General features: G+C 45.4%; 1 protein-coding gene across 2 annotated transcripts; it reads right to left on the reverse strand.

The window, feature by feature from the left end:
- Positions 1-11,358: 11,358 nt before the first annotated feature.
- LOC120945936 (prostaglandin reductase 1-like) lies at positions 11,359-98,958 on the reverse strand. 2 transcript variants are annotated; one of them, XM_040360526.1, is made up of 11 exons: positions 98,806-98,958; positions 78,843-78,958; positions 77,055-77,100; positions 72,425-72,484; positions 70,810-70,869; positions 58,773-58,940; positions 40,269-40,386; positions 36,805-36,960; positions 30,188-30,293; positions 14,828-14,946; positions 11,359-11,776 (listed from the first exon to the last, which is right to left on the reverse strand). In XM_040360526.1, exons 2-11 carry the CDS (start codon positions 78,946-78,948, stop codon positions 11,666-11,668), a joined length of 1,050 nt encoding a protein of 349 aa, XP_040216460.1. In that variant the 5' UTR covers positions 78,949-78,958; positions 98,806-98,958; the 3' UTR covers positions 11,359-11,665. The 2 variants fall into 2 exon arrangements, with proteins under 2 accessions (XP_040216460.1, XP_040216470.1); XM_040360536.1 differs by lacking the exons at positions 77,055-77,100; positions 98,806-98,958 and having other exon boundaries at positions 78,843-78,931.
- Positions 98,959-129,295: the final 30,337 nt, after the last annotated feature.

Genomic DNA, 129,295 nt, shown 5'->3' on the forward strand with positions numbered 1-129,295 from the left:
ACCGAACGAACAGCGCATGCACACACATGCTCAGAATCACGTCGAATTTACTCCCTAAGATACGCCGGGTCCATTAATGCGACGTGAACGTAACCTACGCCCAGCCCCATTCACGTACGACTTACGTAAACAACGTAAAATACAACGGCTGTTCCGACGTTTCCGACGTCCATACCTTTGCATTACTTGCGCCTCATATAGCAGTGGTAACTTTACGCCGGTATAGGGTTAGAAGACTTAGAAGATATCAGGTACATCTGATTATACAGGCTAAGAATATGCTTAGTATCGATTTGTAGCATGTTGCTTTCCTTTTTTTTTTTCTTTTTCTGTTTGTACAATGCTAGATGGTTACCTGTTAAAATAATTGTCTGATGTATAAGTCATCTAAGGCCCTTTTCACACTACAAAATAAATCCGTTTTAATAATCCGTTTTAAAATCCGTCAGATAATGTTAAAAAACGGAAGTTATACGTCCTTTATAAAATATCATTAAAGTCTATGGGATTTTTTTATGTTCCGTAAAGATCCGTAATAGTCCGTTATAACATACGGACGTTAGTTATAACGGAATATGTGACGGGTCTTGCACTATTTTTTGTCAATTTTTTGTCCGTTGCAAGTAACGGATATATTAACGTCCGTTATATTTTAACATTGAAGTCTATGGCACATGGACGTTAGTAAATGTCTCCGTAAATGTCCGTTATGTTAACGGACGTTAATTTTACTGAGCATGGATATTCAGGGGAACCCCGCTGTCAATTTAAAACAAAAATTACGTGCGGTTCCCGGTAAATATCCATAACCAGACCCTTCAGGTCTGGTATGGATATTCAGGGGAACCCCGCCGTCAATTTAAAACAAAAATGACGTGCGGTTCCCCCTAAATATCCATAACCAGACCCATTATCCGAGCACGTTGACCTGGCCGGCCGCAGAAAAGAGGGGGGGACAGAGTGCGGCCCCCCTCTCTCCTGAACCGCACCAGGCCACATGCCCTCAACATGGGGAGGATGTCCCCATGTTGATGGGGACAAGGGTCTCATCCCCACAACCCTTGCCCGGTGGTTGTGGGGGTATGCGGGCGGGAGGTTTATCAGAATCTGGAAGACCCCTTTAACAATGGTCAACGGCCAGGTCAACGTGCTCGGATAATGGGTCTGGTTATGGATATTTAGGGGGAACCGCACGTCATTTTTGTTTTAAATTGACGGCGGGGTTCCCCTGAATATCCATACGACTTCTGGAGCTGGACTTCAAGAAAGGGTGAAATGTTTTTTATTAACGGACGTTATAAAAGGAATGATATAACGGATGTATACGGATATATACGGATAAACATTATCCGTTTTCAATAAAGGAAGAATGGTAAAATATTTATCCGTATGTATCCGTTATTAAATCCGTTAATAAACGTCCGTTAATAGGTGTAATACGGATATTATAAAACGGACATACAATCCATAGTGTGAAAGAAGCCTTAAAATCAAATAAAAAAAAATTAAGTAAAAAAAAACTTTACGCCGGACGTACGCCTTACGTAAACGGCGTAGGTTAATACGACGGGCGCAAGTACGTTCGTGAATCGGCGTATCTAGGTAATTTGCATATTTGACGCGTAAATCTACGGAAGCGCCCCTTGCGGCCAGCGTAAATATGCACCCAAGATACGACGGCGTAGGAGACTTACGTTGGCCGTATCATGGCAAAATTCAGGCGTATCTGATTTCCAGAATACGCGTATAGATACGACGGCGCACATTTGGACTTACGACGGCGTATCTGGAGATACGTCGTCGTAAGTCCTTTCTGAATCCGGCCCATAGAGTCTACAGAATTGTATATATATTGATCAATCCTGATGTACTGACAGCCTCCCATTTCTTGAGGCTTGAAAATGTCAAAACAGTACACATATCCCCTATATAACTCATTTTTGGAAAGTAGACAGTCCAAGGTATTTAAAAAGAGGCATGGCAAGTTTTTTGAAGTTGTCATTTTTTTATCAAAATTTGGGGGAAAATGAAGAGATAAAAAAAAATTGTTTTTTTTTACATACTGTCACCAGTGCCATACAGCATCATCATATAACTGGTGTGGTGGTGATCAGGCATACTGAGAGGTGACAGTATGTAAAAAAAATTATAATAATAGTAATATATTTTTTAACAAATGTAAATATTGATTTATTTTTTTATTACTTTTTTTAAAAAAATGTTACAATTGTTTACGTTTGAGTTTTTTTTTACATAGTGTGACCAGAGCAGTACAGTGTTACCATGGTAACACTTTACTACTCTGGGGAAGTGATCAGGGTTTTTTTTTCTTACACACTATGATTGCTTATAACAGTAATAATCACTGTTATATGCACCCATTTCTTATGAATAAATCCATTCATATCAATGTGTATTTTTGTGATTAGCTGTGTATAGCCACATCTAATCACATGGTACAGATGGGCTGATTGGCCATGTCTGTACCATGTGATCACTGTGACCAATCACAGAAAGCAAAACAATAGTACATAATGAATGGAAAAAATTGGTAAAAACCACGCTAAAAGGGAAAAAAACAACTGTAACACAGATTACAGTATATTCAATTTGGGAGGTTCGATTAGCATGTAAACAATCGGTACAAGAGCAAAAACTAATAAAAAGGAAAAATCGCGCTACCCCTTAACCAAGTGAAAACTAAATAAAAAAATCACCAAATTAAGAGTGTCAAAGGAACACAAACGGTAATATATAGATATGTAACCAATGACTTATGATAACATATCAAATGTGTCACTATTAATGAATAAGTAGTGAAAAACATCAGTTGCCATAAAAAATCACATATCAAACAATAAACGTGTCAATAGTGATATGTTGCAAAAAACAAAAAATTGGCATGAAAATCAGTATATACGAATACTATATAAAAAAATATCAATGTCGATATATGCTGTACACCCGTGTTCTGTGCAAAGGTCCAAAATCTGATGAAAACAGTGTGTCCAAACAAAGTGATAAATCCTCCACCAGTGAATAATGAATGATGGCTCCTTACCGACTTGCCTTGATCCCTTATGACAGGGGATCGTTAAGCACGTATAATTAGAAGTCTCACTCCCACAATGCAGATCAGGAAAAATCAATCTTAAATCAGTGGATCTCATCCAGCGTGAAGTTGCAAATCACCAGTATAAGTACCCAACCTTAACACCAGGATCAGTAGACATCTTGATAGATGATTGTGGTGGATGAATCTTGCTAGCTCTGCCTGACAGTGTCAGACAGAGCTAGCAATTAAAAAATGAGCAAAGCAATGAAAAATTGGCGTTCCAGACACCTTCTCACATCAGTTCCGTTCAACTCTGACGCCCACCAGAAGTGACCGGAACTGATATGAGAAGGCGTCTGGAACGTCAATTTTTCACATTGCTTTGCTCATTTTTAATCTTTGATGTAAGAGTCCATCTTTTTAGCTATTAAACATTAATACTTTACGATAATACACTATTGGAGGCCTCTTTTCTCTTTCTCCCCCCTCCATTATTGTGGCTCGGTCTGAGGCTATATTGCCCCGTATGGAGAGGCATTAACCACCATAAACCAGGAGAGCTGTACCAACTGGAGATCGAAAGACATATAGAGTTGGAAAAAGATGAGGAGAGAATGGAAGCTCGAGGTTGACATATTAGAGATCCTTACAAGCCTATTACCATTTTATTGAGGTGAGAGTTCTGGGAGACAGATGGGAGAGTTCTTCATTGTTCCAGATCACTCATCACTGTATATCATCCTTCAAGAACTATTCCTTATACCATTATCACTGAATTACTGGCCATTTGAATATAGACACCCATTCAATATATGTGGACTCTTTATACATTATCACCACTGTTATAGTGCTTTCATTTTTCATAATTTATTTATTATTTTTTGTCACTTGTCACCTGTTATAGGCACTGTTTTTTTAAGTGACAGTTTTGCAGGCACTTTTTTACTTTTAAGTGATTACTTACCTTTTTTATTTACCTTCACTTCTTACTTCTTGTTGACAACACAGTCATGTTTGGATATTTATGTTTTTATGTTTGATGTATTTTTCTTGAGCGCGGTATCACCTTCTATATAGTCTTTCTCCATGCAAGGTGGTCTCTTCAGTCCACTCCAGTCCAAACAGCACTGACAGCAATGCTCCTGGCTTGCCTTGTTCCCATCCTGCATGCCCGCACACAAGACTCTGGCCATTCTGCTCAGCTCCCTTGCACCATGACATCACACAACAAGCTCCGACACCGCCTGCCCCCCACTGGTGCTGCCCAAACACACTATAGCAGGGACTTGGATGGTCTTGCCAGCCATATTTTTTACTAGCAACCTTTTTCTGTCAGGCCCCGTACACACGACCAGTTTCCTCGGCAGAATTCAGCTTCCGACCGAGTTTCTGGCTGAATTCTGCCGAGAAACCCGGCCGTGTGTACAATTTTGCAGAGGAAGCCGACGAGGAGCTCGACGAGGAAATAGAGAACATGTTCTCTATTTCCTCGTTGTTCTATGGGAGCTCTCGGCCCGCCGGGCTCCTCGGCGGCTTCAGGGCTGAACTGGCTGAGGAACTCGATGTGTTTGGCACGTCGAGTTCCTCGGCCGTGTGTACGGGGCCTTACTGGCATTTACTGGCAGGAGAAAAGTGACCATTTTTCACTGGCTGCCAGTAAAAGTCCTGACGGGTTGGCAACACTACTGAGCATTCATAAATATTACAATGAACAGCAGCCTTCAGAGTCCTATTCGTCATTCATGTCATAGCAAGCATAGAGATACTACAATCCAGCAAAATATGTCCAAGCTATAATGAGCACCCAGGTAGCTTCCATGCATGCAATAATGTGTGTTATATTCTATACAGTACCTGTGCTTCCATAATGATGAATGAATGAATGTGTGTTATAACAGCTCAAGCTTCCCTCTGCAATAACAGGGGGTAAAACTGGAAGGGGATTCCGATTGGCTGACAATCACTTTTGATGTTAACATGAAAAGACTCTACTTGTAGTTACTGGCAATAGCATTTAAGACCTCTAAAATGTTTCCTATGTAACTGCTCTCTCGTAGATTGTTTTAAAGGAGTAGTGATTTTAATGATGCTTAAAGCGAAACAATAAAAATGAAAAATTGCCTTAAATATAGTGCCTGGGGGGTCCCTTGGTCTGCTTGTAAAGTACCGTTTTTCCTGCAAGCTTTATTTTGTAAACAACGACTTGGGGAGCCAGTCTTTATGACGAGGCCACAATTTAGTGCCCTGGGACCAAAATTAGAGATTTTTTTTCTGGTGTCTCTTTGGCAGGCTTTGGATGGAAATAACAAAGTTCTGCACAACAGCGAGCAAGCCTTATGTAAAGAAAACAAATCATAAGACACTCAGGCCAAGATTAAAAATTTTTTTTTTTTAGATAAAGTCTGGTATCTCTTTCGCAGACTTTAAATAGAAGTAACATGTGTGGAAAAATTGGGCTTTGGGTGTTGGTAGTGCCTTCACAATGTAACGCTATAGGGCAGGGGTGTCAAACTCAATTTCATTGTGGGCCGCATCAACATTATGATTTCCCTCAAAAGGGCTGGTTGTATCTGTAAGATTAGATGTCCAGCGCATTCCCCTCCCTTTTACATTAGATGTCAGGAGCCACCCCACCATCAGAAGTTGAGTCCCCCACTCTCCCTTACATCACAGTGAACCCCTCTTTTCTTATGTTGCTGCTGGGAATAAGCTGGATGCATTGCTTGAAAGCAGAAAGTAAGGGTCTGGAGTACCAGAGGAGGGCTTGAGCTCTCCTGCAGCTGCAGGAGAGGTGCGGGGGCCACATGAAATGGCCTGGAGGGACAGATTCGGCCCACGGGCCTTGTGTTTGACACCTGTGCTATAGGGGTACTCTTGATGAAAGCAAGAATAAGCCTTGCTGTAAAAAACAGAAATTCTATCCCCCGGTCACACAGTTGTGAAAAAAAATTATCTTTGGGTGTTGGTGGTGCCTTCACACTGTAACCCTATAGAAATATTCTTGATAAAAGTAAGAATTGGCCTTGCTGTAAAAATTTGAAATGATATGCTCTGGTCAAATAGTTGCGGAAAAATCGTTTTTTTGGCTGTTGGTGGTGCCTTTACACTGTAACTCTATAGCGGTACTCTTGATGAAAGCAAAAATTGCCCTTGCTGTAAAAAAATAAATTAATTGATGCCTTGGTCAAACAGTTGCAGAAAAATTGGTCTTTGGGTGTTGGTGGTGCTTTCTCGCCATAATCCTATAGAGGTACTCTTGATGAAAGCAAGAATTGGCCTTGCTGCAAAAAATTAAAGTTATATGCCTTGGTCAAACAGTTGAAGGAAAATTAGTCTTGGGGTGCTGGTGGTGCCTTCACACCGTAATCCTATAGAGGTACTCTTAGGCCCCGTACAGACGAGCAAACATGTACGATGAAAACAGTCCGCCGGACCGTTTTCAGCGTACATGTCTGCCCGGAGATTTCTGTATGATGGCTTTACTCACCATCATACAGAAATCCGCGCTTACTCGATACGCGGCGACGAGGCCGTGCCGTCGCCACGACGATGACGCGGCGACGTGCGCGGCCCTGGCAGTTCAATGCTTCCACGCATGCGTCAAAGTCATTCGACGCATGCGAGGGATGGCGGCCGCTCGGACATGTACGGTAGGTCTGTACAGACGACCGAACATGTCCGACGGACAGGATTCCAGCGGACATGTTTCTAAACATGTTTAGAAATATTTGCCCGCTCGAAAAAGGCCCGGCGAACAAATGTACGGTGGAATCCTGTCCGCTCGGCTGTACAGACGACCGAACATGTCTGCTGAAACTGGTCCGCGGACCAGTTTCAGCAGACATGTTCGGTCGTCTGTATGGGGCCTTAATGAAAGCAAGAATTGCCATTATTGTAAAAAAAAATCGTTATATAACCCGGTCAAACAATTGCAGAAAAATTGATCTTTGGGTGTTGGTGCCTTCACACCGTAAACATATAGAGGTACTTCTGATGAAAGCAAGAATTGGCCTTGCTGCAAAAACTTGAAGTTATATGCCCCGGTCAAACAGTTGTGGAAAAATTGGTGTTTGGGTGTTGGTGGTGCCTTCACACTGTAACCCTGTAGAGGTATTCTTGATGAAAGCAAGAATTGGCCTTACTGTAAAAAAATTAAAGTTTGATGCCCGGGCCAAACAGCCTTTGACTGTAACCCTAAAGAGGTACTCTTGTTGATGATTGGCCTTGCTGTAAAAAATTTAAACGATATGCACCTGTCAAACAGGTGTGGAAAAAAATGGTCCTTTGGTGTTAATTGTGCCCATGAAACCTATCCTAAAAAAAAATTTCAAGATAAAATCAACACTCACAAAGCTAGGTAGCCTAGACAATCTTTCAAAGATTACAGATCCCCAAAACACCTAATCAGCTACATTGGCATCAGGGGCTTGATAGCTGGTGCTAATCCAGGACTGATTATTTTGACAAATGTCAGTCGGTCAATGGAGTCTGTGGACAGATGTGCTTTTTTATCTGTCACAAAACCTCCAGCAGCATTGAATGCCTGTTCGGAAAGCATGCTGGATGCAGTGCAGCCCAGTAACTCCATTGCATACTGGGCAAGTTCTGCCCAGTGGTCTATTCTTATGACCCAGTAACCCAGTGGATCATCTACTGGAAAGCTCTCCATGTCTGTTTTCACCCCTAGATAATCTTCCACCATATGATGCAGACACTGCCAATGGGATGTTGAAGCTGACAGCCCTGGGCACAGAGGACTAAAAAATGTTTTAAATGCATTACTTAGGCGACCCCCTTCTCCACCACTCATCCTTTGACCAACAGAAGCCTCAAAACTACCCTTTCCATGAGACTGTAACGTACCAGAATCTGGAAAGGTGTTGCATAAACTCTTCTTTAAAGTGTCCTCAAGATATTTTATCCTGTGCTCCCTCTGCGAGAGCAGGATGAGTTCCCAGACTATCTTCTTGTAATTGTGGTCAAGAGGGGTTGCCAACCACTAATGATCGTTCTCCCTGATGCCACGAATTCTTGAGTCCTTTTGCAGGCTTTGAAGAATAAGTGAGCCCATGCACCGCAAGTTTGGGAGTCCTTGGGTCACTGGGGATTACTGTATCTGGAATTGCCTTCTCCCAGCTATGTACTACTCCCAAGGTTTCTGGGGATTGAAAACCATCTTTTAAGGTTTGCAGTGTGTCTTCCTTGCTTCAATGCCTCCAAAACTTCCAGAATCCTCCTCCCTCTCATTGTGTGTTCTGTAGCATCGCAAGAATGGTGTCTGATTAAAGCAAGCCTTGAGAGGAAGTCCTTAATTTCCTCCCGCTGCTCTGCCTCGACTGCCCTGTCCATAATGCCATGCAGAGTATTCTCTAGCAGAAACACAAATGGTGGCAGTATAGTGCTTGCATCCTTTATCAGCAGCCATTGGCGTGGAGAAAAAAAGCCTAGCTGTCCTGAGCATGTCCTTGTGCCATACTCACACAGGTACTCATTGATGGCCCTCTGCTGCATGTGCAGCCGCTGCAGCATTTCCAAAGTTGAGTTCCACCTGGTGGGCATCTCACAAATCAGGCGATTTATGATAAGGTTGAATTCCCACTGAATTTCAGCCAGCCAAACACTGCCTGTGTATGACTGCCTGAAATAGCTTCAGACTCTTCTGGCCTGCCTTTTTTTTTTTTACTTTTTTTTTTATTGAAAGATTTTTGTTTCAAATCAACAAAACATTTATTCCCCCATATTCCCACCCGCCTAACACAGAGTAAAAAAACAATACAAGGAAATAAGCAAAAGGCTAGTACCATGGGTGTATCCTGGGTGGGGGTGTCAGCGTATACACTAACCTATCTGGTACTCTTTATAACTCTTTATTCTTGACCAGCCACTGCACCCTCTCGCCACCATCCATTCCACTCACACATCCATCCAGTTCACTCTCCTTTATCTTAAATTTTGTTTCTGTTAGGTCACTTCTCTTCTTTTAAGTGCTTTTCCACTCTGATGTTATTTTAAATGCCAAACCCTCTTGCTTCCCACCAGGGTTTCCACATTTTAGTGTATTTCTTTAACCCTCCCTGCTTCACATATACAGATTTCTCCTTGAGAAATGTCAAATTCATACTATTTACCCATTCCCCACTGGACGGCGGTAACGCTGATTGCTATCTCAGGGCAATCAGCTTTCTTGCTTGAAATAAACATCACAGAACTGCGACCTGGGTGCCTTTTGGGTCTCCCACTCCCTCTACAAAGCCCAGGAGGCAGTGCGTCACCTCCAAATCAATGGAGGTTCCAAACACCCGGTCAATGGTTCCTATTACCTCCCTCCAGTATCGGAAAACAATTTTGGGCATCTCCAAAACATGTGAATCAGGTTCCCCTGTATATCCCCACACCTAGAGCAGCTTGCGTCCAGTCTTCAGCCAAACTGAAAAAGTTTACATGGGGTGTAATAGGTTCTGTATAATAAAAACAGGTGTGACAAGTACACCGACAAGGCAGATATCAATGTCCTCTCAAACAGATATGTATCCATAAGGGGATAACGAAGTCCGCAAGAGAGATATAATAGGTTTCTCTCGTTATGCGGACTTCACTTCTCTAATGTGTATAGTCATTGGAAAGCAAGCAGTCCAGCGCATTGCGCTTGATATCTACAAACCAATAAATGCCCACACACACAGAAAACACGTTTCAATCCCATAAGAAGGTTTTCCTACTGACCGTTTTTACCGCTGGTCTCGATTCAACCCAAGTGCACTCTGCTAGAGCGCTCCTCGATTAAACATCAGACACAGGGAGACAGATGACAATCTATAAAACACACATCCTAGAATAAAATGTCCACATATATAAAATGTCCACAACAATACACACACACACACACACACACAAAACTACACCCATAATATACTACAATGTGAGGGGGTTTGAATCATAGAAAGTGCTCACTCCTGTGATGGTGGACAAACCTCCCAACTTTTAAACTTCAGAATGAGGGACTGCAGCAAAAAAGGGTGTGACCAAATGCTTAACTGTGGCAGGGGCTTAAGGGGCATGATTAAACAAAACCTAAAAAATATGCTTTGATTGCTGTGCCACAAACAAGAGTCTCACGCGCACAAACCGCTGCACAATCAAAAAAAAAGAAAAGAATAAAAAGCTTCCATTACAAATAGTTTTGCACAAAGTGTGGAAGAGTGCATTACACAAAGTGTGGAAGGATTCAAGACAGAGTACAGGGTTCAGCAATATGCTATGTACAGAATGCAGGATTCAGGAGTGCACTACTGACAGAGTGCAAGGTTCAGGAATGTGTTACATACAGAATGCAAGGTTTAGGAATGCGTTACGTACAAAGAGCAAGGTTCAGGAATGCATCACGTACAGAGTGCAAGGTTCAGGAATGCGTTATGTATGGAGATCAAGGTTTAGGAATGCATCACGTAGAGAGTGCAGGAATCAGTGTGCGCTACTAACAGTGCAGGGTTCAGGAATGCACTATGTACAGAGTGCAAGGTTCAGGAATGCATTATGTAGAGAGTGCAAGGTTCAGGAATGCGTTACATACAGAGCACAAGGTTCGGGAATGTGTTACGTACAAAGTGCAAAGTTCAGGAATGCGTTACGTACAGAGCACAAGGTTCGGGAATGCGTTACGTACAGAGTGCAAGGTTCAGGAATGCATTATGTACAGCGTGCAAGGTTCAGGAATGCGTTACGTACAGAGTGCAAGGTTTAGGATCGCGTTACGTACAGAGTGCAAGGTTCAGGAGTTAGTTAAACTACGAAGACACCAAATAATGAAACATATGCATACAGGAGCCGAGGTAAGAGTGCAAGCATCGGATGGATAACAAATGAGTGCAGCTGAGCAGGACATGCAGAAGTGTGTGAATAGTATACAAATCTAGCACAGCCAGGGATTGGTGGGCAAGCCGGCAAATGTACGGCCACAATGAGAGAGTGTGCCCTAGTCAAATACAACCTGTGATGTTGGGGATGGGCGGGGCCAATATGCATTTTTGGATGTTAAGTTGCGAAAATGTGCTGCTATTGTGCAGCCCTGTGGAAGTGTCAGGGTCACAATTGAGGCCCTCTATCATTTCCAAATTGACCACCACTGGTTTATGTTATTTGTGGATAGGGAATATAGCTCCATGTAAACTGCACACAGCCCAGAGAGTTAATGTGTACTGTGGACAGAACAGTCAAAATAAAAACGTAACATTTCTTGTAAACTACATACACATTTCATAGATACTAATACTGCACAGATACATTAAATGTGATCAACACAGATCTTTTAATGGATGGTTATTTTATTATAAAAGCTTAGGCACATATGATATTTTTTCAAAGACAAAAACAATTATGTTTTAGTGAAGGTAAGGTGGCTGTCAATGTCGATTTGTTTTTAAAGATACATTTTTCAGGAATGTCATTCTTATCATTGCTTTAATTCTTAGTGAGTCATAAACCCAGAAAAAGCATGCAGTCAGTGGCCAGGGCATCTGCTTTGTAGATCAGTGACTGGCCCAAGAAAGGATATCGGGGCCCCAAGACAGCAAAAGTAGCTACAATGTTTTTTTATTTTCCATAAATGAAAATCTACACTTTGATAATTGCTTTCCCAATGTTCTCTCCCTTGAGCATTCCCATGAATCCCGCTGGCATGTTCTCAAATCCATTGGTAATGTGTTCATTATATTTCAATTTGCCCTGAAAAAAAATGTAAACAATGTATGTCACCTTTAAATCAACAATTAAAAATGATTAAAAATATATATTATGCTAATTAACAAAGGGCACACATTTTTTTAAATAAAAGGTATCAAAGTGTATATAAATCCCAACAATAAACTTATTTTCTTTGCTAGATTTTGGTCTTTTAACCAGCTTCTGCCCACGCTATAGCCGAAAGATGGCTACAGCGTGGGCCTACTTTGCCTGGAGGGTGTCCATGGATGTCCTCCCGTGATCGCACTAACCGCATTACCATGTGATCAGATGTGTCCAATGAATCATTTCCTCTCATTGACAGCGTGACAGTTTTGTGTATGTAGTGCAGGAATGTGTAATGCAGAGCACAGGGGTTGGGGAGTGCTGCAGTCAGTGTCAGGTTTAGGATATATAACCCCCTACAGGGGACCAGGGTGTGTTAAATGATCAGGAGTATATAAATGCATAGTGCCAGGTTTAGGAGTACATAACACACAGAAAGCACAGGGGTTGGGGAGTGGTGCAGCTGCAGTCGGTGTCAGGTTTAGGATAGGTTAAAGGATCAGGAGTATATAATGCATAGTGCCAGGTTTAGGAGTACATAACACACAGAGAGCAGAGTCCAGGAGTACATAATGCAGAGAATGCAGGGGACAGGAGTGTTATCCACATAATGCAGAGGACAGGAGTGTGTATTGCATAGTAAGAGTCAGAAGTACAAAACAAATAAAGTGCAGGAATCAGGGGTGTGTAATGCACAGTGTAGGGCTAAGGATATTGCAACCCCCCGCATGTAATACCCCAACCAGACCCCCTTCTCAGTACAGACCCTAAAAACACAAATCCTCTCTCCTAATATAAATCCATACTTTCCAACTGTCCCAGTTTTGGCAGGACCTTGCCAAGATATGGACAAAGACCAGACTAAGGGTCAGTTCATACCAGAACGGGCTGTGGGAAACCTGCGCTCTGCGCTCGTTTCCCACACCACGTTTAAAAATCACTGCATTTGCGATCTGTAGTGGATATCAATGTTAACTCAATGACACCCCAAACATAGGTTGCAACCACAGTGTGTTTGTCTGCACAGAATTGTATGGTACAGTAATACCGCATGTGCATTTTTTAACGCTGTGCGTTTTTTTTAAAGTAGTGCATGTAAGTCCTCTCTCCTCTCAAATTGAACCCCCTCCCCACCACCCTTCCCAGTCACTGTGTCCCCCTCCCCTGCATAGTCTAGTGATTTTTGTGTTTACTACAGATCAGTGTGGTACATGCAGAGCAGTGTCCCTCCTCCCTGTCTGTGTACAGGAAAGCATTAGGAGGAGGGCGGGAGAGAGATGCCAGCGGCCATATAGAGATATGCTTACAGTGGACCCCAGACTCCCTGCAAAATTTGTGGGAAGATATTACTGGTGCCTGCACTAGTGCACCCCTGCTGTGAAAACCACTAGAGCCAAGTGCCAGAACTTGTTCTGGCACTGGGCTCTGCTCTAGGACTTAGCCTTGATTCACTGGAGCTCCAGGACTTCAGATCCCAGGGATGGTCCCGGCGAATCCGGGACAGTTGGGAGGTATGCACAAAGCTTAACTGGTAGTGGCAGTGGTAAACAATGCATGAGAAAGACAGCGATACCCAGAAACAGTTCCAGAGGTTTTCCCTGCATTTTTTATTCCTCAAGACAGTCAACAAATATAGTTTCAATGCAAGAGGGCTTTGTACAACAAGTCTATAGCATAAAACACACTAAACATCTGCTCATCCAAGCCACTAAACTCAAGTCAGTTCCTTACTAAATGCCGCGTACACACGATCAGTCCATTCGATGAGAACGGACCGTTTTCACCGGTTAACCGATGAAGCTGACTGATGGTCCGTCGCGCCTACACACCATCGGTTAAAAAAACGATCGTGTCAGAACGCGGTGACGTAAAACACAACGAAGTGCTGAAAAAAACGAAGTTCAATGCTTCCAAGCATGCGTCGACTTGATTCTGAGCATGCATGGATTTTTAACCAATGGTTCGTGCCTACTAACGATCGGTTTTGACCTATCGGTTAGGAATCCATCGGTTAAATTTAAAGCAAGTTTACTTTTTTTTAACCGATGGTTAAATAACCGATGGCGCCCACACACGATTAGTTTTGACCGATGAAAACGGTCCATCAGACCATTCTCATTGGTTTAACCGATCATGTGTACGCGGCATAACAGGGTTCCCCCTAAAACAAATAGAACACTAAAAAAGAAATATTGTTGCCTATCAGCAGACTTTTTACCCAGCAGAAGACTCTTATAGCAGATAGCTTAAATATAAGGCATGTAGACAACTAAGAACTATAATGAGGTCTGGCTACCTGGTAAGATATAGACCTAGGAATTAAGGCTTTACCCCACCCAAAGCTCTAAAACACCTCTGAGATCCAGGTCACAGAATAAAAATTATTAAGATTCTGAGAAAACAAAAAGTTTGTTTTGCCCATATCACTCACAAAGCCTGGAGTTTCTCACTATGTGTAGGTGAAAACCCAGGTCATACATTGTCCACAATTTTGCCCACAAGTTTCACATAATACCCAGAGTATTATTTGCCAAGATAGGCTTACCTCTAAGGCCGCGTACACACGGTCGGTCCATCCGATGAGAACGGTCCGAAGGACCGTTTTCATCGGTTAACCGATGAAGCAGACTGATGGTCTGATGTGCCTACACACCATCAGTTAAAAAAAACGATCGAGTCCAACGCGGTGACGTAAAACACAACAACGTGCATTCTTTGATGCCATTCCGTTGAACGTCATTGTTCTACTTGGGTATATGTAATGTCCTCTCTCTGGCCATTCTACTGGCTGTTAGTAGACACATACCTTTTTATACAGTTTTATATTTTTGTATGTTTATATGTTTACATCCAATAAAATATTTTATATGATACTGCTAATCCAATTTGCCTCTAAAGTCCGACCGAGTGGGGCAAAAAAATCTTCTCTAAGCGATTTATACGGATGCTGTATATGAGTGATTTGCCCTTAAAAATATTCAGGCTTACCTCTAAAACCCACTGCAGGAGTTGCTTATGACCTTCCTCATATCTGTCCTCCCATTGACTCAAAAGAAATCCTTCCATTCGGAGTTGTTTGAACAGAATATATGGCTGTATGTAAGGTCCTTTAATAAACAAATAGCAACATGATCAATGGGAACATTTTTGATCAAATATAAATGTAGCGCTCCAGTAGGCTACAAGTGTTTAAGCTTAATTTTTGGCCTTTCTGTAGCCAGGGAGAGCATTAATTGTTTGGTTAAGCCTGTTCTGGGTTCCATTGGTACACGCTTGATTACTTTCCCCTGTTTTTCCAGAGAGCATTGGGACAAAGTGGGTGGAAGAATACAGACCCTAGCCTGCAGATTAATGCCTCTTCAGCTAATGCCTGGTTAGTATGGTGAGTGACCAGCAGGGGCTGTGAGGGGTATAAATGGTCTGGAACCCAAAGCAGAGGTCTCTTGTTTCCTGAAGGAGTAAGACCCAGCCTATGGGGCTGTGGCATCTCTGGGAGTTCACCTGCAGCTCAAAGAAGCCTTTTTGGGGTCCCAGAATTTGCTTTAGCTGGGGGACCTCTGGCCTAGCCTCCTGAAGATTGCAGTGAACTCTTCTAAGGATCCAGGACACAGACAATCCAAGTACAGAAACTGACTTATACTGCAGGCAGCTACACAGTATCTAGCAAACAGTGAGCACCAGCCTTCTGGACCTAGAGACTTTCTTTGGCCTCTTTTGGGAGCACTTTTCTTTTGTATATTCAGGACTATACTGATGAGGAGTCCCTTTCTAGTACCAGTTTACCTTCACCTTAAAGGGGGTGCCTTTAAGTCCAGATTCAATGTCCTCTACTGCATGTTGTTAAAGTTTAATGGAGTATCCCTAAGCTCAACCTCACCCTATCCAAGTTCATACCCCAAAAAACAACAAAAAAACACTGTTCTCTAACTCGAGTGATCGGGAAATATCGTGTGCCTATCAGGGAATAGAAACTGGGATCAAACCACCAGACCAGTCCGAGCTCTGTGCTACATGAAGTTAAATATGTGTCCCATGCTGGTCACACACAGATGCCTTTTAGTAAACACAAAGGATCAATAACTGGCTCTCTTCTCATATTTTGGAGTTACCCTAACTAATTGGCTTTTAAACCAGTGTCTCTACAGTCGCTCATTTTTAATACCCATTGTAAAGTGGAAGTGTAGCATATATCCCCATTGCCTTAATCACAGATTATCAGGCTCTCACTAGATAAAGCAGAGCTCCACCCAAAAAGAGAAAGCCGTAAATGTGGCCCCTCTCCTTCCCCCGCAGTCTTCTGGGATACATAACAGGTCCCAGAAAATGACAGGACCATTCACAAGTCACAGCGTGACTCGCACGTGCCCAGTAGGAAACAGGCTGTGAATCCGCAATGCTTTACTTCCTGTTACACTTATTACAGATTGAAGAATCGTCTCGGGTGAGGACATCGCAGGATCCATGGGCAGGTAACTGTCCTTATATCAAAAGTCAGCAGCTGCATTATTTGCAGCTGCTGATTTTTTTTTTTTTCAAGGAGCCTGGAACTCCTCCAGTCCTCCTTGCGGTTTCACAGCTGGGTGCCCACTGCGCATGCATTGTAAATGATGGATGCAGACCTATCAGTGTCCCAGAAGACTGCAGGCGGAGAGGTGTGGTGGTAGGAGTGGAAGCAGGTAAAGCTTTCTTTTGGTGGTATTTCATCACCTCTGCGGTATTTATTTTTTGCGCTATAAACCAAAAAAGAAAGACAAAAAAAGAAAAAAAAAAGTATTTTTTACTTTCTGCTATAAAGCATATGCAATAAAAAAAAATAAAATAATAATTTCTACATCAATTTAGGCGAATATGTATTCTGCTACATGCTTTTGGTAAAAAAAAATCCCAATAAGTGTATATTAATTGGTGTGCGCAAAAGTTATAGCGTCTACAAAATAGGGGATATATTTATCATTTTTATTTATTTTTTACTTGGAATGGCGAGGATCAGCGATTTTTTAGCAAGACTGCGGTATTGCAGCAGACTGTTTGGACACCTGACACTTTTGACACTGGTTTGGGAACCAGTGACATTATTACAGTGATCAGTACTAAAAATATGCACCGACACTGTATAAATGACACTGGAAGGGAAGGGTTTAACATCAGGGGTGATCAAAGGGTTAAGTGTATTCCCTAATTGTGCTTTCTTACTGTGGGGGGGGGGGGGGGTCTCACAGCAAGTTCTTGATTAGCAGGAACACAAGATCAGTGTCCATGCCATACAGCACGGTGGTCTGCTTGTTTACATGGGCAGATTGCCATTCTGTCTCTGCGGGGAGCAATCGCGGGTGGCCGACGGACATTGCATACGTCGGGCCCGCTGATTGTCTCCCCCTGTGGCCAATAAGCGCACAATCATGCATTCGGTGGGGCACGCGCCCCCCAGTGGCTATTGAACAAAATCCCATACAGGTACAGGTTTTTGCGCAATAGAGCCTTGCCGCAGTACGGTAGGTGGTCGGGAACTGGTTAAAGCAGAACTTCCCCTTTTGGGTGGAGCTCAGCTTTAAGCCCTCATACCTGTACATCTCTTATAGGCCAAAGCAGTCTTTAAATTTCACGGGCTTATAGATTCGGTGGTAACTGTCACTATTTAAGATACTGAACAAATACCTATACTTTGTTTTAACAAACAAGGCTTTCTTTTCGTAATATTGCCTTGTGAATATTATTTTCCTTTGGAATCTATAGATAAAAAGAAGTAACACAAAACAATGTGCTCTTTTCTTTAACAACCAGATTTTCTTTAGAAATACTGTAGGTGTAAAATTAAGGGCTTTTTCAGTTTCATGCAATTATAATGACACAAAAAAAATGGTAGTATAAATATTAACATTAAAAAAGAGAAAAATAACAGTTAGGGCCCTTTCACACGGGGCGGATCAGTAAAGGAGCTATGAGGCTGAGACCTCTAAGGAAACCAAGGTTCTCCAAATGGGACCTCCCATTGGTTTTAGACTTTTTCTCAGAAGAACAAAATCTGGATCGTCTATCTATCAAAGATCTTTCCCTCAAGGTTGTCTTTCTTGTTGCCATAACATCTGCCAAAATAGTCTCTGAAATTGGTTCCCTAGAATTAAAAGAACCATTTCTCACTTTCTTTCCAGACCGTGTTGTGTTAGTCCCGATGCTGGGGTCCAAACCCAAGGTAACATCAGTTTTTCACGAAAACCAAGAAATTGTCCTTCCCACTTTTCGTTCCTCTGAGGACTCTATTGTTCATCCTCTGGATGTTGGGAAAGTCCTAAAACAATATTTGGAAGCTACAGCACCCTTCCGCCAAACGGATCATTTGTTTGTTTCTTTTCATGGGAAGAACAAAGGAATGCAGGCTTCTTCTAGAACCATTTCAACATGGATCGTCCAAGCTATCCAAAGGGCTTATAAGGCAAAAGGGTTGGCTCCTCCTGAAGCGGTAACTGCTCATTCCACTCGGAGCATTTCGACATCATGGGCAGCTGCCCGACATGTTTCGCCGGAAGTCATCTGCAAAGCGGCTTCCTTCACATTTGTGATGCACTATTGCGTAGAACCGGCTTCCTTGTCGTCGGTTAATTTTGGTTTACACGTTTTATCTGTTGACAATGTCAATTAAACTTTTTTTTCGTTAACCAGCAATTGCCCACCCGGGTGTGTTTGGCTAGTCATTTCCCACACGTAGGCTGCCATGGAGTCTGTCAGGAAAAAGGAAAATTTATATGAAATACTTACCGTAATTTTCCTTTCCTGATGGACTCCCATGGCAGCAGGAGTTCCCTCCCTTTGCTGGAGTAGGCTATATTACGGAACACAGTCTATGGCTAGAAGCAAAGCTTTATGGGAGTAGGGTCCTATGAGGTATGAGAGGCGGGATTAACCCACATGTAGGCTGCCATGGAGTCCATCAGGAAAGGAAAATTACGGTAAGTATTTCATATAAATTTTCCCTTTTCTTCACAATTTGTATTTATTTTATTTTTACGTACTGTGCAGTGCAGCGTCATCATATACCTGTTGTGGTCGTGATCAGCGACACTGACTGGTGACAGTAGGTAAAATTTTAATTTTTTAAGTTTTCTTTTTTATTACAGATTTTTCTTCTTTTGTTTTTTGCATACTGTGAACAGAGCGACACAGTGTTACCATAGTAACACTGTGCTACTCTTGGTAGGTTGATAAGGATTTTTTTCTATATCTCTGTTATAAACAACCATTTTTACTGAATGAAATGGATTTATTCAGTGTTTACTATTGTCATTAGCTGTGATTGGTCACATGGTACAGATGGGCTGTGATTGACCCTATCTGTACCATGTGATCACTGTGACCAATCACATAGATCAACAGAATAATACACAACAAATGGCATGAATGGAAGCCATTCATTGTGTATAATTGCCATAGGGTCTGCTGTGATTGGTCACAGTGATCACATGGTACCAGCAGTGTGCTGGTACACTAATCTGTCAGCAAGGCGCTTTCTGGGGAGGATGTCATATGATAACCACCCGGAACTAGAGCGGTCATGGCCGTCACTGTACTATAGACTGGACGGCAACTGGTTAAACGTGGGTTTTCTACATTTCCTGCTGATATTCACCATGATTTCTACATGATTTCTACAGACTCATAGGATCAGCCTCCTCAAAAGGGACATTTCAGTTGTACATGGTGCATAGTGGGCTATGACAAACACTAGACTCTACTAGCTCTTGGAGATTATAGTAACAAGATCCTCCTGTCATAGTTCTGCCCATATTGAAGTTACATGTGTTCCTGCCCATTTTGGGTGTTGTATTAGGAAAAAATACCAGTTACTCACCGGTATCTGTTTTTCTATGAGTCTTACAGGACGGCACCTTGAGAGTAGACTGGCTCCACCTGACAGGAAACACAATCAAAAAGAGGTTTAAAAACCCCGCCCCTCCCCGTGCACCTCAGTTCGTGATAAAGTAACCACCATAAGAGCACGGGAACCAGTATATGAAATACAAACCATACGAAGTCATCAGGGTGGGAAATAGGCCTGCCGTCCTGTAAGACTCATAGAAAAACAGCTACCGGTGAGTAACTGGTATTTTCTCGAGTCGTCTTCCAGGACGGCACCTTGAGAGATAAGCAAGTAACCCTCAGGCCTACCTTAGGGCGGGACCACTGCCTGCAGGACTCTTCTGCCAAACGTCAAGTCTTGGGGTGACAGGAGTTCCACTCGGTAGTGTTTTAGAAAGGTGTTCTGGCTTGACCACGTTGCTGATCTACAGATTTGTTCCACTGAAACTCCTGCTCTCTCTGCCCAGGAGGTTGCTATAGATCTCGTGGAATGTGCCTTGACCTTAGGTACTGTTTTGCCAGCCTTACTGTATGCTACTGAAATTGCCTGTCTTATCCATCTAGATATAGAGGCTCTAGATGCTTGGCAACCCTTTTTCTTTCCTGAAAAATTGATTAGCAAGTGTGATGAGCGTCTGAACTCGCTCACCCTTTCTAAATACATTAACAAACAGCGTCTTACATCCAAACAATGAAAGGTTCGCTCTCTTTCATTCTGTGGTTTTGCGCAAAAAGAAGGAAGTATAATTTCTTGTGACCTATGAAACTTCGTTGCCACCTTAGGTAGGTACAGGGGATCCTGACTTAGGACTACCCTGTCCTCGAATAAACGAAAATAAGGCTCTTTGATTGAGAGCGCTTGCATGTCTCCTATTCTTTTGGCCGTGGTGATGGCCAAAAGAAAGGAGAATTTAAATACTAACAGCCTAACCGGAATGCTGTCTATCGGTTCAAATGGAGGTTTGGATAGCTGGTCTAACACCAGGGAGAGGTCCCAAGGGGGAACTCTGGATATCTGTATAGGTGACAACCTATCCCTGGCCGTCAGGAACCTCTTAATAAGAGGATCCAGGGCCAGCCTCTTGTCTAAAAAGTAGGACAAGGCGGCAACCTGTACTCTTAGGGTTCTCGTAGCTAGTCCTAAATTTACCCCTTCCTGAAGGAACTCCAAGATAACTGATATTTCGGGTAGTGGGGCTTGTCTTGCTGCGCACCAGCGTGAAAACCCCCCCCAGGTCTTGGCATAGATCTTCCTGGTAACTTCCTTACGACTCGCTAAGAGGGTATCTATTACCTTCTCTGAGCAACCCTTCCGCTGCAGGTTCCACCTCTCAAGTACCAGGCCGTCAGACTGAAAAAGCCTGGCTCTGGGTGAAAGATCGGTCCCTGCCGCAGAAGGTCCACCCGGACCGGAAGAGGGAGGGGAGGAAGGACCGACCACTGTTCTAGTATTGGGAACCAAGATCTTCTGGGCCACCAGGGAGCGATCAGGATCAGCTTCCCTTGTGACCGTCTCAGTTTCTGTAATACCCTCGGGATCAGATTCAGGGGAGGGAAGGCATAGGCTAGGTAAAATGTCCAGGCCTGGGCCAACGCGTCCACACCCTCCGATCCCTGATCCCGGGAGAGGGAGAAGAACCTTTCTATCTTCTTGTTCCTCCTGTGAGCAAAAAGGTCTATTTCTGGGTTGCCGAAATGATGACATACCCAATCGAAGACCTCCTGACTTAGTTCCCACTCTCCCTGGAGAATGGGTTGGCGGCTTAGAAAGTCCGCTTCTAGGTTTAGGACTCCTCTGATGTGAACTGCTGACAGGGAGCGGACTCTGTTCTGCCCAGCCTAGAATTTCTAGAGACAACCTTAGGAGCGAACGGGACCTGGTGCCTCCCTGATGGTTCAGGAACGCCACCGTGGTCGCGTTGTCGGAGAGAATTTGTATTTCTTGGTCCAGGATTCTCTCCTCGAACGCTTCCAAGGCTCTTCCGACCGCTGATAATTCTCGGAAGTTGGAAGAAGACTCCCTTTGTTGTCGATCCCAGGAACCCTGGGCCTGTAGGCCCGCCATGTGGGCTCCCCATCCCCAGGAGCTGGCATCCGTGGTTATCCTGAGGGGGTCTGACTGGTGCCACTGAAGGCCCCTTCCCAGATTCCGAGGAATGAGCCACCACTCTAGAGTGTTCTTTACCGACTCTGGAATGGAGACCCTGGAGTCTAGGGATGTTTCCTTCCCGTCCCAGGAGGAGAGGAGGAAGGCCTGTAGTGGCCTGTAGTGGAGCTGGGCCCACGGAACTGCTGGGATGCATGAGGTCATAAGTCCCAACAACCTCATGATCTCCCTGAGTGAAATATCTGCTGTTCCCCTGACAGACCTGACCACTGAGATGAGTTTCTGGACCTTGTCTACTGGTAGGAGAAGCTTTTTCTCTAAGGAATCTATTAAGAATCCCAGATAGATCTTTCTCTGTTCTGGGAGGAGAGAAGATTTTTCTCTGTTTATAATCCATCCTAAGGATTCCAGTGTAGTCAGGACGGTGGTCAGGTCCATGAGAAGAAGTGCTCGACTGGGATTGAACAGCAGCAGATCGTCGAGGTAGGGAACAAGGGAGATGCCCTTCAGATGTAGAAAGGCGACCACCTCTGCTAGCACCTTCGTGAAAACTCTTGGGCTGGAGGCAAGCCCAAAGGGGAGAGCGGTGAATTGCCAGTGTTTGATCCCCTGAGGGGAAACAATGGCGAATCTCAGGAATCTTTGATGGTCCTGGTAAATGGGGACATGGAGGTAGGCGTCCTTCAGGTCTATGGTTATCATAAATACCCCTTCTAAAAGAAGTCCTTTGAGACTGTAAATGTTCTCCATGCGGAACCTCTTGTAGAGGAGATAAGTATTCAGGGGTTTTAAGTTGATAATTAGACGGAATTTTCCCGAGGGTTTTGGTACTACGAAGATGTGAGAGTACACCCCCTGACCCTGTTGGTCTACCGGAACTGGGACTATGACCCCCTGTTGTGCTAGGTCTGACACATTCCCTAGAAGGCTTGCCGCTTTGAGGAGATTTTGGGGTAAATGAGTGAGGAGGAAAATTGGTGGGGGAAGATGGCGGAATTCGTGGGATTTCCTGCTGATATTCACCATGATTTCTACATGATTTCTACAGACTCATAGGATCAGCCTCCTCAAAAGGGACATTTCAGTTGTACATGGTGCATAGTGGGCTATGACAAACACTAGACTCTACTAGCTCTTGGAGATTATAGTAACAAGATCCTCCTGTCATAGTTCTGCCCATATTGAAGTTACATGTGTTCCTGCCCATTTTGGGTGTTGTATTAGGAAAAAATACCAGTTACTCACCGGTATCTGTTTTTCTATGAGTCTTACAGGACGGCACCTTGAGAGTAGACTGGCTCCACCTGACAGGAAACACAATCAAAAAGAGGTTTAAAAACCCCGCCCCTCCCCGTGCACCTCAGTTCGTGATAAAGTAACCACCATAAGAGCACGGGAACCAGTATATGAAATACAAACCATACGAAGTCATCAGGGTGGGAAATAGGCCTGCCGTCCTGTAAGACTCATAGAAAAACAGCTACCGGTGAGTAACTGGTATTTTCTCGAGTCGTCTTCCAGGACGGCACCTTGAGAGATAAGCAAGTAACCCTCAGGCCTACCTTAGGGCGGGACCACTGCCTGCAGGACTCTTCTGCCAAACGTCAAGTCTTGGGGTGACAGGAGTTCCACTCGGTAGTGTTTTAGAAAGGTGTTCTGGCTTGACCACGTTGCTGATCTACAGATTTGTTCCACTGAAACTCCTGCTCTCTCTGCCCAGGAGGTTGCTATAGATCTCGTGGAATGTGCCTTGACCTTAGGTACTGTTTTGCCAGCCTTACTGTATGCTACTGAAATTGCCTGTCTTATCCATCTAGATATAGAGGCTCTAGATGCTTGGCAACACATTTTCTTTCCTGAAAAATTGATTAGCAAGTGTGATGAGCGTCTGAACTCGCTCACCCTTTCTAAATACATTAACAAACAGCGTCTTACATCCAAACAATGAAAGGTTCGCTCTCTTTCATTCTGTGGTTTTGTGCAAAAAGAAGGAAGTATAATTTCTTGTGACCTATGAAACTTCGTTGCCACCTTAGGTAGGTACAGGGGATCCTGACTTAGGACTACCCTGTCCTCGAATAAACGAAAATAAGGCTCTTTGATTGAGAGCGCTTGCATGTCTCCTATTCTTTTGGCCGTGGTGATGGCCAAAAGAAAGGAGAATTTAAATACTAACAGCCTAACCGGAATGCTGTCTATCGGTTCAAATGGAGGTTTGGATAGCTGGTCTAACACCAGGGAGAGGTCCCAAGGGGGAACTCTGGATATCTGTATAGGTGACAACCTATCCCTGGCCGTCAGGAACCTCTTAATAAGAGGATCCAGGGCCAGCCTCTTGTCTAAAAAGTAGGACAAGGCGGCAACCTGTACTCTTAGGGTTCTCGTAGCTAGTCCTAAATTTACCCCTTCCTGAAGGAACTCCAAGATAACTGATATTTCGGGTAGTGGGGCTTGTCTTGCTGCGCACCAGCGTGAAAACCCCCCCCAGGTCTTGGCATAGATCTTCCTGGTAACTTCCTTACGACTCGCTAAGAGGGTATCTATTACCTTCTCTGAGCAACCCTTCCGCTGCAGGTTCCACCTCTCAAGTACCAGGCCGTCAGACTGAAAAAGCCTGGCTCTGGGTGAAAGATCGGTCCCTGCCGCAGAAGGTCCACCCGGACCGGAAGAGGGAGGGGAGGAAGGACCGACCACTGTTCTAGTATTGGGAACCAAGATCTTCTGGGCCACCAGGGAGCGATCAGGATCAGCTTCCCTTGTGACCGTCTCAGTTTCTGTAATACCCTCGGGATCAGATTCAGGGGAGGGAAGGCATAGGCTAGGTAAAATGTCCAGGCCTGGGCCAACGCGTCCACACCCTCCGATCCCTGATCCCGGGAGAGGGAGAAGAACCTTTCTATCTTCTTGTTCCTCCTGTGAGCAAAAAGGTCTATTTCTGGGTTGCCGAAATGATGACATACCCAATCGAAGACCTCCTGACTTAGTTCCCACTCTCCCTGGAGAATGGGTTGGCGGCTTAGAAAGTCCGCTTCTAGGTTTAGGACTCCTCTGATGTGAACTGCTGACAGGGAGCGGACTCTGTTCTGCCCAGCCTAGAATTTCTAGAGACAACCTTAGGAGCGAACGGGACCTGGTGCCTCCCTGATCGTTCAGGAACGCCACCGTGGTCGTGTTGTCGGAGAGAATTTGTATTTCTTGGTCCAGGATTCTCTCCTCGAACGCTTCCAAGGCTCTTCCGACCGCTGATAATTCTCGGAAGTTGGAAGAAGACTCCCTTTGTTGTCGATCCCAGGAACCCTGGGCCTGTAGGCCCGCCATGTGGGCTCCCCATCCCCAGGAGCTGGCATCCGTGGTTATCCTGAGGGGGTCTGACTGGTGCCACTGAAGGCCCCTTCCCAGATTCCGAGGAATGAGCCACCACTCTAGAGTGTTCTTTACCGACTCTGGAATGGAGACCCTGGAGTCTAGGGATGTTTCCTTCCCGTCCCAGGAGGAGAGGAGGAAGGCCTGTAGTGGCCTGTAGTGGAGCTGGGCCCACGGAACTGCTGGGATGCATGAGGTCATAAGTCCCAACAACCTCATGATCTCCCTGAGTGAAATATCTGCTGTTCCCCTGACAGACCTGACCACTGAGATGAGTTTCTGGACCTTGTCTACTGGTAGGAGAAGCTTTTTCTCTAAGGAATCTATTAAGAATCCCAGATAGATCTTTCTCTGTTCTGGGAGGAGAGAAGATTTTTCTCTGTTTATAATCCATCCTAAGGATTCCAGTGTAGTCAGGACGGTGGTCAGGTCCATGAGAAGAAGTGCTCGACTGGGATTGAACAGCAGCAGATCGTCGAGGTAGGGAACAAGGGAGATGCCCTTCAGATGTAGAAAGGCGACCACCTCTGCTAGCACCTTCGTGAAAACTCTTGGGCTGGAGGCAAGCCCAAAGGGGAGAGCGGTGAATTGCCAGTGTTTGATCCCCTGAGGGGAAACAATGGCGAATCTCAGGAATCTTTGATGGTCCTGGTAAATGGGGACATGGAGGTAGGCGTCCTTCAGGTCTATGGTTATCATAAATACCCCTTCTAAAAGAAGTCCTTTGAGACTGTAAATGTTCTCCATGCGGAACCTCTTGTAGAGGAGATAAGTATTCAGGGGTTTTAAGTTGATAATTAGACGGAATTTTCCCGAGGGTTTTGGTACTACGAAGATGTGAGAGTACACCCCCTGACCCTGTTGGTCTACCGGAACTGGGACTATGACCCCCTGTTGTGCTAGGTCTGACACATTCCCTAGAAGGCTTGCCGCTTTGAGGGGATTTTGGGGTAAATGAGTGAGGAGGAAAATTGGTGGGGGAAGATGGCGGAATTCCAATCTGTAGCCTTCCTTCACTATCTGCAAAATGTGAGGACTCCGCGTTATGCTTTCCCAAGCTGGAAAAAAATCGGGAGAGCCTTCCCCCGACTCTCGAGTCACTTGGAGTCTTTCCCAGCGGGTTTAGGATCAGGGAAAAGGATTCCCCCTTTTGGTTTATCCTTTCCCGTGATCCACCTCCTATTAAAGGCCGCTCTTCGGTCTGAAGGTCGGTTTTTATTCTGGGGGCCTCGAAAAAATCTCCTCCTATTTTGTTTAGGTTTGGGAGGGAACCGTTTACCCTTTTCTGAGGCTCTAGTTAGAGCCTGGTCTAAACCTGTCCCAAAGAGGAGGGATCCCTCAAAGGGCAGGGCACAGAGACGGGATTTGGAGGCCAAATCTCCTTCCCATGTTTTGAGCCATAGTGCCCTTCGAGGCGTTAATAAGAGCGCCCGTTTTAGCAGAGGCTCGAGCGGTCTCAATTGATGCGTCTGCTAGATAGGCGAAAGCGCTACCTATGACTCTAAGGGAATCTCGGATATCCTTAAATTTTGAAGTCTGCGGGATATGTTCCAACATCCTGGACAGCCAGGTATCCGTATTCCTGGCAATGCAGGATGAGGCCAGTGCGGGCCCAAGGGCTGCCGCATTAGCCTCCCAGGCCCTGCGAAGGGAGGTCTCTGCCCGTCTGTCTAGTGAATCTTTTAAATTCCCAGCATCCTCAAAGGAAAGGTCAGACTGTCTAGACAGTTGAGCTAGGGAAGTATCTAGTTTAGGGACTTTGAAAAATTTGTTTTCTAGTTCTTCCTTAAAGGGACAGCGCCTTTTCCAGGTTTTGTACCTTAGTAACTTCTTTTCAGGTTCAGCCCACTCTCTTAGAACTAAATCCTAAAGAGATTGGTGAACTGGGATAACCTTTGGCTGGGGCTTAGCCAAACCCTGGTACATCTTATCCTGTGCTGACACCAGTTCGGCCGGCTGCTGAATCCCCTCAGAGGTATAGATAGCCGCCAGTAAACCACCCATGTCATCTGCTGAAAAAATAAATTTGCCTGATCTAGCATCTTCATCCTCATCATCTGTCTGGCTATCAATGAGACCTTCTTCCTGAGCCTCTGAATCCTCAGAGTCTGATAGAAGAACGTCCCTAGCCCTCAACAATCTCGGAGCCGAGGTGGATAAGCTTTCCTGTGAGGAGGGCCCAGCTGCTAGGGGGATCAGGTTCTTTGGTTTTTAAGACTTCCTTAAACTCCTTTAATGTGGAAAGCATCTCTGACTGAACCGTCAGGAATTCTTTCATTATTAGCGAAGTTTCCTTCCCTGTGAGTTTTTGAATGCACTTAGCACACAAAAGCTTGGAATAGTCTGTGGCCAGCTTAATGCTACAATTCCCACATCTTTTAGCTTTAGATGTATGTTTAGCAGAAACACTAGAAGCCTCCCCCTGGGCAGTAACCTCTTCCCCTGAAAGTAAAAGACAGAGGCTTTAATACAAAAAAGGAGTAGGGGAAGGGAAGGGGGGTGTGTGGGGAATAAGGACCCAGTCCAAGTGCCCCAATGAAGTTTCTGGAGGTAGACTCACCCCTGGTGGCTTCCTCTGCAGCAGCGGTTAGCGCCGGGCGGTCCTCACGCTCCATGGCACCGTCGAATCGGGCGCCACTCTCTCCCCTGCTGCGCTCCGTGTGTGTGAGCTAACGCCGATGGCGGCCGCCATTTTGGTGAAGACCGGAACCGGAAGTACGTCATCACCATGCGCTGCCATCGACGCAGCGTCGGAATGCTGGCTCCACCGAGAAATGAGCCTGGGAGAACAGCAGCCGAGTCCACAGCGCGGAGATGCGTCTTTACCCGGCCCAGCAGGTAGGAAGATGCTCGGGAGAGAGGGATTCCAGCCACCTAGGTGTTCTGAGGTAGCCACTATCCCAGATACACCTAGCAGGGGGGGGGTTCCCAAACATAGTTTTCCTTCAGCTCCCCCCTCAATACGGGGGAGACCCTCTGGACAGGCAATAGCCTCAGTAAGCTCAAGGCCTCCCAGGACCCATGGCTCACATTCCAGGAGGGGGACCACCAGCCCCAGGCCTTAGGTCTTTTTAGAGAAAACAAAAAAAACGTTTCGCTGGGGGAAACACAATCATGAACTGAGGTGCACGGGGAGGGGCGGGGTTTTTAAACCTCTTTTTGATTGTGTTTCCTGTCAGGTGGAGCCAGTCTACTCTCAAGGTGCCGTCCTGGAAGACGACTCGAGAAAATGTGTATGCAATCACTGTCTTAAACTGGCTATACACCTTTGGCAGCCGGTCCACTATGTGATGGGCCGTGTACTGTGAGGGGCGCCAGACCAACAGGTCTCTACCAGGTCCGTCACTCCCTCACAGGCACATGACCAGAGCCCGAAGCCCCAAACTGGACTGTTTAATGTTGTCCTCGGGGCGCAGAGAACTGCACCCCGAACCCTCCACCGTGCGATACCAGCGAATCGAATCAACATTCGCCATCGGTTTCCGGCTTCCCGCCCCAGCCAATCAGGACAGGAGGCCGAAGACCCAGAACCCCGAAAGAAGACCGGGTCAAAACAGAAGCCGCAGTGACGGGCACCAGGGTAGTGGTGACCGCTAGAGGGCTCTGCCCGTAGGGGAAAAAAAAGGAAACTTAAAACATTAACAAGAGTAGTCATACAGAGTCCACCTTTAACAAGGTTGAATAGAGTCCAGTTATCGAGTAATAAACATAATTGTATATTAAAATAGAATTCTACTTGCAGAATAAGTCGTGTGCATGTATTTCACTGCAGTACTGCTTGGAAATAATATTAAGAAGGGTGAGTGCGGACCTGGAGGGGCACACCCATGCCCCCCTAAAATCCTCCAGCACCAGCCGACCACTGCTGTGCATGGGTAGAATTTGTTCAAATGATCATATTGAATTTCCATCATTACTCAACAAATTTTGTGCGAAACCGCCATTCCATCTCAATTATGAGCAGTCATTTATCATGCACTAGAATCGTATGACATTTTCACAGAGCGGAATACTAATGCCGCGTACGCACGATAATTTTTCGGCATGAAAAAAAACAAAGTTTTTAAAAACGTCATTTAAAATGATCACATCATCGTTTTTCATCTTCTGAAAGACGACAACATTTTTCGAACATGCTGCATTTTTTTAACGCCGTTTTAAACTATGTCGTTTTTCGGGTAGTAAAAAATCATGTGTGGGCTAAAACTACGTTTTAAACCCGCGCATACTCAGAAGCAAGTTATGAGACAGGAGCGCTCGTTCTGGTAAAACTACCGTTCATAATGGAGTAAGCACATTCATCATGCTGTAACAGACAAAAAAGCGCGAATCGTCTTTTACTAACAAGGAATCAGCTAAAGCAGCCCAAAGGCGAATAGAACTTCCCCTTCAGAGTGCCGTCGTACGTGTTGTACGTCACCGCGCTTTGTTCATCATTTTTCAAGAACGATGGTGTGTGGCCAACGTCGTTTTTAATAATGAAGTTGGAAAAACATCGTTTTTTGGACATGCTGAAAAACAATGTTTTTTTTTAATGCCGAAAAATGATCGTGTGTACGTGGCATAAAAGTTTGCAACTTCCACGAAAGAATGTTCTTGATAACAAAAGTTCTAATTCCAGGTGAAACTTTTGTGCATTATAACAACAACAATTTTTTCCTTGCTAAAATCACATTCACAAGTACAATTTGTTTAGATAACAAGCAATCAAAATTTTCCAACCTTCAGTCCCTATGGTCGAAAATGAAAATTACTTTGTGGACATTAATTAAGACAAAATAAAAATAACCTTTTGACAACAACCGCCCATGTATGGCCAGTTTTACAAAAAGGAAACTTAAAACATTAAGAGTAGTCATACAGAGTCCACCTTTAACAAGGTTGAATAGATTCCAGTTATCGATTAATATATATAATTGTGTATTAAAATAGAATTGGTCGTGTGCATGTATTTCACTGCAGTACTGCTTGGAAATAATATTTGTGCACAGTTCCAAATAATATTATGGAAGAAAACATTCATCTACCTGAAGTAATCACTGAGTCATTGTACATGGAAATGGCACCACATACAGCAATTCTTCCAAAATCTTTCATTTGTTGCAAGGCAGCATCTGTAAACTTTCCTCCAACCTATAGCAGAAGAAATAATGATCAGCCTTTATGACTACATTAGAATTCTGCAGCAAAATAAATACAGGAAAGGATATTCAACAGTAGCATTTCTCAACCTTTTTGCAGTTATGACATACATGCCAGACTAAAATATATATATAAAAAAAAAATACATTTAATTATCAATGGGAAACCTGTTCCTGGAATGATGCACACAACCACCTTTATGAAATTACATTAATCAGAAGCCTCCCTTCATATCAGATAGACTAGACACGGTATTACTAGATATGATCGAACAATTCATGGACACTTTTGAAACTACAAAATTGTACATTGTCTCCTAACCTTTCCTGGCAGTATCTGCAATTACAGCATTGACTTGATCTTTGAATTCAGTCTACATCTGATATTTAGTTTTGAATAGAGCAGAGTGCAGAGAGGATTTAAGCCACTTTTGTTTTTCTGGCACAATAACTTTATTCTGATGCAAATAAATTGTGCAACATTGACATTAGACAAAAGAAAAGAAAGACGCCCACTACGCCAACATCCAAAATTAATATAAAAGGATTGAATGAATTTGTAGGGATGTCATGAGGCGATGGTTAGTAAAAATATAATCTTTCTTACAAAATAGTTAAAAACATATAACAAACACCCTACAGCAGCCCTCAAAATTTCCACTCGCCTGCTAGCATTTGGCGAGTGGATTTAAGCTGGGGGCAAGTGATAACAGTTCTGCATTACCAACAGTCCAATCTGTGCCTACACTTAGAGCCACGCTGCGATTGGCGGCCGAAGAGGAAAGGTGCGTGCCCAGGAAAAGTAGTCGGGTGAGCCGCACACATGCAGAGCAGTACACAGGTGCTCTCCTTACAATTCTCATTAAGCCATGGGACCTGATAGTATGACCTCTCTGAGCCTGGCTTCCCAACCTGACCAATGTAGCTGGAGAGCAGGGAGCAGGAAGGAACAAGTGAGCTGGAGGACTGCGATTATCACCACTCTGGGTGTCCCAGGTAGGCAGTGCAGCACAGCGCTCACCAAGAGTTGCCCTGACAAGAGAGGGGCAGTATGCTGTGCGGTGTCAGTGTGCGCTGTGTTGTGGTGTCAATGGCTATGCAGGTGTGTGAATCTCGGTGCTGGATTGTACTCCCTCCCGCTGTGCTGCAGCTCCTCTCCTCACTGCCCGACAATGAAAGGGGGAAGTGGGGACATGCAAGTGTGGAGCCGCACACAGGGGCTCATGATTATGAGAGTCGGTAGAATAGGAGAGGGAGAGAGAGAGAGAGGAGGATGGATGGGGGTTGCAGAGGAGACAGCAAGAGAATGGGGGGAAAGACCTGGTTCTAGAGAGAAGGCAGAGGAGGAGGAGGGAGTCTTGTACATAAGAAGAGGGAGAGCAATATTTGCAGAAAAGTCCATGTCCCTCTGGTTTGCCCCAGTGCCATGTCCCTCTGGTTTGCCCCAGTGCCATGTCACTCTGGTTTGCCCCAGTGCCATGTCCCTCTGGTTTGCCACAGTGCCATGTCCCTCTGGTTTGCCCCAGTGCCCTGTCCCTCTGGTCTGCCTCAGTGCCCTGTCCCATTTTGTTAAAGTTGTTGTTGGTAATATTTAATTGTGTAACTTGATTCGGCATAAAACATTTAACAGTGTCATTCCAAGAGATAATCTACAAGGGCGTTTTTAGGGGCGTTTTTAGGGGCGGGGAAGTGTATGGGTTAGGTGAGGCAACTGGCGGCGAGTAACACTTGAGGCCTGGCTAGAAGCTCAGGGCTTGAAATTTTGAGCCCTGCCCTACAGTATGACAAGGTCAACAGATACCCAATTAAATAGACCTGAGGTATGGAACCTGATATGTAACAGTGTCCGTAACAACTGGACAAGAGACAGTGCTTATATGTATCAAGAGGTTAGGTCCATGGACTCCATGCTTTCTTGTCAACTTGTTTCGCAATTTGATAGCTTCCTCAGGACATACTGGGTAGGTGTTGATGGGCCCTGCAACCGGAAATAGAGTCACATCACATGAAACAGATTAGGAATGAGGATCAATGCATATGCAAAGGCATATGAATTTCCTACGTGACAAGTGGGTAGAGAAGGTAATGAAATCTAACCTCTGCTATAGCCAAGGTCACTAAGTTAAATGAAGGTTAGTCATAACATAGAGTTTGGAGGAGAGGAAGGCCACACAGAAACAGCCAATGAGATTCAATTATCAGTATCCAAATTAATGTAATCACCCCTAAAAAGAACAAAACATTTCTCCTCCACACACCCATAATCGTCAGTAAAGCGCATAAAGCCTTATATTAGTATGCCGGGTGTACCTCATTTGGGGGCTTATTAGTAGAGCCAAGACCCAAAAAGCCCTTAGTAGGGTAGGAGGCACCTCTTCCTAAAGGATTGATAGTGTGGGTGTCCCTGCCAGATCACGATCAAATTTTAGACAAAAATCGCCACAATGAGATTGCAGCTGCACGTTAATTCTCTCAGTAGGCAATATAGGAACAATAGCCTATAGACAAAAGAGACAGAAGATTCAGATTGACAATGCACCCCAGGTCCCAACCAAGAGTCTCGGTTTATGATTATAATAGTGAAGGTAGCAAGGGCAAAGGTCATCATATAGGAACAATACCGAATCCTGCTACATGCAGCTATAGAGCATGTTAAAATGCAAACAGAGAAGAGAAGCACATTTTGGTGAAACAGGCCTGTGCAGCCTAAAGGAAACAAGGAGAACAGGAAATAGATAAAGGAGAAGTGTGATGCATAATGGAGGAAAGAAAGGGGTGTGAATAGAAAGTAAAAGATAGAAGAAAAAATAAAAGGGGGGGGGGGGTCAAGGAAACCTGTGCAGATGTCATATTTTTAATGGTGGACAGCCAGTAGACCTGAAGAAGGAAATTCAGGGTTGTCTGCAGAAAAGTAACCCTGCAGAAAATTAAAGGGGTTGTAAAGCTTTGTGTTTTTTCACCTTAATGCATTCCATGTATTAAGGTGAAAAAGTACTTGCAGTCACCGGCCCCCCCGAGCCCTCGTTTTACTTAGCTGAGACCTGAACCTTCTTGGGCGTGATCCCACGTTGCTTTCACCGAGCTCTAGTCGGATCTTCATTGGATGATTGATAGCAGCGCAGCCATTGGCTCCCGCTGCTGTCAATCAAATCAATGATGTGGCACGTCGGGGGCGGGGCCGAGTCATACATTTGGCGGCTATGGCCGCCGAGTGTATCACACGGCCCCGGGAGAGAGCTTCCCAGAGGGGGTTAGCTCTTGCGGGGAGGATCCGCGAGAGCCGCCGTGGGACCCCAGAAGAGGATATTCGGGGCCACTCTGTGCAAAACAAACTGCACAGTGAAGGTAAGTATGACATGTTTGTTTTTAAAAAATAAATAAAACAAACCCATAATATCCCTTTAACATGGGTATTGTTCAAAAATGGCTCTTAGTTTTTCATTAATAATTTTGCTATAAATTTGGCTTTTGACTTCCTCAAGATTAAATACAGATGTTTTCCAGGCATTAGCTATAGTCATTTTGTTATCAGCGAATATGTGCATTAAGAATATTTTCTCCATGTGGGAACGCCCCAAGATTTTTTTTTAAAAAAGTGCTTCCAGCAGGAGTTCCCACAACTTTGAGTGAGGGACAGATCAAAGCAGATTGTAAATTTGAATCCATAATCTATTCATGTGTGTGTGTGGGGGGGGGGGGGGGGGTTTAGGTCCACCAAGTGTGTTGATCGCACTGGCTTCTATACAGCCCCTGAAGCATGGGTCGACATCAGTAAATATACAGTGTGTACTGTATGTATCGAAGTTTAATACCACTGGAAAAGTAATTTAAAAGGAATGCTAAAGTTTCTGGAGCTTTTGCAGGTTCCAGCCAATATATCTATGTCCAGTCGTCCAGTGCTATGGATTGTTCCAGTTTCCAGTTTGGTCTCCAATTTCGTTTCATATTCCAATGGCCCGGTAGTATCAGGAGTCATAAAATAAACATTAGTGAAACCATGTCTGTGGGAGGTGGAGACATCCATAGTAATATGGGTATTGGGATTGGGTGGCACTCTATCAAGTCCAATATCACCCACAGGGGGATTTCATGAGTAGCATGTAAAAGTGCCAAAGGGACTATGTGGGTGACCTGATAATAATTTTGGGAGTGCTAATCCCCCAGAAATGTTGGAGTGGAAGAGAAGGGTCTTGTTAACCCTAGGTCTAGATGTACCCCATACAAACTGTAATACCTTACATTGGAGGATACAAGAAATATATCCAAGGATAGAGACTGGGAAACGAGAAATGCATACTGATATAGGGATTCATAAGTGGGGGTCAAATTGATCCCTAAATATTTAGGGGAAGTAGTCTGTGCAAAAAAAATAGGCTTGTTTTAAAGTGTCCCATGTATGAGCAGTTAGTAACATTAAATCAGCTAAGGACTTCATCTGGTTCACCTGCAAACCGGAAATATTTCTGAAATCACTCACTGTTTTAAAGAGATTCAGGGGAGAAGTATGAGGGAGGTCACTGTTAAAAGCATATTATCAGCAAACAAATACGTTTATGAATAGTATCATCTATCCCAACCCCTTTAATGTTGAGATTTGTCCTGACATACTTGGCTAATGGTTCTAAAGACAGTACAGACAAGACTGGGGATAAAGGGCACCCATGTCTAGTACCCTGATTAATTAGAAAAAGTGGAGACTCATAACCATAATACTTGAGTTTTGCTTGAGGATTGGCATACATGGATAGAAAACTGTTGGGTTTGTATTGCCATCTTTGTCCTTTTTTTAAAAATGGGCCACCATGGAGCCATTCGTCATAATGTGCTACTATACACAGCATATTAGCACATTGGGACTTATTTGCAAAGTTATACTCTCCAGTGCTGCATTGTCAGCGCTCCCGCTGGTCCCTGGCCCTTACATCTTCTCCCGGTCTTCCTTCCAGGTTCGAACTGTTTGGTTGCTTAATTGACTGGGCTGTGTTGATGTACTCCAATACTCCATTGCATGCGCATGGGGGACACATCATCACAGCACAGAGCTGTGCTGTAACCATAGAGTGCCTTGAAAAAGTATTCATACCCCTTGACATTTTCCAAATTTTGTCATGTTACAACCAAAAACTTAAAAAATTATAAATGGGTTTTCAACATTTTTTACAAATAAATATGTGAAAAGTGTGACGTGCATTTGTATTCAGCCCCCCTGAGTCAATGCTTCGTAGAACCATCTTTCACTGCAATTACAGCTGCAAGTCTTTTGGGGATGTCTCAACCAGCTAGAGTGACATTTTTGCTCATTCTTCTTTGCAAAATAGCTCAAGCTCTGTCAGATTAGAAGAAGAGCGTCTGTGAACAGCAATTTTCAAGTCTTACCACAGATTCTCAATTGGATTTAGGTCTGGACTTTGACTGGGCCATTCTAACACATGAATATGCTTTGATCTAAACCATTCAATTGTATCTCTTGCTGTATGTTTAGGGTCATTGTCCTGCTGGAAGGAGAACCTCCACCCCAGTCTCAAGTCTTTCGCAGACTAAGAGGTTTTCTTCTAAGATTGCCCTGTATTTGTCTCCATCTATCTTGCCATCAACTCTGACCAGCTTCCCTGTCCCTGGTGAAGAAAAGCATCCCCACAACATGATGCTGCCACCACCATGTTTCACGGTGGGGATGGTGTGTTCAGGGTGATGTGCAGTGTTAGGACCCTTTCACACGTATGGACAGTATATCTATATTTCATTTATCCGTTTTCAGATGAAATATGGACATACATGTATCCCTATGGGATAGCGGGTGTCAGCGGATGAACATCCATTGACACCTGATCTCATCGGTCCCCTTAGGATCCGGTTATGCAGACAAGGAAAATCTTATTTTTCCATTAATCTGCAGAGCAAATCGGGTGAACACAGACAGACGGTCCGTGTTCATACGATCCCCCCATAGGGGAGAGCGGAGATCTGACAGGGCGGTCCCTGCACAGTGTGCCAACCTCCTATATTCACAATGCATTGGGCTGGCACAAGACTTGGAAGCAAGTGGCAATCACAGGAGTAGTGGTGACTACTTCAGTAATTTCCAGGTTCCAGGCACATCATCCAGATATGTCATAAACATTGTTACATTAGTCCAAGCTGGACCAATATACCATACCCATAATTGTTCTTTAAAAAAAAAAAAAAAAATTTTTTTTGTTACTAATCAACAAACCCTTGTGTTTTTTCACTTTAATGCATCTTATGCAGTCCGGCATGTGTCCATGGACGCAAATGCTGGACTCAGGAGCGCGCCAGCAAGGTAACCCCCCGGGAGAGCGCTTTTCCTAGGGGGGATTATCTGATGTGGGGAGGAGCCATGAGAGCCGCAGAAGGATCCCAGAAATCGAGGATCGGGGCCACTCTATACAAAATGAGCCGCACAGTTGGAGGTAAGTATGACATGTTTGTTATTTAAAAAAAAAAATTAAACAAGACTTTACAATCACTTTTAGCAGACTTACATTGTCAAAGTAACAGTCGTATCCCTCCGGAGATGCTGCCTTCAGTGCCTCCTCAAGTGAGCTCACCGTCTTATAGTTGAAAGCTTCATCAAAGCCAATTTCCTTTAAATACAAAACTTTTTCATCTGAGCCAGCAGATCCGACTACTTTACAGCCCTGATTAAAAACACAAAAAAAGAATTCCATAATTACTTATAATATTCATTTTCATGTCAATATTCTCTCCAATGTCGTCTTTCAGTTTGGGACTGTTTCATTATACATAGTTGCTTTCAAATTCATAGTTGTTACAATTTACCATGATGCAATTTTTGCAACATTGAGGCTAGACACACTATACAATTTTCTTTCGTTTTTTTTCCTTTAGATTTATCAAAATCATAATATGAGGTCAAACCTTAAAGGGGTTGTAAAGGTTCGTTTTATATTTTCTAAATAGCTTCCTTTAAGCTAGTGCATTGTTGGTTCACTTACCTTTTCCTTCCATTTCCCTTCTAAATGTTTTTTTTCTTTGTCTGAATTTCTCATTTCCTGTTCCTCCTCAGTAAGCTGTTCAGTAAGCTGTTCTGGTTGACTAACCACTGCTCGGATGATGGTGGCAAGTTTACTGAGGAGAAACAGGAAGTGAGAAATTCAGACAAAGAAAAAAAAAACATTTAGAAGGGAAATCGAAGGAAAAGGTAAGTGAACCAACAATGCACTAGCTTAACCACTTCAGCCCCGAACCATATTGCTGGTCAATGACCGGGCCACTTTTTGCGATTCCGCACTGCGTCGCTTTAACTGACAATTGCGTGGTCCTGCGACGTGGCTCCCAAACAAAATTGGCGTCCTTTTTTTCCCACAAATAGAGCTTTCTTTTGGTGGTATTTGATCACCTCTGCGGTTTTTATTTTCTGCGCTATAAACAAAAATATAGCGACAATTTTGCTGTAATAAATATCCCCAAAAATATATATAAAAAAAACGTTTTTTTCCTCAGTTTAGGCCGATACGTATTCTTCTACATATTTTTCGTAAACAAAAAATGCAATAAGCGTTTATTGATTAGTTTGCACAAAAGTTATAGCATCTACAAAATAGGGGATAGTTTTATGGCATTTTTATTAATATTTTTTTTTTTACTAGTAACGGCGGCGATCAGCGATTTTTTTTTTATCGGTACTGCGACATAATGGCGGACACTTCGGACACTTTTAGCACATTTTTGGGACCATTGGCATTTTTATAGCGATCAGTGCTATAAAAATACATTGATTACTATAAAAATGCCACTGGCAGGGAAGGGGTTAACTCTAGGGGGCAAGGAAGGGGTTAAGCATGTTCCCTGGGTGTGTTCTAACTGAAGGGTGGGGGTGGGACTGACTTGGGGAAATTACAGTGATGGCGCCCGCCAGGCACGCGCGAACGCGCCTCTATTGGCTGAATCGTGAGATGACGTATAGCTACGTGATCTCGTGCAGCCGAGCCGACCTGCCGCTGTATAACTGCGGCGGCTGCTCGGCAAGCGGTTAAAGGAACCTATTTAGAAAATAAAAAACAAACCTTTACAACCCCTTTAACACTTTCAATTAGTATGCAATCAGGTGACCTGCACTACATAGTTGAAGGTAAATCTACAGGAAATCAAAACGGCAAAAGTTGTATAGTGTGTAGCCAGCCCCCCCCCCCCCCCTTGTACCGGCCCTGACTGTGTAGTTATTAATATATTTTTTTTGCCAAAGGACTTTGAATATGAGGTTCCAGTACTTGCCTCTCTCTCTGGGCCCTTTGCAGCCCTACCCACAGACAATGAAGAATGAATGGGAAGCTGCATAGAACAGAATAGTGTGACAAATGACTACAGTACAACCAGAAGCACATTAAAAACCTCACTAAGCTAATTGTATAAGATTAAAGATAAACCAGGTTGGCTTTATTGGTTTAAATAAATGTACCCCAGAGAGCATTAGAAAATGTTCTGCTTTTTATCTGTTGGTCGGAGTTGCTGGAAAACTGGAATGCTGATCAATACTGACCTCCTTATAATACTAGTTGGCTGGCTTCTATTATTTTTCTCTGGCCTTTGAACTCATGGGGCTGGATTCAGATACATCGGCGTATCTGTCCGCCCGGCGTAACGTATCTGAGATATGTTACGTCGCTCTAACTTTGGGCGCAAGTTCTTTATTCAGAAAGAACTTGCGCCCTTAGTTAGAGCGGCGTAGCGTATGTGTTTCGGCGTAAGCCCGCGTAATTAAAATGGGGATGTAGGGGGCGTGTTTTATTTAAATTTCCCTTGACCTCGCGTTTTTTACGTTTTACTTGAACGGCGCATGCGCCGTCCGTAAAATCTCCCAGTGTGCATTGCTCTAAATGACGTTGCTTTCGACGTGAACGTAAATTACGTCCATCCGTATTCACGAACGACTTACGCAAACGACGTAAAATTTCAAAACTTACATACTTAACATTAGCTACCCCTCATATAGCAGGGGTAACTATACGCCGTAAAAAGCCGAACGCAAACGACGTAAAAAAAAAGCGCCGGGCGGTCGTTAGTTTCTGAATCGGCGTAACTCCTCATTTGCATATTCCTTGCGTAAACAAACGGAAGCGCCACCTAGCGGCCAGCGTGAGATTGCAGCCTAAGATCAGACGGTGTAAGTCACTTACACCTGTCGGATCTTAGGGATATACAAAGGCATACAGTAATGAGCTAGTATGCATTGCATACTAGCTCATTATGAATTATTTACCTTACATCGAAGCCCCCGCAACGGTCCTTGTACCCCCCTCCAGCCGGCGAAATCTCTCCCGAAGTGACTTCGTGTATCGCAGGCTCCATCTCTCCTGTACATGCGCGGGAGCCACCGGTAACGGCACACTGACTGAAGTAGCGGCACATATGTGCTTCAGTTTGCTTTAGTGCGCATGTGCCAATGACATTGCAGGGGACAGGGGATATCTCCTAAACCGTACATATTTAGGAGATATCCTGGGTATCTACAGGTAAGCCTTGTTATAGGCTTACCTGTAGAATAATGTGGCTGTAAAGGGTTTACAGACATTTTAAAAAAGCAGCATTTATACAGTTTGCCTGAGCTGTCACAAATCAGTGGGTGAGGAGACAAAGAGACACTCTGCAGAGGTGAGAACTGACTGGAGGGAAGGGACACCCCCCTTCCCATAGCACACAGGAACAGAGCTGAGGCTTCCAATCAGCTACAGATACGTTTTTCTCTTGGTGTCAGAAAAACTTGTCAGAAGTAAGGATGAGCTCCAAGCCCCTCCAAAGCGCCAAACAAAGCACTGCGGCGCTATGCAGGCGGTTTTAGCCCTTTTTCGGCCACTAGCGGGGTTACCGACGATGCCCCAGAGCCTCAGTGTGAAAGTGTTCTGAAAATAAAGAATGTACAGAAGTCATTTGAGCTTTTTAAAAAGGAAAAAATTAAAAGGCAGCACAAATTAAAAAGGTAACTTACTTTCATCTTTGCAATCTGTCCCACTAGAGAACCTACAGCACCAGCAGCGCTGTTAATAAGAACCACGTCTCCTTCTTTGGGACTGCAGACTTCCAACAAGCCAAAGTATGCTGTCAGACTGTTTCATGAAAAAAATCACACATTAATGCAGAGTTATTGTGGTGGCTTTAATTTAATTGTAAAGTGCTGTTATTTTAATTTACCCATTGTTGTCAATTAGAAGGGCTCTTGGAAGATCTGGGGGAGTGCTTACCTTCATAAGGGTTGAGCTCCCCCTGTGCTGCCCCAGCAAGACTTTTCTCACTTTATGAACAATGTAAAAAAAATTGTGATGGGGCTTATGTAGAGGATGAGAGGAAGTTTTGGTGGGTACATTTCCTGAATACACAGTAAACTTTAAAGCGGAGCTCCACCCAAAAGAGGAAGCTCCGCTTGTTCGCACCCTCCATTTGGCACATTTGGCACTTTTTTAGGGGTGGGGGGGAGCAGGTAACTGATTTTGACAGGTACTCCTCTCCCACTTCTGGGTAAGATCACCAATCGGCGATTTACAACATTTCTGACCTCTCCTCCTTCCCCCTTGCTGCTTTCTGGGAGACACACAGGTCCCAGAAGACAGCAGGGCTGCTGGCGCCTGCACCTGCAGCCGATTAACGAATCATCTTGGGGTGCCAACATTGTGGGATCCCTGGACAGGTAAGTACCCAGTATTTGTACTTGCTGACTTTGATTATTTTTTTTCCTGACTGGAGCTCCTCTTTAAAAGTCTTTTTTTAACCCTTTCGCTGCCACGTCATTTTTCTAATATTTTGTGCATTTTAGGTGCCCAAGAAGCCAAAAGCACCTACAACATTATATATTTATTTTAAGCAGAGGTCCTGTAGAATATAAATATGGCATTTGCTAATTGTTTGCATCACACAATAGTTTATCAAACCTAAATTTTCATAAAAAAAAAGAAGAAAAACTTTATGATGCACACAAACCTAATATAATATAATTCACTTGTTTTTTGTTTGTAAAATTTAAAGACAAGACTATGTCAAGTAAATGGATACCAAACATGTTAAGCCCTAAAATTGCACTTCCAGTGACCATAGAATCTTACCGGATTACTTCAGATAATACTTCAGATAATCACCTTTGTGGCTGATATCTTATTTCAACAGCTATATAGGGACTCTGAATGGGGCTAAATTCAATGCAGGGCTGCTCCTAGGGCTTAATCTACAAATATGTATAATTGATAGAATAGATAAAGATATGGTGCAAGAAACCAGGCCTAAAATGCACTTCCGGCGCCAGAGAACAATGAATCAACGGATCGCCAAGTGAAAAAAACCGTGTGTGGGTCTCAAAAGAGTGAAGAGGGAAATATCAATAAATACATCACTAGGATTGATAGTAACCCCAAAAGCAGCTATTTAAATAAATGGGAACCCATTTAAAAGTATAAAACAAAGTATCAAATATTAAAAGAACCAAAGTTCAAATGATAAAACAGCGCTAAAAGAGTGGTAAAGGAAAGCTCCAAAAAAGAGCTTAAAAAAGGAGTGTGAAATGATGTGTTGGATGATCATATAAAAGGTTTAGTGCACCCCACACCAATCAAATGAGTGCACCCAAAAAATGTGGAATACTCCCCCCTTTGGGGTGCAGGCTTACCACAGACAGGAAAAATGAACAGCTATTAATCCTTTGGACACATCACTCACAATCCTCCAAATCACTGTCACGGTTGATCTCAAGGGGGACACATGAAATTAAAGCAAATAAACACAGACACAAATGATAGTGTAGTAGTCTAAATAAATAACCCCAAATGTGTCAGCAAGTAATCCCCATTAATAATGCCCGTACAGGAACAAACACTTGTGAATGAGCAAAAGAAAGCAAAGATATCACCGCTGTCACCGCCGTCTTTTGTACACAAGAGGCCGCAAGAGTAATGTGGAGCTTGGTATCGATGGTCAGATCCGGCTGGTTAGCTGTGGAACGCACTTCTGCTTCCTTGTTGCGCTGCTGTAGCCACATCCTGACGCGTTTCGTCACTTCCGACTTCGACAGAGGGCATGGCTACACAGCGCTGTCACTTTCCTTTTATTCCCCATCAGATGCAGCTATTGGATCCGATCTCCCCGCCCCCCCGGCCGCGATAGGTGCAACTCGGACCGGAAGGGGGGACGGACGTCAGCTGTGCTGTTTGGGGATTGTAAAGAGGATATGGGACGTCTCGTACTGCACTTTTTTAACAGAGAAAACAAAACATTCGTTATGTGGAAAAGAACTTACTATGCCCGTCCCTGAGGGACATGGAGATCATTTGTAAATGATCAAAGCAAGTCAAAACATAAAATATCTTTTTTAGTGTATGTGAATAAATACCTTCCTGGGTAATAGTGCATGTTTACAGCCACATAAGCCTGCAGCCAATCATAGTGGACCGGGGCGTGTACATAGGTCCGTTCTAGTTGCTGAGTATGTCTGTTATGTTTAGAACTGGTACTCAGAACTGTGCATCGTGTGTTACAGATAGAGACCCGTCATACATATACAAAAGGGCGTTCGTAGTGTAGGTCTGGAGTAATAGATTGAAATTACCAAGTAATCGGGCACTATGTATAATAATTATATACAACCCATATCTTAAAAAATACGCCAATACCCACAAACGGATGGGGCATAAAAGCCATACTTATATGTGCACTAATACGATGAATGGTAATGAATTTATATTCTGTCACATAATGGAAAAAAAGACGGATATATATATTTAAAAAATATATATATATATATACATATAAAACCATATCAACTTAAAAAAAACAATATATATAAAAATCAATAAATATACACACATAACATTAGAATGTATGCATAATATATATATATATATATATATATATATATATATATATATATATATATATATATATATATATATATATATATATATGGAAAGGTTTAAAATAATTCATAAAAATGTTTATAAAAATATTTTATAGGGAATGAAAATCGGGTTTCCCTAATGGTGCTTGATATGAGGCTAATGGTCCTCGCCTATCTCTATGATGAAAAATAGGCACCAAAAGAAACCGATACATCCGAACAGGAGGCAATTTGGAAAAAGATGACTTAGAGAACAAAAAATAATTGAAAAATAAATAAAAAAGCTTAAAAAATAGAGAAAATTATGATGGAAACCGGAATACAACAATGTATCAGGTAAAGAGGTCTTATAATGTATATAGATGGGCCATTGGGATCAGTTCAGATCATAAGAGGGAATAGGAGCATGAGAGGTTAGATGGGCCATTTAAAAAAGGGGGCTAAAAGTCACTGATAAAACAATTTATATCGAGTTCAACGTTCAACCCTTTTGGCAACAATGTATCGGCTGTGTAAATCCATTCGGTTTCACGCTTAGAGAGTTCCCTGACAAGGTTGGACCCTCTCCATGATGGCCCTAAATGATCAATCCCCCAGAATTTCAAACCTGAGGGGTTGCAGTCATGGTGTAGTGTTACGTTATGGTCTTTGTATCCCAGCTTGATGTTGGCAACGTGTTCGGCTATTCTCACTTTCAGGGCTCGCTTGGTTCGTCCAATGTACATGAGTTTACATGGACATTCTAGCATGTAAACCACATGGGTGGTATTGCAGGTGATGAAGGTTTTCACGTTGAATTTCATTCCATTTGATGTGGAAACAAAGGATTCAATGGGACCTCTTGATCTGTCAGCTTCTGAACATGGAAGGCATTTTCTGCAGGGGAAGAAACTTTCTTTATCCCAGAAGGAGGGGGGCTTTTTTGGGGGGTCTAGTACTTTTTTAACGACTTTGTCTCCAATGCTAACAGCCTTCCTATAGATAAAACCAGGTTTGGTGGGGAGCACCGTATTCAAAATTCTGTCCAGAAATAGAACATGCCAGTGATTTTTAAAAAATCTTTCTACTTCTTTATATTGACTGTGGTAACCAGAGATGAAGCTCCACTCGTGTGTGTTTTTCTTATTGAGAGATTTGTTAACAGCTAGACAACTTGATCTCGGTATCAACGCTAATTCTTTGATAGTCCTTTCCAGATGTAGATCCTTATAGCCTTTTTCTATGAATTTCTCTTTGAGAATCAAGGCCTGGGAATTTAAATCAGCGTCGTGTGTACAGTTACGTTTTACTCTCATTAGCTGTCCTTTGGGTATGTTCCTAAGCCACATAGGATGGTGGCCACTCTGTATGGGTAGGTAACTGTTGGAATCTGTTGGCTTAAAGTATACCTTAGTACCTAGTTTATTTTCGTTTCTGAAAATGTTCAGGTCTAAAAAATGAATACTCTGTTGATTGTACTCACTTGTTAAAACAATGTTACAGGTATTGGTATTAAGATCTTTTAAAAAGATTTCCAACGTTAAAAGAGAGCCTGCCCATATAAAAAATAAGTCATCAATATATCTTCTATAAAATAGTAATTCTTTTGGTCTCACATTAAAAATTGTTTTGTCCTCCCACTCCGCCATAAAAAGATTGGCTATACTAGGGGCAAATTAATAGAATAGCCAAAATATCAAAGAGCAATAATTTAGAAATGTGGATCATGAAAGTTACTTTAAAGTGAATACTGCAATAATAACTAAAATATGTGATCCTTTAAAATACACAAAACTTTTGCCAACACAGTGTGATCCAGTGCTATCCAGAGACCAGAACAAAGACAGTATTAAAAAGATATGGGCTACATTATCATAGCAGAAAAATAAAAAATACATTTCCCTACATGCGACAACGCTCAGCATCAAGAACCCCATTGTTTTAAATTATACCTGTTCACATCTAAAGGTGTGAGGTTTTTTTTAGGCAAAATCCAACATTTTTGCTCCTAAAGGCTGTAATGCGAGTGTAGCGCTCACCCCCGAAGGAGCCGCTGAATTATCGGGTCTTCTGTCTCACCTCTGTGACACACCACAAACAATGAATCCACAGCACACCAGCACACCTTGTGAAGTTTTATAACAGATTTAATGACTGTGGGATAGAGCAAAAGCCCTTAATGTCTCCCCACTCTAATATAATACAACTAATAACAGAATGAGATAATACGTTTAGATTGAATGCGATGAACAGTAATATATCTATATACTTAGCAGTATCGACCCCACCCTAAACTACTGGCCAGTAGTACTGTCCTAGGCTAGCCAACGTTGGGGCCCTGGATGTATGACAGTTGTAGGAAATACACTTGTTGCAATGGCCAAAGGCCGCTCACCACTTTCAGTGTCTCTTAGGAAAGGAGGATGGCTGTCTGCGGAAGCGAGTGTCCCTCTCTCCTCAGACCGACTTCTGTGAAATGGATGCAGTCTTTTAAAGCCTCCGGCAGGACATCTCAGATCGTCTAGGGGCCGTCTGGGGAATCTGGCAATAACCTCTGTCAGCTGTACTCACTCAGTTGGGCAGGCTGGATTACTCCGGTGGCTGGATCGGCCCTGCGACCAGGCCTCAGTTCGATCGCTCAAAACACAGTCTCTCTCTGTTTCAGTAGACGAACATCAGTCTCTCCAAGAACTATTGCATAGAGCCTGTGTCTCAGTGGCAAACACACAGCTCTGACACAAGCTGTCTTAAATCACTCTGTGATGCAGATCTGTGTTCCCTGGTCACTGTTCCAGACTCCCTCTTCTCACTACTTCCTCCTGACTCCCCTCTCTCCTGGAACTTCCTGTCTCACAGCCTCCTGGGAAATGCAGTTTTCCAAATCTGTGCTCTCTGGCTCCACCTGCTGCAATATATATATATATCTACATCCTCTTAAATGGCTGAAAATCACAACAGGGCTACATTCTCCCCCTACTTAAAGTCTTTGGGGTCCCCCCCAAAGGGTAAACTGTATTTGTAAGTTCTACAGACAATATATACAGTATGAAAGGCACATATAAAGTTTATACTAGACCATCTGAATACCTTTACTGCGCATAGATAGATGCAGTCTATGACAACGTCTAGCAAGTGGAGGGGGCAGAGGAACACTCCACCAAGGTGTGCTGATGGTCGGGATTGGACACAAGTCCTTTGATACCTCTGTGGTTAGGGTGGACACTTTGGGTGATCTGCATACAGTAGTGATAGCTTCCTCTGTGCTGTTCCCTGGTGAGTCATAAGTGAGTCTCTGAGGAGGTCGCACCAGTCGTTTGGACCTTGATTCTAAAAACCCGGATGGGCCTTCATCTGCTGAGTCCTCTTCTACTTGCTGTGTTAACTGTTCAGTATCCTTTTCAACTGGCTGAACAGGGGCATCTTCTAACACTGAGGTTTCCGGCGAGAGACTTTCCACTTGAGAGGGTACAGAATTATCCTCGTTTGCTTGAGGCACAAATTCAGGGGCATCTGGTCTCAAATTGCTCAAATCCGGCTCAGGAGTCATAATAGTTGGATGAACATCCATAGGTTCAGATGGCCACATCCAACTCGGACACACATCTTCCTCATCGCTGTCGTCCTCACTTTCTCTTGTAGAAGGTGGCTGTTGGGACCGAGTAACAGGCGCTTGACGGGAAGTGGATGGAATGGGTGAAGGAGACTCATCTCTATCTGGTACCCGCACAGCTTCATTCAGAGGTAGGAGATGATTCCGATGCCAATTCTTCAGTGGCCCGGTCTTTCCCTCTGGTCGAATCTGGTACACTGGCAGGCCAGGCAATTGTTTACAGACGATATAGATCTGAGAGCTCCATCTATCAGCTAGTTTGTGCCTGGCCGAAGCACCCAAATTTCTCAATAGAACTCGATCACCTGGCTGTAAATCCTGTACCCGAACCCTCAAGTCATAGTTCCGTTTGTTTCTTTGTTCTCTACTCCCGGATGTCAAACGGGCCTTCTCAAATGCAGAAGCCAGGTTTCTCCTCAGTCTATCCACATAACCCTGGTGAGAGGCAATAGACGTCTGGTCAAGGGAGAGGCCAAAAGCTAAATCTACTGGTAATCGGGCTTCTCTTCCAAACATGAGGCGGTACGGTGAGTATCCTGTAACATCACTTTCTGTGCTATTGTAAGCATGCACAATGGTAGAGATATGCCGACTCCAGTGCTGTTTCTCCCTGATCGACAGTGTTCCCAACATATTGAGCAGAGTCCGATTGAATCTCTCCGGTTGTGCATCACCCTGGGGGTGATAGGGGGAGGTTCTTGACTTCTGAATCCCCAATAGATCCAAGAGCTGCCTGATGAGTCGACTTTCAAAGTCTCTGCCTTGATCAGAATGGATCCTCTGAGGTAGACCATAATGAACAAAGAACTTTTCTACTAGGACTTTGGCTACAGTAGGAGCACGTTGATCTTTGGTTGGAAAAGCTTGAGCATAACGGGTAAAGTGGTCTGTCACCACTAGGATATTTCCCTGTCCACTAGTGTCAGGCTCTAAGCAGAGGAAGTCAATACACACCAGGTCCATAGGCCCTTGACTCTGTAGATGGCTCATTGGAGCAGTCCTAGAAGGTAAAGTTTTCCTCTGGATACATCTTAGACAGGAATGGCAGTAGCTTTCAACTTCGGTTCTCATGCAGGGCCAATAGAATCTGTCTCGGACCAGTTTAAAAGTTCTCTCTGCTCCTAAGTGACCATGGTCATCATGCAAAGCTTTCAGCACATTTTCTCTATGCTTCTCTGGGAGGAACAACTGCTGCTTTTCTTCTAAGTCATCCGAGGGGCCCCTTCGGTAGACCACCCCGTCTAGCAGTTTCAACCGTTCCCACTCTTTGTGGACCAGACGAGCCTCTTTTGGTGAATCAGTTAGTAGGAGCCCTCTTTGACCCGCTTTCATTGCTCTCAGAGTTAACCCGATCAAAGGATCTTCAGCCTGATCTACTCTCAGGTCCTTCTTCGTGAAAGTAGGCAGGCCCTCACTCCTCAGCTGTGTAGGGTTACAATACATTTTAGGGACACCGGCAGCCATGACTCCTATGGCCTCTGCTCCAATCATTCCTTTGGTTCGGCACTCCACCCCTTGGCATAGGGCTTGAACTCCATCTGGAGTCAAATGAGTCCACTCTGTTTCTGGGACCCCTGTGCTATAGGGTCTCCTGGATAAGGCATCCGCGTCTTGGTTATTGACCCCAGGGCGATATTTGAGGCTGAAGCGGAATCCTGACAGGGCAGCCAACCACCGGTGCCCAGTGGCATCCAGTTTGGCCGTAGTGAGAATGTAAGTGAGTGGGTTGTTGTCAGTTCTGACCACGAAATTGGCCCCGTACAGGTAGTCTTTTAGTTTGTCCACCACTGTCCACTTCAAGGCCAGGAACTCCAACTTGTGAGTGGGGTAATTCTTCTCAGAAGGGGTGAGACCCCGACTCACATATGCCACCGGTCTCAGGAGGCCATCATATTCCTGGTATAGTACTCCTCCTAGCCCTTCTCTGCTAGCATCCACATGTAGTTCATAAGGCTTGGCAGGATCAGCGTAGGCAAGGACAGGAGCCTGTGTTAGACTTCCTTTCAATTGGAGGAAAGCTTTTTCACATTGGTCGGTCCATTCCTCCTGTATTGATTCACGAGGCTTCCTAGTTCCGTGGGCTGATGACATTGATTCATCTTCTGCTCCTTCCATTCTTAGAAGCGTGTTCAGAGGCTGAGCTATCTTGGCAAACCCCTCTACGAACCTCCTATAGTATGAGCAGAATCCTAGGAAGGACCGGAGTTCAGTAATATTACGAGGTCTCGGCCATGAAGCCACAGCTTCCAACTTCTTAGGGTCAGTTGATATGCCTTCTGCTGAAACAACATGTCCCAGGTACGTGACTGAAGGCAGACAGAACTGACACTTCTCTAAGGAAAGTTTCAATCCTTCTTCATGCAGCCGCTTCAAGACCTTTTCCAACCGCTGCTCATGTTCTTCCAGTGTTCTTCCGAAGACTATTAGGTCATCCAGATACACTAGTACCTCGATCAGGTGCATGTCTCCCACCGTCTTTTCCATTAGTCGTTGGAAAGTTGCTGGGGCTCCTGTGAGGCCTTGGGGCATTCTATTAAACTCAAAGAATCCCAGTGGACAGATGAAAGCAGTCTTCTCTTTATCTTCAGGATGCATGGGTATCTGGTGATATCCACTTCGCAGGTCAAGTACACTAAACCACTTTGCTCCGGACAGACACTGTAAGGCATCTTCTATTCGAGGAGTAGTGTATTGGTCGGGAATGGTTCTTTGGTTGAGTGTGCGGTAGTCTATGCACAAACGGATGGAACCGTTTTTCTTGCGAACTACCACGATGGGTGAGGCATAAGGACTCCTGGATTCTTGGATTATCCTGGTCCTTTTCAATTCAGCCAGCTGTTCCCTTAGGTCATCTAGATCTCCCAATGGGACTCGCCGTGACCTTTCTCGAAAGGGCTTGTCATCTTGGAGGCGAACGCGGTGCTGAGTGCTCCTAGCACACCCCACATCAAACTCATCCTTGGAGAATAAATCTTGCCACTTGAGGAGCTGAGACTGAATTCGCTTCTTCCACTCAGGCGAGACAGGGGCATCTTTAGGATAGAATCGTTCAGCTGGGATCTCTCTGTCTACTCCATCTATCAATTCAGTGGGTGAGAGGGGTGTGGCAGTGGCCACTTGTCCAATCGGCATCCGTGCCTTCAAGGTCACTGGGGAGTCTGACACATTGCATACACTTACAGAGACTCTCCCACGGGCCCGCTGTAGAGCTCTGGTGGATATTATCTCAGGCACCAATCCCACTCCAGATCTCTTCATATTTCTGGGATCAGTTTCCAGGACCACATAGGGGCCTGGTTGTGACCAATTCAACTTGACTGAGGCCCGGAAACTAGTCATTTCTCCTGGCTGTAAGACCTTCTCTGCTCTTTCTAATCTCCAAAGCCGTCCCACTTCTGCAGGGGCCCTCTGTTCTTGAATAATCCGTTGGTAGATTGGCCGCAACATCGGGTGCATCTCCTCTGAAGTAGAACTCTCTTCCGTCACTAATGGAGTTATAAGGCGTCTCACCAAGTCAGTATTTGTTCCCACAATCATAGAACTTCGATTAGCTCCTGGTGGGCGAGGACATACAATGGCTAAGGCGTCACAGACCCCTGGTTGTCCAACAGTTGCCGAACTGAACTCCAGCTTCACTTGTAGACATCCATCATATGGAAGCTTCTGAGTCCCGATACCCCAGATTTCGAGATCCTCTAACTCCATCAGGGGTAGATGCTTCAAATGCTTCTGGTAGAAGTCCCGGTAAATCAGTGTTACTTGAGCACCTGAATCGAGGAGAGCCTTTGTGTAAACCCCTTCTACTTGAACTGGGATAATGGGTGAAGGGCCTATCAACTGGTCAGGGAACTTCTTCGGAGTAGTAGAAGGCATAGACCCAGTCGGCTGCACTCTAGCCCTCTTCCTCGCTTGTGGTGGTTGTTTTCTTCCCCCTTTCGGGTGTTTAGGTTGTGGGTGTGCCTTGCCTCCCTCTGACACAGGACCAGACGCCAGGGGAGGGGATCTTTTTGTCGTAGCAGGTGAGGCTCTGGGTAAAGACTTGGGCCTCTTATTAGTATCCTGGGAATCAGAGCAGTCTTCAGTAGTTGGGCACCCAGTTTGCTCCCTCACTGGGGCCCTCTGTAGTTTCCCGCCGGTCGATAACTTCCTCTTGCATTCGATGGGCTCGGACAGGTATTTCGGTAATGACCCACTCCTCCGCAATTATAGCAGATGTTTGACGGTTTCTTGATAGGCACCACCTGAGTAGTAGATTCAGGAACTGGTTCTGAAGTGACTTTTTCAAGGGGCGACTTGACACCTGCAGACAATAGGGTTAGCATTTGCATCAGCTGGGAAACTTGAGCCTTTAATTGCTCCACTTCTGAATTCCCATTCGACACATTGAGCGTTCGAACCTCAGCAGGAAATGAAAATCCTGAGCCCTTCTTTTTCTCCTCTAGGATAGCCTCTTCCTCCCTTACCATCTTAATGAGATCAGAGTATCGCAAAGAGGTACCCCCTTGTAAGGTCTTCAACTGGATCCAGATAGGATCGGAACTCAGAGCGCCTCTCAGGATCTGTTTCATTCTAACTTGATCCATATCCCTGGCTTCTATTCCTTTCTTTAGTACAATCTGGTATAGCATTTTGTTTAGTCGTCGAATATACTCGGAAAGCTGCTCATTTTCCCGTTGAAACATGTGTTCAAATAGGAAGATTAGATCTGTAGCTTTCTCTGTGCGCCCAAACTCATCTTGTAGCATGCGAAGATAGTCATATGCTGTACAAGACTCCTGACTGAATTTCAAATTTCGGATGGCTTCTGCTGCAACGCCTTTCAGACTTTCAGTAATGCGTTGTTTCTTTTGAGCCTCTGGAACATCCCATTCTTCCAGTGCTTGCATAGCCTGTTCCAGGTTTCATACTCTTCTTCTCCCGGAGGTACAGGCTGCACTCCAGAAAAAATTCTCAACTTCCTGTAGCCATAGTTCACAGATGGCGAGGACATTTTTCTAACGCTCTCTACCAGTTTTCCTATGTCCATGAAGAAGGAAGCTGGGGGGTAGTTAGTGGTTGGTACAGAAGTGGTAGTTACTTCCACTGTGTCTGACATGGTCTGGCTTGGTCCCTCCAGACAACTTGCTGAGGTGAGTAGAGGGAATAACCGTGCTTTAACTTGTCCGGCTAGCTGGATGCTATCACCCTGGAAGCAGGTTGGGACTCCTTTCTTCCATTCTAGTAGGGCATAGGTATGGGAGACTTTTTGATCTATTTTCGTGTCTATTACAAACACTTTCTGGTCAGGTGCTAGTTTAGTTACTGTTTGACGGATCTGTTCCTCTGTCCATTTGTCAGCAGGAATGTCCATTACTATACTCAGCCCTAATTGGCCATTTTGTTCTTTGCACCACTCTGCTGCGGTGTTTGGATCCATTGCTGGCTCGTTTGTGCGGTTATCACTTTGCGAGAGGTATCAGAAGAAATCCCGGACGAGCACCCCACGTGTAGCGCTCACCCCCGAAGGAGCCGCTGAATTATCGGGTCTTCTGTCTCACCTCTGTGACACACCACAAACAATGAATCCACAGCACACCAGCACACCTTGTGAAGTTTTATAACAGATTTAATGACTGTGGGATAGAGCAAAAGCCCTTAATGTCTCCCCACTCTAATATAATACAACTAATAACAGAATGAGATAATACGTTTAGATTGAATGCGATGAACAGTAATATATCTATATACTTAGCAGTATCGACCCCACCCTAAACTACTGGCCAGTAGTACTGTCCTAGGCTAGCCAACGTTGGGGCCCTGGATGTATGACAGTTGTAGGAAATACACTTGTTGCAATGGCCAAAGGCCGCTCACCACTTTCAGTGTCTCTTAGGAAAGGAGGATGGCTGTCTGCGGAAGCGAGTGTCCCTCTCTCCTCAGACCGACTTCTGTGAAATGGATGCAGTCTTTTAAAGCCTCCGGCAGGACATCTCAGATCGTCTAGGGGCCGTCTGGGGAATCTGGCAATAACCTCTGTCAGCTGTACTCACTCAGTTGGGCAGGCTGGATTACTCCGGTGGCTGGATCGGCCCTGCGACCAGGCCTCAGTTCGATCGCTCAAAACACAGTCTCTCTCTGTTTCAGTAGACGAACATCAGTCTCTCCAAGAACTATTGCATAGAGCTTGTGTCTCAGTGGCAAACACACAGCTCTGACACAAGCTGTCTTAAATCACTCTGTGATGCAGATCTGTGTTCCCTGGTCACTGTTCCAGACTCCCTCTTCTCACTACTTCCTCCTGACTCCCCTCTCTCCTGGAACTTCCTGTCTCACAGCCTCCTGGGAAATGCAGTTTTCCAAATCTGTGCTCTCTGGCTCCACCTGCTGCAATATATATATATATCTACATCCTCTTAAATGGCTGAAAATCACAACAGGGCTACACGAGCATGCAAAAAAATGTGCAAAAACACGCCAGACATTTGTTTTTTAGGCGCTCTCATAATTAAAGTCTTTGGGGTCAAAAACAGGCTCTCTGTCCAAAAGAGGTTCATATATAGCACATCACTCATAGAAAAGCACGATAAGAAAAGTTTTAAAATTGCCTCTACACATTATGCTCAAGTGTAAATGGGGGCTAGTCCTTGTTGTGCAACATCTTCCATAGTCATATCAGATATTTCTGGATAGATAGCTACTATGTTTGGTTATCAATAAACCATCTGGTCTCTGCAGAATGCCATCTTAAAAACCAGTGGATCAGGATTACCCTGCAGGTGGTATGGCGGGGGGTCATAATATAATATTCTATCTTTTGGAAAGGGGCTCCACGCAAAGCACCCTGCAGTAGTTTATAGAGGATGCATTTTGCGTTCAAACATCCTCGAGAAGTCTCGGAGGGCTGAGAAGGATAATATCCTATGAGCTGTCCTTTAAAAAGAGATCAAAGGGCAAGCTGGTTCCTGAGATTGACCTATGTCAGAGAGCTTGCCCTCAGTGTGACGGCAACATTTGCTAGAGAATGTCAGCGATGATGGTAGAATCTACAAAAAATGCAGTTTGGACAGAGGACTCCCAAGGGGTGTCAATGTGGGTGTCTCTTTATTATGCTTGTGTGGGATAAAAAGAGCAATCTGATTCTCTCTCCCTCTCTAAGCCTCAGCCAAGAAACAAAACTTCAGAATGGATGGACTTTCTGTGTAAAGTATCATCATTACTCTTTTATTGTAACTGCTCTGTAACATCATTTGAATCTTGTTATGTATCTGTGTGTGATTTTCCTTCTAAAGGATAGATCCACCTTTCAGAGCATGTTACATGTTACACCCATAATACGGGTGTAACATGCTCCAGACCTTCCCACAGCACCCCTGATCCCCCCTCTTCTCCCTACACTCGCTGTCACATTTTGAAAAAAGGGTGGCTGTGCGGGGCTCCACCCACATGACCACGTCATTCATTCACAGTGATCTGTGAATGAGAGAACTACAAGTATGTCAGTCATTGTGTCTGACAACTTATAGTTCTCAATGGACTGCGAGTTTGCTGATGAGCGTTCTCATAAATCATTCATAAGCCCTGAGGCTTGTAAACAGCCAGCCCATATCAAAGGCTTGTCTACAGGATCCTGACATCGCACTCAGTGGTGGCCAGTAGTAGTTTTTTGGGGGGGAAGGGGTGGCTCACAGCACCACCCCACTCCCCCGCGGTCGGTCAGGTCTGGAGCACTTAACCCATCTTTGGTAGGCAGCATTTCTCCCGGGCTTCACCGGCGGCTTCCCCTGCTAGTCGGCCACTTCCCTTCCCTTGCTCTCCACAGGCATTGCGGCGGGTTCCGTTTCCTCCCTCCTCCTTGGTGGCCAATTCGGACTTAAACACGCTTCTGATTTGCCGGATTGAGGATCAGTGTTTCAACAGTGGATAGTGCCCCTGGATGACATAATTCTTTCACGAAACGCTTAGGGAAGAGCGACGCGCTGACCTCACTTTGTTACTGTTCGTGTAAGAAGGACGGGTTTGTTTGATTGTGTGCTGGCTGGCACATCAGACTTCAGGCTTTAACTGATGCAACTTTTGTAAGTGTGATACTCTGTTTTAACTTTTTAAATAAATTTAAAGGTTTTTACATTATTGGAGCATTTATGTTTCTTACATGCCACGTGTATCCACTCATGGGCTTGAATATCAATGAGGCAATCTAAAGAGTGGTGAGCGCGCTTGGTGCACTCTGGAAACAAGCTGTGCCTTTACTACATGCTTTCCCTGATCCTCTGTAACGGGGGATCACGGATATCTGGTAAGAAGTTATCCTTTCTGTAGCGGTGGTGGATTCAACACAGACTTTCTTTCACCAGCGTATGAGGAGGCTTGTTCATTTGTGGATGGACTTTATACATTAAGTTTTGCACGGGTGGATGTTATATTAACTCAACTCAATATACACAGACTTTTAGTTTTGTTTGGACATTGAATGATTTTATTTACATATGGTTTATAGGTCTTTTCACATATGCTTTTGCAAGGCTTAATTTTCCAAGGAATTTTTACATATGTATTTGTTCACTCAATTTACATGATTTATACTGAATTTTAGATGTGTTTCACAATTGTCATTTTTCATTGATTAATTCATGATTTACACCTGTTTGACTCACAGGTTTAGCGCGATTCTATTTTTCTTTTTCAATTTTATTCACTGTACTGGTGTTATACAGGATAATTGCTGCTTCTATCACATAATCTAAGAATAATTTTTATGATCTTAAAGATTTATCCTATAATTTATATTTCATGGCACGTTTTTTTTTCCTTTTTCCAATAGCGGATACTGATTCGCTGTTATAACACCTGGATCGGCTTGCGGCACAATGCTCTGCGCTCTGAACCCACCCTATTTTGAAGCCTATTAGAGCCTCTGGCTCTAATCAGGTGCTTCAAACCACCCTCCCCCGCCCTGCCGTTATTCATTCACCCGGTGTCCTGAAAAGGCACCGGACGCATGAATAGGGGGTGGCGGACGTGGATCATAGAGCATGAATAGGGGGTGGTGGCCATGGACAGAGGGGGCGGCGCCCAGGCACCCATAATGGACGGTCTGCCAACGATTCCCCCTGATCCACTGATTATGGTTGCAATGCTTTGAAGGCTTCTGTGTGGAAAAATAATAAATGCATATTTTTTTTTCCTGCAAAAATATGTGTATTTATTATTTTTACCAAAAGGTTTAATAAATCCTCTGCTACTGCTAATACACTGCTGTTATTATTATCATCAGTATTAATATTATTATAACTCTAGCAGGTAAGCTTAATTCAGAGACAGACAGAGTAAAATATATATTTCAGGCTTTGTACGTACAGGCTTCAGCATGTTAAAGACAAGTGTATATAGAATTTTTTTTATAAAATATTTGCAAAGATTTCATCAAGTTTCAACAGCTTTTTGGAGCAGCTCCAGCGAGCTAAAGATGATGGAGGGTTGGTGGTCCCCAACCCTTGGGTATACTACTTGGCAGCACAGCTACAGCATTTGGTAGGCTCCATGGCTCGGGACCCTGTGGGATCGGTGGCACGGCTGATGCTGTTTGCTTCTGGAGCCGAAACCATTCCCCTGGGCCTGGAGGCACAAATGTTTCTCAAATCCAACAAGCTAAACCCGACATTAACGTTAACTCAAAAGGTGTGGAACAAGGGCAGGCAGCTTCAGGGGGTGAGGGGGTTCACTGAATATAGTCCTATATGGAATAACTCCTCTTACATTGAATTGGCTAAATTGCAGCAGGGATCCCGATGGAAGACTTATTGGATAACTATGTTGTCTCAGATATTCCATAATGGCAGGCTGCTGACGTTTTCTCAGCTGCAGGCTTGATTCGACCTTCCGGCATCTATGTGGCTCTCATATCTTCAGCTTAGGCACGCAGTGGCGGCACAGGGGAATGCTGTGGAGTGGACGTTGTCACCCGCTCTGGTATTTCACTTGCTGAGACAAACCTCCGAGACCAAAGGAATTATTTCCCAGTGCTATCAGATGCTACTGTCTAGACACCTGGACGCGTACCCGTGCGGGGCCCTGTCTGCCTGGCAGAGGGATCTCGGCCAGGTTACGGGCGACCAGTGGGAGGAAGCCCTTCAGTCCCTAACTACGTGCTCCCTAAATGTCACACAAAAGGTTTCACAACTTTACATATTGCTGAGGGTATACTATACACCGGTGAGATTGCACAGGATGGGTAGGCGGGCGGACCCGTTGTGCTGCAGATGCCAACAGCACGAGGGGGACCTAATACATCTCCTGTGGCGATGTCCAAAACTACACAGATACTGGGGTGGGGTGGTGGAGACAATCAACTCTGCTTTTCAGACAAAGGTTTCCGGTCGATCCTGTTTGTTGCCTGCTGGGGGTGCTGGAAGATGCAGTCCCCGAGGAGGCGACCAGGGTGGCTGTCTCTAGGACACTGTTCCAGGCTAGAAAACTGATCCTAATGGGGTGGAAGTAAGTCTCCCCGCCGACCCATTCCTCATGGATTTCCCACGTGGGAAAGGCATTGGTGATGGAGAAGTATATCTATCAACATAGAGGGTGTCCTGGCAGATTTGAGAGGATATGGGGGATGTGGCTGGATACGCCGGGTTTGAGCCCCAGGGAGCTTGTCATGACCAGACTTTTGAGGTGCTTGTAGACATCTACTAATGTGGGATCACTGGGGCATGTCGATTGTATTATTGATGTCGGGTGGGTGGGCATGCATAGTTGTTACATGGGGAGAACTGGTACCGGTGGGCAAGGAGGGGGATGTGTCTATCTTTCTGTATGTTATATGTTTGTGAGGACTTAAAGCAGTTCTCCACCCTAAAGTGAAGTCCCGCTGATCGGAACCCTCCCCCCCTCCAGTGTCACATTTGACACCTTTCAGGGGGAGGGGGGTGCAGATACCTGTCTAAAGACTGGTATTTGCACCCACTTCTGGCCCGGCATTCACGGCAAAAGACGGGCATTGCGTCACATCCCGTCCCCCCCCGTTGAGTGCTGGGAACACTCGGCTCCCAGCACACAGCGGGAGCCAATCGGCCGGCGCGACTCGCGCATGCGCCGTAGGGAACCGGGCAGTGAAGCCGCAGTGCTTCACTTCCTGGTTCCCTTAGCGTGGATGGAGGGGGGAGCAGCAGGGTGACGAGCGATCGCTCGTGCTCTGCTGCGGACGGCGCTGGACTCCAGGACAGGTAAGTGTCCTTATATTAAAAGTCAGCAGCTGCAGTATTTGTAGCTGCTGGTTTTTAATATATTTTTGGGGTGGAACATCCGCTTTAATCTATGTCTGTGCAATGGAGAGCTGTACTGTTTGTGCAAACTTGTGTATGTATCAATAAACACCTTTCTGATTTAAAAAAAAAAAGTTTCAACAGCTTTGATTAAGCCTTTTAGGTAAACTTCAGTTTCCGAAAGAGGATGTCAAACATAAATCCCAAAAGGAGTGCTGATTGTTCTTTAAAAAAAATGCTGCTAGCAGGCTTTTAACAAGTATGCAATCCCACTGAAGTATTTTAGCAGCTTATTTAACCATAAAAGCCAGCACTTCCTTTAAGATCTATATTTAAACTTCCCAAACTGGAGCAGAATGGTGTTTTATTGAAGCTGGCTGAAAGCTTTGCAAAAGTTTTTCTTTGCAGACATTTGCAGCACACACAAAAGCCTGCATGTACAAGGCTCTACTCAATAAGCAAGTTTATGTGTAGGTGAGGTACCCATAGACATTGGATCGCAGTCTGTTGGTCTTGCAATTTTGGATGGATCAGGGTCAATGTGAAGTGATAGCCTTCTGATGGTTCCCAATGGAAGAGGACAAAGTTATTGGAAGGGTCAGAAAACCTTGCCCAATCAATATTGATTCCCACAAGATACGTCTCTTTTATTGCACTCCTTTACTTCAAAAGCAAAAAGTCTCCAATATGATCTGCAGTTAGGCCAAGTGGTTGCGATGTCCATGCTGAAGAAAACTTAACAAATGAATAAAAAAATACTTTGCAGATGTTGTCTGTACAACTCACCCAGACATGCCTGCGGCTCCAATTGCCAGTGATTTAGACAGAGATTCAGGCCAGCTTGAGGGTAATGCACGCAGTACTTTGCCATCAGATATGAAGTGTGTTGTCCATCCACCATGTCCAACATAGTATCCTCCCACTGGGAACTCAGGATTTTTACTCTCTGTTACCCTACAGAACACAAAACAAAATACAGAGAGGTGTATAATATATATCAAAAGAGGCACAACAAAACCAGCCTGAGGTTTAGTCAATACTTAAAGCCAACCTATTCTTTGCCAATGCAAGGCAAAGTAACAACATGTTTACCTTAATCCCCTCTACTCAGCACCACATGCTCATGTGTCCTGCCCACTCCCTGCCACACTATTCAGCCAACAGTAGGGATGAGCTTCGTGTTCGAGTCGAACCCATGTTCGACTCGAACATCGTATGTTCGACTGTTCGTCGAAATACGAACGTTACGGGCCGTTCGCGCCAAATTCAAGTGGCCCGTCACGGGCCATAATTCGCTGCGGCATCGCAGTGCATTGCTGGCTGATGATTGGCTGATGATTGGCCAATCATGCACTATGACCCGCATGCTTGGCCAATCACAGCGTGCAAAAAACAGAGTCATAATTGGACAAAGCCAGGGTGGCTTTGGCCAATTATGGCTCAGGGAGTTTAGTACACGCCCCACACTATAAAAGGCCGCCTGCAGGTCGGCCTTGTGTAGTGTGTTGCGGCGGTGGTTAGAGACAGAGAGAGAGAGTGTCATTTCTAGGTAGTTAGAGCAGGCAGGCTAGTCAGTTAAAGTTACAGTGTGTAGAGGATATATATGCATCCCAGGTGTTGTACATATATTTATACACTGCAGGGCCGGTACAAGGCAGGGGCGGGCGGGGCGAGTGCCCTGGGCGCTACCATTCCGTATAGGAGGGGGGCGCAGTTCTGACAAACATGCAGCCACGACCGCCGCCCGCCAGACCAGTACACTTGTGTGTCACTGTCTAGTACTAGTAGTAAGCGCGGGCAGCGGCTGCCGAGTGCGCTCCTCACCTCCTCGCTCCCTTTCCTCTTTGTTTACTAACTCCCCCTATGGAGTCAGTTGGTCCATTCCAGCTCCGAGAGCCGCGTGACGTCACGGCCGGAGGCGGGCTGAGAGAGGGAGGACTCGGAGCAGCACTGCGCAGGGAGCTGTGTCTGCTGAGCTGGCTGGCAAGGACTAGTCACGAGGAGCCCGAGCGTGCCTAGCAGCAGTGTGCTACGCTACAGTCAGTACTGCAAAGAAGACTACTGACTACTAAAAAGTAAGCAGAACAGAACAGAACCTGTTAAAGCAAGTAATTAAATGACTGTATTGGGGGGGGGGGGGGCGGGGTAACCTGACTGAGGTGATCAGCACTTTGTGTTACTTTGAGCCATGCCTTCTCTGACTAGCAAAACAAAAAAAAATCAATTGCAGCCTCACTATGCCACCAAACGCAGCCACTGTACCAACACACGCAGCCACTGTACCAACACACGCAGCCACTGTGCCATCAATTGTCGCCACTGTGCCCATCACACACAGCCACTGTACCATCACACGCAGCCACTGTGCCAATCACACGCAGCCACTGTGCCCATCACACACAGCCACTGTTCCAACACACGCAGCCACTGTGCCAATACACTCAGCCACTGTGCCCATCACATGCAGCCACTGTGCCCATCACACACAGCCACTGTTCCAACACACACAGCCACTGTTCCAACACACGCAGCCACTGTGCCAATACACTCAGCCACTGTGCCATCAATTGTCGCCACTGTGCCCATCACACGCAGCCACTGTGCCCATCACACGCAGCCACTGTGCCCATCACACGCAGCCACTGTGCCCATCACATGCAGCCACTGTGCTAACACACGCAGCCACTGTGCCAATACACCATCAATTGCTGCCAGTGTGCCAATCAATTGCCGCCAGTGTGCCCATCAATTGCCGCCAGTGTGCCCATCACACACAGCCACTGTGCCCATCACACGCAGCCACTGTGCCCATCACACGCAGCCACTGTGCCCATCACACGCAGCCACTGTGCCATCAAACACAGCCACTGAGTGGCTGTGTTTGATGGCACAGTGGCTGCGTTTGATAGCACAGTGGCTGCGTTTAATGGGCATACTGGCAGCACACTGGCGGCAATTGATGGGGCAAACTGGCAACAATTGATGGTTACAGACTGTGTTTGTGTTATTTTGAGCCATCATTGATTCTTTCTTAAAAACGGGGGGGGGGGGGCACAGTTTGCCATCTTCGCCCTGGGCACCAAATGGCCTTGTCCCAGCACTGATACACTGTATAGTTTTGCTAGATCAGCTCTTCCTAATTTACTGGCAGGCAGGTGATTGTGCTAGTATTCTCACATGGTGTATTGCCTGTGTCCTCTGCAGTGTGCACCATAAAGCTACGTAGTGTGTGTACTGCCTTTGTCCTCTGCAGTTTGCAGCTAAAGCTACTTGGTGTGTACTGTCCGTGTCCTTTGTAGTTTGCACCTAAAGCTACTTGGTGTGCACTGCCCGTGTCCTCTGCAGTTTGCACCTAAAACTACGTAGTGTGTGTACTGCCTTTGTCCTCTGCAGTTTGCACCTAAAGCTAATTAGTGTGTACTGCCTGTGTCCTCTGCAGTGTGCACCATAAAGCTACTTGGTGTGTACTGCCTTTGTCCTCTGCAGTTTGCACCTAAAGCTACGTAGTGTGTACTGCCTTTGTCCTCTGCAGTTTGCACCTAAAGCTACTTGGTGTGTACTGCCCGTGTCCCCTGCAGGCCATTAGTATGTCTGGAAGGACAACAAGGAGAGGCAGAGAGTCACGAGGGCAAGCAGGCTCTGCATCTAGAGGCAACAGTGCTGGTCATGGACACAGTGCATCCTCATCAGCACGTGGTCGTTGGACACTCTCATCCTTGTTTTTGACAGCTGGCCGTGTTGAGCTGCAACATGCTGAAGACTTGGTAGAGTGGATGACCTAGCCGTTCTCATCCTCCTCATCCTCTCTCACCCAGGCTCAGGGTACTTTGTCTGGCAAAGCAGCTGCCAAGACGTCCTCTTCCCTCTGCTCAATGGCATCAGTCACTTCTTCCCTAGCCCCACCACGTCCTCCTGAGGAGTCCCCTGAACTGTTTGACCACAGTGTTGGGTACATGCTGCATGAGGATGCGCAGCGTTTTGAAGGCTCCGATGATGGTACACAGCTAGAGGAAGGCAATCTGGCAGTCATGTTCCCCCCAGCTGCAGCATACTGCCAGGTTTTCTACAGTGATGAGGAGGGAGGGGGTGATGAGGTCATTGACTCTACGTGGGTGCCTGATAGGAGAGAGGAGGAGGAGGAGGAGGCACAGGCACATCTCCAACAAGGCAGGATGCCCTCCAGGGGCCAGCTTAAGGGCAGCACACCGACTGCATCACAACGCAGAGCTACGCATGTTCAGGGCGCTGCTGTGTCTCAGCGTTATTCCAAAAGTTCTTTGGTGTGGGCCTTTTTTGAGACAAGTGCATCAGATCGCACCGCTGCTATTTGCAACATATGTCTCAAGCGTATGTCGCGTCGCCAAATCATCACCCGCTAGGGCACCACATGCTGTTCAAGGGGCTACGCAGGTACGCAGGCAAAGAGATGCTATGCAGTGCTTGAGCTGGTGTGCTTGGGGGACAGGAGCCACACTGGGGCAGAGGTTCTGTCAGCTCTGCAGGGGCGGGCTCAGAGGTGGTTGATGCCACGCCAGCTTAAGCCAGGAATGGTGGTTAGCGACAATGGCACCAACCTCCTCTCCACCCTGCGACAGGGACAACTGACCCACGTGCCCTGTTTTGCTCATGTCCTTAATTTGATGGTGCAGCGGTTCTTGGGCAGGTACCTGGGCTTACAGGATGTCCTAAAGCAGGCCAGGAAAGTCTGTGTGCATTTCCGACGGTCATATAATGCCAGTGCTCGACTGGCAGACCTCCAAAGGGAATACAACCTGCCCAAGAACCGCCTAATCTGTGACATGCCCACCAGGTGGAACTCTACGTTGGCCATGCTGCAGCGGCTGCACGCGCAGCAGAGGGCCATCAATGAGTATCTGTTCCAATATGGCAGCAGAACTGGGTCAGGGGAGCTTGTTTTTTTTCCCCACGCCAGTGGGCCATGATCAGGGATGCATGCACTGTCCTGTCACCATTTGAGTAGGCCACGAGGATGGTGAGCAGTGACAGTGCATGCATCAGTGAGACTGTCCCTCTTATTCACATGTTGGAGCACATGCTGCATGGAATAATGGACAGGGCCCTTGAGGCAGAACAGAGGGAGGAAGAGGAGGACTTCCTTACCTCTCAAGGCCCCTTTTATCCAGACAGTGTTCCTGCTTGCCCGCCTATCACACAGGAGGAGGACGAGGAGGAGGAGGAGGATTGTGTCAGCATGGAGCCTAGCACTCAGCATCAGTCTTCAAAGGGATCAATTACAGTCCCAAGGAACCCATGGACTTGTACGTGGCTGCAGATCATGTCGTCCTCAGTGACCCCGAGGACTCCGCACCGAGTGCCTCAGCAAACCTACGTTGTATGGCCTCCCTGATCCTGCAAAGCCTGCGGAAGGATCTTCGCATTCGTGCTATCAAGGAGAGGGATCATTACTGGCTGGCAACTCTCCTTGATCCACGTTACAAGAATAAGGTTGCGGACCTTATCTTGCCGGCGCAGAGGGAGCAATATATGAAACATCTTCGGGAGGCCTTGCAGAAAGGTGTGTGCAACCTGTTCCCAGAGACTGGGGGGTTACAAAATCCAGGTCCTGGACAACGTGTTGCTGAGGCTTCAGTCAGTCACAGAAGGAGCGGTGGAGAAGGTGGCCGTCTGACCGATGCGTTCAGACAATTTTTTAGTCCACAGCCCCAAGGTATGACCGGTTCCAGCAACCATCGCCAGCGTCTGTTTTAATGCGGGAATACCTAGGGGCAAGATCAGACTTGGACACATTTCCCACCGAAAATCCTCTGGCTTACTGGGTCTTGAGGATGGATCACTGGCCAGAGCTCGCACAGTACGCAATTGAGCTACTGGCTTGTCCTGCATCCAGCGTTCTTTCAGAACGCACATTCAGTGCTGCTGGAGGCTTTGTAACCGATCACAGGGTGCACTTCTCCACCGACTCGGTCGATCGACTGACCTTCATAAAAATGAATCAGGCTTGGAGCACCTGATGCTGATGTAACTGAAGTCAAGTGCTACGTGAATCCGGGCCTTTGTCTATAGAGGGAATAGGCATCTACCCATAGAACCAACTTTTGTATCCTGAAACCAAAGCAATAATGAAATCCAGTCGTGAATGCGCTTAAAGCGGATGTGCCATGGGAAAAAAATATTAAAAGCCAGCAGCTACAAATACTGCAGCTGCTGACTTTTAATATTAGGACACTTACCTGTCCTGGAGTCCAGCGCCGATCGCAGCAGAGGACGAGCGATCGCTCGTCTCTCTGCTGCTCCCCCCGCCATCCACGCTGAGGGAACCAGGAAGTGAAGCGCTGCGGCTTCACTGCCCGGTTCCCTACGGCGCATGCGCGAGTCGCGCCGCGCCCGCCGATTGGCTCCCGCTGTGTGCTGGGAGCCGAGAGTTCCCAGCACACAACGGGGGGGCGACGGGATGTGATGGAATGCCGGGCCGGAGGTGGGTGCAAATACCTGTCTTTAGACAGGTATCTGCACCCCCCTGAAAGGTGTCAAATGTGACACCGGAGGGGGGGAGGGTTCCGATCAGCGGGACTCCACTTTAGGGTGGAGAACCGCTTTAAGCAGAAAGCTGAACTGTTATAAATGTGCAGGCTAACTTATTAAATATTTATATTTCCCCATATTTATATTTATTATATTTATCAGTTGCAATATGATGCGGTGTTGGAAAGTGCCATTATCCCCATGTAAACTAAAATAGTAAAAAAAAGGTGTCTACCTGTTGGCTATTTTGGGTTTCCCATGTGGATTTTCACCGTTATGAGATGCTCCGTCTGTCAAATGTGTAGCCGCTATCTATGAATTGTAACTGTTTTTTTTTTTTTTTTATGAATTTTTGTATAAATATAGGGCCAGATTCACAGTCGAGATACGACGGAGTATCTCAGATACTCCGTCGTATCTCTCAGAGTATCTATGCGACTGATTCATAGAATCAGTTACGCATAGATATCCCTAAGGTCCGACAGGTGTAATTGTTTTACACTGTCGGATCTTAGGATGCAGTACCGCGGCCGCCGATGGGGGGAGTTTGCGTCGTAAACCAGCGTCGGGTATGCAAATTAGGAGTTACGGCGATCCACGACGGATTTTCGCGTTCGGTACGTCGCCGCTAGTCTAGTTTCCCGTCGCAAAGTTAGTCGTCGTTTTGGGTGCCTTAACTTTAGTCAGCAAACGTATTGCTGTCTAAAGTATGGCCGTCGTTCCCGCGTCGAAATGTAAAAATTAACGTTGTTTGCGTAACACGTCCGGGAATACGTGCGTCGCCATTCGAAAAAATTACATCACTTCGCCCAAAGCACGGCGGGAGTTAGGAAACGGAGCATGCGCAGTAGGTCCGGCGCAGGAGCGCGCCTAATTTAAATGGCACACGCCCATCGCAAGTGCTTTGTGAATAAGGCACTTGCGATAAAAACTTGCAGCGGTGTAACGTATCTACGATATGTTACGCCGCCGCTAGTCTACGTGAATCTGGCCCAAAGCTTTTCTATTGATCTTACCTATAAAACATTTTTTTGAGCCTGTGCCTCCATAGTCCCACTTCAAGAGGGTTTATATGTTATATTAAATTTATCAGAATCGGGATTTTAGCTGTAGTGTCAGTGGATCAGAAACCACCTGAAATTTGCTGGCATGTCATCTTTTACCTTACACAATGAAAACTAGGTAAGGTTGGGCAATTGATAGGCTAACAGTTATCAAACATCAGGTGACTCTGATTGTAAGGAAAACAAAATGCAGGCTCCATGTGAAGGTAGAAATAATTTACCTGGCGACCTGGGTTCCTAACTTATCATAAATGTACAGGCTAATGTATTAAATATTTATATTTTCCTTTAATATATCTTTTTTTAGTTTGTCTGATGTTGACACTTTAGCTAAAATCCAGAAAAACACATTTAAGAGGTGCTTGCATTTTAATGCTTATTCCAATGGTACAAGCAGGGAAATCTTCAAATGAGTTCACTCATTCTGGTAGGGCACCTCTCAAACACACCTCCTTGATGGATACCCTAAAGCAACTCAAAGTTCACAAATAGTCACCAAACCGCAAAGTATACCAATTGCAACTGGAAGAAGGAGAAGAAAGATCCCCGGGGGCTGCACATCCACTGAGTCCTATGGTGGTATGAGAGACACAGCCTCAGCTTGGGTTCCTGCTAGGCCATGCCCCAACGTGTTTCACTCTGGACTCTGGATGTCCGGCACCTCTCTTCCTTCCAGTGACTACAAGAGCTGGGGAGAGCTCCATCCCTTGCTGGCACTCCTGAAGTGGTTGCAGCATCACCAACATTAATCCCAATAGTGATCGAGACTGAGCAGCACACTAAACAAACCGTGGGTCACAGTGTATACCAGTTGTAACACTGTAATCAACTTCTGCTGATTACATTGCCACAATTGCTATAATTAAAATCCAAAAGGAGGGTTTACACCATATGATGTAATCATAGGCGTGCGCAGCCTATTGCATTAGGGTGTGCACCTCAAACCTCAAACACACATGCGTGTGTGTGTGTATATATATACACACCCACACACACACACACGCGCGCGCGCCTGCGCTTCCACACTTCTCTTATAAGCCGAACCATCAGTGGGAGATCTTCCCCCATCTACACACAGAGCCAGGGTGGTCTTAAAAGTATCATGGGCCCCTGGGCAAAATTATACACTGGGGCCCCCTACCATAAGGTGACCAGATTTTTTAAATGAAAACCGGGGACATATTTTTTTTTTACTAGTAATGGCGGCAATAAGCGACTCAATCCCCGTCGCCACTGCTGCACCACCTCACAGCCTGTCAAGTCTTAGTCTCCGGTCCCCGGCTACTACTCGGTGGGGAGCGGAGGAAGATTACAAAGGAAAGCCAAGGAGATAAGCAGGCAGGCGGTTGGCCGGAACTTGAGCCAAGGCAGAAGAACATGCAAGCGGAGCTGAATGGGCATGCACCCGAAACTGAAGAAAAATTCCCTCCGCTTCGACCAGCACACGATCATCAGAAAGGGGCACAAATAATGGAAAAAATACACCCCCCTAAGTTAGCGGCGGAGCGGGGGGGTGTAATTCAGATTTTTATTTTTTTTGCACTGACTGTCTTTGAAATTGCCCCAGCCCCTGTTCAAATCCAATCCGGGGACAAAACCGGGGACAGACTTGGTCCGGGGACAGTGTCTTCAATCCGGGGACTGTCCCCTGAAACTGGGGATGTCTGGTCACCCTACCCTACCAGGGTTATCGCAACAAAAAGTGTGTGTGTGGTAGGGTGAGGGGGATTAACTTTTTTTTGTGCAGGGTTCAGAAGAACGCTACATACAGAGTTTACTGTTCAGGAGAGCGCCAGCACAGAGTGCAGACTTCAGGCGTGAGCTATGCACAGGGTACAGAGTTCAGAAATGCACCATGTGCAGAGTTTAGGAGTAAGCTAGGTGCAGAGTTCAAGCGTGTGCTATGTACATTCAGAAGTGTGCTATGTAGAGTGCAGAGTTCAGGTGTGTGCTACAAACTGAGTGCACAGTTCAGGAGTGAGCAGAGATCATACATAGTTCAGACGTGAGCTACATGCAGGGTGCAGAGTTCAAGAAGGCGCTATGTAAAGAGTTCTAATGTGAGCTATGTGCAAGCTGCAGGTGTTCAGAAGTGGGCGAGTGCAGAGTTCAGGTGTGCGCTATGCACAGAATGCAAATTTCAGGTGTGTGCTATGCAAAGAGTACAGATAAGCACTACACACAGGGTGCACAATTCAGGAGTGAGCTAGTTACAGGGTGAAGAAAGCATGTGTGTGCTAGGTACAGAGTTCAGGCATGAGCTGCGTGCAGGGTGCAGAGTTCAGAAGTGCACTATGTAGAGTGAAGAGTACAGGCATTCCCTATGCACAGGGTGCAGAGTCCAGACATGTGCTATTGGATAAAGTTCAGGGGATGCTACGCCAGTTTACAGACCCCCCCCCCCCCTACAGAACTCCCCTCTACAATTTCTCCCCAAGAGAAAGCTCTCCTTTCCTTCGAGTGCAGCTGGAGTTCCAGCTCTTCAACCTTCCCTGTTTTATACCCACAGCTGCTCCCCCCCCCCCCGCATAACAGAATCTTAAACTTACTGTGGCTGGTCAGGCTGCTGTCACGGGCTTCTCTTGATGCTGCGGGTGTGAGGCTAGAATGGCCAAGTGGATACTCCACCTAGGGTTGCCACCTTTTATTCAAGCTAAACCCGAACAGTTCAGCGGTGCATGGCAATTTTGTTTGTAGTATACACTATAGGATTTTAAAGACCTGGAACATCTTTGGGTGCACTAAGGAGAGCAATAATGCAGCAGGCTTTATTGGTCAATTTTACCCCCCCATAACACATGGGTCAGTGTTACGCCTCCATAATTTGGGGGTTTCACATAGAGGACCCCCATTAGCTCAGAGTCCCCTTATCTCAGCACCCCCCTTAGAGACTTCTATTAGATCTGCGAACCCCCCATCAGTGTCCCCTGCCCCTAAAGACCCCTATTAGACTAACCGAGAGCTGGTTCGAGACAGAGTTTGGGGGCAGAGCGAAGCTGCTCTACTGTAGTGCCATTTTCCTTCCTTCCTTCTATTGTGTGGGGGGGGCTTGGGGAGAAGGCAAAGTAGAGACAGGTGCTGTATCGCTGTGCCCAGTGTGTGGGTAAGACACAGGAATCAACTCGCATTCAAACTTGTGCACTCACTCACAGGGCCGCTGTTAGAAATCACAGGGCCTTTACCCCCTGAGGGGGGAAAATATGTGGGGGGAGGGAGGTGAGAAAGGGTGAGAGGAGGAGGTAAGGGGGTAAGAGAAACGGGGGAGGCAGGAGAGAGAGGGGGTTGAGAAAGGGGGAGGGGATTGGGGGTGTGGGGTGAGAGAGAAAGGTGGTAAGAGAGAGGGGTGGACTGACAGAGAAGGGGGCCTGAGAGGGGGCGGCAGCTGACAGAGAGGGGGCGGCAGCTGACAGAGAGGGGGGGTAGCTGACAGAGAGTGGGGGGGTAGCTGACAGAGAGGAGGGTAGCTGACAGAGAGGAGGGTAGCTGACAGAGAGGGGGTAGCTGACAGAGAGGGGGTAGCTAAAAGAGCAAAGGGGGTTGCTGACAAAGGGGCGGGGGGTGGCTGGCAGAGATGAGGGTGGCTGACAGAGAGAGGGTGGCTGACAGAGAGAGGGTGGCTGACAGAGGGAGGGTGGCTGACAGAGGGAGGGTGGCTGACAGAGGAAAAAGGGTTGCTGATAAAGGGGGGTGGCTGACAGAGGGGGGTAGCTGGCAAAGAGGAGGGTATCTGACAGAGGGGGTAGCTGACAGGGGGGGTAGCTGACAGAGGAAAGGGGAAGGGGTTTGCTGATAGAGGGGGGGCAGCTTACCATGGGTGGGTGGCTGACAGGGGGTAACTGACAGAAAGGGGTGGCTTACAGAGAGCAGTGGCCTGACAGAGGGGGTGAGGGGGCAGATGAGAAATAGACCTCAGTGAGGAGACACACAGCGAGTAGAAATGCCAGGCTGGGACGCAGGACTCCGGGCGGCTGCGATCACCCACAGTCCAGCTCCGCCTCCACATGTGACCAGGTCCAACGGGCCAATCACAGACCCTCGTGTCCGCCGCCCGAACGTGAGCCAATCACAGGGCGCCCACTACCCATCGCTGAGCTCGGCTCGGAGCGCACAGGCAGTATTTATGAGCGTCAGACCGGGTAACATTGATGGCATGCATGGGAAACGGGATGTGCTGCTCTAGCCGGGGACACTTGAACTCAGGCGGGTTGACTCTGGTTGCATCTACTTTCTGTGCCGGCTGCTGGAACAGAGATCAGAGAGTTCCAGCGCTGGCCACCCAACTGCCGCTGTGCATTTTGCGCTCGGGGGGATTAGGGTGTGTCCAGGCACACCCCGTGCGCACGCCTATGGATGTAATTGTACTTTCCTTTAAGCCCATTTAGGTCCTTTTTTTCATTTTTTTGGGCCCTGATGGGGGTGGGAGTCTTGTTGCCCCTGAAACTTGTTAGAGTGTCAGGGCTGGGCTCAGCCCTTCCTTCTCTGAGCTGGCCACTCAGCTGTTGGCTAATTGCCAGCTCCTATCTCTCCACAGTGACTCACCTGTTGATGATCCTGCTTGTCAATCCTGTCTACTTAAGCCTTCCAGCTCAGTTACACTCTGCCTTCGCCTTGGTCAACATCACAGAGACTCCTGCCTACCTGTTGAAGACTTGCTTGGCTGACTTTCCTTCTGGCTCCCGATCCTGCTTGCTTTTCTACTACGTTTATCTTTGGTTCTCTGACATTTGGCTTGGCTGACTATCCGATCTGGTTCCTGAACTCTGGCTATGTTTTGACTATGCTTACTCTGTTTATCTTTTTATTATTATTAAACAAGTGTGATTTTACTGTACTTCTGTCTCGGATTCATGGTTTCTGAAGTACCTTGAAACCTTTGTGGTTTGGCGCCACTTTGTATACCTTTAGCCAGAGTTCCAAGGGAGTGAAGCCACCTGAAACTTGCTGTCATGTCAGCTATTTCACTTCAAATACTGGAATTTTAGAAGATGGGAGGTTGGGCAGTTGACAGGCTAACAACTATCAAACCTCAGGTGACTCTGATTTCCCTAGCAATAGCAAGATAATCTATTTAATATATTTTATTGATCCATGAAGTGGCAGTGGTTTGTGAGTAACCAGAAATGAATGAGGACTTTGCAACAAAAGCAGATCTTGCCTTCGAACTCCAATGAGTTATGGGACAAAGCAGGCTCCACTTTCTGTACACACTTTAAAATATTATTCTTATACTGTAAGTGGAACCAAAAAGTATTTACCTGGCAACCTGGGCTCCTATCATAATGTCCCCTTCCTTCATCATTCTTCTTCTATATAGCCTGGTGCAAGACAAATAAATGACATAAATTCAAAGTGCTCATTTTTTTCAAACATAAAATAAAATCCATCAACACATACTAAAAAGTCAAAGGAATTTTATATATATATATATATATATATATATATATATATATATATATATATATATATATATATATATATATATATATATGTTTTATGTGATTTGAATTTATTGTAAAAATCTTTTTTTTTTTGCTTTCTTCTGTTCATTTTTCGGCCCATGTATAATCTTCATTTAGGCATCATTATAACCCCAAGTTGTATGACTTCCAAATACAGTAGAAGGCTACAGCTGCAACCAAGAATCACTAAAGCATATGTCAAGTTTTATCCTTTTCAGGTACAGGCTCAATGCTATGTTATATGTAGGGGTCATGGTATACTAGGCACCCTCTGTAGCAGCAACAGGGGATGGATTTATGCTGCATGGCACACTTAGATTACATCCTACAGGTATTACAATCTGGTGATAGATGAGTTGGTAGGCAATTCAAATTACATTAAGTACCAAACAAAACAAAATCACAGCTGACTATAAAGAGGCAAGCGCAGAACATTGAGAGACGGTTCACACTGGGGCGACCTGGGATCCGACTTCAAGTCGCCCCAAGTTGCCCCAAGTCGCGCGGTCGAGAAAATGAATGGAAGTGAATGGAGCCATCCTAATGTACACTACTGAAGTCGCTCCGACTTCAGAAAAGGTTCCTGTACTACTTCAATCCGACTTGTAGGCAACTTGCACCCATTGATTTCAATGGAAGTCGCCTCAGAAGTCGGATCCCCGTCTTAACTGAAGCAACAAAACAGGAAGATAACATACATTTCTCAGGCAAACCCCTCCCTCCCCCTCCCTCCCACAGAGCTGATTGTTGTTTGATTGGCCACTGGAAAGCCTCCTGTCCTGGAGGCAACTTGAAGTTGCCTTGTAAGTTGCCTGATGATTCATACTCAAGTCGTGTCCAAGTTGCCTCCCAAAGTCATGCTAGAAGTCGTGTTGCCCCCGTGTGAATGGGCTCTGAAGGTAGAAGCAGACAGAGAAAGTTATGCATGGTGAGAACAAGGAAGGTGACAGACAGAAGAAAATAAACCAGATAACAAATCAGCATACCAAGCTAAGTTGGTATGTGCCTCTCGATTCTTCATCATGCTTCTACTGCAGTTAACTCAGTAGAGCATAGTTGTCTACCTATTAAACCAGTTTTGTATCTGGAAACCAAAACGCTAATTACATCTAATCAATATTGGGGTGATGTAAAAATCAGAATATATATGCAGGCTAACTTAGTAAATATTTACTGTATATTTCCCCCTAATTGAGCCTTATTATTTTTGTTGTAGAGTGTCAGCAGGTCAGCTGCCACCTGAAGCTTACTGGCATGTCAGGCACTTTACCTTGCATAATGGAGACTCAAAAGATGGGAGACAGTATGTAAGGTTGGGCAGTTGATAGGCTAACAACTATAAAACATCAGGTAACTCTGATATATCAGGAAATCAGAAAGCAAGCCCCACGTAGAGGTGGAAATTATTTACCTGGGAACCTGGGCTCTTATTGTAATGTCTCCTTCCTTCATTATTTGGCTACCGAATATCCTGTGAGATGTAACACAAACAACATTTAAAATAAAATCACTTTTTTTCTAACAAACAATATCCATCGAAGTACACCAAAATATATATATATATATATATATATATATATATATATATATACATACATACTGTATTTAATTTTTATGATTATTTCAATCTATCATGAACATCCTTTTTTGTACCATCACATCACATGACGTGCTCAGGCACTGCCTCCACCAGACCTACCCTTTGTCCTCGCCACCTGAATACACTGTAGCAGGCACTCGGATGGTCTCAGCCAAGTTTCACAGCCATATTTTTTACTGCCAATCTTTTCCTGCAAATATTGCTAATCACACCTGGTGGCAAACTCAGTTTAAATTATTCACAAGGCCTACCTTCCCCTCCGCCCTAACACGGCGGACTCCTCGCAAGCACAATGCCCTTGGTGCACAATACCACGCGCTACACTGCTTCACCACCTCTGGGATTGCTCGGCTATCTCTATATGCTGGGACCCTGTTATCACCTACATCTCTAAAGTCACTAAGACCCAGCTACCCAAAGACCCTTTACTATGCCTTTTTGGATGTGAAGTACCAGCTCCCCCACCCTCATTGGGACACCGCATAACCTCTCACAATGGACTCATATATGTTTACTGGTAGCTCGCAGGACGATCATGAGTAATAGGATCAAATCCTCACCACCTTGCCTCCCGGCTGTAAAACGAGTGTTACTATCGCTTTTTAACCTAGAAAGGCTGGACACTATCATATTGAACTTTCGCTTTACTCAATGCTTCTTTGACAGATGGTGAAAGTTTATGGAGTTCACATTTACACAGGAGGAACTATCCTCTGCTATGCGCCCTTTTCATTACACTGAATAGTATCTGAAACGAGGCACCACCAACTCTCTAGTAGTCTCAAATTTTAAATACCAGATCTCAACGAGCCCTTTGACTTCTCCCTCCCCTAATACCCTGCATTGTTAGGGGGCTTTTGGCCTTCCTATCATCACATCCAATCCCCGCCCGATGTACGCTTCTCGGGGCATGTAACGCGATAATTATAGAGTATAATTAATTAATGTTGATACTTGCACTGGAACACATTAGCACTTTATTTGTTATGATATGTGATGAGTTTAAGTTTTATGTATTATTAGATGGTAAATAGGAACACCAATTTTTTAACATGCTACAGTGCCCTCTTGCTTCTGGATAGGCCCTCAGACTGCCCAGCAGCCAGATGTCCCCGGAATAGGCCTAAGGCTTACGGCCTAGCAGCCTTGGGCAATACGACACACATCCACCCAGACAGCCTTCCAGGTGGCACAGAACCCCAATCCCCTGACTCCACCCAAATAAATAGGTTCTCCCACAGGCTATAAAGATCATAGTGTCTCGCTTCACTTTAGGGATAAACATGAAAAAAATCCCATTGGACTCAAATTTTGGGGTATCGATCGTATAGATCGTAACTGGAGGGGGGCTAATATGGTCCGCGAGATATCGAAGCGTGAAACTCAGTGGCTTTATTTGACCAATACTTTAAGCCCTAATGGCCTCAATATTGATGTAGACCTTAATTGTTTTATTAGTGACCACTAGGGGAATTCAGGGAGTTATTTTTGACTTTTTTTGTTGTTTGTTTGGTATGATACCCAACAAACAAATACACCACCACCTGAGGTGGATATTTCATGCTTAGACAACAGGATGTGCATAACAAATGAAAATAAACACACAGGTCATGTTTTGACCTTTCAGACCTGTGTGGCCTTTCCAAGCGTATAAGCTCATCTAATTTTGGATAATAAATGAGTTTAGGTACATTTATAGTACACAGCTGTCATTGGTATGACAATTGGTATCGCATATAATTTTATTATTTATTAGTAATTTTTTATGTGGTTAATTATTATTTATGTGGTTTTTATTGTGCATATAAATACAATTTAATATATGTTTTTTAATGAAGATTTTTATATTATTTGAATTAATATAAGGTACATAGTGGTTTTTAATAACACATATGCTATCTTTTAATTTGATGTATTTTTATTGTTGCATTGAGATATCTAAATGAGGAATATAAGCTAACTAGTATGGATCATATGATACATTACTTAAGTTGTAAATATGTATTATTGAGGTTATGTACAAAAGGATGTCAGCCACGACTATGTATCAGCTCTTACAAAGTTGCCAGATGCGTTTTTCCCCTTTAGTGCCTCATGTAGTTCATTTCCCACTGTTTCTTTATGGTACAAGGTGCTAGCAGATCTATTTTAGAGCACGGACTCGCTGTAGCATCTGACGTCACCACATTAACTATAAAGGAATTCCACGTCCCAGCTGATCGAGATGCCGGAGTATAGAAAACGAATACAAAGGCATTTGAGCCTATGATGCCCGTGATTGGCCGTCCGAGCCTATGACGAGTGCGGAAATGGGCGGAGCGGGCCAGCCGGGACACACACTAAGGCCCCGTACACACGATAGAATCCATCCGCAGATAAATCCCAGCAAATGGGTTTCTGCGGATAGATCCTATGGTGTGTACACGCCAGCGGATCTGTTTCCGCGGAGAAATCTCCTCTGGGATGGATTCCAGCAGATCGGATATTTGCTGTGCTGCACAACAAATCCATCTGCTGGAATCCATTCCAACGGATGGATCCGCTCGTCTGTACAGACTTACCGGATCCATTCGTCCAAAGGGATTCCCCGCACGCGTCGTAATGAATTGACGCATGCGTGGAATTCCTTATATGACAGCGTCGCGCCCGTCGCCGCGTCATAATCGCGGCGACGGCGCGACACGCCATCGGCAGAGGATTTCCGCGCGGATTTCAATGCGATGGTGTGTACACTCCATCCCATCGAAATCAGCGGAAATCTTTGAGAGGATTTATCCGTGGAAACGGTCCGCTGGACCGTATCTGCGGATAAATCCTCTCGTGTGTATGGGGCCTAAGGCTTTCGAGCCTGTGACACCCGTGATTGGCAGCAGTAGCAGTAGCCGATGACGAGTCCGGACATGGGCGGAGCAGACTACGCCGGGACGTATCGCACACAGGGAAAGGCCCATTGCCTTAAATAATGAGCAGTCGGATCGTGTAGCCACGCCCTCTGAAGACTTGAGCCAATCACGAAACGCGTCAGGGCGTGGCTACACGACAAGCTCTCTTGCACCAAGGCTGGTATTTACCCGGGACTTACAAAACAGGGGATAGTGATTTTGAATATCCTCCCTGTGTGAGCTGATACCATTGTTTTGAGTGACAAGTCTTTTATGATTTTAAAGCGTGTAAGCATATGTGGGTAGCAGGGGTTTATTATTAAAAATAAAAGGGTTTTACACTATCTAGTCTCCCTTTTGTCTCCCTGCATGTGCTGCACCAATGATTTAAGTAATATCTCTTCACAACCACTGAGAGAGAAGCAGCAGGAGAGTGATTAAACACCAGGATCCCATTACTGCTGACATCCATCCAGTCCTCTAAGGAGACGAGCTGAGACCCAGTACATATTATGCTGTCTTTCACCTAGCATCTGGTGAGTACATTACCTAAAGGGGGAGGATAGCAGTGTGAAACATACAGGTTCCTGTAGTGCTTGGAGAAGATTTGATCTGCATTGTCTGTTCCAGCAGTGATATGTGAATTGATATTTTATTACACACACAGCCCCGCTTGGATTGAGCTGTTCATTTAAAGAGACTGATACCAGTAGCTAACGAGTGTTCTGATCTTGAGAGCTTTCCTATCAGCCTATATAGGTTATGAGAATTTTGGACTCATGAGTCACCTGCAGTGACCAAAAGCGCTGTTAATGTTTTATTCAGTCTTTTCTGATAACACATATATTTTTTAGTAATTGTTGATTTTATAATAGCTGCTATATACCTTGAAAACTTGTTTTGTTTGATTATACCATTGTGCGCTGGGATCAGAGTGATTTTAGGATTATTTCTGATATTTTTTGTATAGGTTCTCCCACAGGCCAAGTGATCCAAGAAAATCCCTGCCCATTGGCTGAGACACCACATTCATTCTTAATCTGTCCTTGCAATGCCCTTTTCTTATCTAATGTCACCAGGTACCCGGCCACCTAGCGACAGAAGAGAGAAGTGCAGTAATTCCAAAATGAGGGTCAAATCAATTGACCTCCTAACAATTGGCCAAGGCAACTACCACCTGGAAACTAAATTTAATAGCATCTCTGCCTAAACATCAGGGTGCTATATCATAAAACCATTGTAAACCTCACATATATCGATAACTGTAGGTACTATCCAAGTGAGTCATTACCTCCAACAACAGAAGGAACAATGAACCAGCAACTCCTTGAGGGGTAGCGCTACATGCACAGTTGTTCAGAGGAAAGAACCTTATCACTCGGTAGAAGTGAACCACCTTTCAGTTTTTCTACAGAATGACTACTCAGTTATAAAACATCTGATATATCTGACTGACATACCTAGTTAACTTAACAATACTCTGATCTTACCATATAAGAGGCCTGCCTAGGTCCTTCTCATAGTTAATTGAAACAACTTTCTCTGTTAGTATAATTTACCTCATGTATGGGTCCACAGTGAAAAACACTGATTCCAACAACAATTCTAAGATTAAAAAAACAAAAAGATTTGTACAAAAAAATCCAATTTAATGTATATAAGACTTGCACAAATTAATATAATTTTGGTTCGAACACAGCTTAGTAAACATTGGCTTCAACTGGCTCTCACAATGTACAGCACAGTCAAACTTACTTTAAGAAGAAACTATAGATCTCTGGATTTGCAATGTTATAGTGTATAATACGATAGTTACATAGTGACATTGTTTGTTCAGGTTGAAAAAAAAAGAGGCACAAGCCAATCTAGTTCAACAAATGTAACAAAACAATAAATACACTGAAAAACTCATATACTTAACCCTAAACCCACAGTTTATTAAGAGGAAGGCAAAAAACACATGGCTTGATTTTCTCAACTAGGGGTAAAAAATGTCCTCCCTGATCCCCTAAGGCAATTGCATACTGGATCAACAATTTCTGGTGTTATTACCTATAAACATTAATAGCCAATTAATTGTTCTGTGCATTCAGATCTCCAGCATTTAACAATCAACTCAGCTGGCTAAAACTATTTTGTGAGGGAACCTATTGCACATTTTCACAGCTCTTACTGTGAAGAAATCTTTCTGTATTCATAGCAGAAACATTTTTCCCTCCAGTCGCAAACAATGCGGCTTGTAATTAGGCTTAGTTCACACCTGGGCAATTTGAATCGCGGGCGGATCCGCCGCAATTCTGCTCGCAATTCCAAATTAGGGCAAATTGCTGGATGCGTGTGCCATGCCCTTACTTGTTAATGGCACCCCAATCGTGCTGCGATTTTTCCGTGATAAATTGCGCTGCAATCGCGATGCAAGTCAATTGTTGTTGAAAAGGGAGCAGGAGTTTCTTCTGAGTGGCAGCGCTCCACATTTATCACGTCAAAATCATGGCACGATTGGGGTGTCATTAGGAAGCAATTGTATTGCACACGCATTCCGCGATCTGCCACGATTTGGAATTGTAGAAAGAACCGCAGTGATTCTGTCTGCGATTCAAATTGTCCAGGTGTGAACGAAGTCTAAAAGTGAATAACGTTATGTAAGAATGAACAAACTATGTAACTGAATAACTTTGCACAAATTTCACTTTATGGAGCATTTATACAAGGTGGTCATATTCCCTCCTAAATACCCATACCTAAGGGAGAATAAATTCAGTTTGGCTAATCTTTCCTTATACCTGAAGTCCTCCATGCTTCTTTCCAAGGTGCTTTGGGTTGTGGTGCCATTCATTCAGGATGCCCCCGCCTACGCATTTGTATGGATTGTTTGTATGGAAGTTGCCAATGCAAGGCAAAATGCATTTTTATTATATTAGAAGTGCACTGCTGCCACATTCAAGCTGTCCTCATACAGCGCACCATAATGATAATGCAACACATAGCGTGAATGGTCCCCAAAAGCTTTCTGCCTTCAGATGCCTACAGATGAGTATTTTTCATACAGTTTCTCCAGCCACCAAATGCTCTCTTAACGCCCCGTTGATTCTTGAACATGATAGACAACCCCAGTGGGCAAAAGGAAATAAAAAGAGAAATGAAAAAATTCATAAACAGAGCCTCATATTTTTTTACAGCTGCATGAAAAAACATGTTTGTACCACAGGGTGACCGTATTTACGTTATGATGGTATTTAGGGAACCTTAATGTAACAATAGTTTTATTTTACATATAGTCAAATGCAATGGTTACAGATAATAATGTAACATCTATAAAATCAGAGGTCATAAAGTAAGTATCTTACCTCCATCTTTAAGTGCTGGAAGCTCCCTTTCAACCAGCTTAAAATCTTCAGGTTTTGGAGCACCATCAAAATGCTTCACCATTGTCCATGACTTTGCTACAGCCATGATTACTGACCTATCATACAAGATAGATTATTATAGACATGTTGCATGAAAAAGGTTATTTATATGTCCACCTGAACTGTCAGTGAATGGTACCAGTGACACACTATTTTTCTGTATGTAGGATGTGGAGGCAGACAAAGCATATCTAAAACAAAAAACCCTAAAACATAAATGTATATATTGCAGTTTACCAGTCCATAGATGTGATGACTGCATCAGAATATAGCTAATGTCTAAAAATGGCCATGTCTGAAGTGCAGAGAGAACCAGCTTAGGTCTTGGAAAATAATGGCCCATTTCCTACTTGTATTGTAGGGTGACCAGACGTCCCCGGTTTTCTGGGGACAGTCCCTGGATTGAGGACACTGTCCCCGGAGCCCATATGTCCCAGGTTTTGTCTCCAAGATTCAGGGACGATCTTGGGCAGGTGCACCGCGTGCTGGTGCAGAGGGAACACGCCCAAGGCCGGCCCTATCATAGGTCCCACTGGGCTGTGTCGGACAGGGAGGGGGCAAGCACCACCTGATTATACAGAAAGGGGATCTCCCGCTTACTCCTGTGATGGCTCCTATGATAGGCAGCACACTGGTGACATCTATCATATGAGGCGGGTCTTCGTCTGAGGACAGCGGCCGTGCAGGGTAAACAAGAGATCCCCACTCTGTATAATCCATCTCCTCTCCTCGCTCGCTATGCACTGATCACAGGTAAGGCTGGGCTGCTGGGCACCCTTCAAATGTGCTTTAAAATGCATGGTTTTCCCTTTTATGAACAAGAAAATAATGATGTTATGCAGCTGGGCTATAAAAATGCTATGGGGCTGGTATCAAATGATTTTCATAATAATGTATATATCATACAATCATTCCATAAACACATACCAGATATACTGCATATATTTTTAGCACTACCCCCGTAGGAGCTGCTGGTTTAGTTTTGGGTCTGCATGTTACCTCAACTCTCGTTGTCTAGGTGAAGAAAGTCTGTAAAAAAAACTCCAATATCCACACAAGTTGTAAAACCTTAAGCTGTCAGGTTTTATTTTTCTCATAACTTGCAAAAAAAGTAGAAGGGTGAAGGAGGAAGGGTAAGGTTCAGGTACACAGCACAGACCATTGGGGAAAACTTCTAAGTTTCTAAAGTCATTCACCACTTTCTTTCAAGTGGATATTGCTCACCCGGATAGGCCCCTCTCACCTGGCCTAGCAGCCGGAATGAAGCACGAACAATGATCAGTAACAGTCTCTGCCACAGACTGGTTGCGAGCAAAAATGAACAGTCTAGAATCCTCTGCCACAGGATTTGGTACCCGAACTTCCAGCCATACAGTTAAAGAGCCTTTAAGCCGACCCGGCGAAACTGTAGGGTAACTTGAGCTGTGGATCCTCCCTTAATAGAGTCACGAGGCCTATCCCGAAACACTAGCCTTCCGCTTGGTCTCTTCCAGGGCAGGTCCTCCCCCGGTTTCCTCTACTAAGTAGCTTGCTCTCGTAAGACGGACAGCTGGGATCCCTTTGACATCATAGGCCCCAGTCAGGACAGCTGGGCCTACTCAGTAGAAATGCAGCCTCGGGCCAACGTGGTCCTGAGGCTAAAATTCACACAACACATACCTCGTGCCAGGAGGGCTACGAGGCGAAGGGCCCCAAAAAATGTTGTCTGCCCCTTAAGTATCCTTCCCCAGCATGCCCAACGTGGTCCTGAGGCTAAAATTCACACAACACATACCTCGTTCCAGGAGGGCTACGAGGCGAAGGGCCCCAAAAAATATTGTCTGCCCCTTAAGTATCCTTCCCCAGCATGCCCATCGGGGAGACCACTCCCACTGGGCTGTTCCCAGGAAAAGACACTCAATACACCAAGACTTGCCTGATATCGCCACCTACAGGCAACAGTGGGAAACAGTGGGAAAATCCCTCCAGTCACAGCCAGAACAGAGGTTGATTTAGCATTAATCATAAAAGTCTGAGCCAACTATCGGCTCAGACACCGACTAAATTTAACATTTGATCATCAGGAGCAGGGCGCTACATATTAATTGAGGAAAATATGCTTATAAAATAGTTTATTATTTGCCAATTAAAAAATAAAAATGTCCCGTATTTCATTTAAAAAATCTGGTCACCTTATTCTATAGCATTTTTTTACATTATTTACAGACTTACATTTTTTATTGTTTTGAATCGTGTTTTTTTATTTCCATGCAAGACCTTCCGTTCTCTGGTCAAGCAAACATGAACATGGGTGGTAAGGCTAATATCCATAAATTACTGGGTGTCAAGGATGTACCACTGACTGGAGGTGACCCAGTTTACTCTTAAAATTCTAACCTGCCCTGATGGATGTGTTGTGTCAGAGAGAACCTTAGGCACAATTCAGGTCCCTGACTGAAAAGGTGAAGTTTAATAACCTGGGGGAGGGTGTGTGGTGTTTGGGGTGCACACACAGCATTTTCACTTTTTGTTTTAAAGAATGCAGTGAAAATGCAACAAAAAGGCAACTCTTGAATCGACTTTCAACAACTGCCTGATGCACTGTAATCACCTCAAGCTAAAAAGATAGGGCCAGATTCACAGAAGAGATATGAAGGTGTATCACCGTCGTATCTCTTGTCGTATCTATGCGGCTGATTCATAGAATCAGTTACGCATAGATAGCCCTAAGATCCGACAGGTGTAATTGACTTACACCGTCGGATCTTAGGATGCAATACTTCGGCCGCCGCTGGGTGGAGTTTGCGTCATTTTCCAGCGTCGGGTATGCAAATTAGCTTTTACGGCGATCCACGAAGGTTTTCGCGTTCGTTACGTCGTCGCTAGTAATTTTTTCCCGTCGCAAAGTTAAGCATGCTTTTACATGGCTTAACTTTAGACGAGCCATGTTAAAGTATGGCCGTCGTTCCCGCGTCGAATTTCAATTTTTTTATTTTTTTTGCGTAAGACGTCCGGGAATACGAAAGTACGTTACGCACGTCGCAGTTCAAAAAAATGACGTCCCTTCGCGCAAAGCACGGCGGGAATTTCAAAATGGAGCATGCGCAGTACGTCCGGCGCGGGAGCATGCCTAATTTAAATGGTACACGCCCCATTTGAATTAGGCGGGCTTGCGCCAGACGCCTTTACGTTACACCGCCGTAAGTTTACACGCAAGTGCTTGGTGAATCAGGCACTTGCGCTGAAAACTTGCGGCGGTGTAACGTATAGACGATACGTGACGCCGCCGCAGTTATATGTGAATCTGGCCCATAGAATCTACTAAATAACTGGGCAGCAGCAGAACATGTTTAATCAGGGAGAATTGTCCAACATGATGTACTAGAGACGAAGAATAAAAGCAGATGTTTTACTATGAGAATTTAGAGACCACCCATGCACAGCAGTGTAAAATTTACCAGCTTCATTTTAGGCCCACATATACTAGTAGGAGTTTTACTAGAAGTAGGAGTTTTACTAGAAGAATTAGGAGATTGCAAATGACACATCAGTATAAAATTAGCCTGCAACAGGACAATTTCCATAGCAAGGCTATGCCCATTTTTTTAAATCAGGTAATGCTTTATTGAGCAAGTTTGAGTGCAAACAATACAACCAGTATACATGTTCATCAACAAAGATATGGTAACATTCATGTAGGTAGATGTGGCACTGCTTCAAACGTTGGAACATTTTTGAGTTTTTTTAATGTGGAAAAACATCAAACCATGTACTGTATAAAAACTTTATAAGGCACGTAACGTGCCTTATAAAGTTTTTATACAGTACATGGTTTGTGGGGTTGATTTACTAAAGGCAAATGTGTGGTGTCCCAGTACAGGTATTTGCTGTAGGCCCTGTCAGATTGAGGCCCTCGGCTTGTGGGGTCTCCCCTGCAGGGACTCAGCTAGTTATGATGTGATTTATACTGTTATGGTTGATAATACGTTTATTAGGTGTGTATAGCTTTAAGAGGTTTAGTCAGCCATCTCATGTTCAGTCAGAGTGTATTACCATCTCATGTTCAAGTGTATTAGAGTCGGGAGGACTGAATGCTAGACAATACCTTATTGTGTTGTGTTATACTACAGGTCAGTCTCTATGATCCACAGCTCTCAACCAATAGGCTTCAGTCTAAACAGGTCCTTATAAGGGATTGTACTTCCTGTTTAAGCAGTCTAATGCTTCACACAGTTCCTAGCAGAGCCAACACAGTCAGAGGAGAGGCAGTGCAGGCCTGAAGCCTCCAGGAGAAAATACAGCAAAGAGTGGAGTATCCCTAAACATTACAGAACCAGTACTTCAGCTCATTTATCAGATCAATCCGTTATTCCGGCAAAAAGCCTCAAGTCTACAGACACTTCAGTAAGTGTATCTATTTTTCAGCCTAGTTAAGCATAGGCCCTGAATTACTATCTGGCTTTTGCAGCCGAGTATATACAGTATATGATCAACTAAGCTCAAGCATTATCAGCTGTGTGATCCAGAGACTGCCTGCAGAACATTTTGACACTCTGTTTAAAGCTGTGAAGATTTTGACACCTGCCTTCATGCCAGTAAAGCCTTTGTTGTTTTAACCCCCTGTTGTGGACTGTGTTATTACCATCCTAACTAGCGGGGATACGGAGGCCCCCGGAGCTGTAGTTTCCCGGGGTATACCAAGACTACAGTGGCGTCACGTGACAGAGAGGGTTAATACCATCCGGCCCTCACTAAGGGTTAATACCACCTGACCCTGGGCTCTTAGCCCCAAGAACCAAGTAGCTAACCATCAAGCGCATGTGTGTGGCCGTGGGACTCACCCTCCCCGGTCACCACATCGTTTTCTGGCGTCACGAACAGGATACGGGTGTACGCCTTAACCATTCAGCCACTAAAGCAAGTCCTCCCCCCCCCCCAGAATCTGAACTGTGTCATTGAAAGTAATTTACTCAGCGAGGCGCATATACAAGTGGTGGGGGAGGTGAAGGAAAGACTGTTAGCTGCCATTGTTAAGTGGAGAAAGTCTGTACCTGAAGGGGTTAAATTGTTTCCAGCATTTCCCGCGCGCGGGAGCGGTCGCAGCTCCGCCCAGTCAAGCCCCGGCGGTGACGCCTCTTCAGTGTGCAAGCCGGAACTAGAGAATCCACTCTGTGTTGCACGGAGGAAACAATTGCTGACCGGACCAAAAAAAAGGAAGTTGCCGGGCGCAGCCATAGCAACGTGTCCGGCAATAAAAGACGTCGCACTCAAAGACAGCGCACTCAACGACATCGCACTCAAAGACAGCGCACTCAAAGTTTCTTAAAGTGACAGCGCACTCAAAGACAGCGCTCTTAAAGTTTCTTAAAGTGACAGCGCACTCAAAGACAGCGCTCTCAAAGTTTCTTAAAGTGACAGCGCACTCAAAGACAGCGCTCTCAAAGTTTCTTAAAGTGACAGCGCACTCAAACAAGGCTACAACATGTCAGCCCCAAGATCACCAGATGCAGGTGATGTACCAGATCCTCTTGCGGCTCCTGCACAAGCTACCCCTCCGGGATCACCTCCAGTACGACGTCATGACAGTGGGGCCCCCCCATTCTACCTGGGGAAGCCTGTGTTGCCTAACTACAGAGGGGATCCCTTTTCCCTCAAGGATTTCCAGGAGAGCTTCCAAAGCATTTTCTCTCTCTACTCTCTCCCCCCTAACCAACAGGTGCTGTTGCTCTTGGGACAGTTGCAGGGACCTGCACGTGAGGAAGTCCGTACCTGGCCCACTTCTGAGAAGACTACAGTAGATCAGATCTTCGAGGGATTACATCAGGTATTTGAGTCCCACTCACCCTCAGAGGTCCGCCTCAGGCTGTACGAGAGGCGACAAAAGCCGGGGGAAACACTAAGGGCATATGCAGTAGCCTTGCAGAATGCCCTGGAGGCAGTCCAGAAACTGGACAATATCACCCCTGACCAGGGTAACAAACTATTGATGGATAGATTCATAGAAGGGGTCCAAAATAAATGGGACAAGGCGCAATTAAAGATGTTAGCTGTACAGAACCCCAATATGTCTTTTTCTGCCTTTAAGCGCCTAGCCCTTCAAGTTATAGAGCAGGGGGCAAGCCCCGAGGAGCATCCTGACCCTAAAACGGAACCCATGGGTGCGGCGGCGTGCCCTGCACCACTGTTACCACCAGCCCCCGCACCCGTGGCTGTCACCCCGGCCTCCACTACAATTACTGAGATTCAAGAGGTGGTAAAGGAGTTGGCTAATCACACCACTCGGGTACTTAGAGAGCCTCCAGAGACTAAGAGACCTACTCCTGCCCCTCCTCCCCGCTCTAGCGGGCCTCGCTCGGGACCATCTAGTAGGCCTTACTGTGATTTCTGTGACAAACCCGGTCATTGGAAGATGCAATGCTGGGCTTTAAACGGGCGTCCCCTGAGGTCAAGGACCGGCCCTCAGGAAAACGAATCACAGGTCCAGCAGAAGAGCCAATATACTCAGGACAGTCCTTATACATTGCATCCTGCCCCTATGTAAATGTTACCATAGATGGTGTCCAACTGCAGGCCCTGATTGATACAGGCTCGCAGGTGTCTACCATCTCTAAGGGCCTATTCTATAGGTACTGGAATGTCGATTCATTGTGTGAACCAGATGATATGGATTTTAGTGTCCTGGCAGGGGACGGTAAACCAATTCCCAGACATGGGTACTGGGAGCCCACTATTCAGCTGAGAGGTCACACACTTAGAGGTCAAGGTATAATTGTCACTAATGTCACGGTACCAGGGGCCACAGAGTTTATATTGGGGATGAATATAATGAGACATTGCTTCAGTGATATTTTGGATGCCTTGCATGCCTCTCTCCCCCACATGTCTTCCTCAGGTCAGAGGACTGCGCAACACCATCTCAAAATTCTGAAAACAGAACAGAAATTCGCGAATCGGAGAGGAGAAATCGGTAAAGTTCGGATCCAAGACATGAGGCCCGTGACCCTGCAGCCGAACACAGAGACAATTTTGTGGTGTCGGGCGCGCCCTGGTGTAAGGAATCAGGACTATCAGGCCTTACTGGAGCCCATACAATCTGAAGATTTTCCTTAGGTCCGAGCTGCAAGGAGCCTAGTGACGGTGGTGAATGGACGGGTCCCAGTCCGCCTAGTTAATTTGTCCGGCGTAGCCACCACCCTACCAAAGTACACTCCAGTGGCCCAACTTGTTTTCTTGGACTCCAGTGACATACTCTCTTCACGGAAGGCGGCCCAACAGCTGAGTGCCCAAACCGTGTCAGGGGCTACCGAAAATTCTCCAGAACCTTGGTGGCGCCAACTGCAAATAGGAGGATCTCTCACCCCACCAGAACAAGTCGAAGGGGTCATTGTGGTGGTGAAGGAGTGCCAGAGTGCCTTCAGCAAACACCCAACCGATTTTGGAAAAACCTCCATGATTAAGCATCGAATCCTGACCGGCGATAAACCCCCCATCAAGGAAAGGCATCGGCCTGTGGCACCAGGCATGTACCAAACCGTCAAGAAACTGTTAACCGACATGAAGGAGGCAGATGTAATACAAGAGAGCCAGAGTCCCTGGGCAGCACCCATGGTGTTAGTTAAGAAGAAGGATGGGACCATCCGTTTCTGTGTTGATTACAGGAAATTGAACGACATCACCCATAAAGACGCATACCCTCTCCCTCGGATTGAGGAGTCACTCACCGCGCTGGGTTCTGCGGCCTACTTCTCTACATTGGATCTGACCAGCGGATACTGGCAGGTGCCCATGGCCATCGAAGACAGGGAGAAAACAGCCTTTGTCACCCCCATGGGTCTTTTCGAATTTAAAAGTATGCCCTTTGGGCTGTGCAATGCCCCAGCTACCTTTCAACGGCTGATGGAGAGATGTCTGGGACACCTTAACTTCCAGAGTGTCCTACTCTACCTGGATGACGTGATTGTGTATTCCAAATCCTATCAGGAACATTTGACTCACCTGTCCGACGTCTTCCAAGTACTGATCCAGCATGGTCTGAAAGTCAAACCCTCCAAGTGCCACGTACTCAAGCCACAAGTACATTACCTGGGCCACGTCGTCAGCGCCGAAGGGGTCCAACCTGATCCAGCTAAAGTCGAAGTTGTCAAGAATTGGCCTATCCCACGCACCGTTAAGGATATTCGGAGCTTCTTAGGATTTGCAGGATATTACCGCCGCTTTATTCCTCATTTTGCACAAATTGCCGAGCCATTGACCTCTCTCCTGCGAGGCACGGCGAAGGGGAACTATAATGGCAAGCTGCCTGTGGAATGGGCCAAAGAGCAAGAGGTGGCCTTCCAGGCTCTAAAACATCTATTGACAGAGCCTCCCATCCTGGCCTATCCGGATTATACTCAGCCTTTCCGACTGTATACAGATGCCAGCTTTGAAGGACTCGGGGCAGTGTTGTCCCAGATGCAGGGAAAACAAGAGAGGGTGATAGCTTACGCCAGCCGGAATCTGCGAGGGGCTGAGAAGAATGATTCTAACTACAGTTCCTTCAAGTTAGAGCTCCTGGCCCTCGTGTGGGCAGTCACCGAAAAATTTAAGGACTATTTGTCAGCCACCTCATTCACGGTCTACACCGATAACAACCCCCTGGCTCACCTGAACACCGCTAAACTAGGTGCCCTTGAGCAAAGATGGGCCTCCAGACTGGCCAACTATGACTTCTCTATCAAGTACCGAAGTGGCAAGTCCAATATTAATGCGGATGTGCTATCACGCATGGCTCCTGGCGAAGATCCCCCAGTGGAGGACAAGTGGGAAGATGTGGAGATGCCTCCCTTCTATCAAAGATTCGTGAATCAGGATGTGGTCGTCACCCGCGAGGGGAGTGAATCTGGGTCTAAAGCAATCCAGGAAGACCTGTATACCTGGAGGACCCTACAGGAAGAAAGTCAGACTATGGGAGATCTGCAGGAGTATTTATTGACCAGGAGGGTACCTCCCCGGTTACGACGGGGCCAGAATGACTACGAATTGAAGCGATTGTGGCGTCAGAGGAAAAGACTATTTGTGCACAAAGGAATGGTGTACAGGAACTTCTTGGACCCAGTGTCGGGTGAAAGGCTACACCAAATTCTGATCCCTCGGAGAGATGCCGCCATGGTATTGAATGCCTACCACGACCAGTCAGGACACTTTGGGGTCCATAAAACAGAAGCCACCATCCGACGCCGGTTCTACTGGATTGGAATGAGGAGCGACGTTGAAAAGTGGTGCAGTGAGTGTGCAGTCTGCAATATCACCAAGAATGGACGCAAGAATGCGCGAGCACCTCTCCATTCCATTCAGAGCGAGAGGCCCAACCAATTGGTCGCCTTGGATCATGTCAAGCTGTCACCTACCCGGTCCGGGTATTCATATGCTCTCACCATGGTGGATCACTATTCCAAGTGGGTAGTGGTTGTGCCAGTCAAAGACTTAACAGCCAAGACGACAGCCCAGAAGTTCTACACCCATTGGGTACAGATACTTGGATGTCCTGAAACTGTCTTGTCCGACCGAGGTCCGGCCTTTGAGGCTCAACTGTTTCAAGAATTGTGCCAGTTCCATGCTTGTAAGAAACTCAGGACCACTGCCTATCATCCGCAAGGGAATGGACTCTGTGAGAGGATCAACCAGGTGTTTATCCACATGCTGAGAGCGGCTTCTGTATCCCAACCTGAAGAGTGGCCTCAACTAATGCCTGAATTGTTGGAAATCTACAACAATACCATCCACTGTTCCACTGGTTATACTCCATTTTACCTCATGATGGGCCGACACGGTCAACTGCCTAAAGACAGGGTCTTTGGACTTCAAGCACCTTTCAACCACTCCCCCCAAGCCTCTTCGGAGTGGGTCTCGGAACATCAGAAAAGGATTCAGGAAGCGAGAGAGATAGTCAACAAAAAGATGGGCGAGGCACACTATAGGCAGCAACAGGACTACAACCGCCATGCCTCTGCCCAGCCGTTGCAAGTTGGTGATAAAGTCTGGCTGAAGAAGCATCCTAGAACCCATAAGTTGGACTCCCTTTGGGAAACTGAACCATACACAGTGATTTCCATCCCTTATCCGGACTCTGATGTCTACTCAGTTCAAAAAGCCGGATATGAACCACAAGTTGTCCACCGAAACCGGATCAAGCTGTGTCACAAAGGGAACCTGCCTGTGTTGGTGCCTCCTTCTGCACCACCAAGTCTTCCACCTCCAGTTCAGCCAGCACAAGAGCAGCCCACCAAGCCAGTTGAGCCTGAGAGGCCACTCCTGATGTTCGAAGATGATCCTCTCTTCCTTTCTGACCAAAACGTCTTCTTTGGTTATGTGCCAATCAGTTCCATTCCACCAACCTCAGTCTTGGCACCAGAAGCTCCAAAGTTTACTCCAGCCATCCGCTCACCTGCTGCAGTCCCATCAGAACCTTCTAATGTGGGAGAAAGCTCCATAAGTCAAGAGCCATCACAGGCCCCCATTGTCCAAGATGAAGGTGCAGCTGTCAGTCCAGAAGAAGCAAGTGTTCAAGAAGAAAACAGTGCTCCAGAAAACTCAGAAATGGTGTTGCGTAGATCCGCCAGATCTAATTTCGGATATCCCCCAGCAAGATATAGGGATTAATCTACTAATTATACATACAATATATGTAGATAGACTACATACACCTCAGTTAGTATACATCTCAAGTATACATCATTACTAACTAATATGTCACTAGTTACCTACTACCTTATTTAGTGTATAGGAACATACCTGGCCAGTAAGTCTCCTATCCCTCACTTAAGCACTACAAAAAGAAAAGGGTATCCTCTAAGAAATGTCTAATTGTGTACTTCAGGCATAGAATAAAAATGTCTATCAAATATTAAAGTGTGTTCTGGGGAGAAGAGCTAATAGCCTAAGGGCCCCAGTAGCCAAGGCATTGGGTAGAAAGCCTCCGGCAGCCCAATCCAAAACCTGCTCAGTCTTAAAAGTGTGATCTAACAATAATATACTGTTCAAAACTGAGTGATAATGTTTAACAGATATGTATTCTGTCTGGGACCCAGATAACCACTTACCCTGCACAAAATAATGATCTCACTTTATCTAATAAGCCTGCAAGGGACGTTTATGTGTATAATGCCTCAGGACTTATCATATGATCCTGTTCTTATATGTTTATTTTTCCCAAAGAACCTGGAACGGACATTGGTGTACAAATGCCTCAGGACTTCTAGTGGCCCCAAGGTCACCTCGTTCCTAAATCCGTCAGTGCCTTAATCGTCGAGGACGACTTCTGTTTAGTGGTGGGGTTTGTGGTGTCCCAGTACAGGTATTTGCTGTAGGCCCTGTCAGATTGAGGCCCTCGGCTTGTGGGGTCTCCCCTGCAGGGACTCAGCTAGTTATGATGTGATTTATACTGTTATGGTTGATAATACGTTTATTAGGTGTGTATAGCTTTAAGAGGTTTAGTCAGCCATCTCATGTTCAGTCAGAGTGTATTACCATCTCATGTTCAAGTGTATTAGAGTCGGGAGGACTGAATGCTAGACAATACCTTATTGTGTTGTGTTATACTACAGGTCAGTCTCTATGATCCACAGCTCTCAACCAATAGGCTTCAGTCTAAACAGGTCCTTATAAGGGATTGTACTTCCTGTTTAAGCAGTCTAATGCTTCACACAGTTCCTAGCAGAGCCAACACAGTCAGAGGAGAGGCAGTGCAGGCCTGAAGCCTCCAGGAGAAAATACAGCAAAGAGTGGAGTATCCCTAAACATTACAGAACCAGTACTTCAGCTCATTTATCAGATCAATCCGTTATTCCGGCAAAAAGCCTCAAGTCTACAGACACTTCAGTAAGTGTATCTATTTTTCAGCCTAGTTAAGCATAGGCCCTGAATTACTATCCGGCTTTTGCAGCCGAGTATATACAGTATATGATCAACTAAGCTCAAGCATTATCAGCTGTGTGATCCAGAGACTGCCTGCAGAACATTTTGACACTCTGTTTAAAGCTGTGAAGATTTTGACACCTGCCTTCATGCCAGTAAAGCCTTTGTTGTTTTAACCCCCTGTTGTGGACTGTGTTATTACCATCCTAACTAGCGGGGATACGGAGGCCCCCGGAGCTGTAGTTTCCCGGGGTATACCAAGACTACAGTGGCGTCACGTGACAGAGAGGGTTAATACCATCCGGCCCTCACTAAGGGTTAATACCACCTGACCCTGGGCTCTTAGCCCCAAGAACCAAGTAGCTAACCATCAAGCGCATGTGTGTGGCCGTGGGACTCACCCTCCCCGGTCACCACAAATGGACTGTGCATTTTTAAAAGTGCAGTTGCACTCTGCAAGGGCAGTTGCTCCAGAGCTTAGTAAATGATGGAGAGCTCTGCTGACTTCCATCATCCAATCACGTGTCAGAAAAATGCTGTTTTTGCAATCTTCTTTGCACATGATTGGATGATGGAAGTCAGCAGAGCTCTCCATCATTTACTAAGCTCTGGAGCAACTGCCCTTGCAGAGTGCAACTGCACTTTTAAAAGGGCACAGTCCATTTGCCTTCAGTAAATCAACACCACTGTGACGATGTAGGTACAATCCTCGTCCATTATCCAGGATTATAACAACAAAATTAGGCATTAAAGATAAAACAGCCCTTAACACTGTCACCTTTCAGCACCATGTATCCAAACTAAGCACCACTAGATGCAAAAGAACATATACCTGTAGAAGTCTATGGAGAATAAGCTGAGGGAGAGTTAGTTGCGGTATATCTGACCAATTTTGCCAGATGGACATAAATTTATTTGGGTAGATGCAATGCTGAAAAGTACATTTTTCGCAAATTAAAGTGGAGTTTACTTGCTCAATCCACTGCTGTATAGTGAAGGTATGTTGTTATAACTGTAGCGCCTGGCTATTTTCGGAGCCGGTGCTATTGTAAATTTAGAGGGAGTTCAGAGAGGTAGTTGGCTCTGAACCTGTTATTTGGTTAAATTTTGGGGCCTCTGTTTCAGTTTGGCTGTACGGTTTGTGCATACTGTCGTTGTCTGGGGTACTGAGTTCCACCCCAGGCCGACAGGTGGCAGCAGTGGGGTCAAGTGTAGTTGGAGATCTCTTCCCGGTAACCAATCAGGAGGGTTGGCCGCCTCGCTGTGCATGCTGGGAAGGGGTATTTAAATGGCAGATGCCATTTGTTCGGGGTCGCTGTGTTCCCGCCCTTGAGCTGGGCAGTCGTCCCACCACCCCTGTGTGTGGCCCTCCTGGCCGGGGTATGTGCATGTGTGCATCGCAGTGCTTCTGGCTCCAGGACCACGTTGGTCTGGAGCGCATTCATCCAGATTGTGGATCCAGTGAGTCGACTAGGTCCCAAATTTGCCAGATGGTCCTGGGTTGTCCGTCCAATTGGAGGAAGCCACATGATGAGGAGCCTGTCCGGGGGATACCTAGCACAAGGCTGGTGTTTCAGGAGAGGCCTGTCAATTCATCAGAGGACACTTTGGTTCTGAGAGGCTGGACGCAGGTCGCCTATCAGTTGCTGATTTAACCAAAGCTATGTGAAGGAGAACCGGGCACTAAATCCAATCAAGAGGGATTTTGGACCCTGTTTGTATTGGCGATAGAGCCCATAGCTTCACTGATAAGGTCCAGTGGGGAGGTTAAGGGACTGACGATTGGGGGTCTAGAGGAAAAAGTGTCCTTATATGTGGACGATATGCTGATATGTCTGGAGGACCCCCAGTCGTCGTCACTCCCAGCCCTGCTGGAGATTATCCAACGGTTTGGCCACTTTTCAGGGTTTCGGGTCAATTGGGACAAGTCCCTTTTGTTTCAGATTGACCAAGAGACACCCATAACACTACGAAATATAGAGATGCAAACTTCCCCACTGGAAAACTTACTGACTGACCCCTCCCACACCAAAATAGTTTTGTCTTACTATTATGCTGCGTAGACACGATCGGATTTCTGATGGAATAAAATCCGATGGAATTTTCCGTCGGAATTCCGATTAAGCTGACTTTCATCAGACTTGCATACACACTATCAGACTAAATTCCGACCATGGCAAAACGCAGTGATTAAAAAAACACCACGATGAGCCGAAAAAAATGAAGTTCAATGCTTCCGAGCATGTGTCGACTTAATTCTGAGCATGCGTGGATTTTTCTCCAATGGAGTTCCACACAGACGATCGGAATTTACTGTCGTTTTTTTTTTTCATCAGAAAAATGTAAAACGTGTTCTATTTTTTTACACCAATGGAAAAAAGTTCGATGGGGCCCACACACGATCAGTTTCTCCGATGAAAAAAGTCCATCTGACTTTTTTCATTGGAAAAACCGATTGTGTGTACACGGCATAAGTCTTTACTCCACTCCACGACCACTAGGCTTACCACCATTGAACAAAGATGGCGCACAGACATACCTGAGTTGGCGGAGGAGATCTGGGAAAGGATTCTTCCCCTGCAGGTGCCCTCCGTCATCTCCTCAAGGGACAAGATGATCCAGACAAAACTATTGTATAGATCATATTTTACACCATATTTGTTAAATAGATTAAAGAGATTGTCCACTCCTTTATGCACTCGATGTGGAATGGCCGATAAGGAAGTTCTGGTCGGATGATACTGCTTTCATCAGCTCTGTAAACGAGATTCCTAATATTTGCAATCCTCTTTGATGTCTACTGATGCCCCCCTGAAGACGTACTAACGAAACGATCGTCGGCGGCGCAGCCTGGTCACTCTTTTGAATTTGATCCCCTTCCCGCATTCGGCTGTTAGCGAGGACACCTGACGGATTTGCGCCGACACGGAAGTAGAGGCTGGTGCCTCCGTATCTGAGCCTGCAGACCTAGTGCCGGGTTGGGCACTTGTTAGTGTAAGTGGCCACTTGGCCCTGCTTTGTTTTTAATTTTTTATCATAATAAACCGGTTGCACTATGAGTTGTTCTCTGCCTTTTCATGTCCCATCTGCCTAATTTCCTGGAGAGAGATAGCCTGTGACACCAGTGGAAGACGCACCATATGTTTGCAGACATTATTCTGCTTATGCGATTTTGGCTTTCTTTTAATTAAGCAAGCCCTATCGCTCTGGTAAGAGTCCATTTTATCAGCACTTCTCAGGTGTCAACTCTTAAAGTGGTGGAAGAATTTAATTGTATGATTCAAAGAAGATTGCATGCTTCTCTGTCAAGCTGATTTGTTGCCATTTGGGAGAATGCCAATTATCACTCTAAGAGTGCATGGACAGTGCTTATAATATAATTTTTTTCTTTGGACTTTTTTTGCTTTTTTGTTTTGTTTTTCTGGTTTTGGGAGCACTTTTTTTCATATTGTGTTTCACATATATATTGTTCACCTTTATACCCATCAAATGGTTATTGGCACTATATATTTTTATGTATTCAAGATCCAGTTGCTGTATATATCACCTCACGCAGTTCCTGCTGTTAGGGCCTGAATTGCATTTATTTATTCACATTTGCGCATATATTTTAGTAAGTGTATGTTCTCTTATCTCTGATACACTTTATAGTTAGCCTACGGCTATAGCGCCCCCTATCACTCCAATAATTACCACCATTGAACAAAGATGGCGCACAGACATACCTGAGTTGGCGGAGGAGATCTGGGAAAGGATTCTTCCCCTGCAGGTGCCCTCCGTCATCTCCTCAAGGGACAAGATGATCCAGACAAAACTATTGTATAGATCATATTTTACACCATATTTGTTAAATAGATTAAAGAGATTATCCACTCCTTGTGGAATGGCCGATAAGGAAGTTCTGGTCGGATAATACTGCTTTCATCAGCTCTGTAAACGAGATTCCTAATATTTGCAATCCTCTTTGATGTCTAGTGAGATACATTAATAGAGAAGATTTATCCAAAAACTTACAATATTTCATACGCATAGTGCTATTTTACGCAAAAAAAAACTCTTACCTGCACTGGAAATCTCAGTCCACACCAAATATAAAGCTTTGGCTTACCATTGTCAACCAAGCTATACCACTATATAAGTTAACATACAAAGCTAGAGGATGCCCAAAAAAGTTCTCCAAAATATGGAACTCCTGGCTTAACTATATTATGGTTCCAGAACTGCCAGTGCCTAGGCCCTGACTAGGGTAGATTCTGCTACGTGATGACATTTTCTGTATACTGTTTCACAATGTTTACCTGTATACCTGAGTATTGTATTGCACTTTGACTGAAGCGATGTTCGCTAGGATTATATACCTGTGTAGCGATTGTTTGTTATGTTTTTAGAAACAATAAAAAAAGTTAACCTTTAAAATATATATATATATATATATATATATATATATATATATATATATATATATATATATATATATATATATTCGTCTTTGTTACTGTAAACACTTTTTAAGAATTACGGCAGGAAGTATAGAATATGCATGAAAATTAACTCTGTGGACTGAGTTTTAGCTTCGTCTGGGTCAATATCACAGCCTCACAGATGTGTGTTTTTTTGTAAAATGCACACCAGATCATTTAGAGCCACTTATGACAGGACCTCGTCAGAAGTCCTTCAACGACCCTAGGCTAATAAAGGTTTATAAGTGTTTTACTTGCGTCTTTTAAAGTGGAGGTTCACCCAAAAACTTAATTTTTAACATTAGATTGAGGCTCATTTTGTCAAGGGGAATTGGGTGTTTTTTTTTAAATCGAAGCAGTACTTACCTGTCAATCAAGTAGGAACGCCCAGTCCCGAAGACCATACCCGGAAGCGGCAGAGAAGATCTCTCTCTAAAACGGTAAGTACTGCTTCGATTTAAAAAAAAACCACCCGATTCCCCTTGACAAAATGAGCCTCAATCTAATGTTAAAAATTGTTTTTCAGGTGAACTCCCGCTTTGAGGTTAAGCAATTAAAACTCTGTAGTGTATTAATGTGCTTTACTGAACAGAAAAGCTGCACATACAATGGGGAGTAGCGTGCTATGAGAGAGGACTTATTACAGCTGTTTCCCGCACTACTTTGCATTTGAGGGAAACTGCTACTACAGAGTGTACCCTGTTGTGAGCCCCCTGATGTGCCCTGCACTGTGCCCCATCCCCTGCTGTGACCCTGTGATGTGCCCTGCTGTGTGCCTTATTCCCTGCTTTGAGCCCCGTGATGTGCCCTGCTGTGAGCCCCATGCCCTGCTGTGAACCCTGTGATGTTCCCTATACCCTGCTGTGAGCCTGTGATGTGCCCTGCTGTGTGCCCCATGCCCTGCTGTGAGCCCCATAATGTGCCATAAGCCCTGCTGTGTGTCCCTTGATGTGCCCTGTAATGTACCCTGTGTCCTGCTGTGTGCCCCTTGATGTACCCCATGTTTTGCTGTGAGCCCCATAATATGCTATGTGCCCCACTGTATGTCCCTTGATGTGCCCCATTTTCTGCTGTGTGCCTTGATGTGACATATGCCCTGCTGTGAGACCCCCTTAATGTGCCATGTGTCCTGCTGTGTGTCCCTTGATGTGCCCCATGTTCTGGTGTGTGCCCCATGTTCTGCTGTGTCCTTTATGTTCTGCTGTGTACCCCATGTTCTGCTGTGTGCCCCATAATGTTCCCTGTGTCCTGCTGTGTGCCCCTTGATGTGCCCTATGCCCTGCTGTGAGCCTCGTAGTGTGCCATGTGCCCTGCTGTGTGTCCCTTGTTGTGCCCAATGTTCTGCTAAGTGCCCAATGTTCTGCTGCATGCCCTATGGTGTGCCCCATTTTCTGCTGTGTGACCCATGTTCTGCTGTGTGTCTCATGATGTGCCCCATTTTTTGCTGTGTTCCCCATGTTCTGCTGTGTTCCCCATGACGTGCCCCATGTTCTTCTGTGAGCCCCATGCTCTGCTGTGAATCACGTAATGTACCCTGTGCCCTACCGTATGCTCCTTGTGCCCCATGTTCTGCTGTGTGCCCCATGTTCTGCTTTGTGCCCTTCAATGTGCCCCATGCTCCGCTGCGTGCCCCTTCATGTGTCCAATGTTTTGCTGTGTGCCCTGCTGGCCCCCATGTAATGTGCCCTATTGTGCCCCATAATGTGCCCTGCTGCCCTCACATGTAATGTGTCCTATTGTTCCCCATAATCTGCCCTGCTGTCACCCCTGTATTGTGTCCTCCCGCCCCCTTCCTATACTCTGCCCTGCTTTGCCCTGTATACTGCTTATCTGCAGTTAAACACAGAGGGGTAGATTCAAGAAGCAATTGCGCCTGTGTAACCATAGGTTACACAGCGCAATTGCTTACTTGCCCCGGCGTAACGAGTGCTCCTGATTCAGGAACCTCGTTACGCCGACTGCAGCCTAAGATCTGCGCGGCATAAGGCTCTTATGCCCGCATATCTTAGGCTGCATTCTTGCGATGGCCGCTAGGTGGCGTTCCCGTTGTGCTCAGCGTATAGTATGCAAATTGCATACTAACACCGATTCACAACGTTGCGCGAGCCCTGCGTACGCAATTTACGTCGTTTACGTACGGCGGTTTTCGCGCAAGACTGCCCCTGCTATTAGCAGGGGCAGCCCATGTTACGTATACCCGTCGTTCCCGCGTCGCGAAATTTTAATTTTACGTACTTTGCTGGACGCCATTCACGTTCACTTTGAAGCAAATGACGTCCTTGCGACGTCATTTGCCGCAATGCACGTCGGGAAAGTTACCCGACGGAGCATGCGCTCTACGATCGGCGCGGGAACGCCCTTATTTTAAATGATTCCCACCCCCTACGGGATCATTTAAATTGCGCGCGCTTGCGCCGGGCATTTTGCCGGCACGCCCAAGCAATTTACGGAGCTTATGCTCCGTGAATCAAGGGCAGCGGAGCAAATTTGCGGGGGCGCAGGGCAAAAACGCAGGGCAAAAATAATGCGCAATTCTACCTGAATCCGGACCAGAGTTGAACATCTGTGCAGAAAAAAAACAGCACAAGTTTCAGATAAAATAAGTAAGTTCTAATATTTCTTTATATTATTTAATGCTATTTCTTAAAATAATTGTTGTTATATTACAGCTCGCCGATTACACGGATGTTCTTCCAAGGGTTCCCTGAAATCTCAAACTTTTTGCCAGGAGTTCCCCAAAGGTAAAAAGGTTGAGAAATACTTATCTATGCTCTAAAATTCACCAAAAAATAGACAAAACAACACAATAAGGCATCTGCATTTCTCGAATCGACTGCTTTTTGTTTAGCACAGACAGGAGATTTTAATCTGACCATCTTTTACTGACATTTGAATTTTGCGGAAAATGAGGGTGGTATCATGTTCAACTCCCACTTTATCATTCACACTGAACAGTTTAGGGCTCTTCGGACTTCATTATCATCACACTGCAGCACAGATGAAATGTTCCATATCACAAACGTGTAGAAACTTTAGGCAGAATTCTAGTACATATTATCGTGCATTTGTATGCAGCAGGTTTAGATGAAAATACCACTTACGGTATCTTCATGCAAGTTTGGCTGTTTTTACTTGTTATACTATACTGCCAATCACCAGCAAATACATTTTACCTTTTTTACAGAAAATTACTTTAGTGCTACCAACAGTTGAAAACTAATTTTTGTGAAGCTTCATTTGACCATGATAATCATATCTCACATTTCAATTACCTCCAGGCATAAAGACAAGCCTGGATTAGAAAGCATTTGCACTATTCACATTTTAAACGCTATTATCCAAAACTTTGATAAACATGATGATTGATAAAACAAAGCAGAATTCCTGTAAACTGGGAGTATCCCTAGAAATTAGAGAAAATTTACAGCAAAAAAGGATACATTTTTTCCTTTGTGTCTGTAAATCAGATTCATGATTACACAGCAGATAGGCCTGTGCTGGCAGAGAGGTAGCAAGCACACTATGTTCCCTGCAGAGGCAGCTTTCCAGGAAGGAAGGAGAATGACACTTACTTGAGGGACGCTTCTGTATGGTGAATAGATTTCCTTGTTGGTCAGTGAGCAAGTAAGGATGCAGAAGTGAGGGTTTAGTCCCCTATTATACAAGCCTGAGAATATCCTTCCCACCGCCTCTTGCTCACGATCATCAGTATTTACTCCCCTTCTCTATCTCCTCCTCTGACAAGCACACACAGGTCATGGAGGCTGCCTTCTATTGTTTACTAGAACAACACTGTGGGGGTTATTTACGAAAGGCAAATCCACTTTGCACTAAAAGTGCACTTGAAATTGCACCCGAAAGTGCTGTAGATCCGAGGGGGACATGCAAGGAAAATAAAAAACAGCATTTTAGCTTGCACATGATTGGATGATAAAATTAGCAGAGCTTCCCCTCAGATTTACAGAAACTGCACTTTCAGTGCAATTTCAAGTGCATTTGCAGTGCACTTGTAGTGCAAAGTGGATTTGGCTTTCATAAATAACCCCCCGTGTTTGCTTTCTTGGTGTAGATGTAAACCCAGATAACAGGATTGTGAATCGATCACAATAATATAGATATGCAGTAAAACCTTGGTTTGAGAGTAACTTGATTTGAAAGCGTTTTGTAAGACAAGCTACATTTTTTAATACATTTTTGCCTTGATATACAAGCGATGTCTTGATATACAAGTAGCATCATGTCACAACTGAGTATAAAAGAAAAGAGAGGAGCCTCTAACTGTAATAATATGGTTAGCCGCCACTAGGGGCGCACGCGCGCCGCCGGAGGCGCGCGCGCGCCCCCCGCTCGCCCCCGACTCCCGTGCGTGTGCCCGGCGGGCGCGATCGCCGCCGGGCACACGCGATCGCTCGGTACAGAGCGGGGAACGGGAGCTGTGTGTGTAAACACACAGCTCTCGTTCCTGTCAGCAGGGGAAATGCTGATTTTCTGTTCATACAATGTATGAACAGAAGATCAGTGTTTCCCCTAGTGAGGCCACCCCCCCCCCCACAGTAAGAACACACCCAGGCATACTTAACCCCTTCCCCGCCCCCTAGTGTTAACCCCTTCACTGCCAGTGGCATTTTTATAGTAATCGAATGCATTTTTATAGCACTGATCGCTATAAAAATGCCAATGGTCCCAAAAATGTGTCAAAAATGTCCGAAGTGTCCGCCATAATGTCGCAATACCGAAAAAAAAATCGCTGATCGCCGCCATTACTAGTAAAAAAAAATATTAATAAAAATGGCATAAAAATACCCCCTATTTTGTAAACGCTATAACTTTTGCGCAAACCAATCAATAAACGCTTATTGCGATTTTTTTTACGAAAAATATGTAGAAGAATACGTATCGGCCTAAACTGAGGAAAAAAAATGTTTTTTTATATATTTTTGGGGGATATTTATTACAGCAAAAAGTTAAAAATATTCATTTTTTTCAAAATTGTCGTTCTATTTTTGTTTATAGCGCAAAAAATAAAAAACGCAGAGGTGATCAAATACCACCAAAAGAAAGCTCTATTTGTGGGAAAAAAAGGACGCCAATTTTGTTTGGGAGCCACGTCGCACGACCGCGCAATTGTCTGTTAAAGCGACGCAGTCCCGAATCGCAAAAAGTACTCTGGTCTTTGGGCAGCAATATGGTCCGGGGGGTAAGTGGTTAATGAAGGTACAACATTTAGAAACTCACATGGTTGATGAGTAAAGCAGGCGCATTTAAGTATGCAGGCATCCTCCGCACCGCCATTGACGTCATCTCTTCCACGAGCGATTCAAGCCTCACTTTCAGATCACTCTACTGCAGGGTAGTCTTCCCTGTCGCAATTACATATTGACAGCGGTGAGATCCATATTGGTACACTAAAGCCTCATACACATGATCGGATTTTCGTCGGACAAAGCGTAGGACTTTTGTCCGAAGGGAGTTGGCCGTGAACTTGTATTGCATACAAACGGCAACAAACACGAAACTACATGTATTTTCAGGTCTTTAGCACCACCCTTTGGGCAACTTCTTCTAATGTTGTATTATGGTGAGCATTGCTTCTAAGCATGCGTGTTTGTACTTTGGAGTGTTGTCCATTGTGTTGTTTTTAATGTAACTGCCTAAACATCTGGTGTGCCAAGTTTCACCAACACATTGCTAGACAAAATCCTGCACACGTGCTTTTGACAAAAATCTGACACTCGGTCATACAACAATCGAACCGTGTGTAAGAGGTTTTAGAATGGCCCAGTCAAAGTACAAACTAGACAAGCGCACTGCAGAAAAATGTGTTTGTCTTAATTTCATTTGTTTGGGGCTTTTTTTTTTCGTTTTTCAGGTCATTCGTTATGATCGCAATTCATAAATTTGTAGATTTGAAAAAAATCGTAGATTCGAAAAAATCCAGAAAATATTGTAAATTCCGAAAAAAAACTTAAATTCCCAAAAATTTGAAGAAACGTAAATTCCCCAAAAATCCGAAAAAAATCATAAATTCTGGAAAAAATCATAAATAAAAAAAAATCATAAATAAAAAAAAATCATAAATAAAAAAAAATCAGAATTTCGTAAATTCAAAAAAAATCGTAAATTCTAAAAAAAATCGTAAAATCGAAAAAAATAAATAAAAACAGAATCGAAAAAAAACGAAAATTAAAAAAAAAAACAGAAATTAAAAAAAAAAATCTGTAATTCAGAAATTTTAAAATAATTTTAATATTAAAGCGGGGGTTCACCCAAATTTTTTTTTTTTTAACATTACATTCAGCCGAGTTGTCAGAATGACATTAGGCTGTTTTTTTTTTTATTTCATTGCCGTACATACCGTATTTTCACCGCCGCTTCCGGGTATGAAATCTGTGGGACTGGGCGTTCCTAATTGATTGACATCCTTCCGACCGGAGCATACAGCGCGTCACGAGTTGCCGAAAGAAGCCGAACGTCGGTGTGCAGGCGCCGTATAGAGCCGACTCACAGTCCGGCTTCTTTCGGCAACTCGTGACGCGCTGACCCACCCCTTCCTCTCAAGGCCACACCCCTTTCTGAAATTTTCGAGTGGGGACACTAGTTCTGAGGGCCTGGGGGAGGCGCAATGGATTCCCTTAATTTGCATAGATTTCCTCTCACTTTCTGTTTGGCTTTGGGGCAGGAAGTGAAGGAAAATCTCTGCAATAGGACAGGGATGGTAAAAAATAAACTGACAGGGGATGTAACCTTCCCTTACACTTACTATTTTATGGAGAGGACTAAGAAGATATAACCATGCCAATGGTGAAGCAGAAAACATATAGCACAGTGAGGAAAGTTTGTGGTTCAGGATGATAGGACAGTCAAAATTAGAAGCAGCCCCCCACAGTTGCGGAATGCCGGCCGCCCGCATCCTGGAAGGAGAATGTCCACCTTATGGGGGCGCTAGACTAATTTGCCTCTCAACCCAGTCCTCCCCATAATAGTGACGCTACACTAACAGTGTAGCGCAAGCCAGCAGGGACCCTTTCCATGCTGCCCCCTTGCAAAGTGCTGCCCTAGGCTTGGGCCTTGTTGGCCTAGGCCAGGATACATTGTTGGGATAACATGATGGAGAATGACTGTAGAAAAAACATCTACTGCCAAAAAAAGCTTCTGTAAAAACGTCCAAAAACTTCCGGTGTGCATGAGGCCTAAGTGTGAAATGCAAGACTTTGTGGGTGTAAAAAGATGTCCGCTTGGCGACTTCAGACTGTAGGCTTACTGCGGCTGAGTGAGGGGTGTACCAAGATGGCCGTGATTGAACGTCACTTCTGTTACAGGATTTGACGGGTCGCCTAAACTGATGAAACACCGCCATTTGGCAGCTCTACCATGGTGGTAGGCACACGTGGACCCATCCTTTTTCCAGGTATTGTCTGACTACATTAGCATCACACACTGCAGGAGCTTGTGCTGGTATACACCAGCTTATAATCACATTGAGGCATGTATTTTCAGTCCTATTGCAGGACATGGCTTTGGGTAGGATTAGGACTATGTCCCCGCCATCACGATACTCTGCCAGCTATCCTTCAGCTATTAGGCTTGGGGTGAGTTTATCCGCTGTCCAGTTTTTGTATATTATTGCTGTCCCCGGTGATTGTCATATATGTAGTATATTACTATAAACAGTGCTAGACTTTGGAGATATCAGCCCTTGTTATTCCCTTATATAATTTCAGGCTGCTGCATTTTAAACCATTAATGCCATGCCATGTATAATATGCATAGAGCAGTTCAGAGGTCTTGATACTTCTGTTCCCATGCTCATCCGGGGGCCTCTTCCTTGATGCCTTTACTTGTGGCTGTTTGCCGGCTGGGCTGGATATCGGTGTGAGTGTTGCTGTTTCAAAAGATGCATATGTACTTTTGTTGACATTGTGTGTGTGTGTGTGTGTATATCTATATATATATAAAACTCAACGTGTGTGTGTGTGTGTGTGTGTATGTATGTATGTATGTATGTATGTTCCAGCATCACGTCCAAACGGCTAAAGATATTAACATGAAACTTGGCAGACATGTTACTTATATGTCAGCAACAAACATAGGATAGGTGGTTTAACCCTTACCCACCCCCATTTGCCATGGTCGGGGTTTTCCTTTAAAGTCCCATTCAACTCTATGGGAAATACATGTTACTTCATAACTTCCAAACGGCTGTAGATATTTCGATAACACTTGGTCACATGTCCACTTAAACTATAGGATAGTTAATTTATCCCTTAACTACCCCCATTTGTGAGGGTCGGGGTTTTTGTTTAAAGTCCCATGCAAATCAATGGGAAATGTATGTTCCCACAACTTCTGTACGCCTGGAGATATTTCAATAATACCTGGTACACATATTACTTATATGCCAAATAAAAATATATGACACTTAAATTAACCCTTACCTACACCCTTATATAAAAGATGGGTATATTTATATTACTATGATTTTCCTCCCCAAAAGGTTAAGATAGGAAGACCGGGCAACGCCGGGTATTCAGCTAGTATATATATATATATATATATATATATATATATATATATATATATATTCTGATAATTTCATTAGCTGCCTAAATACAATTTCACAATGGCCGACAGAATTTCTAACACATGGAAATGATTTTGGAAAATGATTTTCCTTTGCACAGAAGAAGAGAAGGAGGAAGAAAAAGGTAACTGAAAAGGCGAGTGGCTACAGACCACAACGATGCTGTCATTAGTAGATATATTAGAAAGCCCTCACTACTAAGCTTTTTCTACTGTCTGACATTAACCACGTTCTAATAAATACATACCCGAAGTCTATATTTTGAATATTTCGTGAATAATTGGTGATGAAACGAGGTTTGGGGAATGTGGAGTTGTGGTTTCAAAGTGTTTTTGTGTGTCTGTTTTGAAGTTTTATTAATCTTTTAAGATGATGCATTGTGGTACTGGGGAAAAAAGAAGCCCAAAGACTATTCTGAGGGTCTTAGCTTTACTGTGTATTGGTAAGCTTTCCTAAAGCTTTTGTATCTTGGCCTTTAAATAATTGGGGTTTTTCCCATGTTGCCTTTGAAGTCCTAGTAAAAGTAGGACCCTTTCCCCATTATATGTTTTTTTTTTTTTTTTTACATTAGTACATGTTCTTCATGGCAGCGCCCTGCTCCCCATGCCCTTTTTGACAACCCCTAGCCAGAACGGATTTTTAAAATTTGCCCTCTATATACTTCAATAGGTTTTGATGTTAAGTTTTATGATAGGTCTGATGAACGCCCAGCAAACTGAACCCAGATACATTCACTAATCCCTAGTGACTAGAGACCATCATAGGAGCCTTAAGCCCAGGTTCACACTGCTCTGACATGAAAGTCACGCAACTACCTATCCGACTTTGCCCCGCAACTTCAGTCCGACTTTGATCCAACTTCATGTGACTTTTTACACTCTATGGCATTAAAGTTGTATCAAAGTCAGACCAGGAACAGTAGTACAAGTAGTACAGGAAGTAGTACAGGAACCTTTTCTAAAGTCAGAGCGACTTGTGTCGGATCAGTTAGGATGGCTCTCATAAGGGAACTTTTAATTTGACATGACATGACAAGTTCAACATCTATCTTCGCCCTCTCTTTGATATTATCAGTAGCCAAGAACTACTCTATCACTCTTATGCAGACGATACGCAACTGTATTTTCGCATCTGCAACAAAAAGGATCATCATCCCAGTTTAGAGAAAAGTCTCTCTTTGATAGAAAACTGGATGACAAAGAGTTATCTTAAACTCAACAGTTCAAAAACAGAACTCCTTATGTTTCACGCCAGCCGAAAGAGTCAACTGGCAACAACCTGGACACCCCCGCCCATTCTGAGCCAAATCATCACCCCTAGCTCCAAAGTCAAAAGTCTCGGGGTCATCTTCGACACCTTCATGACAATGGACGCACAAATAGGGTCAGTAGTCAGCGGAGCGCACCATCTGTTGCGCCTACTACGCAGACTTATTCCATTTATCCCCAAAGAAGACGTAGCAGTCGTGGTGGGAACAATCGTGAATTCCAGACTGGACTATGCTAACGCCCTGTACCTCGGACTCCCAAAGTACCAAATCTCCCGTCTGCAAGTCGTTCAGAATACGGCCGCCAGACTGGTGACTGGGAAAAAAAAATGGGAATCAATCTCACCTTCGTTGAGAACCCTTCACTGGCTGCCAGTAAAAGACAGAATTGCATTTAAAGCACTCTGCCTGACACATAAGTGCATCCATGGGAAGGCTCCGCAATATCTTTGCGACAAGATAGAACCTTACAATTCGAATCGCGTTCTGCGATCCACCGACCAAAATCTGGTCAGGGTACCAAAAACCAAATACAAGTCCAAAGGAGAAAGAAGGTTTGCTTTTCAGGGTCCTAGACTATGGAACGCTTTACCAACCAGCATTCGGTTGGAGGAAAACCACCTGACTTTCAGAAGACAGATCAAAACTCTGCTCTTTTGATGTCGTGAGACACGAACAACTAGCGCCCAGAAGCGATTCAGTTCGCATGCGCCGCGCTTTATAAGTTTTTCATTCATTCAAGTTAGATCCCACATCGCACCAGTGTGAACCGGGCCTTAGGTGTACTTTAAGTAATACTTTTGATGATTATTCTACATGAATAAATTAAGTAAATGCAATATTAATAAAGAATGGTGTTACCAACATGTGGCTTTAAAGTCCCGAAGGAGCTGCTGGTTTGTTTTGGGTGGCATGTAGGGTGACCACGTGTCCCGGATTGCCCGAGACAATCCTGCATTTTGCAGGTCTGTCCCGGGCACCTTCATTCCAGGACAATACAGTGTCCCGGAATAAAACTGACGCAGCCACCCCCCCCCCCGCCCCCCTCCTGGGCTAATCTGATACCCCCAAAAAAGGCCACCACATCACCGCTTTACTCACTGACAGTACTTGTCTTGGACGGGAATGCCTGGAGGAGCACAATCCCGCCCCCTGCTTATGATTGGAGAAATCATAAATCCTGCCTCTTGTATCCAATCACTGTGCTGTGATTCGTTACAACACAAGCTGATTTTTGGGAAGGGAGTGTGTCCCTGAATGGTAGTTTGGAAATGTGGTCATCCTCGCAATCTAGGGTATCAGATGAAAGTTGAGAAAAAGTTCAATGTCCACACTTTAGACTTCTTTTTCTTTGATTTATTTGCTGAACTTGGTAAAATAATAAAATAAGTAGTTGAAGAGGTGGAAGGCTAACAGATAATAGGTTCAGGTGTACAACTCCTGTCCGGAAACACTCCTGCTTCCAGCAACACAGCTTTCGTCGCCACTCTAGCCAGAATGGGTATTGTGCACTCGGATAGGCCTCTCTCACTAACCTAGCAGCCAGGATGGCGCACGGAAATTGGTAAAGTCTCTGCCACAGACCTTCCCACAGATGGAGGTATATTCGGTCCAAAATCCTCTCAACACAGGATTCAGCACCCGGATCTCTCTCGATTAACTTCTTGTAAACTTAGAACTGACAGGCGACCATCATTCAGTCTTTCAGTAATGGTGCATCCTTCAATGAAGTTCAAGGCCTCTCCTGAGATACCAGCCACGTGATCGATGCTCTCCAAGATAGGCACATCATCGAGTGGCTTCCTCCCTCCAGGACGGACAGCACAGGACCACTCTGCAAACGTAGACCCAGTCTGACTACCAGGCCTACTTAGTAGATCATGACCCCGGACCAACGTGGTCCCGGAACCAAGAACACTTGAACACGCACCCCCGGCCAGGAGGGCCACTCACGGGGGGTGGTGGGACGACAGACCAGCGATCGACGACCCCGGTCCAACGGCGTCTGTCCCTTAAGTACTCCTCCCCAGCATGCACAGCGGGACGCAAGTGGTTTTCCTTTAACAGTACAGCAGAAATAATGTGAGCAGAGCAGATGACAACATCAAAAGTCTACAAGATTTAAAGGGGTTGTAAAGGAAACATTTTTTTCCCATAAATAAGCATCCTTTACCTGCAGACATTCCTCTTTTCACTTCCTCATTGTTCGTTTTTGCTCAGAAGTTGCTCTATTTCTTCTCTGTTCTATTCACTTCCTGCTTGTCTGATTTTACTGACCACCGTGACAGGAGGCTTTACTGCGGTGGTCAGTAACGTGCTCATCCCCTCCTGGGAACTAAATCTGTGCGGCAGGACGCTTTCTACGTGTTAGAGACTTCAAGGAGGTGTGAATTACTGGGCGTGCCGCAATTCATACTGGGAAATGTAGTTCTTACATGAACGAACAATGCAAACCAGGAAGTGAATGAGAGAACAGAAACTAGAATGCCGGAGCTGATATAGATGAAGGAATTTAACAGGTATTTACTTGTTTTTTAACAGAATCATTACACTATTCTGTCTGTCTACCTTGCAGACATTAATTTTAGGCAAAAACATGTTTTCCCTTTAGTGACCCTTTAATGGACACTTGTCCTCAGAATCTTATCAGAAGCAGACTTAGAAGCAGTTTCTTTTTGTGCCTACTTCTACCTGTTGTATACTGTGTATATTATATGTAATGGGATTGTGTCCCTAAAATCTTGTCTTCAGTTCAATGTTCCACATTGAAATCTGTATGCCAAAGAAGGAACATACTGTAAGTACTAAACCTGTAGCGAAAGGGGGTTCAGTGGTGTGGATGTAAACCAATATTGTGATGAAATATCTGATAATCCTGCTTTTTCAATCCAAAAAATCATCTGATAATCCTGCTTTTTCAATCCAAAAAAAAAGATTGTACAAGTGGTTAATTTTGCTTTTCAGGATGGTATTATAGACAAAGAGACTGAAACATTTTACAGGTAGAATTTCCTGTTACACCTCTGATATATCTAGCATACATAAATGCTTAATTAATCCACCAGGGAGAACTATTGTCTCTAGTATTGGTTCAGTTTGTTCACTCTTATGCCGCGTACACACCATCACTTTATGTGATGAAAAAAAGTGACGTTTTTAAAAACGTCACTTTAATTGACTGTGTGTGGGGGAAAACGTCGTTTTATGTCTTGTAAAAAACGACCAAAAAAATTTTTTTTCAAGTGCACTTTTTCAAAAGTGCACTTTTTACTTCACAGAAATTGACCGTGTGTAGCAAAAAACGTCGTTTTCTAAGACGTTTTTTCATCCACGCATGCTCAGAAGCTACTTATGAAGCGAGCTTCAATGGTAAAACGTGGTGGAACGTAACCTCACTTTGCAAGATCATTGTGAGAAAACGATGGTGTGTAGGCAACTTCGTCTTTGAAAATTGAAGTTTCAAAAACGTCATTTTTTACTTCACAGAAAGTGTCGTTTTTTTTCATCACATAAATTGATGGTGTGTACGCGGCATTAGACAAGTGTTATGACAAGATCATGTCACCTTTAGTTTACTCTTGCCGGTCTCATGTCCATGACACCAATGATTTTTGGAATAAACTAAAATCAATAGAGTTTTCACCTGACATTATTCTTGTTATATATCATCCTTGTATACTTCTGTAGCACTACCCCCAGAGGAGCTGCTGGTTGTTTTGGGTGGCACATTTACCTTGTGGCTCTTTAAAATTCCTAGGGGTGGATGGTGCATATAGCAATAGTAAAGAAATGTCCGCAACAAATGTCTTTTGCTGTGCTCTTTATTACCCAGCCGGGTAAAAACAAATAAACTTGTGGTGAGGAAAGTAAAGTTGAAAAAGGAAAGGAGAACAGCAGATTCAGGCGTAGTAATAGGGAAACAGTCCTGCTCCCAAGTGTAAGGCCCCGTACACACGTCCGAGGAACTCGACGTGCCAAACACATCGAGTTCCTCGTCGAGTTCAGTGTTGAAGCCGCCGAGGATCTCGGCGGGCTGACTTTCCTCATTGAACAACGAGGAAATAGAGAACATGTTCTCTTTTCGGCCCGACGAGTTCCTCGTCGGCTTCCTCGCTGAAAAGTGTACACACGACCAAGTTTCTCGGCAGAATCCAGCTCCGACCGAGTTTCTGGCTGAATTCTGCCAAGAAACTCGGTCGTATGTATGGGGCCTCACACTTCTCTGTGCCACTCCTGCTTGAGTGGGGATAGCGTACCCGGACAGGCCTCTCTCTCTGACACGGCAGCCAGAGTGCGCTTGAACCTTTTGAGGAAAAGTCTCTGCCACAGACCCTCCTTGAATGAACGTCAGGGAGACACCTCTGCCACAGGCCCTCTCTGATTTGTAGTTACGGAGGTAATCCTCCTTAGGTGAATTACACCTGGATCTCCTTCTTAACGTCTCCCAGGTATCAACTGACTGGTGATCAATCCTTCAGTGTCCGGCTACCTTGATCCCCGGTGGTTTGTCGAAATCCTTTTGGACTGCCAGCCTCTCATTGGCGCTCCTCAGACGGACTCCCCACCGAACAGCTATACCGCTTGGGATTCTCAGAGGTGGTAACCCAGTCGATCACTGGGTCCCCGTCGCAACTCAAATGTTCCGGACCAACATGGCCCCGGAACCAGGAACACTGCGTGGCACGCACGCCCTGGCCAGGTAGACCATAACGCAGAGGCGCCGTGATGTGGTCACCCTAAAGGTGGGTACCACACTGGACGAAGAAGACGAACCCAGAACCAATGGCGTCTGCCCCATAAATACTCTCCTCCAGCATGCACAGCGAGGCTCAACCCTCCTGATTGGCCGCTGGGAAAAAGCACCCAAACCTTGACTCCACTGCTGCCATCTACTGCACTGGGGTGGGAAGAACACCCCAGCACAACAGAATGCGCTTACAGCACAGCCAAGCTGAGACAGAGACCCTGCTTTAAACATAATAATTAGGATCAGAGTCTAACTACACTCTGATCCCCTTCTAAATTTAAATAGCACCGGTACTCTTAAAGTAATCAGGCACTACACTTCTATTGATCATGACCTAGACAGTCACGCATGTGGTATACTTATTGGAAGCTCAAGCTGATTTTTATTTGCAATTAAAAGTTACAGCAATGTTTCAACAGCATTGTCTAACTTGGAGGAGGTTCATCAACAGTATTTTTTGTCTGGCAGGGAAATGTGTAGCCACTTTTATTGTTTCCTCATTAATTGAATCATGTTATCCCTGTTCTACAATTTAATAATAATAATAATAATAATAATGCTTACACTTATATAGCGCCAATTCAATGGGGGTCATTTACTAAAGGCAAACCCACTTTGCACTAAAAGGAAAATAAGGAAAATAAAAAACAGCATTTTAGCTTGCACATGTTTGCATAATGAAATCTGCAGAGCTTTCCCTCATTACAGATCTTCCCCTCAGATTTTCAGCCACTGCACTTCCAAGTGCACTTTCAATACAATTTCAAGGGATTTTTTTCCACATAGTAAACTTTATATAAAATCTGCAAGGATCCCCCCCATGTTGAGGGCATGTGGCCTGTTATGGTACAGGTGGGCTTTAATGACGTAAAAAAACCTGCGCATGCTCAGAAGCAAGTTATGAGATGGGAGTGCTCGTTCTGGTAAAACTAGCGTTCGTAATGGAGTAAGCACATTTATCACGCTGTAACAGACACAAAAGCGCGAATCGTCTTTTACTAACACAAAATCAGCTAAAGCAGCCCAAAGGGTGGCGTCATCCGAATAGAACTTTCCCTTTATAGTGCCGTTGTATGTGTTGTACGTCACCACGCTTTGCTAAAGCATTTTTTTTAACGATCGTGTGTGGGCAACGTCGTTTTAATGATGAAGTTTAAAAAAAAATTGTTTTTTCTAGAGCCTGAAAAACTTTGTTTTTTACAACCTGAAAAATGATCGTGTGTATGCGGCATTACTGTGACCAAGCATAAGCATCAAACGTGACCAAGAATACAATTATATTTCATTATATATTTTGGGGTACCTTTTGGAATGATCTGTGTGCCATTTTTATTAAATAGAAGCCAGAAGGGAAATGTAATTTTCCAGTAATATAAAACCATTTTTCCTTTGTGAATTTTCCCTAGCCAAATGGCTAGGGAAAAAGCACAGACCGGTCCCTTAAAAAATTACTAACTCAGCACATTTAAACATATAACTCCCATTCATACACAGTCCACACAGTTGCAACTTGATAGACCTATGTCTTATCAACTATTTAACTACAGTTGCCACAAAAAGTATGTGAACCCTTTTGGAAGGATATGGATTTCTGCACAAATTGGTCATAAAATGTGATCTGATCTTCATCTAGGTCACAACAATAGACAATCACAGTCTGCTTAAATTAATAAAACACAAAGAATTAAATGTTACCGTGTTTTTATTGAACACACCATGTAAACATTCATAGTGCAGGTGGAAAAAAGTATGGATTGGCAAGTCGACTATCATAGTCGCCAAAAGCTAGACCAAGGAGAATGTTTGCTACAACCCTTCTCAATCTTTTCAACCCTGTAGAGCAGGGCTCAAAATTTCAAGTCCCAAGCTACTAGCCAGGCCTTAAGGGTTACTCGCCACCAGTTGACCCAACCAATCCCTACCCTGCAGAAGTACATTTAACATATATTTATGAATATATTTGCAACATATTTCACAATGCATATATTTCTTAAATATATTTCAATAATATATTCACACATATATTTAAATACATTTTTGAAATATATTGAATATGGCCAAAATTTTAGTATTTCAAATATATGTCAATATATTTGGGAAAAATATATTAAGAATGTTTTTTTAAATATATTTAAAATATATTTTTCTCCCCATGGAGCAACTGCAGAGTGAAACTATCCAGATCGCTGGTTACACTACCTCCAACTTCAGCACTTTTATTTAAAATTGCTGGAAAAGGGCTCACTCTGTTTGAATCTCTATGCAATGGACTTGCACTATTTCAAAAATATATGACATATTGTTGGCCCATGCATTCCCTAACCAGCCATATTATACCAGAGTGTGTGAGAGATGGGCCAAAGTATCACCACAGAAGATTGGAAAAAGTAATTTTCTCTTCCGTTCATGGACGACACAGCAGCATTGACCTTAGGGTTATATACCTTTCCTTCTAGGAGAGACTAGGCAGAAAGAAACAGCACTTTAAGTGTTAAAAACACTTCTCTCAGTACAACACCTCCCAGGGGGGCGTGTCCCCCGGGTACATCCCACTCTCTGGAACATCCAGCCTCAGTTTTAATCTGCCTAGCGTCAGGAGAGGACATGGCCTTTCTGGAGCCCATGTGCTCTGGAGATTTTTTGCGTTTTTTTTTTTTGCTTTATTTGATTTTGTTCCTGCATTTTTGGATCCTGGGATCAACTGCCGACTGGGTGACAGGCTGGATCTGCGATCCTTGTAGTCCCCCCATGTTCGGCCATCGAGCGTGTGCCAGTCTTTAGCTAGGCTGTCCACGACATGCCCCGTTGCTCCAGGGGCGGCCGGTGAACTACATGTTCCAGGGCACGCATATGACCGGTCTCTATGGCTGTGTCAGTGTGCCGGGCCGACAGCCATGCCGTATCTACCTGCGGACATTGGGTCTGTCTGGAATGCCTCCAGCCGGTGGTCGCAGGATGGGTAAGTAGTATCCCCTTGCCTCGGCAGGGTGTTTTCTGCTGGTGCATTCCTGGGGAGGTCGACTGAGGGTCCGCCCTGCTCTCCTCTCTCCTTTCCTCTCCCTCCTTCCCCGTTCTGGGTGGCGGCTGTGAGGTGGGGGGTCCACCTGAGGGGGGCTCTGCTACTGCCAGGGGGCTGTGCTGCTGTGGGGTACTGTATTTTTTTATTGTGCTGGTGCTGTATGTTTTTATGTGATGGTGCTGTGACAGTGTCTGCTGTGTTTCACTGTGTGTTTAACACGTGTACGGCCGCCATTTTGCCATCGCCGTGGTTCTATATGTCGGCGGCCATTTTCTTGTAGCCTGCATGCTGTTTTTCTGTATGTCAGCAGCCATCTTAAAAAAGCTTTGGCCTCTAGCGTCTGGAATAACGGCGCCAACACCGCAGTTTTTTCTTCCTGAGGGAACGACACAGCACGGACAGCACTTTCAGCTCTGCACAGTGGTACAGCCTGGTTCTGGGTGGTGAGTCCCCAGGGGTCCCCTGCTCTCTGTGAAAGCCGGGAGGGTGACCGGTGGGTCCCGTTTTTTCTGCAACTAAGGTAGCATATTTAGGTGGGACAGCATGGAGTCTGAACCAGAGGCTTCTACCCCAACCATGCCAGAGTTAACCCTTAGTGCCCCTGCTCCTATGGCCTCGTTGGATGCTATGACGGCAGTCCTGGAGGCGTTTGTTGCCAGGATTGAAGCGGCAAGTGGCCAGAAGGGGGGTAAAAAGCGCCCCCTCCCTGAGCCTGCTTCTGGGGATGTCTCTGACGCAGAATCAGGTGCTGCTTCTGCATTTAGCCCTGGTTCTGTCGTGTCAGATGATGCAGACTTAGCCCACGCGGACAGTGAGGATGACTCTGCTTCAGGGTCGAAGCAGGATAAGGAATTTGTTGGAGCTCTTATCACTGCGGTGCGGGATACTCAAAAACTTGAGGATTTGGCGGAGGCATCAGACACGCCGGTCCCTTTTGGGTTCCGCAAGCCACCCCACACCGCAAAAGTGTTTCCTTGTTTTCCGTATCTGTACGAACTGTTATACAAGGGATGGGATTGGCCGCAGAAAGTTTTTGCAGTACCAAAATACTTTGCGGTCCGTTACCCACTTTTTTAGGAAAACCTCCTCAAAAGGCTATCTCCTCCGTCAGTGGACCCTCCGGTGTCCAGGCTGAACAAGGCCACCACGTTGCCTGTGGAAGGGGCTCCCGCCTTTAAGGACCCCGCAGATAAGAGAGCCGAGGCTGTGGCTCGTTCCTTATTCACAGTGGTGGGGTCGGCAGTGAGACCGGTTTTGGCCGGGGCTCTGGTGTCACAGACACTTACCGAACGGGCTAAGTCCCTGGTACAGGAGCTGGAGGCGCATAATGCTCCTGAGCTCTCTGTGGACCTGGTCGACCAGTTGGTGCAAGGTCTGAAATTTGTCTGTGAGTCAGCCCTGGATACGCTCCCCTTGCTCCCCTTCCATCATAAAAGATGCCACAGGGGGTAAGAGCACTCTGCTCCCGCAATCTGGGAAGGGTAAGGAACCTCGCCATAAGCAAGGGCCCTCATTTACTGCCCCCAAGCGGTTTTTTCACCTGCCAAGTGTGGCAGGAAAACGTTTCCAGGGTGCTAAGGCGTCCACTGAAGGGCAAAAGCGCCCCTGGTACCACAAGCCCAACAAGCCTGCGGACAAGCCTGCCTCCGCATTAAGGTTTGCCCCCACCCACATCTCGGGTGGGGGGCCGGCTTCGCGAATTTGCAGCTCGGTGGAGGTCTCTTCTTTCTGACCGTTGGGTTTGCAAAGTAGTTTCCTCGGGGTACAAGATAGAATTTCTCTCTTGTCCACCAAACAGATTTTTCCCCTTCAACCTCCGGCTTCCTCCGGATCGCCTGAAGGACCTGTCAGGAGCTGTCCATGATCTGCTGGGCAGGGGGTGGTTGTACCGGTTCCCTCAACGGAATGGTTTCAGGGGTTTTACTCTAATCTGTTTGTAGTCCCCAAGAAGGATGGGGTCCGTCCAGTCCTGGACCTCAAGGCCCTCAATTGCTTTGTCAAAGTTCAAAAATTCAGGATGGAGTCGATTCGCTCAGTAATAGCAGTGCTCCATCAGGGGGATTTTCTAGCATCCTTGGATATCAAGGACGCGTACCTGCATATCCCAATATGCGCAAAACACCAGAGGTCTCTGTGCTTGTGGTCGGGGAGGACCACTTTCAATTGGTGGCCCTCCCGTTCGGCCTGGCTTTGGCACCACGGGTTTTCACCAAGTTGCTCGCCCCGATCCTGGCCCTGCTGTGGCAGCGCGGGATCGCTATCGTGGGATACCTGGATGACCTTCTTCTGAGAGCTTCCTCAAGCTCAGAATTAGAAGAGGACGTGTCTATCACCTGTCAGACCCTCCGAGAATTTGGTTGGCTGCTGAATATCCAGAAGTCAGTGCTGGTACCATCTCAGCGGCTGGAATATCTGGGGTTGGTCCTGGATTCCTCGGAGGCGAGAGTTTTTCTCCCAGCGGAAAAGCTGCAGACTCTGCAATCTGCGGTGCAGCAGTTGGCGACCCAGAGATGGGCGTCGCTTTGCTTTTGCATGAGAGTGCTGGGTCTGATGGTGGCCTCTTTCGAGGCAGTTCCGTACGCCCAATTCCACACTCGAGTGTTACAGAAAGAGATTCTGTCACGTTGGAAGAAACTTCCTTCGTTTCTGGATTACCAGATTTTGGTGAGTTGACTGACCAAGTCCTCCCTAGTGTGGTGGCTGACTTCTCCGGTACTCCGGACCGGGAAATCGTTTCTGCCGTGTCACCGGACAGTGATCACGACGGATGCCAGCCTCTCCGGCTGGGGGGGTGTCTGGGGTGTCCAGTCAGCCCAGGGGCGCTGGACTCAGGAGGAGTCCCGCCTTCCAATCAATGTATTGGAGCTCCGAGCAATCAAGTTGTGTCTCTCCAAGTGGTCCCTGGGTCTGCAAGGCCGACCGATCAGAATCCAGTCCGACAACGCCACGGCTGTGGCATACGTCAATCATCAGGGGGCACACGAAGCTCGGCTGCAGTGACGGCATTCGGGCACATCCTCCGGTGGGCCGAAAGCTACGTTCCAGCTCTGTCGGCGGTGTACAATACGGGAGTGCTGAATTGGCAAGTCGACTATCATAGTCGCCAAAAGCTAGACCAAGGAGAATGTTTGCTACACCCGGAGGTGTTTCAGAGTCTGTGCCAAAAATGGGGCACTCCAGACATGGACCTTCTAGCGTCTCGTCTCAATCGGAAGGTGTCACGATTCGTGACCAGGTCGAGGGACCTGTGGGCAGACGCGTCAGATGCGCTGGTGGCGCCTTGGGGTCACTATCGCCTAATATACGCTTTCCCTCCACTTCAGCTTCTTCCTCGCCTGCTATGCAGGGTGGAAGCCGAGGGAATACCAACAATCCTGATCGCCCCGGATTGACCGCGCCGTCCCTGGTACGTGGACCTGGTGCGTCTGGTGGCAGACGTTCCCTGGCGTCTACCCCTGAGAGAAGACCTTCTGTCGCAAGGTCCTATCTTTCACCCTGCTTTACAGTCGCTGGCTATGACGGCGTGGCTGTTGAGAGCCAGGTGTTGAAGGACCGAGGTCTGTCGGGCTCGGTGATCTCTACCATGCTACGAGCACGGAAGTCTACTTCACGAAAGATTTACCATCGTAAGTGGAAGGCCTACATCTCTGTGTGAAGAGATAAAGTGGCACCCCCGTACATACGTGATGTCCCGGATTCTGCTGTTTTTACAGCGTAGAGTGGATCAGGCTCTCGCCTTAAGTGCGGTTAAGAGTCAGATCTCGACTCTAGCTGTCTACTTTCAGTGGCCCTTGGCGGCGCACTCCTAGGTGCGTACGTTTATGCAGGGGGTCCGGCATGTGGCCCCTCCTGTGCATCCTCCACTGCCTCCATGGGACTTGAATTTAGTTCTTTCGGCCCTTCAAGAAGCTCCCTTTGAGGACATTCAGAAGATTCCTTTACTGACTTTGTCTCAGAAGGTGGTTTTTCTGGTGGCAATTACTTCGGTCAGACGAGTATCTGAACTGGCGGCCTTGTCATGCAAGGCTCCTTACTTAGTCATCCATAAGGATAAGGTGGTGCTGCGGCCACAGCCACCATTCCTTCCAAAGGTTGTTTCGGCTTTTCACATTAATGAGGACATTGTTTTGCCATCCTTATGTCCTCAGCCAAAAAACCCGAAGAAGGCCACTTTGCATTCCTTGGACGTGGTTCGGGCCCTACGGGTGTACTTGGCTGCTATGGCTCAGTTTCGGAAGTCGGACTCACTGTTCGTGTCGGTGACTGGTCCTAAGAAAGGTCTGGCGGTCTCGTCGGCCACCATTTCTAGGTGGATCAGACAGGTCGTGCTCCAGGCCTATGCCCTAAAGGGGCGGGCGCCTCCCTTTCAGGTCACAGCGCATTCGACCAGGGCGATTGGTGCCTCTTGGGCTTTAAGTCATCAAGCGTCTGTCTTACAGGTATGTAAGGCGGCGACCTGGTTGTCAATCCACACCTTCTCAAAATTTTACAAGGTGGATGTGAGTGCATCTTCGGATGCCTCCTTTGGCCGCAAGGTTTTACAGGCGGCAGTTTAAGGTTGAAGTTCCTCCGTTGAGGAACTCTGGTTTGTTTGGGGTGAAGCTTGGTTTGCTGTGTTTTTTTCCACCCCTCGAATTTTTTTGACACTGCTTGGAGACGTCCCTAAGGTCAATGCTGCTGTGTCCATCCATGAACGGAAGAGAAAATAGGATTTTTGTACTCACCGTGAAATCCATTTCTCTGAGTTCATGGACGGACACAGCACCCACCCCTCCTTTGTTTGTACTGCTTGTCTACGAACTGAGGCTGGATGTTCCAGAGAGTGGGATGTACCTGGGGGACACGCCCCCTGGGAGGTGCTGTACTGAGAGAAGTGTTTTTAACACTTAAAGTGCTGTTTCTTTCTGCCTAGTCTCTCCTAGAAGGAAAGGTATATAACCCTAAGGTCAATGCTGTTGTGTGCGTCCATGAACTCGGAGAAATGGATTTTACGGTGAGTACAAAAATTCTATTATTTCTAACAATTAAATCTAGCCTTGCAACATATATACAAGAAAATAATTACAAATGATTGACTAGGTGGTATAGATGCCCTACGAGGCTCCATAGAATATCCTCAAAATATCCCAAAAAGTGCTGGCGTAGTGGGGGGGACAAAGGCACAATTATCCACATACAGGGAGTGCAGAATTATTAGGCAAATTAGTATTTTGACCACATCATCCTCTTTATGCATGTTGTCTTACTCCAAGCTGTATAGGCTTGAAAGCCTACTACCAATTAAGCATATTAGGTGATGTGCATCTCTGTAATGAGAAGGTGTGTGGTCTAATGACATCAACACCCTATATCAGGTGTGCATAATTATTAGGCAACTTCCTTTCCTTTGGCAAAATGGGTCAAAAGAAGGACTTGACAGGCCCAGAAAAGTCAAAAATAGTGAGATATCTTGCAGAGGGATGCAGCACTCTTAAAATTGCAAAGCTTCTGAAGCGTGATCATCGAACAATCAAGCGTTTCATTCAAAATAGTCAACAGGGTCGCAAGAAGCGTGTGGAAAAACCAAGGCGCAAAATAACTGCCCATGAACTGAGAAAAGTCAAGCGTGCAGCTGCCAAGATGCCACTTGCCACCAGTTTGGCCATATTTCAGAGCTGCAACATCACTAGAGTGCCCAAAAGCACAAGGTGTGCAATACTCAGAGACATGGCCAAGGTAAGAAAGGCTGAAAGACGACCACCACTGAACAAGACACACAAGCTGAAACGTCAAGACTGGGCCAAGAAATATCTCAAGACTGATTTTTCTAAGGTTTTATGGACTGATGAAATGCGAGTGAGTCTTGATGGGCCAGATGGATGGGCCCGTGGCTGGATTGGTAAAGGGCAGAGAGCTCCAGTCCGACTCAGATGCCAGCAACGTGGAGGTGGAGTACTGGTTTGGGCTGGTATCATCAAAGATGAGCTTGTGGGGCCTTTTCGGGTTGATGATGCAGTCAAGCTCAACTCCCAGTCCTACTGCCAGTTTCTGGAAGACACCTTCTTCAAGCAGTGGTACAGGAAGAAGTCTGCATCCTTCAAGAAAAACATGATTTTCATGCAGGACAATGCTCCATCACACGCGTCCAAGTACTCCACAGCGTGGCTGGCAAGAAAGGGTATAAAAGAAGAAAAACTAATGACATGGCCTCCTTGTTCACCTGATCTGAACCCCATTGAGAACCTGTGGTCCATCATCAAATGTGAGATTTACAAGGAGGGAAAACAGTACACCTCTCTGAACAGTGTCTGGGAGGCTGTGGTTGCTGCTGCACGCAATGTTGATGGTGAACAGATCAAAACACTGACAGAATCCATGGATGGCAGGCTTTTGAGTGTCCTTGCAAAGAAAGGTGGCTATATTGGTCACTGATTTGTTTTTGTTTTGTTTTTGAATGTCAGAAATGTATATTTGTGAATGTTGAGATGTTATATTGGTTTCACTGGTAAAAATAAATAATTGAAATGGGTATATATTTTTTTTTTGTTAAGTTGCCGAATAATTATGCACAGTAATAGTCACCTGCACACACAGATATCCCCCTAAAATAGCTAAAACTAAAAAAAAACTAAAAACTACTTCCAAAAATATTCAGCTTTGATATTAATGAGTTTTTTGGGTTCATTGAGAACATGGTTGTTGTTCAATAATAAAATTAATCCTCAAAAATACAACTTGCCTAATAATTCTGCACTCCCTGTATAGTGGAAATGCCAGCGGATTACAACATTTTGGGAGAATGTCTTCCAAATTTGCTCCTTAGTTACTGACACGCCATATCAGAAATCTCCTGAGTTGGCTTTATAATCTATATACCCTGGCTCTAAGGGAGAGACTAAAAAGGGGTTGCTTCACTTTCTCCTTCCTGCAGTGTGAATACTTATACCTAGATATTGGAATACAGACACTACTCCTACAATTAAAGAATGGATAGTTGAGCTGAACCACTTAAAGAGAATGGAGGAATTAATGGCAAGCATACATGAATGCCATTTTAAGTCGGTATGGTCTCCTTGGATGGACTTCTTGGGCTCTGTCGCGTTGGGACCTTTCTTTTCAATAATCTTTACTTTGTCATGCGCCTTTGGTGTGGGATGGTGGCTCCTCGGGCGGACTGTTGGGGAGATGGTTGGACGTGTGTGTGAAAATGGCTTTTTCTTCCCCCCTTTTTTTCTTTTCTTCCTCCTTTTTTTTGTCTGTTTGTTTTTCCTCTGAACATTTGAACAGATTGACTTTAAAATTCTGGAAAGAATAGTTTTTTTAAGCTTTAATATTGATTTGATATATGGGATCTCAATGATCCAGATTATTATTTTTGTATGTAATTCTGCAAACTACTGATAAAAAAGAGGAAAATTTCAAAAAATTCATGGAGATCCGTAGGAAGAATGCAACCCTAATGCCGCATACAGACGGTCGGAATTTCCGACAAGAAAAGTTTGATGTGAGCTTTTGGTGCAGGCTCCATCTTTTTCTGTCGGAATTTCCGACAACAAAAATTTGAGAGCTGGTTCTCAAATTTTCCGACAAGAAAAAGTTCTTGACGGAAATTCCGATCGTCTGTATGCAATTCCGACGTGCAAAAAAGCATGCATGCTCAGAATCAAGCAGAAGAGCCGAACTGCCTATTGAACTTCATTGATCTCGGCTCGTCATACGTCTTGTACGTCACCACGTTCTTGACGGTCGGAAATTTTTGTGATCGTGTGTATTCAACACAAGTTGGGCCAACATTCCGTTGGATTTTCTGATCGTGTGTACGCGGCATTACAGTGGTGATCAGAATGCCCCAAAAGGTTACTAATCTGAGAAAGGCTTAACTTTCCCATTGCCTAAGGAACACCTAGCAAACTTGAAGAAGCCCTAGTGTCCCATGGAACCCTGCCTGAGAAAAGAAGATTTGAGCAGCCTTTAACAACCTTCATAACCCTAGAGCAACCCTAAAAATTATTTTCAGGTCTTGGGAAACCCTTACTAAAGTCTATTTATCAGGGGTAATTGGGACAAATGTTCCTTGCATTGACAGCCGGTAGGAAGAACGCAACCAAAGTGTCCCAAAGGGTTAATTATCTGTGAGGCATAAATTGCTCACAGTCCAAACATGCTTTGAAGATACCTAGCAGAACCCTGGTTGGGACAGGATGATTTAGAGCACCCATTCTTAACCATTTTACTCCAGAAGAACACCCTGAAATAATTTTCAGGCCTCCAGGAACCCTCAGCAACCTCTGGAGAAACTCTAGGACTCCAAGGAACCCTGGCTTATGCCTCGTACACACGACCAGTTTTCCAGTCTGGAAAACTGCCATGACAGCTTTTGGCCAGGAAAACCGTCCGTGTGTATGCTCCATAGCAGTTTTCCAGACAGGAAAACTGGCGGTAAAAATGAGAACATGTTTTCCGGTGGTTTTTAAGCCGGCAGTTTTTCTATGGGGAAAGCCTACAGTGGAGCATACACACGGCCGGGTTTCCCGACCAAAGCTCCCATGGCAGTTTTCCTGCCAGGAAAACCGGCTGTGTGTAGGGGCAAAAAGCTACTGAGCAGGTTCTCGGTTTTCCCGGCTGACTTTTTACCGCTAGGAAAACTGATTGTGTGTACAAGGCATTAGAAAGGATGATCTAGAACAGTGTTTCTCAACCTTTTTCCAGTCGGGGCACCCTTAAAAAGTATTTTCAGTCTTGAGGCACCCCAGTCCAAGGCTTGGTTCACATTACGGTGTGTCGCAGAACACGCGCAAAATCGCGCTCATTCCTGACGCACAGAAAAATGCTCTGCTCTTTAGGGGTACCATTAATTCTTAATGGTACACCCACATATTGGAAAATGTGGGGTGCTTTTGCTGCAGTGCAATTAAAAAAAAAGAAGGTTGGGGACTTGTTTCCCTGCATTTTTGTGGGTTCAGAAGTCCATTGAAATGAATGGTCTGCCCTACATGCAGCTGCACAGATGTGAACCAAGAGCTTGTTAACATGTCAAAGGGGCGGTAAAACCACATGGTTGAGCCATTTTTACCACGCCCAACTTCTCTACCTTTAGCTGCAGAGGCAGCAGCTGAGGGTGTTCACATGCTGTGGCTGGAACTGGAGGTATACTGAGGGTGAATGGGGGTGCACTGCAACTACCCCGCAACTGTGTGCATTGCACGGTTGCGGTGTAGTGATGCTGCATTTACGGGCTTAAAACAGGTAGTAAAGAGGCAACATAATGCCTCTCTTTACGGCCTGTCAAATGCCTCTGAAAAGCGATCTGTGCATGGATTGCTTTTCAGAGAAGCAGCAGTCCTTGCTATCAAACAAGCCCTACAAAATCCATTGTCATGGTACAGGAATGGGGGGGGGGGGTCAGGATTAAAAGTAACATACATACAGACTTACAGACACAGGCTTACACATGCATACACATACATACATACATACATACATACATACATACATACCAGGGTTGCCAACTTTCAGTAAATTTACAAAGTTTGTAAAATCCATACTTTTTTCATCTGTCCTTGAATGTCCATTGTGGACATGTAGGCTGCATGTCTGTAACTGACATTGATGGACAAATGCAAAAAGTATGGATTTTACAAACTGTTTGTAAATTTACTGAAAGTTGGCAACCCTGATACATACATACATACACATGCACACACACACACACATGCGCACACGCACACACACACACACACACACACACGTACAGACAGACAGTCACATGTGCACACACACACTCATACAGTCACATGTGCACACACACACACATACAGGCAGACAGTCACATGTGCGCACACGCACATACAGACAGTCACATGTGCACACACACACAGACACATGTATAAAGGCTAAAGCCATTAAAAAAAAAAAAATGTAGCTTCTAGCTCAGTACCTTTCCAGATTTCTCTTTAGCCGGGTACTGCACTCTAGGGGGAAGCAGAGAGCACAGCACACTCCTCTGCACTTTACTTTCATTTTTGAAGCCGACAGAGCTTCTCACAGTTCGGCAGGAGATCTCATCTGACAGCCTTCTCTCCACTGACCCCCGTGGCACACCTGAGAACCTCTGACGGCACACCAGTGTGCCACTGCATTGCCATGAAATGAGATTTGCCATGGAATGAGATGGTCCGCCTCCATCTCATCCTATTGGCTCACTCATGTCACGTGACAAAACATCAGTCACAGCTAGGCTATCATAGGGAGAGGATCTCCTCTCCCTGTGATAGCCCGATAGCACTGTCAGCAGCGTGCCTCCCGCCAGCGCTAAGTACACCCCGCGCCCGCAGCTCTACTCCCCGTCCCCCGCAGCTCTACTCCCCGTCCCCCGTTAAGGCTCAGGGAACGGGGCGAGTCTACGCTATTAGCGTAGACCTAGCGTTGGCTACGTTAGTAGCGTAACGTAGCCAACGCTAGGTCTACGCTAATAGCGTAGACTCGCCCCAGAATGATGGCAGAGCTGGTGGTCTAATAGCGTAGACTCGCCCCGTTCCCTGAGCCTTAACGGGGGACGGGGAGTAGAGCTGCGGGCGCGGGGTGTACTTAGCACTGGCAGGAGGCACGCTGCTGACAGTGCTATCGGGCTATCACAGGAAGAGGAGATCCTCTCCCTATGTTAGCCTAGCTGTGACTGATGTTTTGTCACGTGACATGAGTGAGCCAATAGGATGAGATGGAGGCGGACCATCTCATTCCATGGCAAATCTCATTTCATGGCAATGCACCGCGGCACACTGGTTGAAAAAGGCTGATCTAGAACAACCCTTCTCAATCTTTTCAACCCTGTAGAGCAGGGCTCAAAATTTCAAGTCCCAAGCTACTAGCCAGGCCTTAAGGGTTACTCGCCACCAGTTGACCCAACCAATCCCTACCCTGCACCACCCCTAATTACGCCCCTAAACACGGCCTCATAAATTATCTCATGAAATGACATGTACATGTTTTATGCAGAATTAAGTTACAAATTTTATCAGTGCAGCCACACCTGTGCCCATCATTGTAGCCTCTGCTTACTGTGCCCACCATTACGGCCTCTGCTCACTGTGCCCACCATTGTGGCCTCTACTCACTGTGCCCACTATTGCGACCTCTGCTCACTGTGCCCACCATTGCGGCCTCTGCTCCCTGTGCCCACCATTGCGACCTCTGCTCTCTGGCCCACCATTGTGGCCTCTGCTTACTGTACCCACCATTGCAGCCTCTGCTCACTGTGCCCACCATTGCTGCCTCTGCTCACTGTGTCCACTATTGCCGCCTCTGCTCACTGTGCCCACCATTGCAGCCTCTGCTCACTGTGCCCACCATTGCCGCCTCTGCTCACTTTGCCCACCATTGCCGCCTCTGCTCACTGTGCCCACCATTGCAGCCTCTGCTTACTGTGCCCACCATTGCAGCCTTTACTAACTGTGCCCACCATCCCAGCCTCTGCTCACTGTGCCCACCATTGCAGCCTTTACTCACGGTGCCCATCATTGCAGCCTTTACTAACTGTGCCCACCATTGCAGCCTTTACTCACTGTGCCCACTATTGCAGCCTTTACTCACGGTGCCCACCATTGCAGCCTTTACTCACTGTGCCCACCATTGCAGCATTTACTCACTTGAGGGCTGCTGTAGAGTACAGGAATTTAGTGTTGTAAACCCCTGAAACTCCAGTAGAACATCTTAATTATTAATTTGAACGTGGAATAACCTTTTTGGGGTTTTAAATCTGGCTTTATCAGAGAAACCCCCAAAAATAACTTTCAGGTCTTGCGGAACTCTTACTAAAGTAAATTTATTAGGGGTCACGCAGGGCCGGCCTTAGGTGTTCAGGCGCCCTGTGCGAGCTAATCCTGTGGCGCCCCCCCAGACCGCTACACACTGACCGCTACACAATAAACTACCCACAGACCGCTACACAATAAACTACCCACAGACCGCTACGCAATACACACACACTGACCGCTACACAATACACACACACTGACCGCTACACAATACACACACACTGACCGCTACACAATACACACACAGACCACTACACAATAAACTACCCACAGACCATTACACAATAAACTACCCACAGACCGCTATACAATACACACTGACCGCTACACAATAAACTACCCACAGACCATTACACAATACACACAGACACTACAGCATTGGTGCATTTTACTATAGAGGCATTGGTGGACTACAAGGCCCAGCATTTTACTATAGGGGCATTGGTGGACTACAAGGCCCAGCATTTTACTATAGGGGGCTCTGGTGGACTACAAGGCCCAGCATTTTACTATAGGGGCATTGGTGGACTACAAGGCCTAGCATTTTACTATAGGGGGCTCTGGCGGACTACAAGGCCCAGCATTTTACTATAGGGGGCATTGGTGGACTGGCGCCCCCCCAGACCGCTACACACTGACCGCTACACAATAAACTACCCACAGACCGCTACACAATAAACTACCCACAGACCGCTACGCAATACACACACACTGACCGCTACACAATACACACACACTGACCGCTACACAATACACACACACTGACCGCTACACAATACACACACAGACCACTACACAATAAACTACCCACAGACCATTACACAATAAACTACCCACAGACCGCTATACAATACACACTGACCGCTACACAATAAACTACCCACAGACCATTACACAATACACACAGACACTACAGCATTGGTGCATTTTACTATAGAGGCATTGGTGGACTACAAGGCCCAGCATTTTACTATAGGGGCATTGGTGGACTACAAGGCCCAGCATTTTACTATAGGGGGCTCTGGTGGACTACAAGGCCCAGCATTTTACTATAGGGGCATTGGTGGACTACAAGGCCTAGCATTTTACTATAGGGGGCTCTGGCGGACTACAAGGCCCAGCATTTTACTATAGGGGGCATTGGTGGACTACAAGGCCCAGCATTTTACTATAGGGGGCTCTGGTGAACTACAAGGCCCAGCATTTTACTTTAGGAGGCATTGGTGGACTACAATGACCAGCATTTTAGTCCCACCAATGCCTCCTATAGTAAAATGCTGGGCCTTGTAGTCCACCAGAGCCCCCTATAGTAAAATTGTGGGCCTTGTAGTCCACCAATGCCTCCTATAGTAAAATGCTGGGCCTTGTAGTCCACCAGAGGCCCTATAGTAAAAGGCCCAGCATTTTACTATGGAGGCATCACACGTGACATTACACACTGACTTTCTGGCTGCTCCCTCCCTCTCCCCAGACCAATACCTACTCCCTGGGGGGGTGACACAGAGGAGGGGCGGTAAACTGACCTGGCAGATGAGCCCTCAGGAGACACACATCGGGAGGCAGGACTCCGGGAGAAAGCAAGCGGGCACTATCATCGAATCCACAGTGCAGCTCCGCCCCCGCCTCCACACATGACCAGCACTAGCTCAGCATGGCCATTCACAGACCCCCATGTCTGCTTCCTGGCATGCCCCGCCCCGCCCATCGCACATGGCCCGTTCGGCCAATCACAGAGCACCCACTGGTTTAAAGCACATCGCATATCGTGACAGCGATAGCGAGTGGAGAAATCCGGCTGCTACTGGCCACAGGACTCAACAGGCACGGCACCCTGTTGCTGATGGCGCCTTGTGCGGGTGCACGACTCGCACAACGCTAAGGCCGGTGCATTGCCATGAATTGCGATTTGCCATGAAATGTAATGGTCCGCCTCCATCACATCATATTGGCTCACTCCTGTCACGTGACATACTTAAACGTCATCAGTCTCAGCTAGGCTATCATAGGGAGAGGATCTCCTCTCCCTGTGATAGCTGAAGCTGCACGGAGCTGGTGCTATATGAGGCAGGAGAAAGCCCCTCAGGCTGTGTGTCGAGGTATATACATCATGCACAGCCTGTAACTGGGAGCAGGCAGTGCAGTAGTGTTGGGCTTGTGGTGTAACATATTACATATACTGTTAGGAAGGAGAAGCCAGTGTGATATGCACAGCTCTGTGAGGAGCAGCCTGTGTTGCAGTGAGTGCATTGCTGGTGTAACAATGTATAGAAACAATGATCTCACACACATCTATAGGCTGCCTCTCCCCTCCTCCTGCTCTCAGGCTGTGTGACCAGCAGCACACACACACCATGGGCAGCCTGTATAATGGAGCAGCCTCCCATGTGCCTGCCCCCCTCTCCTCTCTCTTAGCCCTTTGAAGAGCTGCATGGGGGTTGACCTCCCTGGGTGCGCGAGTAAGCTAAATTTACTACTGCGCATACAGGTCTACGCTAACAGCTCCGTGCAGCTTCAGCTATCATAGGGAGAGGAGATCCTCTCCCTATGATAGCCTAGCTGAGACTGATGAAGTTTGTCACGTGACAGGAGTGAGCCAATAGGATGTGATGGAGGCGGACCATCACATTTCATGGCAAATCACATTTCATGGCAATGCACCGGCCCTGGGGGTCAGTGGGACTAATGCACCGTACATTGGTGGTCTGTAGGAAGAACGGAACTATTACAGTTGAGCACAAAATACCTTCTAAAAAGATCATTAATGTGGGTCTTGGATCTATGTGAGCACCAGTCCCAGGGAGGTCAATCAGTCACATCACAAGAAACCCCTAGTAAGCTCTGGAGTAAACCTGGCAGAGAATGGATGGCCTAAAAAAGCCTCTCATCCATGGTACCCCAGAGAAAACCTTAATAATTTTCAGGTCCCCGTAAAGCAGAACACCCAGCTACCCCTGGAGGAACTCTATGATTTCCATGCAACATTGGCTTTGAAAGGGATGATCTAGAGAAACCTTTTTCGCCACCAGAGAAAACCCTCCAGAAAGTGAAAGACCCAGCAACCTCTGGGGTAACTGTACTATTCCATTCGACCCTGACTTTGAAAGGGTGATCTAGAACACCTAAAATTTACAGGTCTCAGCAACCTCTGGAGGAACTCTGGCTGAGAATGGATGATCTAGAGAAGCTGGGACTGTTCACTTTGTCATCTCATCATCACCGCCAGAGGGGAATCAGCCACCGGGAAAAAAGGGTTTGTGATCGGCTCCATGAATGGGGCCACGTTTGTGAGGAGGGTGTCTGTGCAGTGATGTCAGAATGCCATTGATTAGTCAGATACTAGGGATAACACAAGAGATGCTATCTTACAGATAGAGATCTAAAGCTGGCCATACACCGATAGAGATCTGTTCGGTTCAGTGGGGACGATCAGTGTGTGTGTCTCCTTGTTCGACAGAAGCCGATCATTTGTATGTATTAATAGTACATGCAGCACTTTGGAAACTCATTGCAACTGCATTACATGGTACTTGTATACCATGCGATCTGGTGCGGGCAAACACACTGTGTTTGCAACCTGCATTTTGGGTGTCGTTAACTTATTACTGACACCCGCTGCAGAGAGAGATAGCTATTGGCTGGGAGATCTTTTCAACTTGTATACATTGGCACAGTCCCTAACTCTAAACATAATCAAGAACAGAAAATCCAACTGCCCCTACGGCGAGGAGACTGTGGGGAAAGGGGATTTAAAGTGCCAAAATTCAAACACAATAAAGAGTAAAAAGAAGTAGACATACAAATGTATTTCTATTTTTTAGATTCAAAACTATGTCGTCATATAAAAGCATTAAATATCAGCTACAGGTAAAATGTTCATATTTTTTTTCCCTCTCATATCATTGGATGAAAATGAAAACAAAATGTGTTTCGCCCAAAAAGAGCTTCCTCAAGATCCACTCCATTTTTCAATCTTCATGACATCATAGCTGATAAACAATTCAATCAATAAATTATTTCATAAACAATATAGAGTTGTCACATAACATATCTATAACATTTAGCGGGTGCCGCTTATCCAGTCATCTACTGCTGTCACCTGACACACAGGCAGCAGCATTGTCAGGCACAGACTGCTGCAGCTGTGGGGGATTTCCTCCCCCTCCCTCTCTTCTCCACTCTGCACACACAGAGACTGGGGCAGACCAATCCACAGGAAGGGCAGCAGGAGCAGAGGAACTTGGGACATGTAGTCCCAAAGCCAAGTGGTCCCATTTAAATCCCCTGGAGGCAGACTATAGAGCCCCAGCATGATCAGGGGAAGGAGAAGAGAAGCTCAGGGAGGTGGAAAGAAAACACAATGGGGCAGATGGCGGTGAACGGGGCAGATGAGCCCACGAGGCGGCCAGGGAGAAGAAGCTGACCCCCGTTGCCTGTGAGTGCGAGAGGAGATTGGGGCATGGACCGAGCGGTGACCCACTTCCTATAGAAGAGCTCCACCTGGACATTGCTTACTGGATGCAGACCCCTGAGTTGTCGTGTGGGGAACCTGTAAGACATCCGTGGGCCTTCCGTTGCCAGGTTACCAGTCGGGCATTCCTAAAGAGCTTGTTCCATGACATCTCTTCCCTTGGGCCTTGGTGTTGCAGGACTGGGGAG

The sequence above is a fragment of the Rana temporaria genome, chromosome 1 (assembly GCF_905171775.1).
Source record: "Rana temporaria chromosome 1, aRanTem1.1, whole genome shotgun sequence".
Taxonomy (NCBI): Eukaryota; Metazoa; Chordata; class Amphibia; order Anura; family Ranidae; genus Rana; species Rana temporaria.

What these genes read in the sequence shown, in the direction of transcription:
- LOC120945936 (XM_040360526.1), bottom strand. Translation starts at nt 78,948, where the DNA reads ATGGCTGTAGCAAAGTCATGGACAATGGTGAAGCATTTTGATGGTGCT. An exon ending in ATAGGAGCCCAGGTTGCCAG is followed by an intron (nt 58,941 to 70,809) that starts GTAAATACTTTT and finishes TGTGTTCTGTAG; the next exon opens with GGTAACAGAGAGTAAAAATC. An exon ending in GACAGATTGCAAAGATGAAA is followed by an intron (nt 36,961 to 40,268) that starts GTAAGTTACCTT and finishes GTTTTTAATCAG; the next exon opens with GGCTGTAAAGTAGTCGGATC.